Here is a 128006-nt window from a genome sequence, read left to right as displayed (position 1 = left end):
TTATTTTTAACCATTCTATTTTCAATCTGTTCTGATCAATGACACACTTTACACATGCATGCCCCCTATTGCTGTTCCCCTCCCCAGATTTGAGCTTTATAGTAACTCTGCCACTTACCAGCACTCCGCCACTTTGTCACTTTTTATACTGTATGCTCATTATTTATCTATGGTTTTTATTTATTTATAATTTATTCCAACATGCCACTAATGTACTTTTCTGCTTCCGTTATTGCCCATTCTAAACAGTGCATCACTGTTTACTTCTATATTGTGCGTCAGTGTTTTTAATGTTTTTACCTCTCTGTTTTTGTCCTGTCTGTCTATGCACTATGCAATAAGTCAGCTCGTGAAATGTTCTATGGTAAATTGTAAGTGGTATTATTGCAAAGTGGAAGCATTTAGGAACAACAGAATCTCAGCTGCAAAACGGCAGACTATGTAAAGTAACAGAGCAGGGCTGCTGAGTGCTGAGGCGCATAGTGTGTAAAAGTCACCAGTGCTTTGTTGACTCGGTAACTGCAGAGTTCCAGACTTCCTCTGGCACTAACCCCAGCACAGAAACTGTGCGCCGGGAGCTTCATGGAAAGGGCTTCTGCATCTGCATGCAAGCCTCACATCACCAAGCTCAATGCCAAGCGTCAGAGTGGGGTAAAGCACACTGCCACTGGACTCTGGAGCAGTGGAAATGTGTTCTGTAGAGTGAGGAATCATGCTTCTCTGTCTGACAGTCTGATGGACGCATCTGGGTTTGGCAGATGCCAGGAGAACGTTACCTACCTGATTGCATTGTGCCACCTGTAAAGTTTGGTGGAGGAGGGATAATGGTATGGGGTTGTTTTCCTGGGCTGGGCTGGGTTCCTTAGTTCCAGTCAAGGGAACTCTTAATGCTTCAGCACAGCAAGACATTTTGGACAATTCTATGTTTCCAGCTTCGTGGGAGCAGTTTGGGGAAGACCCTTTTCTATTCCAGCATGACTGTCCCCCAGTGCACAAAACAAGGTCCATAAAGACACAGTTGGGTGAATTTGGTGTGGAAGAACTTGACTGGCCCACACAGAACCTTGACCTGAACCCCACTGAACATCTTTGGGATGAAATAGAACAGAGATTGTGAGCCAGGCCTTCATGTCCAACATCAGTGCCTGACCTCACAAAGGCTCTTCTGGATGAAAGGGCAAAAATTCCAACAGACACACTCCCAAATCTTGTGGAAAGGCTTCTCAGAAGAGTGGCAGCTGTTATAGCTGCAAAGGGAGCAACCAACTCCATTTTGATGACAGTGGATTGTGTGTGCGTATGTGTAACACCACAGCCCAGGAAACATTATTTTGCATCACCATATGCAGTGTATGCAGCGTACTTAAAGTGCTTGGTGTGACAATGAAGCTATACTTGACCTGGCATCTGTAAAACATACAGTATATACAGCTATAGCACAACAACGATATAGATTACAGATGAAATGTGTGAATTGATATTGGTGATATTTCTTGTTTGACTCTAGGTCGTTCTAAAGGCTTCATACGTTTACATCCCTTGCCAGTCGTGCGTCTTGATGTTTTCTGCAGATCATGCATCTGTGGAGACGGATTTTCTGAGGGCTCCACCGCACATATGGGGGAGGGGGGTTTGTTTTCTAGTTTCACATAAACCCTTAATGTCTCCCAGTCAGCCAGAGTCTCATGGCAGAAGCTGGGGAAATCTCGTTTGAGGAGGATTCTAGCATCTAATTAATAGATAGATGATTGAGACGAGGCCAGCAGTGAGGAGGGGGTTAGCATTAAGGCTATGAGCTGAGAAGTCAGCTCAGTGAGACTGTTAGCTTAGCTTTAGCTCGAGGACATCCCCTAGAATTCTCCTATCTGATTCTACGGCCTGTCCAGTTGACAGTACTCTGGCCGGCATTGGCCTACAGCTCTCCATCAGACTCGGCACTCAAACCCGTGATAAATGGCAGTAAATCACCATTAGTTTCACAAAGGCCTCTGCCCACAACTGGAACCTATAGGCTAAACCATAGCATGGCATAGCGCGCTAACAGCCTCATAAACCACTTTAGGAGGGAACAGCTAACCTTAGAGGAATCACTGCAAATAAAACTGGAAAACGTGAGGTGCCGTTAAATATTCTTGTATTACAAAGTACACTATTACAAAGATAATTCCGTTTCACAGCTTTTGTGCTCTGAATGTAGTAAACATTTTTGTGTCACACTTGTCTTTGGTTCTCAACTTTGGACTGCTTCTACAGTTTAAGCGGAATGAACACAATTAATGTTGTAGGGCTGCCATCTGGCGTGACCCTCACGCTTTCAGACTCGTAAGGCAAATGTATATTATATTAAACATAGAATTAGTTACATCAAAAGCCTTGGGGTAGTTTGCAAACCCTACAGACTATTTACAAGGTAATAAAACTGTTACACACATTTAAATGTGTATGCAGACTTTTCTCAAATTGAAAATCTCACGCCAACCAGCTGACCGAAGTTGACAGCCCTGATATTGTAGTAGATATGGATCGGTCTGTTGTGTAATATATTCCACTACGATCTCAGCCTTATCCACTTAAACATCATGGCATAATTTTTTATTTGGAAAGTTTAATTAAAAGTACTTTCACAGTATTTGCATTCCACAGAATGCTCACAAAGGTATCAGTTCCAGTGTGTTCTATCAGTGTCACGTTTCGTCAAAGCATCTATAACAAGGAGGAATTCTCTCAGAAAATCCAAAAACGTGCTGCTCTTGTTCTACAGTCTTGGTCTTTTTTTATTTATGGATCCCACGGGAGGACATAGTCTAGGTACAGCGGAGGGGTTATATGGTCGAACGTTAAACACTAAAGCGATTTAAGTGATGGGGCATATTGTTCAAAGAGAAGGAACGAACATTTAATTATTACGACCCTGCAGGGTGAAGTCTCTGGGAATAAGTTTCTGAAATAGCCTAACTCTTGTAAAAAGTGACGTTTACAGAAGGGATTTGTTTTGTGGGTAGCAAGTATACAGCACTGCGTCGCGTGGTCGTGAGACATCGATATTCTAACAATCAGTCCTTCCCGTAGATCCATGAAATATATTCTTACTGTGGTATGAAACAAAGGAGAAAATAACTAGATTTTTCTGTGTGTTGGGGGAAGGGGAGATTAAAAACATGCGTCGGCGGCGCGTAGTAGCAGTCAAAACGCCGTGTAACCCTTAACCCACACTCATATACTGACCATTAACTCGCAGTTACTCCGCAGCGGCCATTTATTCCCCATCTGTAGCTCGCGAATCAATAAATAAACGAATCAATCGTAAAGATTTACATTTATTATTTATTACTCTAGTCCCAGCAACATTTATATTTTCAACCGAACTTGTCTTTAGGTTTTTATATTGACTACGATACATTTTAATGCATGAAACTGGCAATCGCGTTTTAGTGGTGGAGTGACGGAAATAATGTGCCAGTTATAGTGTTATGATTGCCAGATACTTTTGAGCCTAATTACGTAAGATCTTTATTTTATTTGTACATAGCCAACTTTAGTACATTTCCTCCATAATGCAGGTGAATGGCGCCGGCTGGATGTATACGTAATCTGAGTTTTATAACTCGATTTTGCTTTTTACGATCTTTACGATACCTTGTCCACCGACGGCATGTGTTATTGATGACAGGTAATACTTAGTAATTTAACAGAAGTCGTTAAGTTCTGCATTGGAAAATCGTTTCCCTCTGTTGTAACAGTTGATTTTAAAGAAAATGTTGGTGGAAAGTTTTTTCCAAAGAGATTAGCCTACTTAGTGGTTTTAACGGTATTATGTTCCTTTTTGCTTTATCGCTTCATTTCTTAATCACTTTTTAAAGTTGAGTAATATGTGGGTGGAGAGAGAAAAAATCCATTAAATTGACTTCTGTCAAAAAAGTGAAAACTCATTTCTTGGAATGTTAAGCTGGACAGATCTGAAAGTTTCACTCGGAGCTGTAGTGGTGGAGGAAAGATAAGCAGGGTTGGCTGTTTTAAGGCTGCTTTCCGATTTCAGCCCGAGCAGAGGATGCGGGGATATTTTACACTCACGCTCATTTTTTCTGTACGCAAGTGCTGCATACTGAAAACGAAGACTTGAGGATTAGTGAACGAAACCGCTCTAAGCACTAGTGAGAGCTTCTAGATATGCACAAGTATATATACGATCCCATACTTATTAGATAAGGAACGATTACAGACACAGATAACGGCACTCATAGTCTTTTTATTGTAGGTTTAAAAGCAAAATGGAGCGCCCGAGCTGCGTGTGTTCTAGTTTAGCGTCACGGTGACTTCAAACAGTCAATTTACAGGTATAATAGGGGAAAGTTACAACAGGGATGCAGTATAATAAAAACATAATAGGCAAAATGTGTAATGTAAAGATTTTACGGTTTTCTATAATCTACGTGATTTTGATGCCGAGCTGTATTAATGTGGCTGCTATCAGAATCTGGGATAAAATGGAGCGTGAGAGGTAAGTTTAAATTCCCAGCGTGATTTTGGTGAATTACGAATTACTCCATGTTTTGTGCGAATATTTTTATTATTTGGGGGAAAAAAAAACTCTAATTCAGAGAAGCTGAACATGACGAAATTAAGAAGCATGTATTTACCGCCTCATGTCCCTTCGAAGTGGAAAAGATACAACTTCGATTTTATTTACACGTTTATTGTACGAATATAGGCCTATTATATATAGTCTAGTAGCCTATTTAACAACAGCATTATACATTTTTCGCCAAAAATGCCGGCCTTAGGTGTTACATTTTTTTTGCCAAATGTGGTGTAATTTGTGGCCAAATGTATAATATCAAGGCTATCGAGAGAAGGTTTATAAATTCAAAACGAGCATCCAAGACTTTCATTTGCTTTCCACCTGTTTTAAAATCTTGAAATGGATGTTTTCGCTGCACGTTACCCACGGCTGTATCTCAGTGACAGGGAAAGCGCCGCGTTATACATGTTTGTAAGCGTGCGGCTCCGGAGCGGTCGCCCTATACGCGGGCAGTCTGTCCGCTCCTATCCGCTGTGCTTTTCCCTTTGCTCTGTGGTTATGGGTTTCTTTGCTCCACTGTCTCATGCCAGTTCCAAGTTGGAAGTTAAATTATCCTGTTTTCAATTAATCCATCCGCCACGTTGTTTTTTTGCACCTTGCGGTACCCTGAGATGTTTTCATTTACAGTCGTTCTTTCAGACGGAGTGAAACCAAAAACTGAAAATTAATATCAATATTAGAAAAAAAATTGCTTTTTGGCAGACCATTGAAAAATTAGCATATGCATAAATACAAATCACAAACAACTGGCGACATGTTTAAACATTAATAGGTTCTTTATAGCCATGGTTCGCGGTTACACCTGCCGGGGGCCAGTGGAGTGAAGTGATGCAGTCAGTACACTGGAAAACACTTACAACTATACGAGACTTTTAAAAAGTATTCAAATTCGAATGCAACTTCTTTTTAAATGTTTCTACAATGAGTAAGTGTAACATGATTCAAATTCATTTGATTGCATCAATATGTGCTGGGACATAATAGTAGTCACGAGACATATATGCTTATATATAAAACAATTTTATGATTGGGGAAGGAGCCCTGCATCCGGGCCGGCCACATAGGTGACAGGCTATGTTTTATTGCTGTTGTGCTCCAATTCTGGTGCATAGATATCTATCTATGGGTAGATATGTGCAACCATTCAATATTTATCTTTAATTGATATATACCTGTTGTGGTATTTTTATTAATGTAAAATGCGTAAACCCATTTTACATTTCCAAATGTATGCCTTAGAATGCAAACTTTAATAACTTACATTTAAAGAGATTGTGAGGTTATGCATTTAAAAATAGCAGGGAAAGCTGCAATAGCCGAAGTTACTATGATGATCTCATGGGAGCTTTATCCTGACTGTGACACTGCCACCTCCACCTATAAGCCTTGTGTCCTATTAATTGAATGAAAATGGAAAGGGCTAAAGAGCTTTAAGGGGAAGAGGAGAACTTGTTATGTAATACACACCTTTTTTGTTACATTGACTTCAAAGTGGGTTCTTTCTTTTCTTATTTGAGATTGTAGTACTCAGCAATTTACTAGGCGACATAGATAAAACACAATAAAATATGAAGAAAAATATCTTTTATTCTCCAACAACTTACCGATATCTTGCTGGATGACTGGATCACCACCCTTTCAGTTCTCAAACCTCCCCCCAGGGGCACCTCAGCCGTCACCACCAGCTCAATTATTAATGAACTTAATTACTTAAATAACTTGATTAGCCAAACAAGGTGGGGGTGGGTGGTCAAGTCAAATAATCCATGGGTGTGTTGGCTGGTTGCTGCAAATACTACAGTGACTTTAGGAGAAGTTTTGAATCAGATAAGCTGACTCACATTTACAGACATAATACCATAGTTTTACAGCAACATAAAGATCATTTAAACATAATTTCTTTGACTGCCTAAGACTTTTGCACAGTACTTTGTATCCAATCGATTTTCCATTTCTTTCTTTTGCCACAAAGGGATGAGTGTCCAGAGAACAAAATAGTTACTGTGGAGTATCCGTGCCATGGACCGAATGGCCAGTCCCTCACTTGTTTTCGGTAAGACGCCATCGTGGTTCATTGCTATTGGTTGTTTAGTTCTGGGTCAAACTAATTTGAATGTATTTTAATTGAGTTTGTGACATGCCTTCACATGTGATTTCTGCAATTAAATCGCACAGGCTCTGTCATGCCTGTTGTACCCTTTTGTGTGGGACGTTCATGCTAGTATGCAAGCAATGAATGCAGTTTAAAGTGATGACAGTGGCCGTGAATGCTTTGTCATCGTGGGTACTTTGGCTGTTTGATAATCTGAGTGCTCCATGGTGTCCTCTCCCTCAAGCCCTGACCTAGGGGTCATGGTACAGCAGCTGGGAAGGTGACAAGTGAAGCCCTATGACATGGATTGTGGGTTTCCTTCCTCTTACTGGTAGTTCATTTTTTTGGGGGGGGGGGGGGGGGGCTGTCCTCGCCATCCTCATTTCCTGCTGAGCCCATGGTGCCTGTGTGCCGTTCCAAGAAAAACAGCCCGATATTTTCCGTCTGGATCCCCTGCTTTGTGTGGGTCGAACAGCCCTCACCTCAGATGAGCCTCTCCTCACTGTGAATGGTAGGGAAAAGCGTACAAGGATAAGACGAGAGAATCCGACCTGGGGAGCCGCGATGGTAACTGTTTTCAGCTGTGTTTGTAAAAGGCATTTGCTGCAGCAACACTCACACATAAACTCCCTCCTCACGGTCGTCGCTGCTCGGGTTCACTTGTGGTTCCTTGAAACCATCCCCACAGCTCTTTACTCAAGGGCAGGAATATTGAGAAATGCTCAAGAGAGCAGCTTGGCCCGTGCGGTGCCACATCAGAAGCGAGGCAGTAAATTAATACAAAAGTCATACAGTGGTTTGGTGAGATTAGCTGGCAAATCCAGAGATGAGTGTTTTTGTGGTTTGGCCCGTATATATGTGATTCCTCCAGTATCTTGAATTGTGTCTTGAGTCACTGTTGTGTTTATTGTTTTACCACATGTGGTTACTCCAAGAAAAAGAAGCAAGGCCATAGAAGGTTATTTTATAGAAAACCTGAAACATCTTCTGGGGTTTATCACCACGCTTGACCTCCTAGCAGCTGCTGTTCAATAGTGTGCAGGCTGAAACCCCACAATGGAATTCCATGTCACTCCAGTAAATGCCCCAGCCTCACCTGTTTGGTTACTGTGAGTGCAGCAATTCCTCTGGTGTCACATCCCCCCCCCAAAAGTGTATGTCCCAAGGGACGTCGTGATGCAAGGCAGATGAGTCCAGTGTTGAAATACCTCCTTGGTCCTTTACTCTTCCTTAGCCCCGGTTCATTTTTGGTAGAGATGGGAAAGCTTGTGTTTTTTGGACTGTCAGTTTTTTTGTAGTACAGTGACACCGGGGCACCCCAGAAGAGAAGGAAGTATTCCAGGAATGGTGAGAGCCCCCCCCCCCCCTTGAGCTAGGCAGCCCTGAAATTCCAAACCAAAACATGCGGGCTCTAGTGTGCAGCTTGGCTGGAGCGGAGTTGCAAATCTTGCTCTCCCCCTGAGACGGTAGAAATGTTCCTCAGAAAATGTTTTTCAGCATCATTTCCAAGACTCTAAGATTTTCCGAAATCTTAAAATGGTTCTTCCCCTCCCCCATACCCCGGATTCTTGTGCTCGTGGATTCCCAGTTGGGGGCCCTCACATGATGCTTTGTTCTTGGAGAAGCATGAAGAATTGTGTTTTATGCTTTTTTTTTTTGTTTATGAACTTGTCTGTCTGTGTGTGTCTGTGTGCGTGCGTGTGTGTGTGTCTGTCTGTGTGCGTGCGTGTGTTCTTGCTGTAGGGGTTGCTGAATTTGTCATCTATCACGCAAATTACATATCTCTCCCCTGATGTGAATTAATCCAGTCACTCCAGGATGTGTGTATTGACTGTAAACTGGGCAGAACGTTCGATAATATTTATATTATTCACTGTGTGTTCCAGATTATATTACTTACTGTGCGTTCCAGCCACAGGCCAGAGTTTGGCCTGGAATTTTTATGTGCTATGTATGATTTAGTAAAGCTGTATGTCAGGTGACATTTTCTTTAGTTACCCAGTGTGATGTTTATGGTGGCTCCGTGCGTGAGGCCTGCGTGTGTCTTCAGGTTCATGCCGGAGACTCGCTGCTCGGAGGCGACGTGGGACGTCTGTGAAATGCCGGCCTTTCTCCAGTGTGCCGACCGCTGCTTTCGCCCTGCCGCGGCGTAACATTAGGCCATCTGCCGGTGCACCTGCTGCCTGCTGATATCAGTGACGAGGCTCACAGGCTGCCGGCGGGGGCTCAGCGTGTTTATCTAATTGTTTGCTTGTTCGGTCTTTTACAGTGAGGCATTATTCAAGCCGTTTGCACAGATGGATTTGTCACCCGAGCATTTCCCGCAAACTGTCTCTCACAGGGACATGACAGCTAGAGAGAGTGGCAAGGAGCTTGTTCAGCCTCTGGTGGGGGCCAGAGATTGTTCCAAGTCTCTGGCATTCACATTGGTATCTGCTTCCTCCCCCTCGCTCCTGAGGGCGGGGGACCTGGTACGAGTCTCGGAGTGGGATTGGGGAAGAGGGCGGAAAATGGAACAGCTTGATAATGCTGAACCACACGAGGCGGCCAGTGAAAGACCACTGGAGGAAAGATACAGAAACAGGAATGTGCATCTCCATCTCTGCGGCGATGCGATACACAACTGACGTGTTGCCAACGATCAGATACGTTAAAGATACATGAAGCTGCCACTATTGCGATATGATACTATTCATCCCTATTGTGATGCAGTGCGATTCGACACAATTTGATTCAACACAATGCGAGTCGACACGATATGATGCCATGCAAAAGAATATGTTGCTTTGCAATTCCATATGGTACAGATACAGAAACAATTTAAAGCAAGTTAAAAATAATACATCCCGAGTTCATTCCAAATTGAGGCGATCACATCATATAGTTTTATGCTAGTGTACCAATCTTGCCACCCCTAGTGAGAGCAGGTGGGATTACAGCCTCTAAATTGGTTCTTCTTCTGCACATGCTCAGTGGGGAGTTCCAGAGGTGGGCGATGGGCAGAGAGAGCTGGTTGGGGGAGAGGCGGCTTCCAGAGCATGATGACATGCCAGGTATTTTACCCATTGGGAAACAGAGCTCTGATTTGAGCTAATGAACCCAAAAGCACAATCTAAAAAAAAAAAAAAAGCTTTAAACGTATTGTGGGGGGGCGGGGGTGGGGGGGAGTTATGCAGTTCTCACTGCGATTGAATCGATCTGATAAACCGGGAACAAAAAAGGGGGAAAATCTACAGGAAACAAATCCCCAAAAAACAAAGGGAGGGGGAGGCTTTGATGTCATTGGTCATGCTGTGGCAAAGGCAATGGGAACCAGATGCACAAGATTCAATTTAATAATGTATAGCTAAGGGCATTATTTAATGTCGGGGGCACTCAGGCTGCAGGGCTGAGGGTAACTGGGGGCTTTAGCTAGCCTGGGGCATTCAGAATACAGGGGATTAGGCAGAAGGGCCTTCAGACGACAGCTTAAGGCGTTTCGGCGACAAGGCGTCAGGTACCCGAGAGGTGCCAAGGCTTTCAGAGTGTTCAGGCACGCGGGCTTTCAGAGTGTTCAGGCACGTGGGCTTTCAGAGTGTTCAGGCCCACATTTACATTGGATAATTTGTAGTCACAAATGCGAGCGAACATGCTTCCTTTGGGATATTATTGTTAACAAAAACTGTTAGAAAACATTTTTGGAGACTGATAGTAAATTAAATAAGACTACTAAATTAAAAACTACAACTAAATGAAAATGATAAATATTGGTTCCGAAACTAACTGAAATACAAACAAGCATCAAATAGCTACTTTCTTTTACCATTTTCAAATACTGCTTAGTAATGATTTGTTTCTTTAATCTTCAGTCCTTACCATTAATTATACCTAGAACATGTTGACCATTTTCAGGACACTAGTGCATAATGTGCACTGTATATTCATGCAGGATTCTCTAAAACTCAGACATAAAATATGTCTAACTTTCGGTCTATCCCTAGCAATAAAATTACTAAAACATGATCTGAAACTAAAATATAAAATACAGCCTCTCCCCAGGTTACGATGGGGTTGTGTTCACATAAACCTGTCGCAAGGCAAAAATATCATAAGGTCAAAATGCATTTTAATACAGCACACCTAACCTACAGTAACACATCATAACCTAGCCTGCCTTAAACATGCTTAGAATGCTTACATTAGCCTACAGTTGGGTAAAATCATTAACACAAAGCTTATTTTATAATAAAGTGTCGAATATGTCATGTAATTTATTGAATAATGTACTGAAACCTGAAACACATTTACCCATCATAAAGTCAAAATATCGTAACATGGACCATCGTACCTGTGAGAGAGGGACAGCCAGTCCAGTGACACAGAGAGCTGCGGTGACATTTAGACAGAATCCTGCACCAATCAGGCTTCAGCAAGTACCCCACTGTCAAGCAATCGGCTCATTTCACAGCTGGTTCAATGCCTGTAGTCGTTCACACCATGAAGCATTTCAAGTATGTGTTTTTAGGTAAGTTAAAATTTGCACAAGTTTTTACTTATTTAAACATTTGGCCTTTGTTTCTTTGAAATAAAATGAATCTGAGTGATTTTCTTTATTACTTTCCTCTTTCCAGAATAGTTTCATGAGATTGATACAATGTTGATAGTAATATAATGACAAACAGCTGTTAGCAAAATAAATTTTAGGTTTTAATCTTTAATCAGCATGTTGTTTGAAGTTCGGGGAACCGGATAAGCCAGGTTTCTTGTTCTTGTTTAAACAAAAAAAAAAAAAGTGCCGAAGATGGAAGGAACAGGGATTAAATTTCCCCCTGAAATAGAGGGTGACATTTCAGCTGAATCACTTTCAGGCTTTGGGCCTGGAGCACTTCCCATTGTGTCAGGCTATTACCTATGGGTGCAGAGGTGGAAACCTCAGTGACATTTGAAGGAAAACATTCCTTAGGAAGGACTGCTGTGGTTCATTTCCTCCTATGGACACAGAATAGTGATACTTTGTTTATCCCCATGGGGAAATTCTCTTTGCTGCTTTTTTCACCATAGAGGTGAGAGCAAGCTTGGGGGTCACAGTGAAGGATCAGCCACCTTGCAGTGCCCAGGGAGCTGGGGATTAAGGGCCTTGCTCAAGGGCCCACAGACATGAGACGATTATGCCGAGACCGGGGCTCGGATGGGCAACCTCCCGATCAAAGGCACAAAGGCTTAGCCTGCTGAGCCGCAACACATGTTCCTCAACAGTATGAGAAAGTGTAACACAGTAGCTTAAACCTTGAAATGTGTTCCTTCACTCTCTTCCTGATCAAAAACAAAGAGAACCTGGGCGGTCTGTGTCTCTGCTGGCAGATGAGGGGCATATCCCAGCATGCATTGCAAAGGTCAAGTGTCAGAAAGCGTGACCTTAGTCTGACTACTGTAACATCAGGGGAAGCACCTGCGGCAAACAGTAGGGCCAACGGGGGTGTGGCCTGCGGGGGAGTCAGAAAGGGCTTGTGGGGACAGGCCACAAAACTGGCTCTATTCAGTTTCAGGGAAACGGGTCTTGGAAACTTTGACCTTTTGAATTCGGTTTACCTGTTCCCCTTTCTACTGGTTGTATAATATTCTTCAGAGAAAACACTGACCATTTGCTGAGTGTCATCAACTCTCCTCTCAGTGTTTGGCTCTATTCAAGGTCTTTCTCTCAGTGTGAAGGTTAAATTTGAAGCCATTTAGCATTAGTATTGATCCATGCATCCATCTTGCATGATCATCACTATGACTTTGCATCTCCAGGGTCATGTGTTTGATTCCTGTTCTTTTCCTTGTGTGAGGAGTTTGCAATGTTTTCTGTGTCACTGTGGATTTCCTCTAGGTCCCCCCACAGTCCAAAGACATGCTCTGGGTGAACTCATACCAATAAATGATGGATAAGCATCCAGCCAAGCATATTTCTAGCTAAGATCAGCTTCAGATAAGATCGTGTAGAAAATGCTTGCATTTTCTTTTCCATGAAATACTCTTCTAAAAATTGTGGATACTTTTTTCCTGTTAAGTCCAACCATCCATCCATCCACTCTCCTCCACTTATCTGGGTCTGGGTTGCGGGGGCAGCAGTCTAAGTAGAGATGCCTAGACCTCCCTCTCCCCAGTCACCTCCTCTGGAGGAATACCAAGGCATTTGCAGCCTAGCCAAGAGATGTAATCTCTCCAACATGTCCTGGGTCTGCCTCGGGGCCTCCTCCTGGTTGCACATGCCTGCAGCACCTCCCCAGGGAGGTGGCCAGGAGGCATCCTAGCCAGATGTTCGAACCACCTCAGCTAGCTCCCTTTGATGTGTCGGAGCAGCAGCTCTACTTTCAGTGCCTCCTAAGGCCCGATCTCCTCACCCTATCTGTAAGGCTGAGCCCAGACACCCTGTGAAGGAAGTTGCTCGTATCTACGTTCATCCAAAATTTGTGACCACAGGTGAGAGTAGGAACATAAAGTCACTGGTAAATTGATAGCTTTGTCTTTCAGCTCCACTCGCTCTTCACCACAACAGGATGGGACAACACCCACATAATTGCTGACGCTGACCCGATCCGCTGCCAATCTCACCCTCTTCATTCTTCTCTCACTCGTAAACAAGACCCAGAGATACTTAATCTCCTCTGCTTGAGGCAGTAACACACCCCCAACCTGAAGAAGGCGATCCACCTTATTCCATTTGAAAACCATGACCTCCGACTCATAGGTACTGATCCCCAGTGCACGCTGGAGGTCACAGCTTGATGACACCAACAGGACTGAAAAGCAGTGACATGATCCTGAGGTCACTGAACCAACCAAAGGGCAGCCCTGGCGGAGTGTAACACCCACTGGGACCAAGTCTGAGTAGCAGCAATGCCAGCATTATAACCAGCCCAGCACCCCATACTCCAGAAGCGCCCCCCACAGGACTATCTGTGCAGCATCATCTTGAATTGACACATCCTTAGTTGACTATGCAGCCTTTAGGATTTTTGGGCTGCAATGTATGCATGTCCTGTCTTTGTCTGTTCCTGGCATACATGAAGGAAAATCTTATCATCAGAAGCAAAATACAGTAAAGGGTGGGGGAGGCTGCCCCCCCCCCACCCCCCCCGCCCCGCATGGGGGCCTCCCACTAAAACATGTAATCTAGCCTGTAAGGGGATCTGACCACTGGATCATGTCTCAGATTTTCATCCGGTACCACTGCTCTGCTTACCTTGGCCACACTGCCGTTAAACCCCCCCCCCACCCGCCACTCCACTTTACCCCTGGCAGGTTGCTGTGGCAAGGAGACAGAGGACAGTCACCTGGATCTAGAGAGACTGCTGTGCTGGTGCGGGCAGTGCCAAAGACCCATCTGGTTGTGATAACACAACCTAGTCTATAGCAACATAAACAAAGCCTGGTTTGAAGAAGCTTGTCGTGTGAAAACAAATGACAGGAATTGGGCCAGCAACATAATTCATCACTTTATCACTTCCAGAGCAATGATGTAGGGGAACAGACAAATAAACGAAAAACAGCACTTGCTTGTCTTGCCCTGCTTCAATAGAGAACCGGTAGGTTGTCAACAGAATTACATGCCGTTCTCACCTCAGAGGTCAGAAGTCGCTGTTAAACTCTTCACCCCATGGCTCACAAACCAGATTTACCTGGCAACATCTGAAAAGTTGTGTTTCTGAGCACCAAGGAGTTTGGGCTTGGAGTGCCAGGAGTGAACTTGCTCTTGTATCATTAAGAAGAATCGATTGTGTATGTGAAACACTCTGGTCTTGCTGGGGTCCTTACACACCTGTTCCTTATTTGAGCCATGCTATATGGAGAAAGAGAAAGGGAGGGAGATGGATGGTTGATTGTGAAGCAGCTTTAACCTGCATTACACAGTAAACCACAGCAGCAGAAGAACTGGTCTCACCTTCGAGGCAGCCAGAAAAAGAACCATGGTTTTTGTTACTGAAGCACATGGCAAATTTATACAAACATTATTAGTTTATTCAATGAATGCCTTCAGAACATTTTTTTTTCCCAAATCCCATGACTAATGTGGATTTCTTGGTTGACTTTTAATAGTCTGCTCAAGCTTCATGCCTGAGTGATTTGCTTGGCCAATGCTGAATGCTGATTGACAGCCTGTCTCTTTATTTCAGGAGGAAATGCTGTGAAGGGTACAGGTTTGTGATGGGCCAGTGCATACCCGAAAGTAGGTAAACAAATACAGCAGATTTGAAATGCACCATATTTATCAAAGCAGTGAGCTTATCTCTCAAGGTAGACACAGAAGCATGTGATCTCAGTGGATAAAGCTGTGTGCATCTCAGCTTTTCTTAAAGTATGGAAAACCAGTGTATTGTGGATCTACAGAGCAAAAAAACATATTGAATTCCAGTGTGGTCATATCATCCATTACCACAAGAGGGCAGTAAAGCAGCCAAAGGTTGTGGATGAAGATCAGAGACTAATTTTGCAGTTTGGACAGTCTAAAGAGCTGCACGCTGGTGACTGATCTGACCATGCATTCGCCCCAGGTGTGGATGTGTGTGCAGGGTCTCCCTGTGAGCAGCAATGCACAGACAACTTTGGACGAGTGATCTGCACCTGCTACCCAGGGTTCCGCTTCGACAGGGAGAGACATCGCCGCCACCAGCACCCGTACTGCCTTGGTCTGTCTTCCTCCACTGCCCCTCACTTAGCTCATTGTGTACACAGCAATGTATTATGTACTGGGGAAATGAATGATTCACCGTTGCCCTGGATACCAGACACATCCAATCACCAGTCAGTTTAATTGCCATTGGTTATTCCGTCACTTCCTGTTCCTGTCGAACAAGGCAGTGAAGGAGAGAATACAGGAAAATTATGATGTGGGGGAGGCTGCCTTTGTGCCGTTAGGTGTGGCTCAGCAGTTAAATCCCCTCCCCTGGTTCCTTGAGCAAGGCTTTTAATCTCCCAGAATGCTTCAGGGGTACTGGCTAAATGGCCTGATCCTATGGTTAGATCCCAGGTTTCACTCTCATATACACTATGCAGACAAAAGTACTGGGAGACCTGGCCATTACACCTACAGGAACTTTTATGACACCCCATTGTAAATCCACAGGCAGCAATGTGGAGCTGGTCCCCCCTTTGCATGTACAACAGCTGCCATTCCGCTGGGAAGGCTTTCCACAAGATTTTGGAGTGTGTTTTAGGGAATTTTTGCCCATTCATCCAGAAGAGCTGCATACCAAGACTTGCATATGATATGCATACCAAGATATTTTGGCCAATTCCACGCTTCTAACTTTGTGGGAGCAGTGTGGGGAAGGCCCTTTTCTGTTCCAGCATGACTGTCCCCCAGTGCACAAAGCAAGTTCTATAAACACATGGTTGGGTGAGTTTGGTGTGGAAGAACTTGACTGGCCCACACAGAGCCCTGACCTCAACCCCATCAAACACCTTTGGGATGAACTAGAACGGAGATTGCGAGCCAGACCTTCACATCCAACATCAGTATCTGACCTCACAAATGCACTTCTGGATTAATGGGCAAAAATTCCCACACTCCCAAATCTTGTGGAAAGGCTTCTCAAGAAAAGGGGGGGCTAACTCAATATTGATGCCTATGGATTTAGAATGGGGTGTCATAAATCTTCCCGTGAGTGTAATGACCAGGTGTCCCAATACATTTATTCATATAATGTATGTGTGTGTATGTCTCAAAGGAGTGCATCATGGGATATGCAGCAAGAAGCATTGCAATGCACCTGTACTTGTGCAAACTGCAAATAATGCATCATTTCATTCATGTATTCCATAAATCCCTGCGCATTTTAGGCCCAACTCTGTTTGTTACCCCCAGTAAGTCCCGGCACTGTGGCGCAGGCATTATTAATACAGCAGCCAAGTCACCTGACCCAGTCTGTCTCTCTGGCACAGACGTGGACGAGTGTGAGGAGTCTGGCGGCACCGTGTGTGAGCAGGCCTGTGAAAACACGCCAGGCAGCTTCCAGTGCCGCTGCCGCAGTGGGTACACCCTGGGCCCCGACCAGCGCTCCTGCATGCCTAGCCACACCTGTGAGCCCCACAGCCGCCCACACGCGCCGCAGCCTGCCTACCTGGCTCCTTATTTGTGCGGGACGCTATATTTGTATGTCTTTTTTTTTTTTTTTTTTTTCCTCTGCACGTAAAGGAGTGTGTCTCACGCTTCCCCTTCTGTGTGCGTGTGCGTGGATTTGGCGCCCAGTGAGCTCCCCGGGGAAGTCCGAGAGGCTGATGACGAGCGGTTCCTGCTCGCTGACCTGCCAGGACGTGGCCGGCATGAAGGAGAGCCTGGCCGAGCTCAGGCTGAAGCTCGGCGACTCTGCATCCAGTGGGCAGGTGTGGCCACCCGCACTCTGCGTTTACACATGACTCCCACAAGGGGGCGTGTGGGACAGCTGAGCTGTGAAAACAGTTTATATGCCATTGGTCTTTCACACAGAGATACAGGTCCTTCTGTCTTAATCCTTAATAATTATGGTCAAAAAGAGAATATAGATACTAAAAAAAGCATTGTTTTATTTGGGTAGTGTGTGACTCAGCAGGTTAGCCTAGTGATTTCACCATTGAGACACTGAACGAGACCCTTAACCCCCAATTGTTCCAGGGACTGACTAACCCTGCTTTGTCAAAAATGTATTTTGCTTTGGATGAAAACAACTGTTAAATAAATAACTGAAGAATGAGGAGTATGAAGCTCACATGTGTCTGGTGCTGTTAGACAGGGAGGGGGCGTCTCAGGGCAGGAATGAACTGTATCAGTGTGTCTGTTTGTTCAAGATACTCCCACCTGGCCAGGGCAGTGCTGACAAACTGCCCCACAGACTGAAAGAGCCCAACGTCTCTGCCCTCCGCGGCCCCCCTGGAGCTCCCGGCCCCCCTGGCATCCATGGTGTGTGTGTCCGGCTTGTGTATGCTCCCTTTGCATGTGCGTAAACCTCAGACACAAAGGCCTCTGCTGCTCTGACCTCACTCTTGGGGTCTCAGGGGTACAGGGTCAGCCTGGGGAGAAAGGGGAGCCAGGAGCCAGAGGCCCCCCTGGCCCTCAGGGGCCACGTGGGAGCTTGGGCCCCATGGGACCAACGCCAAATCTGGATCACATCAAGAGAGGCCGCAGGGGCCCGGTGGTGAGACTCCCACAGAGTCCTCGTCTTCTGTCTTTACAGATAACATTAATACACTCTCTAATCTATGTTTCTCGGTCCAGTCAAGCCTTTTAATCATCCAGAAAGGTGTCAAATGCTGTTGATTCTGAGCCCTCACAAGGATAGCAAGGTGTCCAATCATTTGACCGCTTCTCTTTGTCCCTGTAGGGGCCTCCTGGTGCTCCAGGAAGAGATGGACAGAAGGTAACTGGATTTTCCCTCGTTGATTACTTGGGTTGGTGAGCTCTGATATTTCTCTTCTTGTGAGATGGGATGTGTGAGTTGCAGACAGGCCTTTGTGGCTGCTTCCCAGCTGATTCAGGGTGCCTTTCCCTATAAGCAGAGCATGGCTTCTGAATTCCACGTGTTTTTACCAGTATGTCTCTGTCCTGAACACAGGGAGACAGGGGTTCCCCTGGACCGCCTGGGCCAGCGGTAAGAGCAACCAGAACCTCTTTTTGCTTTGACGCTCTTCTCCGTAATGGGCTGACTCACCGCCTGCCGTACCATCTCTCTCCCCAGGGTCCTCCAGGCTCTTTTGACTTCCTTCTGTTGATGATGGCAGACATCCGCAATGACCTCATCGAGCTACAGGAGCAGGTGTTTGGGAGGCGCCGAGACATCATTCTGGACACAGAACCTCCGGAGAACAACTCTGGTCTTGAAGAGTGGGAATCGGGTCAAGAGGAGCTCATGCATAACTCTTGACATTGGGGGTCAAGATAATCCTGAGCACCCTGAAAACAAGGCCAAAATGACTTTTCCTTATACATTACCTCTGTGAATGGATTATGGTCCAATATTGATGATTTTAAATGCTTATGATTAGAGGACCTTTTGCACTAGTTTATCATTGCCAGGTCACAGAGAGAGACTGTAGAGGAACAATAACGGTTCCTTTGCCATCTTTGGTAACCACATGTGAACAAGGACCAGCTGAACGTTCTATTGCCACGTGAGCCGAGTCGCATGTCTGTATCCCATTATCACGAATTCTGGGGCATTTTTTCCTGATCTGTATAAATACCCTGGCACTGCGCATCAGACCCAAGTCTTGGATTATGCCTTTTTAATGCAACATTAACACTCTATTTCTGCATTAGTATGTATTTAAAGTCCATTACTGTGGCTCAGGAAGACTGGATTACAGTATTTCCACAGAAATAAGAAGCACCGTTATAATCCTTCATTTGTATTTGCCTTTTTTGCATATATGTTATTATTATTATTAAGGTGCCATTCTGTGAGCTTATCCTTGAAACCTAAGTTACTTATTGGCCCATGTTACTCCTGTTGTCCCCCTGCCCCCACTGGCTGTCACTTTACCTGGGTTTTTTCCCTGTTATATTTGGCCATTCAGCGCCAAATTATAAATAAACAAGTGGAGATGCTTAAAAGGGTTAGTGGACACGTACAGAGACAGTGTCCCTCAGAGGTCATCACGCTTCGATCCGTGGAGCCTCCAGTAAAGGAGGACGCCAGTGTCTTTATCTAATGACATTTGCATTTTCCCGTTTTGTTTTTCCTCCCATAATCTTAATGTGAGCACAGCCAAAATGGAAATAGACCATGACAAATGACAGCATCTGCTAATCAAAAATGATAAATATTGCCAAACATGTAAATAGTTTCAAATTTGCTAATAAAATGAAGACACTAAATAAATAAATATGTGGAAGACCATCTGTTTGACCAGGGGGGTATTCCATGAAAGTAGCTAAAAAAAGGTAGACTTTCCTGAAAAAGTCAGACTCAACCTACCTCCATCTCTAAACTTAGCCTCACGTCGTTCCACGAACGCAGTTCAGTTTTAATTAATCAAGGTACATTCAAGACAGACTTGCATAGTCTCACTTAGTGTGCAAACCCGCGATATTTAAGAAGCCCAAATAAATGGATGAATGATAGATCGACCAAATGAGTCGGAAAGCCTGTAAAACGAGAGCGGTGTTTCTTTCCGCCGCAGAATAAACGCTGCTGATGGAGCTGTATGAAAGATGTAATCGTTAAAAATAAGGCAATACTGTGGCCATAAACACAGCCAGGGAGTTGGTTTGACAATGAATTGCAGACAGAATAAATGCATAAGTTACGTAAATGTTACAAGTGCTTAGTACAGTGGCATGGTGGTACAGTACGTAGTTTATGCTGTCGCCTGCGGCCTTATAATGCGAAAGTTGTCGGTTCAATCTCCATAGCCAACGGGGAACCTTGTGGGTTGATTTCACCTGTCATTATTACTGTATAATATTATTTGATCTCTGTAAAATACTTTAAATCACATCCGTGTGAAATGTATGGATGTACGGATGGCTGGATGTGCTGCGCTTTATAACCCTATCTCAGGAACAGGAACTATCTCAGGAACAGTGTCAAGTGTCGTAAATTATGCCCAAAACCACAGCAAAAGCGTGTCTGTTTGAACCACATGCCAGGGAATCATTGCCGAAAAATATGACTAAGATAATAAAATCTGAAAACAAATTTTCAGGTTAAGAAGCAAATCAGGGATCTTATCAGAGAATCAGTAGTTCATGTTAATTATAAAGTCACCTTTTAAGCCAGGTGCCCATATCAGGCCAGTGGAAGCACATGTTGCACCAGAGTAATTCCGGCCCGATCACTCATCATACCATACTGCCCCACATTCAGTAGTGGCGGGAAGTGAGTAAGGGAGTGATACGTTTCACTTGAGTAAGATGTTACCTCCCTTTGCTGGTTATACTGGGTCAGTTTTTCCACTTTGCCTGTAGGTGTCACTACAAAAGTAGTGAAATTTTAGATTAGTCAACCTACAATATAAATAGAGAAATGCAGAAGATGCCCTGAATTTCAGCAGCAGGGGGCTATTATGCTAGATATGAGTATGACTGTTCCACTCCAGGAAGGTGTTCGGCGCAGCAAAATGCATACAGTGCTGTACAAAAGTCTTTGGCAGCCAAAGGAAATGTTTAAAGCTATTTATCTAAGGTGCTAAATGTGTATTTCCACAGAAGAAATAACACAATTTGACTTTACAACATATGCAAATTAAGAGTGACACAAGAAATACTAACAGGAATTTCTTCTGTTCTTTAAAAATTCCCTGATATCGTGTTGGATGCCTAGATGCACTGCTTCAGGTGACAAACCCCGCCTCAGGGACACCTCAGCCATTCAATGTACTTTCATTGCATTTCACCTCAGATAAATTCATTAATTAAATTAGTAAAAACTGTCAAAGACGTATTGATTAGCCATATGACTAATTGGCCATACGAGGTGTGCTCGTGTTCGAGTGGAAAAACATACATGGGGGTATTGGATGGTTGCTGAAAATCATGGTGTGACCTTAGGAGAGGTTTAGAAATGGCTAAGCTAACACAATCTCACAGACATAATATCACAGATTTACATCAACATGACGATCATTTAAACATCATCTTCTTTGACTGCCTAAGACTTTTGCCCAGTATGATATGTAGGTCACCCAGGGCAGTGTGTTGCGTACAGATGTGACCCTAACCTCAGACCCTGGCTGAAGTAGATGGACAAACAGGTGCCATCAGAGGGTTGGGGCAAAGGTCAAGGCTCTTATAATGCTTCACCTGGTACCAGCGATGTTGACAGCCACAGAGCCTCGCTGAGCTGGCACTGAGATCTGTAAAACCCCATCATAAAATCAAAATCAATCAACAAATAAATGAACCATAATCAAGTTATTCAAAGTATGAATATCTATTTTGTCTTAGTTGAAGCATTACAAAATTTTAATTCTAATTATATAGTGTTTAGTTCACAGTCATCCTATAAGGTTTACATAAAAGTTACATGTTAAATCGGAACATAATTCATGGATTATAAAAGTCCGTGTCATATAATTGTTCAACAAAACCATTTCATTTTATTAATCAAAAATCATTACCACAAACTTGCAATAGGTTTGGGTTTGAATTAACAAAACCAAATTTCAGATTTTTGTGTGTTATGTATGACTGCTGTTTAAATGGTTTTACAGATGTTATAACCCAGGGAGCTGGCTGTTTGCAGGGTAAAGGTTCAAACATTTAACGCTAATTTAAATCAATCACTGCCAGTAGTCTGGTAGTCATCTGTAGGTCACCAGACTATCCTCCGTAACTCTGCTCAGATGAGAAGCGATTCTCCAGGACCAAGAGCAGCTGTTCACACATATCAGAGGTGGAAAGTTCAGATTCAGAGAGTACAAATCCAGACCAAGATTTTGTTTCAACCAACCAACTGAATACTCTGTGAAAGTAACACTTTATACTCAGCTGGTTGGTTGAAACAAAATCTTGGTCTGGATTTGTACTTCCTGAACCAGAACTTTCCACCTCTGACACCAATGCACCCAAAACTCACTGTAGATACCAAAGAAATCACGACATCTCACACCATTACTACAGTTTTATAGCACATGCAGCATAGCATTATTGATAAAGTCTGGCTTATTTTAAGTATTACACTGTTTTTAGTTGGGGGGAGGGAGCAGTCTTTGTGCTGCAGGTTTGCATCAAAAATATGGGTTGACCTCTGTCTTGCCTTTTCCTGTTACCCCTTTAGGGGTACCGATTGGTAGAGGCTGTGTAAACTCACCTAGCCTGCGGCACTGAGGTTCCATGCTATGCTCTGTATACGCAGAGTAGTGTGTTGTGATCCAGCAGTGTAGGACCAGAGAGAGAGAGAGTTTGGGGAAGCTGCATCGCCCGCGGTCATCGTGCCGCTCCGCTTGCGTGAGGATATCTCCTTCATCTTCATAAATCTCAGCTCTCCATCTGGCCTCTGGCAGGCGGCATTCTCAAGAAATCCTTTTTATCTTTATTTGCACCTATCATGTTGTATTCATTTTGAATTTTTTAAACGTTTCACCGCTTTGCAATTATTTCGTTTTTGGTGTCGATTCATAGAGGCCAACATTCTTTTTACTGTCAGTGGTTAATCTGTACTTTAGTCTTTCACTTACATGGCAAAAATTAATCACTATTCCTATTAATAAAGGCATATAATAAAACTTAGTATACTGGAGAAAATATTTTGCGAGTACTTTTACTTGTTCTATATTTTCCCCTTAGACATTTTCCATTTAACATCAATGTTTATAAGGACATAAGTGATTTCCATCTAACCAGACGTCTGCATTTTTGCACTTAAAGTATGGTACAATGGGCTTATTTGGCATGTTCCTCATCCAGTATGCAAATAAGTGTTTACTACGGCTCATTTTCTCAAGATTAAAGAGCTTTTCATGTAGAATATATAACAGGCACCTGAATGATAAATCATGCAGGATAAATCATAGATTCACGATACAACTAAACAATACGTTACATAAACTAATAATAAAATGTCTCCATAAAATAAGATGCACATTTATGCAGGTGTGAATTTCTGAATTCCACAAACACGCAGAAACGTGTTCTGCAACGGTAGTTAATCCATGACACTAGCAGTCCAATTAACTGTCATGTAAAACTGAAAAACAGGCACTTCTTCTGTTTTGGAGACAAGCCACCAGAACCAGCTACCTTAATGTGGGAAGGGGAGGGGGCTGACTGAGAAAGATGACAACATTGGACTGTTCTTGCTTTTCATTTAAGGAGGAGAGAAGGTCCCTCCTTCAACCAGTTACGTGCAGTTGTGCTGCTCTTGGTTGTTTTGACATGTTGAGATGTTACATGAAGAACACAGAGAAATTCTGAAGAATGCCTTGGAGCCTGGGTTGTTTTCTGCCTTTTCAGAAAGTGTGCAGGAATGATGTCTTCAGCTTGGCAAGTGAGATGTATTCTTGTTGACAGTCACGAGTGGTTAACATCTCTTTGGGTTGAAGGGTTATGTGCTCTGTGACCGGAGTATTTTCATTAAAAGCATAGATGGATGAAAACGGTTCCTCATTGCACCTTGTTTATCATCCACACACTGTCAGAATAAAGGGTGCAGCCCTAATACAGTGTTGTTCCTCAAGGTAAAAACAACATTAATGTACGCCCATTCATTCATTTTCTGTAAGTGCTTTTTCTATTTAGGGTTGAGGGGGGTCCAGAACCTATTCCTGGTGGCTAATATACCCTCAAAGCTTCAAAAATGTTCCTCAGAGTGCATTTCTGTAAAAGGTACCTTTACCTGCAGATGGCTTATGATTTGCAGACCCTTGAGGGTCTGACACAATTCCTCATTGTGTCCAGTGGCATAAACAGCCCCACCCACCTCTATCCTTCTTTAATCCTCACAGGCAAGATAACGAGGTGGAGGTGAATGTCTGATATCATCACAGTCAAAACTACAGCAGGCTGCTGAGCGGTTGGTATTTAGGGAAATCTACAGCGTTGCCTAAATCATGTGGCAGGGCTAGGCCTAAGTATCTTGGGGTGTGTGTGCCACTCTGGGTTGGGGGGGGCAACAGCAGCAAAGAAAAAATCGTTTTCAGCTACTAGATTCATATATCATTTACAAAGAGTGTAAAAAAAACTTTAATTACATCTTGTATTCCCTCTTGCTCCTGCTTGTAGACCAAACCTAATATTATATTCAAATCAAATCCACATAAGGAAATAGAATCTGCAAAAACTAGAAAAAAGCAGGGAAAAGAGTAAAGAAACTCGCTGAGAAAAGAAAAACTTAGTTTGATATGAAAAAGCACTGATTGCTCGCTAATCTGCTCAAATATCAGAGCAGCCAGAATCAGATCTCTGGTCTCTTCCTTTGTTGTGTGCCAGCTGGCTACACTGGCTGTGCTCTCGATGTCGGCTTGAATGTACACAGCACTAACCAACTGTATATATACAAAAAAGAGTTTATAATCCTTAAGAGACATTTGTCAGGCTTGACTACTTGTAAAACACTTTTCGACTTGTTACAACCTGGATCATTCACGCAATGTGTAAAGCTTCCATGGATGTTTTTTTAAATGAATGTGATATTATCAAAGGTGCAGTATTAAATGCATTGCATTCGGAATGTCCTGCCACTGGAAAAATGGCATGATCCTAGAATATGGCTTGGGAAATGTAATTCATGTATAGGCTTACACATTAAAGAAAGTGTGCTATACCCATAATTTAGCCAAACACTAGTTCACCTGAACACATAGGATGTATGATTCAGGGATGCATTTTTATTAATGTGCTGGTCTGTTATGAGGCATTCATAATATTTGTAGACATTTATGACTCACAAATACCTTTTCTGAAACATAACAGAAATATTCATGTACAGTAATACTTTGCTGTTTATTACTATTCAGTCCATTCTGAGTTGAATTTTTTTGTGATATTTCAATAATTTATTAAGTATAAATATGCTAACCTTCATGTGACTGATACATTTTTACATGTTTTTCTCTACATGTGAATGCATAAAGCTTGCAAGCAGCTCCACCCCCCCCCCCAAAAAAAAAGAGTCTTTACAAGCAGCAATATTGTGCTGAAAAAGCTATCCAAGGTTTCTGCAGAAACAGGCAGTAAGTATCTCCCCCCCCGCCCCGCCCTCATGAACACTGTTCATCTCTCACCACACACCTCACAGACACACACACACACACTGAGCTACACACACCCCTCCTGCCCTCCTGCCTGGCTCCCGCGTGCTCTGATGAAAGGCCGATGTGCTGCCGTGTGAAGCTAAAGCTGCTGAGGAGGGGGGCGCAGTCGCAGCAATTGCTTCCTGTGTGGCAGGCGGGTGGGCAGGCGGGTGGGCAGGCGGGCACTGAATGCGGCGGCGAAGGTGTGGAGCGCAGGTTCCGAGCCACAGGCAGAGAGGTAAGACGGCCTCTCTTCTTCCCCCTTCCATAGGTCATGCGAAGGATCAGTCTGCAGGCACAGCTACTGTCCAACGCCCACTGATACAGACATTCCAAGAAGAGAGGAAGCTGGGGTGAGACAGAGATACGTTCTCATTCACAAAAAGAAAACACCTTGAAGATTTACCCTCAGGTGACTGGGAGTGTCTTTGAAGCTTCTGTAAATAATATGGATTTCTCACATATGAGTAATATTTGAAAGTAGGACACAATGTTCACAGGATGGGAAAAAGACAATGTCAAGAAAAAATTCTGTCACTGTGATTAATGAGAATCCCAATTGTAGTATTAGTGACATTTCAAGATTTGATGGGACCACACAAAAGAGCCAGAATGACGCTATCATCAAAAAAACAATCTGATTGACGTTCTGGTTCATCTCCTTTATTTCCTTTATTTTATCTGTTTTATTGCTTTCTCCTTGATTCCTAATCAGACATCTAGGCCGATTCTTTAGTTGGTATTTATGTTGCATAATATCACCTTGGGACATTTGTGCCCAGTAGCAGAAATCTCCCCAGGTGATACCTAGCTAGGCTCTGCCTTGTCCTCACACAGAGGCAGTGAGATTGGCACTGCAGCTGAAAAGAAGTTGGGGAGTCTGGTGGGTTTGCTCTAGACCAGGGTTCTTCAACTCTGGACCTCGATTCCAAATCCAGGCCGTGTTTTCAGTTCCCCCAGGTAGTTGATTAATAATTACTGATTCTGATTGGTCAGAGGCTTCACACCTGACTGACAGGTAAAGGAAGGCTGGAAAACCAGCAGTGCTCGGACCTCGAGGACCGTGAGTTGAATAACCCTGCTCTAGACCATAACACAGGACCAAGTGTCACCACTTTGGCCTGTGACAGCAATTAAGCACATAGTTACATTATTGCCAATTATTGCTGCTGAACCTTGACCTCTGTTGTTCGTACCGGAAAGACAGACCCTGGGACTGCAAAGCCTTGACTGACTTCTTATTTTCATGTCTTTCCCAGTGCAATGTGTTTAAATGAAAATTTTAAGTGACAAGGTCCAAAAAGGTTACAATACTGTATGTCATGAGCACTTGATTCAATTATTTATAGCAAATTTGAAGCTCAGTATATAGATTTTAGATCTCCGATATTACCTATGGTCCAGCCCTATCACTCTCTTTCTTTCCATCATCGTTCACACTTTGGCTGAGTCACTTTGAAGACATTTATGTGTAAATGTACGATACTAATGTAATGCTTCATGAAATATTGGTTGTTGGCTACCAGATAGGAGCTGCTTGGAGTGAGGTGATTATTGGTGTGAAAAGCAAAGCGCCCTTGGTCCATCTTTGTCCCTACCCTCACCTATGGTCACGAGCTATGGGTAATGACCGAAAGAACGAGATCGCGAATACAAGCGGCCGAAATGAGGTTTCTCCGCAGGGTGTCTGGGCTCTCCCTTAGGGATAGGGTGAGAAGTTCGGATATCCGGGAGGGCCTCGGAGTAGAACCGCTGCTTCTTCACGTCGAAAGGAGCCAGTTGAGGTGGTTTGGACATCTGGTGCGGATGCCTCCTGGGCGGCTACCCGGAGAGGTTTTCTGTGCATGTCCTACAGGGAGGAGGCCCCGAGGCAGACCCAGGACTCGCTGGAGGGATTATATCTCTCGGCTGGCCTGGGAACGCCTCGGTGTCCCCCCCGAGGAGCTGGTGGGGTTAGCTGGGGAGAGGGAGGCCTGGGTGCCTCTGCTGAAGCTGCTACCCCCGCGACCCGAACCCCGGACAAGCGGAAGATGATGGATGGATGGATGGATGGAAAAGCAAAGCGCATTAACATGGTCAGACCCCCCCTAGGCCCCACACACAAAAACACACATACTTTTTAGCAGAGGCCCCTGTGCTTTAGCCCAGGTAAACCTGTGCATTAAGGCAGCCCTGCCTCTTCAGTGTCATCGTGGGACAGAGCCAAGGGAACCGGGAAAGTGTGTTGTTCTGCTGATGGTTCCTCCTCTTGTGGAGATGCTTACTGCCCCCAGGGTGAGCGCTGTGGAGGGTGCAAGGGGAACAACACTCTCCTCAGGCGACAGCAGTTTATTTACTGTAGCACAGGTGCCGTCCAGAGGAACTGTGGGGCAAGACGAGCCGCATAAACACCGAGGTGGGTCTCTCAGAGACGTGTAGAAACATGTGCATGCAGATATACAAACAGAATCGCATATGTAAACACCCCCCCACACACAACACACACATACCGGTACAAAACACCCTCCTATATATTTGCACGGACCACAAACACTGGTAGGTGCACATGTATAGTAAACACAAATAAATAACTTGTGCATTTATATACAAACAGGAAAGAATGAGGAGGATAGCTCAGACAGAGGCATACCTGCTACAACCATTTAAATACCTCTTTAGTTTGGTTTAGCCCTAAAGGGACGATTTCCCACTTTTTCTTGTGTATAATGAAAGATTCTGTGGCTTGTTCCCCGCAGTTCATGGTGCCTCTGCTTTGAGCTCCCTTTGCCACAACCTGCCACACTTACAATGTTTTCTAAACCCAAAGGATAAACCAGGTTCTGTTGCTGCTCTACCACGCTGCACAATTTGCCACCTGTCTGATCTGAACATCCTTTCAATACTTATGATGTGTTGTTCTTCAGTCCAGCAAGTACTGCACGCTTGTTGATGGTCAGTCACTGAATCTTTGCACGTATACCAAAGCTGGCTGCTCCCCAGCTGTATGACTATTATGTCATATCTGCCTCATTTGTGTGCCATTTGTATGTATTGTATGGGCAGCGTGTGGCTCAGTGAGCTAAGCCTCAGTGCGTGTGATGGGAAGGTTGCCAGTTCAAGCCCAGCCTCGGCACATCTGTGGCTCCTTCAGCAAGGCCCTTAACCCCCAGCTCCCGGGGTGCTGCTATGGGTGGCTGTCCTTCATAACCAGCTTCCTCTCACCTACAGAGGGTAAGTTGGGGGAGGCGTAAAGAGAATTTCCCCACAGGGATCAATGAAAGTATCAATTCTTAGTATAGACGCATCTGCCAAATAAATATATTTGGTGTGAGGATGTTGTTTTTTTGCGAAAACACAAGTCGAAGTTGCAGAGTTCCATTCGTGACGCATCAAAGGTGGTCGCCGTCTGTCCTCTAGGTGAATATGGTTTGCACATGACACCATGGTGCAGCACAAATCATTAACTTGCAGAGCAGCAGTGTCAGGCCACACAGACCACGTTTAGCCTCTAGAAAATGTGGGACAGTGGTGATGGCGGAAGGGCGACACGCTACCTTTTTAAAACCTGTCACCCAACACGACTGCTCCATCCCACCCTCTGTGCACACAGATATATTTGTATGACCGATCGTTCTCTGCTCTGTTGCTGTCTGACTCGGCAAAAGGAAGGACCCTTGGTTTCTTTGTGCTGGAGCAGCATGAGGTGACAGCAAGATGTGTGTCAGAAATGAGCTGCCCACACCCTACTGCTGTTTGCATAAGGAGCGGGACCAAGTTGTTCTGCAGAAAAGAGAGAAAAGGAAACACTGGGCGTTGTGAGCAGGCATTCAAATCCAGAGCCAAGTCCCTCAGGAGAGATGATGTAATGCTCCCTTGCAGGCTGCTCATAGTTCACCGTCCCTCTGATCCCGTTTCCTATTTAAGTTTACTATCTCCTTCCCACAGGTGAATCGAGGAGACGGCATCCATCTTCTTTCTGCCTTCTTTCATCTCAGTGACTCCTCCCTTCTGAGGTTGTTTTAGAACATCATGTAATGAGAGCCCTAAACATTGGGGTATAGGATCTGGGGGCGGGGGGCAGGTACCCCCCAATATTTCATTTGGCTTCATTCCTCCCCTCGCTAATAACTTTGCATTTAAATTATGGAGTTTTAAATTATGGGGATGGTGTCCCCATATCAAACTCTCTCCTACGCCCTTCCCTAAACAAATCATCTCATATGCCTTAAAGAAACCAAAGATGCAGAAACAAGTTACACAAGGAAACACTACAAAATAAATCACCAGTAAAGCTAAGCTAACCATTGTATCAGTAAAAATAATAAAAGATTGAATGCAACATGCTCACAGAGTATATAGTTTAATGTCACAGGGTCATGCTGAGCATTAAGCAGAAGTGGGGCAATTTTATTTTGAAATCCAGCAACTCTCAGGGACGATTTACAGACACCAGTTCAACTAACCTGGTTGATTCTTTACTGTTTTGGGGGAACTGGGGTAGCAAGAGGAAAGCCATGCAAAAAGGGGGGAATATGCACACTCCACATATAGTGGTAGGGCAGATCCTACTACCAGGGGGGTGAGGATATCACTGGCCCACCGCACTGCCCTTTTTTATTACGCAATCAAAGTGTTTGACAATGAAATATATAAATGTTTCGGCAGGGATGTAGGGCGATGGGAGTGGATCGTAAAAGTTACAGCAGGATCATTCATAAGCAGGTGCCTTAGAGACACCCGTGGAGCTTTGGTCTGCTGCTGGCACGCGCTCGTGCGAGGAGCACCTGGCTTGTGCGGCGAGGGAGACAGGTGCTGGGCCATCGCATGCTGAGCTCCCTCCTGCCTTCACACTCCTTCGACTTCCATTCATCTCGCACAACAGCAGAGATTCCTGGGATGATGGATGCTAAAGGTGCTATTTTGGGTAGCTTGTGTGTGTTTTTAAGTTCTCGCCCATCTTCTCCATCTCGATAGTGGTGCAGGTGGCCCCCTTGGTCCCACGGTGTTTACGTGATCAGATGGCACGCTAAACTGAAAGTTTCGTGAACTTTTTTGTTTCGTCCTGCCCTTATTGAAAAAAAGTGCACCGAGACTTAAAAGCAAACTATTGAAATTTGGTTTTGTGCATGAAGTGAGGGAGTGAACAAGGGATGTGCAGTCGGTCAGGAGCGAGTAAAGAAACAAACGGGCAAGCATAAGGATCTGAGCAACTTTGACAATGGCTGAATTGTGATGGCTAGACAACTGGGTCAGATCTTCTCCAAAACAGCAGGTCCTATGGAGTGTTCCTGGTATGCAGTGGTCAGTACCTACCAACAGTGGTCCAAGGAAGGCCAACTGGTGAAATGGTGACGGGGTCATGGGTGTCCAAGGCTCATTGATGCTTATGGGGAGTGTAGACTAGCCCATCTAGGCTGATCCCACAGGAGAGCTACTGTAGCGCAAATTGCTGGCTATGATAGAAAGGTGTCAGAACTCACAGTGCATTGCAGCTTGCTGTGTATGGGGCTTCATTGTCACAGACTGGTCAGAGTGTCCATGTGGACCTATGATCATTGCTGAAAGGGCCTACAATAGGCATATGAGCATCAGAACTGGATTATGGACCAATGGAAGGAGATCGCCTGGTCTCATGAGTCACGTTTTCTGTTACATCATGTGGATGGCCGAGTACGTGTGCGTCATTTACCTGGAGAAGAGATGGCACCAGGATGTACTCTGGGAATAAGGCAAACTACAATAGCCCTTCAAGGCAGTGGTATTCCCCAATGGCAGTGACCTCTTTCAACAGAATAAATGCCCTGCCACACTGCAAAAAAACTGCTAATGTCTTGGTCCCAGATACCACAGGACATCTTCAGAGGTCTTGTGGAGTACATGCCTCAGTGGATCAGAGCAGTTTTGATAGCACAAGGCGGACCTACACCATTAGGCAGGTGTTATGGCAGATCAGAGTACATCTCAATTTCAGACCCTTATTGGTGGTTATCGTGTCCACACAGAAGTATTGAAAAAAACATTACTTATTTTTTTTTATTTTGATTACATGAAACTTCCATGAAGTGACACAAGTGCTTTACTCAGCAACCAAATAATGTGGCATCCCCTTTTAACCATGTTCTCTGTACCTTTACAGAATAGGCAATGTAATGTATTTCTATATGGAATACTTAGAATTCTTTGTTTTTCTTTATTTTCAGTTTGTAATCTTTCACAGTTTATGAAACTGTCAACAAATTGGTAACACCTTACCAAATACTTAGTAATAACTTAGTTACTACTGAAGCACAAATCATAAACAGAGTTGCTGCTTCAGATAAAAGATGTATCCCGATTCATTAATGAACAAAACAATAGATCAGCATTTCACTTGTGTTATTCATGACTTGTTCCTTCAGTAGTTCCTTCAGCAGTTAACAAAGGTTTACAGAATTAACGGATATAGTAACAAATACAGTAACTGCTGTGATAAAACATGCGTGACTATTCATTAATGATGAATCATCAGTATGTAACTAAAACTTACTTTGGGGTTAATTAATGCATAAGTAATAATGTAATACTATATTATTTGTGCCCCGTCAGGTAAAGTATTACCGAAATATTTTGAACCAAATCAACCTTTAACCTTACGTGTCCTTGCAGCGCCTCTCGCGGGGAACAGGGAAGGGAGGTCTCGGTTAGCGCTCTCACGCAACCTGGCCAATCTTTAACCCGGGCGCCGCTCTGTGCTGCACGCGATACAGCTTGACACTTTTATAGCTGCTCATTTAACCGACTCGCTGCAAAACTGGAAACGTTACTGTAAACTAATTAATGGCTTAATGACGTTTGTAGATCACAGCTGACATTAACTTGCTTATAATGTAACGGCTTAAATAAAGTTAAAATAAAATCTAATGTCTTCGTTGAAATGCGCCAAAAAAGACATTCAGAGTACTAATACATGGCTGATAGAAAATTAAATAATTGCTATGTATTCTGTGACTTCTAATGTGTCAGATTTATCAAACCGTCAAAAGCAAATGCTTTGATTAAAACACTTAGGGGCTAAAAGTTTTACCGCCCAGAAACACGCACCTTCGCACGCTAAGAACCTCCTTTGCAAGCTAAAAGCGAGTCTTACCTCAAGGACTATAAATTACATTTAAAAAGAAAAACATTTAATGACGCACGAAGTGTAGGCTATATTAATTCATCCTTCACTTAGATTGCTGTTCATACTAAAATTTCTTTTTCTTGGAGGATTTTACAGATTAATGCAATGATTAAACACAATGTATGCAGTACTTAATCACAACGTAAGTTACAATTTCGTTTCCGACGCGTTTATACGTTAACTTAATATAAAATACCGCAGGCATAAAAAAAATGAAATATATTATGCATTAGTACAAAATTATGAATAATATATAACATTTTATTTGCCCCAATATGCCTATATTAAAATCATATAACAACGTGAATATAGGCGACATTAAAAAGCAATTAAGTTATACATCCCTGAGTGTCCTGTCATATGGATGTAATTGTATTCATGGTGATTCCTCCGTGCATTTTCTCTACCAGCTTTAATGTAATAATATCGGCTGGTTTCAGCGTTGATATGCATAACATCTGCATATTATATAAATTAATGATTTAAAATCATATCAATACTAAATGTGTGCATTATTTTTAATTAGTATTACTGCGCGTAGTACGTAACTAACTTAAGTAATTTATTTTCAATACCAACGTGTGTGTGGATTAGGTTTATATTACTTTGTGGGGACCATTTTTCAGGTCCCCCACAAAGATATATGTCACTGCAATCAAAAAGCGAATTTTCTCTAGCTGGTTACTTAATGGTTAGGGCTAGGGCTGGTTGGGGGTTAAGGTTGTCATGTCGGAATTAGAGGTTTCTGCATAGAAATGAATGGAGAGTCCCCACAAAAACACAATTACAGTCCTATGTGTGTGTGCGTGTGTGTGTGTGAGAGCACGCGCGCTTCCTGCGTCCCTTTCCTCTAATCTCGTTCTGGTCTGTGATTCCTGATATATTACGATCTCTTCAAACACTTGCTGATTTCATATGGAAATAGACAGTTACTTGCGTCACACAGACACTGGCCAATAGAGCCCCGGGGTCGCTGTATAAAAGAAACGTATATATAGTACTAGTTCATTTCATAAACAGAAACGGGAGGATTTATATTATTTTCAGCAAAACAACGTAAACCGACGGCAACTGCAGGTTCGCGTTCACCTATTGTATCTGAACGCCTACGATCACAGTACCAAGGTAATTATGATTGAATTCCATATATTGTAATTACAAAATTGATTTTTTTTTCGTCAGTTTGAAAAACTGTGTTATTTTGCAGCTGTTTTAGTTGCCTAGAAGAAACTGTAATTTCAATTGGTAATCTATATTTGTCTATTGTCTAAAAATAACTGAATGAGCTTAGCAAGTAAATGAAGCAGTTGAAAGTTTTTCCCAAATTGGAATAATTTTTCAGATTTCCAGTTAACACTCTATCGATAGATCTGGTCTTTGTACTCTTAATAATTAGTTGCTAAATTAAAAAAAATGTAATTAAAAAAATTCTTCTGGAAAAACCAGGCAACATCAGGAATACTTAGCATTAATTTAGTGACCTATTTAATGTCATATCTAAAACCCCCAAAACCGTGTTTCTTTGTCAGTCTGAATGCAACCCTTCCCTTAGGATGTCAGTTCCCCTTAAATGTAATTATCGCCTTTCATTCAGAAACCCCAGTCAGGACTTGAAAAGCAAGGGGGAGTGTTTTTAAACACTTGTTTTCAACTTCTCTTCAGTGTCATTTTGTGTTCTCTGTTTTTTTAGGAGTGATACTCCAAGCCTCTTATATGAAAATGGCGCTAATGAATCTATCAATGGTGGGTTCCATCTCAGTGTCGGAAAGTCTGGTGGCTATGGCTACAATGTGCATTGTGTTCCTGATCTTTCGATTACTGCGCCCAAAAATCCCAGAGGGTCTTCAACAGCTGCCAGGACCCAAGCCGGTCCCCATAATTGGGAATGTGCTGGAGGTGGGGAGGAATCCTCACCTTAGCCTAACTGCTATGGCAGAGCACTACGGTTCTGTCTACCAGATTCACATCGGCATGCGTCCTGTGGTGGTCCTCAGCGGGATCAAAACTTTGCGACAGGCCCTCATCAGGCAAGGGGAGGATTTTGCCGGCCGGCCAGACTTGCACAGTTTCCGTCTCCTACTTGACGGAAAGAGTTTGGCGTTCAGCACTGATTTATCCGGAGTCTGGTATACCCGTCGAAAACTGGCCACCAGTGCCTTGCGCTCATTTTCCATCGTAAAGGGCAGCAGCGCTGGCTACTCCTGTATCCTGGAAGAGCACATCTGTAAGGAGGGCGAGTACCTAGTCAAGCAGCTCAGCTCTGTCATGGAAGCAGAAGGCCACTTTGATCCATTCCGCTATATCGTGATTTCGGTTACCAACGTGATCTGTGGCATGTGCTTTGGCCGGCGGTACCACCACGATGACCAGGAACTGCTGAACTTGGTGAACATGAGTGATGAGGTTGGACGTGTATTGGGCAGCGGGAACCTGGCTGACTTCATCCCTTTCTTACGGTTCTTGCCTAATCACACTATGAAAGCCTTCCGGGAGATCAATGATCGCTTCACCACTTTTGTGCAGAAGATCGTCATGGAGCACTACACCACCTTTAACAAGGTCTGTTTGGAAAAATCTGTATTATGTATTTTGGAGTAATCCAAACTATTTTCCAAATTGGGCTTATTGTTCATCAATATTTTATCTTTTAGAAGAATATCCGTGACATCACAGATTCTCTCATCAATCACTGTGAGGACAGGAAGGTGGATGAAAACTCAAACATCCAAGTCTCTGATGAAAAGATTGTTGCCATTGTCAATGATCTCTTTGGTGCAGGTGAGTAGATCCGTATTTTTCAACTGTGAAGACAGATGTCCTAAAAGTCAGCCTCAGGTATACATGCCAATATGTCTGAGATATATAAGTGCATTCAAGAGTGTTTAATTAATCATAACTTATTTCGTTATTGCTTCTTCCTCCAGGATTTGATACCATAAGTACAGCACTGTCATGGGCTGTTGTGTACTTGGTTGCTTACCCTGAATTCCAAGAGAAGCTCCATCAAGAACTGAGTGAGTCATATTTTGGCTAATTAGGGTATTTAAGTTTCTTCGGCATTGAATGTTGTTCAATTGAATGCTTGCTGACACCGCAGTTACTCTCTGACTCTTGGTGACTGGCTAATCACATTTGCATGCTCATCTTTGCAGGGGAGCGTGTTGGAATGGATCGTACCCCACGTCTCAGTGACAAGCCCAAGCTGCCGCTTCTGGACGCCTTCATTATCGAGCTATTCCGCCACACATCCTTCCTGCCTTTCACCATCCCACACTGGTGAGTCAGGGGCACATTCTAATAGTCCTGCTTTTTTCCATTGATGACTTTAATCAATGACTCTTTGGGTGTTAGATGACTAGAGGTGTAAAGATTGGTGATTGGACTGTTATTCAACATATTTTGGCTCCAGAAAAGCTGAAAGAAGTTGCTATCAATTGAACTACTAAGAGTAACACCTTACAAGTAACTGTAACCTCTACTAGAAGGTTGCAAAATCTCAGACACTAATTAATTTCTGGACATAAAAAAAAAGTTGTCATAATTAACATGCTACTGTTCTCTTCACAGCACAACTAAAGACACAGCACTCAATGGGTTCTTCATCCCTAAGGACACATGCGTCTTCATCAATCAGTGGCAGGTCAACCACGACCCGTAAGTTCTACCTAATGTATATCCATCCGTCATGTTTAACACATTTACAGTCATGTGAAAAAGAGAGTACACCCCCTTTCAGTTCTATGGTTTTATGTATCAGGACATAATAAAAAAAATTATCTGGTCCTTACCAGGTTCTAAAATAATTTAAATCTAACCTCAGGTGTTATACTACACACAACAGATTCCACCGTGTCATTTTTTATTTCAAAATGGAGAAGCCATATGTGAAAAATTACACCTCATGATTCAATAGCTAGTAGAACCACCCTTAGTAGCAGTAACTTGAAGTAATCACTTTCTCCTCAGTCTTCTTGTTCAGTCTTTTTCTAATTGTACTGTCATGAACTTTAACATTTAACATGCTGTCTGAGGCCTGTAGAGTCTGAGATGTAGCTCTTGGGGTTTTTCGCAATTTCTCTGAGCGCTGCATGGTCTGACCTTGGGGTGATTTGCTGGGATGTCCACTCCTGGGAAGATTGGCAACTGTGTTGAATGTTTGCCACTTGTAAATAATCTTTCTCACTGTAGAATGATGGATTTCAAATTGTTTGGAAATGGCCTTATAACCCTTCCCATATTGATGGGCAGCAACAATTGCTTCTCTAAGATCATAGCTGATGTATTTCCTCCTTGGCACTGTGTTAACACACACCTGAATGCTCCAGACCAGCACACTGCCAAAACTTCTACTTTTTTAGAGGTGGCCACACTTGCTGATGGTCAATTAATCAAGTGCATTTGATTAGCAGCATATGGCTGCTACTTACCCTCTTCATTCCTATGGAAGCAATAAGGGTGACTTTCATTTTTCATACCTTCTTCTGCATTTTGTCATGTCATGTGTTGTTGTTCATCTGAGGTTTTATCTACCTAATTTTAAGACCTGCGAAGGACCAGATTATTTTTTTACTATGTTCTGATACGATGATTTCTTTTTCACATGACTATATATACCTTGATCCGTGACCCTGACCAGGATAAGTGGTTGTAGAGGATGGGTGGATGGATTGATGGGTTGTAGACATGAATATAGTAATCTGACAATCTTCTGGACATGAAGCCTATTCCTAACCACTGCACCATTTATACCGAGTCTTGCAATGACGTAATATGTGCTGCTTTCTCCTTTGTTTTATAGTACGATATGGAAAGAGCCCTTCTCCTTCTACCCAGAACGGTTCCTAAGCCCCGATGGAACAGAGGTCAACAAAGTCATGGCAGAGAAGGTTCAGTTGTTTGGTATGGGCAAACGTCGCTGCATTGGTGAGACTATTGGCCGCATTGAGGTCTTCCTCTTCCTGGCCATCCTGCTGCAGAGGCTGCAGTTCCACAAAGTGCCTGGGCATCCGCTGGACATGACCCCTGAGTATGGCCTGACCATGAAGCATAAACGATGCCAGCTGGGTGCCCTCCTGAGGGAGTAGGGGGTGGCAAAGCACTGGTGTCCCACCCACAGAGTTCATTTGTGAATATAAGTCCAATAATATGAGGACATGTCATATTTTTTCCATCGCTTTATTCTGAACATGATAGAAAGTTGGTTGAATGTCTAAGAGGTACTACAGATTTTTGACAGATGTACATCAATGTGTTTCCATTTTGTTAATCAGTAGACTTTTGTGAAATGTTTGTTTTTGCCAGTAAGTGATTAACGTGGGCAGTGACTGAAAGGGAGACAAAGTGTGCTGTACTTTAGTATCCAGCACAAAATAAACTACTGCAGTTGTCGTGCCAGTTCATCACAAGACACAAGCACATTAGAGGCATTGTTTCACTTTGCTGCATGGGACGAACATGCAAACTTCAATCACAAAGCAGGGCTGAGACTCGAATCTCCAGGCTTTGCAGTGCTGGCTTTTCACTGAGCTACAAAGTCACCCTATACACAGCCAATGTGTTTTTTCATTGTCTCGCTTTGAAAATGACTTCCTAATACACAGGTTTTTCCTTTGATGAGCAGCAATGATCATGTTGCTAAAACCCATTTTTCTTGTTTGCAAACTGTATATATTAATACATTGTAAGCTGTTCCAGAGAAATAAGTGTAAATTAGTAATACTGAAGGCATTTTGCTATGTCTGAAATTTATCCCAATATGTGGTGTATGTTTTTTTGTGATTGTATATACATTTTACTACATTTTGACTGCAAAAATGTATTTTGTACTTAAATACTATAAGAAACATTAAATATTTTATGAAACATTGGGACTTGTTTAAAAGTGTTCTTCAATTAGGCTACTGAAAATGGTAAACGCCACTGGATTAGTTTTGCACACATTTACAAAGACATCTTTAATTGGCAGAGAAGATAAGAGTCGTATCATCAGTCCTCATCCTGCTGGACCTGCCTCTGACACAATAAACATCAGGTATTCCTGTCCACTCCCTCTCACTGGGACTCCTGTGTAAATATTGAGTCTTTCCTCCCAGGAACATCCTTCTGGATGTCACAGAGGGCAAAACTCTCCTACTTACACCAGGTAAGAACTTGCATTCACTCATTAGAACCTACATTTCAGCAGCTGGTGATTCCTTCCCGCCACAAAAACAAATCTCATTTTATGTGTGCTCTGTCTGGCCAGGAGATTGGCAATATAGTATATATAGTATATAATCACAGATCTTAAGACTTTTGTTCTTAATTACTCTAATTGTTCTCAGGCATATCTACACGTTAGTTGTTAGTTCTAAGGCATTAAGGGGACAAAGATATGATCTTTTATTTGCCATTTGTACAAATATAAATACAGGTATATTGGAATGCTTCTTCTTTTGCATATGCCATCTTGCTTTCCTTTGAGACAGGCTGTGGGGCTGCATTATTTGAAGAACGCAGTCTATGCAGCCATTTCCCCATAATTTACGGCTATTCATATATGCATATACACACACTACATTCAAAAGCTTGGGGTCACTTAGAAAATTTTTGTCCATTAAAATAACATCAGATCGATCAGAAATACTGTGTAGACATTGTTAATGTTGTAAATGACTATCATAGCTGGAAACGGCTGTTTTTTAATGGAATATCTACATAGGTGTAATGGTAGAATGTGGTGTTTCTTAATGCAAGTTTATCATTTTAAAAGGTTAATTGATCATTAGAAAGCCCTTTTGCAATTCTGTTAGCACAGATGGAAAATGCTGCACTGATTAAAGAAGCAATAAAGCTAGCCTTCTTTGGAGCTTTGGTGATGGAAAGGTTGGTGCCTGCAACGTCTCCACGATCTGTGGCGTCTGTCCGGCCTGCTCGCCCTTCCCCCTGTGGCGTCTGTCCGGCCTGCTCGCCCTTCCCCCTGTGGCGTCTGTCCGGCCTGCTCGCCCTTCCGCCTGTGGCGTCTGTCCGGCCTGCTCGCCCTTCCCCCTGTGGCGTCTGTCCGGCCTGCTCGCCCTTCCGCCTGTGGCGTCTGTCCGGCCTGCTCGCCCTTCCGCCTGTGGCGTCTGTCCGGCCTGCTCGCCCTTCCCCCTGTGGAGTCTGTCCGGCCTGCTCGCCCTTCCCCCTGTGGCGTCTGTCCGGCCTGCTCGCCCTTCCGCCTGTGGCGTCTGTCCGGCCTGCTCGCCCTTCGGCCTGTGGCGTCTGTCCGGCCTGCTCGCCCTTCCCCCTGTGGCGTCTGTCCGGCCTGCTCGCCCTTCCCCCTGTGGCGTCTGTCCGGCCTGCTCGCCCTTCGGCCTGTGGCGTCTGTCCGGCCTGCTCGCCCTTCGGCCTGTGGCGTCTGTCCGGCCTGCTCGCCCTTCGGCCTGTGGCGTCTGTCCGGCCTGCTCGCCCTTCCGCCTGTGGCGTCTGTCCGGCCTGCTCGCCCTTCCGCCTGTGGCGTCTGTCCGGCCTGCTCGCCCTTCCCCCTGTGGCGTCTGTCTGGCCTGTTCGCCCTGCCCACTGAAGCAGCATCAGCACCTGCCTGCCATCACCTGCCTGCCCCCTGCTTTGAGATTCAAATATTAAAATTGGGTGTTAATTGGGACTTTGCCATCTTGCTCATTTGACTTCCTCTGCCAGGCCCTGGAGGATGGGCTCCCTCTTAGTCTGATTCCTCCCAAGGTTTCTTCCTTCTAGGAAGTTTTTCCTTGTCACTGTCGCCTCTGGCTTGCTCACGGGGGACTTTGGGCGGGGATGCTGTAAAGATTTTGAGACAATTTAATGTTGTGAAAACACCCTATACAAGTAAAATTGAATTTAATTGAGATTTGTACAGGGTTAGTAGGATCTTGAAGAAGGAGGGCTATCACTCCAAATGTCCCAAACACAGCTCCAAACTATGCAAGAACTATTTAGGGAAGAAGCAGTCAGCTTGTATTCTGTGTATAATGGAGTGGCCAGCACAGTTACCGGATCTCAACTCTATTGAGATGTTATGGAAGCAGCTTGACCAAATGGTACATCAAGCCAATCCAACTTGTGGGAGATGCTTCAAGAAGCATGGGGTGAAATCTGACCAGATTACCTCAACAAATTTACATCTAGAATGCCCAAGGTCTACAAGGTAGTAATTGCTGCAGATGGAGGACTCCTTGACCAAAGTAAAGTCTATGGAAGTAAATCTGTGTCATCACAATTTGAATTTTATATGCCACTGAAATTCTAACATTGAATATTTATGCATTGGAAATATGCATCGGAAATTTGATGGTCCGAATTCACATGCAGATATACGAGGATAAAAATACAAAGACAACATTTCAAAGTTGCTCCAATTCGATGGTCCGAATTCACATGCAAAAATACGAGGTTAAAAAATACAAAGACAACATTTGAAAGTTGCTCCAATTCGACGGTCCAACCAGATGCTCTTGTCACGTCAGCTGCAGACAGACCTAAGCCCAAGTCGAACGCAGCCACAGATTCGATTGCTTAGCCTTGGTATCCCGGATGTATAACTCTTATTTTTAATCTCATATTTTTGCATGTGAATTCGGACCATTGAATTTCCGATGCATAAATATTCAATATTAGAATTTCAGTGGCATATAAAATTCAAATTGTGATGACACAGATTTACTTCCTTAAAAGTCTGAAGAACATCATTATTATTTGAATTTAAAAATGATTATTTCTAACTTTGTCAATGACTACTTCTTTTTTATTTAGCTATATTTCCTATTCAAACTCATTTAATGTATGTTTTCATGGAAAACAATTAAATTTGTGACCCCGAACATTTGAACGTTAGTATATATATTACTGTAATGAAGGTTCGTGAAAACTGAAATAACGTTAAGTGTCTTCCACAATCATACCGGCCGTTTAATCATGGAAATCTACACATTAAACAGCAATTGACAGTAGTCTCCATAGCACGATCAGCAAGACGAAATTGAGATTGGACGCTCGTTTGCGAATGATGTCATCACGCGACGTAGGAAATGAGGTAAGACGCGAACCGGCTTTCAGGAAGTAAAGCGTCTGTCTGCGGTAGAAGTGCAGGCGTACTTCTGCGGGAAAGTTATTTATCGGTACAAGTTTTGGAAAGGGACCGAAATATTCGACTTAGAGCTGATATTTTTATAGAGACCTTTGACTGCAGGTTCATCATATTTTATATTTATGAGTTTTGAAACACTAGTCTTGATTTCCAGGAGGCTAAAAATAGCGGTGTATGTGTTAACTGTAGATTTCAGTCCTGCTTTCGTGTGTATCACAAATTAAAATGAAGGACTAGCTGAATAGAAAGATAAGCAAAATCTGAGAATTTAGATGCGGCACATTGCCGCTTGCAAACTGGAAGTGGCTTTCGAGTTTGCGTTGCTTGTGTTCTGTAGTTGCGAGGCAGAAATTGACCCGGAAAAGACCGTCGCGTAAATTTCGGCCAAGTTTAACACTCACTTTCACCGCGTACGCGATTCAGTTCATCCCCAAGGTGTATCTTCAGAGACGGATTTTGTTTCCCGCCATTAGCAAACAAAATGTCTTATGATTTCTCCTTAGGTGTAACTAATAATATGGCTGCAGACTGGCTGGGAAGTTTGGTGTCGATCAACTGTGGACCTACACTCGGTGTATACCAGGGAGAAGTGTCTGCGGTGGACCAGGGTAGTCAAACTATATCACTGAGGCATCCTTTCCACAATGGCATCAAGTGTCTGGTTCCTGAGGTCACTTTCAGGTGAACTGAATAAACATCTAAATGTTTATCAGATCAGCTCCGTGTTAATGGACAGGCCATGGCTACTTTAGCTTGCACCTTGATGGCACAAGGTGTGTTTAGGTATTAATAATGCAACATTGAAAACAGTATGTCTCTCGCTAAGCAAATGCTATGCAGATACACTGTAATTATACAATTATAATTGTTTTTTCTGTTGCTGTTCTTTTGTCGTCCAGTGCCATAGACATCAAGGATCTTAAGATTTTGGAGATCCGAAATGGTAGCCAGGGCGGCAGACTCAGCCAGGTCAGTGTGGTTGACTCGGGCCCCTTGTCTGCGGGAAGCCAGGAGCAGGGTGGCGACGGATGCAGCGGGGCACCAGCTAGCAGTGCTCCAGTGGCAGTGCCACGTAAAACAGAACTGACATTGCTGGAGGAGAGGAGCTCACTGCCTCAGCCACAGTGCTCCAAGAGTTACGGGGAACGTCGCAGTGAGGCAGCGGGGCAGGCCAAAGGCCCCCAGCAGAGACGCAACTCCTGTGAGTACTGCTCCGTCCTGGTAGATTGTCGTCAGCCATTATTGCAGGTGCCCAACATCCGAAATACCGTCTTCTCAGACCAGGTTTTCGGTGGGAAATGGCGTGTGGCAGCAGGACCGCATTACGGGTATTAAGTGCCCCAGGGCCACAGCGCACATGCAGTCTGATTTGTGGCTCTTGAAATTCAGAGCTTTATCTAAAATAGGGAAAACATGAAAAAAAAAAAAAGAATAGTATGCAGTCGGCAGTGAGTGGCTCAGCAGCCTAAGTCTCTGTACCTGTGATCAGAAGATTGCCGGTTCGAGTCCTGGTCTTGCCAGAACACTTACATGTCTGTTGGCCCTTGAGCAAGGCCCTTAACACCCAGCCCCAGGGTCTCCTCATGTTGGCTAACCCTGTCCTGTGACCATGGTGTCATGGAGAGCAAGACTGGGTGGGCAAAGAGGGGCGTTCCAGTGTACTGGTACTTGTGCAAGTGGCAAAGTATTAATATATATTAGATATTGAATATTAAATCTCACTACCTTAAAGGACATTTGTGAATGGGGTGGGGTGGGGGTGTAATGAGGAATGCCCAAATGCCAATATGATTAATCTGGGTGGCAGGATGAAAACCGTTCAGCGTTTTCTGCGTTGTTTTATTGCCCAGCTGCAGCCCTGAAAAAGCTAGGTGGGATGGGATGTCACTCTTCCAGATGGGTTTAGCGGAGGTTTGCCCTGACTTGGCACACTGCTGTCCAACTCTGCCTTTATGACATACCTGTGTATGATTCAGAGTGGTAATCTTTCCCTTCTCCCCACCAATATCGGTCTAAAGAGGTTATTCCAGGGCATGTTTACATCCTCTCATGCCTTCCTTGTCCTCATTTAATCCCCCCCCCTCTGTCTGCGTCTGGAATGCCGCTGTTCCTGCTGTTAGCTGGGAACAGTCAGGCAGCTGTGTTTTTCCCAGTGTGCTGCTAACTAACTATTAGTCAAGGCTCCATAACTTAACAACACTGATGGGGCAAGAAGTGAGGTCTGTTATGCTATAACATGCTATGGCCAAAATTCAGTAATTTAAGTATTTTCTTTCCCAAAGGATGTAAGATAGACGATCCATTCATTCTCAGCCGCAAACATTTAGTGTTGGGGAGTTGTGACATGCTGCTTTTATACACCATCATCATCGTTCCTGCTCGTGCCCACAAACACAAACCACACTTCAGAAAGCTCTTCATTGTTTATTTCTTTGACGCACTTGTACAATTATGGTTTAGAGCAAATCTTGTAAATTATGTTTTATAGAGGCAAATGCTTTGAGCTGTTGTCATTGAGCTGTAAAGTCATCCGGCAATGCGTCTGTGATGTGTGCGCAATGCTGCAAAATTATATATTGGCCTTTTGTTGGATATACTGGGGAATCCCAGTCCAAACTGGCTACAGTACTTTTCCAGGTTCTGGTGGTGTCACTCAAGAGTGGATACAATTATTAATGTTGCATAGAAATCTTTACAAAGTTGTTGGAAGATGGATAAATGGGAAACACTGGTAATTCGCTAATTGATGACATTGTTACGGTTGTGTCCTTGGATAGTCAGTTTTCCTAGTACATCTGAAGTCATTTGTTTGTTTAGTCAGAACTCTACTGCTGCCTTTGGAGACATTGTTGGCTTCCAGCCCCTTGGGAATTTCCAGATTTTTGTGGTGTCCACCTTAAGTCTGCCACTGCATGTGTCGGTGACATCCTGTCTTTGATTAGTGACAGTGAGAGGATTTGATATCATAACAAACTCCTCAGTAATTCAGAAGCATAACGTCCAGTTTGTGAGGTTCTGAAAACCTAGTCATTGGTTTTGGGTGTGTCTGTGTGTAGGTTTTGTTTCTCCTTTGGTAGCTGAGACTGATTCACACAAAGGAAATGATCTATCACAGATTAAAGCTTTACGTCTTACAGTAGGTACCAGCAGGTAAGCACATGGACTGGAGAAATATTTAAAGACTGGCCCAGAATGCTTCAGATTCAAAATATCATTACCTTAAAGGACATTTGTGAAATTTTTGAGATCTTGTAAAAGCTTCAGTAGAAATGAAAGTGATATCCCACATGTCAGGTCAGGGGGTACCCCAGCAGCCATATGTCAAAATCTGTGAAAGATAATGGGTCGAATTTCTTGGTATCTTTAGTATTGTCAATATTCTGACAGTAAATCTAGCCTGGTACCTACTTAGAGTTGTGGCACAAAGAAGATGTCCGAAAGAAGCAACCTGAATTCAGCTACAAACCTGATAGTTCTTAGTCAGGAAGAGTCCAGTGTTTATGGAGTAGTAGTGTTGCAGATCTGTTTGCATAAACGGTATTGGATGTCCTTAAGTTCTCTCTGTTAGGCTGTAACCTCTGATAGGGGAGCGCTGTCTCGGTTCTGCCTTCGGCGTGTCATACACGCTTTTAGAACACAGTCCCTCATCTGCACATTGGCTGTGCAGAGCGTTGCAGTAGCCCTTCAATAATAGCCCCTTTAGTGACCCTAACGCAGCTCCGCCCATGCTAGCCCTGCTCTGATTGCATACTGCGTACTGTGTTACAGCATTGCTCAGTATCTATTTTCCCTCTTAGATATGACCTTAGTCCCCCCTTTGCACCTTTGCACTCATTTGTAGTGTGTTTTTACATTTTCACGTATAAGTTTAAATGCTCATCTTCATTCATCTCTGCATGTTTAAAGAACACTCTCATTCAGCTGTGCGTATAATAAAACCATGAAGTGCAAAAGCAACACTGCTGAATAATATTTTATGGCCACGGATTTCCAGATTGAATGGCACGGTTTACATAGGTTAGTGCCGACAACAGGCAGGCAATGCTAACATAACTCTGGCCTTTTCCCCCTAGTCTGCTGATCAGTAACTTTCCACTCAGCCCCAGCACTGTCAGCGTTCTGGCGAGATATGTTAGCAAAACCGACAGGTGGGGCTTCACGCCGTTTTCCCAGGGCAACATGCGCCTCTTTTATGGGGCCTGGATTCAGAATCATTTTACTTGTAAACAGTGTGTGTATCAGGTGCATGCTGGGAAATAAAACAGTACAGCAAATCTGCTGGAGCTCTGACAGAAGTCTGGCATGCTGAAAGATTTATGGGATGTTCATTTGCTTTTACTGCTAAAGATCTGCTTGCTTGCTCAAAGGGAAATTGTTGTTTGGAGAGAAACTCTTGCCCTTAGGCAGGGATCAGTATTCATATTTTGTGCTGATGTTCTATGTTGTTTTTAGGCAGACTAAATCCTCCACAACCCCCCCCCCCCCCTTTCTTGTTAGGGTCTTCGAGTTGCAGGGGCCCCAGTCAGGCCACACCCAAGAAGAACGGGATGAAGAGCGGCGGCGGACCGGCAAAGAACAAAGACAGCGAGTGCTTTGGCGACGGCGTGGACGAAGGCCTCGGCACAGACTTTGACTTTGAGGGCAACCTGGCGCTGTTTGACAAAGCGGCTGTCTTCTCCCAGATCGACACGTCGGAGCGCCGTGCTGGCGGGCCCCGTTCCCGCGGGGGGCCTGGCGAGCGGACGCCCTCCCGTTATCGTCACGACGAGAACATCCTGGAGGGAAAGCCCGTCATCTACCGGCAGATAACTGTGCCACAGCCTGGGGGGGTAGAGTACTGCACCGGTAAACATCCCCTTTGGTGCACAGGGTGTTTATTTGCTTGGTTCATGCCATAATTATATGCTGTAATTCCAAATTGACGCAGCTGAAGGGATTCAGTTTAAATCCTTGCTCTTGAGTACTACAAGAGGGGATTTGAACCAGCAGCTTCACTTCCACTCTCTCTGCTGCCTCAGCTTCCCAGAAGCACATGGAAGCTACTGCAGGTTCCTGTCCTCTTCATTCATACCTGCATCGCCGCATTGCTCTCGTTCAGGTTCATAGGAACTGGGGGGCTGCTTTGATACCAAGTGTTAGGATCATACCTGTCCAGTAGGTAGCCATAAGATTAATCTTTCCTTGGGCATCTTAAAAGCAGGGTACTGGCACAAGGGTACAACAGAGGTTTCCTTCATTGGACCTTAACCTGCAGCTTTTTGATCCGCCTTCGGCAGAGAGCCTGCTCTTTGTTGCTTCCGCCGTGCCTTCATTTTGAGCCCAGACTCTGAGTGTGATAAAGATTAAATCCTGCGATTTGGTGGTTCACTGAGTATGTTTTGCTGTCTCATTAGACGTGTTCCCGAAGCGCTTACATTTAATATGTATTCATGGGCATCTGATTGTATATGAACCAAAATCCTTCGCCAAAGTTTGGTCCCATTTAGGATCCGTCGGCATGATTTATAGCTGATTGACAGAGGTCCAAGTGAGTTTATAGTAATAAAATAATAAAGCATGGGGTTTGTCTCATCAGGACCTGGCGCGGTGTCCTGTGAAATGGCATCGGCGGTCCCTGTGTGCCGGGCCTGATTAGATATGGCTGTCCCTGCTGTGATTATCGGGCATTCTCCTATGTGGGGGGTGTGGCCTTGGAAGGAGGACCTGTGGTGATCCTATTCCAGACATACCACCCGCAATTAGCGCAAGGCAACTAGCCCCCCCCCCCCCCCCCTTATCTGCCGCCAGTTGCATGACTGAGAGCAGTTTGTCACCTTATCTGTTGCCGCTGTAGCGGATTTTTGAACAAAGATTAATCAAGGGATTCTCTCACGCACGCCGTGCCAATGGGGGCGTCGAAGTCATGTGACATTCACCCTGTGTCACATGAGCGTGCAGCAGCATGTCAGGTTACACCTGGTACATGTGATCGCAAGCACTCAGTCACAAATGGTATGGTTTTGTTTTACTTAATTTCAGAGATGTGCAAGAACAGCCATGTGCGTTGTCCTATATCAACCCGTTTAACCGGGTAGTGGTGGAACACACTGAACATGTGGTCGTCTGCATGGATGGTGCAGCGGTGCAGATTGCAAGTGCCTCCATGTCTTTCTCTGTGTCTGTTTGCTGGTTGCTGTAGACTCGGGACTGGTGGTGCCCAGCGTGACCTACGACCTGCATAAGCGCCTGCTGTCCATGGCGGAGCGGAGCGGCCTCACGTTGGAGCGCCGCTTGGAGATGACGGGCGTGTGTGCCAGCCAGATGGCGCTGACACTGCTGGGTGGGCCCAACCGGTGAGGTAGTGGCTGGCCGAGGGGCGGGGTAGTGGCCATCATATGCTCTGGTGGGATGGCTGTGGGACACGGTGGCCAATGCTGATTGGCTCCCGGTGTATCCATTTAAAATAACCTAGTAAATTAGAATCGCTGATCACTGGGTTCCTCTTTGGATAGACCACGACATTCTAATGGAAAGTCCGGATACAGTTGTGGTGTGTCAGTAGGTCAGTATTGAGATGGGCTCCTCGTTCCCTGTAGGTTGACCCCCAAGAACGTGCACCAGCGCCCCACAGTGGCCCTGCTGTGTGGCCCCCACGTGCAGGGTGCCCAGGGCGTCAGCTGTGGACGACACCTGGCCAACCATGAGGTGGAGGTCATCCTCTTCCTGCCCAACTTTGTCAAGATGATAGAGGCCATCACTAATGAGTTGACCCTCTTTAACAAAACGGGAGGCAAGCAAGTGTCCAGCATCAAAGGTACCGTCAGTAAACACGTCTCACCTGTTCCGACACAGTATTTAATTGCTGTCTTCCACAGAATATTTACCAAGACTAGACATGTTATTGCTACCTGGTTCACCTGAGGCCATTGTACTTGGTGGTAGTGTTGTGGCGGATAAGTGGTAAGCATGGTTTGGTTGTAAATTGTCGCCCTCTAGAGGTTGCGATTAGTGCTATGCGAGTACATGTCTTTTCAACCTGTGCTTTCCATGCAGACCTACCCGAGAGCCCAGTGGACCTGGTCATCAACTGCCTCGACTGTCATGAAAATGCCTTCCTCAGGGACCAGCCGTGGTACCGGGCTGCCGCAGACTGGGCCAACCAGAACCGAGCCCCTGTGCTGAGCATCGACCCGCCGGTGAGCGGGCAGGACCAAGCGGTGGAGGCCAAGTGGTCCCTCTGTCTGGGCCTGCCCCTGTCGCTGGCCGAGGGGGCAGGCCGGGTTTACCTGTGTGACATTGGCCTGCCTCAGCAAATATTCCAGGAAGTGGGCATCAGTTATCACTCGCCGTTTGGCTGCAAGTTCGTCATTCCCCTGCACTCTTCATAACAGGACCCGTGATTGAACCAGGCCCCTGGCCTTCACTTATCCACTTCAGTCATCCTCCCTAGGGTGTGACAACAGTTAATTTGGAGACTGCACCAAATATATTCCATGACAAAAGAAAAAAAGAGGTAAAAGAAGCTCTAATGGGTTTTTGCCATTCAGTAGAGATTTGCAGGGGTCTTGGATCCACTTGAGTATTCTAGACCTCTACTGGTGCTCTATTCTGCTGGAGACTGAGCTGGACCCAGTGACCAAGCTGCTTGGATGTTTTATGTCATGCTGATCATGGTCTACGATTCATGTGGTCATGGAAGTGAAGAAGGCATGGTCCTTTTGAGGTGGAGCCAGCGTTGACAGTTGAGGTCCCTGTTGTGTGAAGCCAGTCACAAAAGCAGTTGGAAAGTCTTATGAAAACTATAAGTGTGGAAGGAGGATGTTCTGCTGATGTTCTATACAAAACATGTGACTGTGTTTTTGAGTTTATATTTTGAAATGATTGATAGTGTCATTTTGGCTTTAAAAGGAAGGAATGTCTGATTCTGTAAGGCTTTCGGTATTACTCTTCTGTCTGCTATGATTGCACTTTGAGCTGAAACCTGAGGCAGAATCTGCCTTGTAATGACTGCCACCCAGCCTGTGTTTCACTCGTTTGAACTTTGCCTCCCACATTTTGGAAGAATTCTCTCCCCTGGCCAACATAAAGCGAAATCGAGTCTGGTGATGGAAAGCAGTGTCTTTCCAGGTTCTGCCGAAGTGGATCACAGCACTGCTTCAGTTCTGCCTTACAGTAGCTCACATGCAAACTGCACAGTGTGAGTTTCCAGTGAAAACCCTACATCACTAGTTTATCGTTCATCAGAAGCTGCAGTCTTTGACCGTCAGAGAGTTGGAATAGATAGGAGTTATTTTGCAGGAATGCTGAATACATTCCCAAGCTAAATGCGAAATTGGGGCAGGGGTGCCATTTTTAAATTTAATACTATGTGGTTATACTCAGCCTTAAATGTTTAAGTATGAATGTTTTTTTTTTTTTTTTTAACAAACATTTGTATCATTTTATTTCTATCCTTTTTCATATATAAGACAGTCGTGTCTACTCAGGGAAAGCCACGGATTGCTTCCTCGCTGGAAAGGTTCTACTCCATTAATTAAAACTAACATTTGTTTCATTACCACAGTGATTTGCAGGTAAATCTGTCACTTTTCATCTGCGTTACTTTCGGTTTACTCATTGACCCTTATATTTGTCAAAAGTTTTATTGTCATCATCTCTGTTTGTCCCCCTTTCTGGCTGCACTGAAATGTTTGCCTTGGAATCATTTGCTTATTTGGGTACACACATTCGGTGTCTGTCTCTCTGTCCATGTGGAACTGTTTGTCTTCCCTGTTCTCGGTCTTATGTTTGTTCAATTCTAATCTGTGGTCCACAGGGCTAGTTTGTCACTCAGGAGCAAAGCCGTCTTCCCTGTTTGCCCATGCAATGACAGTGTGAATATTTTCTAGGGGGAGTTTTGACTTTTTCCCAAGGCACAGGCTACAGGGTTGATGCATTTCTCTATCTGGCTTACCAGCCTCACCCTGATCCAGTCAGGCTCTGATGTTACCGTTGGTTTAAAAGAAATTGACTTTTCCATAGTTTTTCACACCATGAGACTTTGAATTAAAGAATGCCAGTTTAGCATTTTGAAGCTGTGGACATTTCATTACTAGCTTGTTCTCAGGGCCTAATTATTGTGGATTGAAGTAATGGTGTCATGGCTCTGTGGCCTTGGAAGCGTTTATTACTTGTAACACTCTGGTTTTAAACATGTTTATCAGCAAGACTGGTCTTTCAGGGTCTCTGCTGTTTATGCTCCGGTGAGAGGGCAGCAGCTGTGGATTCTGTGCAAGAACCTTTTTGACAGGTGCTTCCTTTGCAGCACTGAATGTAACTGGGAGTAAGAAAAGCAGACCAGCCACAATTATCACTGACAGCGAGTTAAGCAGAGAAGGTACTGCAAAGAACAACCATACATTGCTTGTTTAATATTTTGTGAATGTGGAGGCTTCATGGCTTTCATGCACTGAATAATGTGGTCCTCCAGGGTTTGGTAATATGCAGCTGTGCCATTTTTTTTTTATCATTACAGTTTTCACTTAAGGGTGATAATGATCAATTCATTTCCATGCTTTTTTTGTTAATTTTAATTTATTTTGTATAATTTGGGAGTCACTTGTGAACTCCAGTGATGGTGTGAGGGATGCTGTTTGCTCCAGGCCTTCCTGTAAGATGGAGGAGACGTGAACTAAACTGTTCGTGAACAGATGTAGGGGGAGGGTCAACCAGTGTCACCGAACATTATAGAGCCTGTGGTGGAGTTTTGAGTTCCAAATAAAGGAGTTCTGTTTCTGGCAAAGTTGATATTTGCATTCCTTGCTAGTATCTAACTGCATGTGTCTTAAATTGTCACTTTAGCGTCCGATCGGTGTGGGTGCAAAAAGCTGCCACTCCATGCACACTGACCACCGCCTGTGGTGCTAGGCAGTCTAGCATGACTTTTATAAGAATAATAGCCAGACTCTGTCAGACGGTTACGATACATATGCATGTGACCTGTAATCACATGAATTGTATGCAAGTGAGTATTGCCCAGATCAGACCATAAAGAACCCAAAGCAAGTCCACGGTTTTATAATAGTGGTAGTAGTTAATAACTAAAGCAAGGTTTTCAGTGAAGCTAAAGTTCATGTGAGAGAATTGTGTGTCTGTGTACACTAATCACCCATATCATTAAAGCCAATGATAGGTAAAGTGATTATCTCATTGCAATGGCATCTGTTTCTTGAAGTTGATGTGTTTGAAGAAGGAAAAATAAGGATCTGAGCAACTGACAACGGCCAAATTGTTATGGCTAGACAGGTGGGTCAGGGCATCTCAAAAAAGGCAGACCTGGTGGGGCATTCCTGGCATGCAGTGTTCCGTACCTTCCAAAAGTGGCCCACAGAAGGCCAGCCGGTGAACCGGCGATGGGCTCAAGGGCACCCAAGGCTCTTGGGGAGTGTAGACTAGCCCATCTGATCTACTGTAGTATAAATTCCTGAAAAAAAAGTTAATGTTCTGTATGGGGCTGTGTAGCCGCAGACCGGTCAGAGTGCCCATGCTGACCCTGTTCACTGCTGAATGTGCCTACAATGGGCAAGTGAGTGTCAGAACTGGACCATAGAGCAATGCAAGAAAGTGGCCCAGTCTGATAAGTTATGTTTTCTGTTACATCATGTGGGCAGCCAGGTGCGTGTGCGTCATTTACCTGGGGAAGAGATGGCACCAGGATGCACAATGGGATGAAGGCAAACGGGCGGAGGCAGTGTGATGCTCTGGGCAGTATTTTGCTGGGAAATCTTGAGTCCTGGCATTCATGTGGATGTTACTTTGACACGTACCACCTACCTAAACATTGTTGCAGAGCAAGTAAACCCCTTCACAGCAATGACAGTGGCCTCTTTCAGCAGGATAATGTGACCTGCCACACTGCAAAAAGTATGCAGGAATGGTTTGAGGAACATGAAAAAGAACTGAAGTTGTTTACATGGCCTCAACATTTCCCCGATCTGAATACAGTGGTACCTCAGTACTCTAACTTAATCCGTTCAGAACTCAGGATCGAATCCTAAAAAGTTTGAGTTCTGATCGAACTTTCCCCATAAGAAATAATGGAAAACCAATTAATTGGTTCCTGGTCCCAAAAAATTACACGTAAATATGTTTACCCAAAATGAACCTGATAAAACAAGAAGAGCATATACTGTACTAAACACATAAGTACATTTATCAAAACAGTAATTTGTAAAGTAAGAAAATAAATGTATTCAAACAATGTGTAAAAACGTGTCCTGCCCTGGTCGTCCATTCCTTCTGTATGCCACGCCCCCTCATTAACCTCGCGTGGAATCCCCATGTGATCAGCTGTTTCTGGTTGTTGTCATTAGTCCTCTGTATTTCGTCCGCGTTTGTTTGTTTCCCCAGTCCGTCATTGTATTTTCCGTCTGCGTTTTGCCTCCCTTACCTGTAATTGAACCCCGTATTCCGCCAATACCCTGATGTCTACGCCTTTATCTCCGTTCCATCCCCGCTCGGCACGACAATATTATTATAATTAAATGTATTAATGGTTTATTATTAATGATATTAAAATAATTGATAAGAAATCTTTATTGAGACCACAGTTTCCTTAACTGCAGCTGCAATTAAAAGATGTTCCTGCTAAAATGCATTGCTCTGTTAATGCATATTTACTGTTACTGTCTATCATTGTCTTAATGTATTTTTACTGTCTAAATATATGTATTCAGCTAGTGTAAACATGCACGATGCTATCACAGCGAATGTGAGGCTGAGACTAAAGGGTTACCCTTCGTTTCCGCTGAGAGACCTGCAGCGTGACTAATATCCCCGTGCGTACAAGTTATCTTAGGTTGGCATTCACGGTTCGACTTCTGATATTCAGATCGAGTTCTAGGTCATTTTTTTTTCCCCGAACTGGTTGGTTCGACCTTTAAGAAATTCGGGTTCTAATGAGTTCGAGAACTGAGGTACCACTTTACAAGCGATTATCTGTGGGATGTGCTGGACAAACACGTCCAATCCATGGAGGTACCACCTCACGACATACATGAGGTAAAGGATGCTACTGCTGCTGTCTTATCACAGAACACCTTCACATACCTTGTGGTGTCCATGCCTCGAGGGTCAGAGTTATTTTGGCAGCACAAGGGGGACCTACACAATACTAGGCAGGTGGTTTTCATTTTACAGCCGACGTTCAAGATGTGTATGTGCCTGTGTGTCACATGATTGACGGGTGTTCCTCTGACAGTTATGCACATTTTCAGACCATGTGGCTGAAGAAATAAACACTTCTGGCTATTTGACATATACTTCGGAAAGTGTTTTGTTCTCAAAGTGAACAATGGCGTGTAACCCCCTGAGGTGACCTATTTAAGTCACGGTAGGACATACTAGTTGTACTTAGCAGCCTTGTTTATCGCCTTTACTTTTACATGTTGATGCCTGTTTTCCGATGTACACTGAGGCTGTGTTGGACAACAATCTTAGTACTCTGTTTGCTTAACTGGAACACTAAAAACCACATTCATTCAGATTGAAATATTTTAATTGAAATTCAGAACTTTGTCATCCTTGACATCTCGTGTCTATTGATGAATGCTTGTATTTACTCAAGGAATTGCGGACCTTTGTTATCAATATTCCTTGCAAATTGCAATTTCTATCATTTAGTGTGGGGTATGTCTAATAATCAGATTTATCACTAAAGTTAAACAAAAAAAACCTCATGATACAGGCAATTAACATATTTGAGCATAAAACAAACCAGCTACAGTAGGTTTACAGTCGCTCTTTGCAGTACCCCCTAAAAAAAGGACTTGGATTGCCTCCCCGCCAAGAAAGGTTAGTAAAGGTTACCCAAGGTTAACCAAAACATCCACGTCGCATCCCCGTTGTAGTGTGTTCTCATCCTCAAAAGAGGGCGCTCGGATCTTGCATTTTCACCCAGCGCACACCTTCCCGGCTGCCATGACGGCGCGCAAGCGCAGTGTGGTCCCCCGATCAAAACGGAGGGGGGGGGGATTTCCTCTTGTAGGGCCTCCGTGAATTTAAGACAATCAGCGGAGGCGAACCGTTCGGGAAGCGTACGGCTGCCGCCGCACACGCACTGGACCGCGTACGTGTAATTGTCCGGCGCCGTCTGCCAGCGTGAAGCCGCGCCGCAGCCGTCCGGCCGTCTGCGGATTCGCGGCGGTTTTTTTTTTTTTGTTTTTCGTCGGCGCTACTCGTTGCACACCTACAGTAAGCGAGCCGCCTAGAAATGCGGTAAGGGGACCGAGGCGGGAGGAAAGAAAGACAGAGAAAAGCAGACGGAAGACGGATACCCAGTCCGACGCGTATATTCGCTCCTAAGCGCCGCGTCTTGGACTGCTTTCTCGCCGCGGGTGAAATCGTCTTCACGTACGTTCAAGGGAGAGGCGGACAGCGCTCCCCACCTTTACCAGCAGCTGAGACGTCGCCGAAAGGCTCGGCCGTTGGATGGAGTGACCGCCGCAGAGGACCGGCCCCAACGTCGTGTTTCCTGCTTCGCTTCGCCGAGTCTCACCGTCCCCCAGACGACGCCGGCATCGCCGCCCCGCTCAGAGACGAGGTACGGCTGCCGGCTGAGCTCCGCATGTCTTTGTGTGTCTCCGGGTTAGTGCCCGACGCGCTACCTCCATATGAATTCACATTATGTTATTACCTCAAGTTACGTGTGGTACCCAAGGAAAATTGCCTTTCTATAGGTAACTTCTCCCTGACAGCCATTCATGCAGCTGTCTCGCGCTTCAGTACCTGACATGTGCATGTTAAACTGCATTTTAAAGCGGCTGCAGACACGGATGTGTCTGTGTGCGCCAACAGCCTCTGCATCATGCCTCTAAAGCAAACGCAAGTAATCTATCTGCAGGTTGTGTTACTGTAACATTTGGATCGCCTCTTTTATTGTTAGGCTTGCCTCAGCTAAAAAAAATGGCACAGAGCCACTGTAACCCCGGGTATTTTCCCCTCGTTTGAAAGGTGTGTCACTCGGGGGAGCGATGGATAACGTAGTCGCAGCGTTGAAAGGAGGTGTTTCGTGCGTTTTGGTGTCCTGCAGGCCGCTTTGTGGTTTAATAAGCAATTTGGATTGTTGTATTCATTGATGCGTTGTTATCAATGTCTTACAGGTTAGTTCAGTACTATTTGCAGTATAAGAAAAGCTGGCAGTGGATTGATATCCATGTTTATATGTGAAGCGTTATTCCATAAATGAATTAAAACGTCAGATTTGATATTTAATGCAGGATAGTCAGTGGGGAATTTTAGCTTGCTCAGTCATTTGTGGCTTTGTTCTGCTTAGAGACTTTTTTCGAAGCTGGGGATGAAGAGGAAGTCATGAAACTTGACATTTCACTGGTATTTTCGCTCTACACTGTTGCCACTGAAAACGGAGTTATTCACATGCGTATCCACAGAGTCACTACTGCGTTTTTCACCCTGAGAGCCCTCTAGCCATGGAAAAAAATCTCCACACTGATGGAGATTTGGTCAAACTCAAAGCCAGCCATTGAGAATATGCTGCATACGGAATGAGGTCCCATGGTTTACCAGCTGTTAGCTTGGAGCATCTGAATGAAGTGAGCATGTTTTTAGCATTGTTTTTTTTTTTTTTTTTTATTTGTGTTTGAGGGTACCTGCAAAAGAAGGGTTTGTTAGACTAATCTTTGAGGAGAAAACATACATCTGGTTGTGTCATACATAATGCATGTGAAATGATCACTATAGTATTAATAGACTAAAATGATTTGCAATCGTGCCTTGATCTTGCTGTTTTACTCAGCAAAGCTTCTGATTTGATTTCACTCCTACCCCACAGAGCAATGCATTTTAGCAGGAACATCTTTTAATTGCAGCTGCAGTTAAGGAAACTGTGGTCTCTCAATTAGGGCAGCCTTCTGACAATGATTTGTTCTATTTTTATTCGTCCAACAGCCTTAAAAAGAAGGCTTATTTAACGTACATATTAGTGTGGGAGAGTGCAGTGTGTAGCCAGCAGCTCAGAAACGTGGGCTTTTCTCCTAGGTCACCAGGTCATTTGACGGCTTGGATGAGATGCAGTTATTCTTGTTTAGTAACGAGCAGGATAGTTTGCCTTAGCTGTGGCCAGGTTGGAGCATACATGCATCCTGATTGTGTGAATAAAAGGTCCAGTCTGGATGGCAGAGGGAGGGGTGTGGATTCTTGGGTCTGCCCGCTGGAGTGGGGTGGCACAGTCTGCTGCTGCCCTCTGTGTGTCAGTATAGCAGCTGTCCGGGCCCTCAGGATAGCCCCTGGCCTGCCGCCCCTCACCCGTGGAGCAGAATGAGAGCATTGTTGCTGATGTATGGAGCTCAGTGAAGTGGCGGAGGTCCATCTGAACGGCGGCTGGAGGAACAGGCTGCTTCCCAAGTTGTGTCACTGAGTTCTTGCCAGCACACGTGTGCCACGGTCTGGAGGAGAGGGAGGTTTTCTGTACACACGACAGTGCTGCCCAGTGCTCATGTGGGCTGGTGCATGCTTGGTTTTACTCCCAACAAGATGAGGCTGTTGAAGACTGGTGGGAAGGGGTTGTTAGCATATTTTGTGTCTGTGTATGTGTGTGTGTGTGTGTGTGGGGGGGGTTGTTCTGAATATTCAGTGTCGTTTTGTCTCTCTCTTCTGGTAGCTGTGACTGATTCAGACAAAGCAAGCGATCTGTCACAGATTAAAACTTAATTTCTTAGTCATGGCACAAAGCAGCCCCCAAAACAGGCAATGTGGATTAAGCGAAAAACCTTCCTTGTCAGGCGGAGTCCAGTGTTTATGGAGCACTAGTGTTGCAGTTCTTTTTGTCTGAGCGGTATTACATGCCCTTAGTTGTTCTCAGTAATTAAAATACTCAGAAAATCAATTTTGGGCTTTCACGAACAGCTTCTGCCAGCTTATTCATAGAGTCATGTGGAGCCTGATTTGCATTAGATATGCATTACTTTTTTGGGGGAACCTTTTTGCATGTGACCTTATAAAAGCCTCATACCTGCCAAGGCAATGAATTTGAGAGACCCAGCCGATCAGTCTCTGTCGCACAGGGGCTGCCACAGACTCACCTGGGCAGTCCACCGAGGGCGCTGCCTCCTCATGGTGGTCTGGGAAACCCAATGGAGCATGACGTTCTGAATGAGGAAGTGGGCCACACATGCTCAGCAGGTGGAACAGCGGGCAACTGCTTGGAAATGGCACGGGGCAAGGGGTGCTGATGCAGTGAGCACAGCTGGACCAGCCTGTGTTCAGCAGGAACAGCAAATGGGACGCTCTTTTTCTACCTCCGTCTATACACAAGTCATTTCAGTAGCCGTGTTTCTGATCAAGTAACATGGGAGAGGTTGGTCTGTGACTGTAGCTAGAATGACAGGTTCAAAGGTGAAGGAGGAAGTGAAGCAGTCCCAGTTATTTGGTCATCAAATGAGTCTGGCCTGTTTGTGTTGTTCTGGTCAAGTTAATATTCACCCAGTTTGCCTCAGGTCCACATGGCACTACAGCTCTTTGCGTCTTCCAGCTGACCTAACTGTTGTCAAGCAGATCAGAGGTTCAGTTTTCATTTTCTGGTACCATTTGATTTAACTTATTCTGCAATTATTTGTATTTTAGAGACTTCCTCTTTCATAAGAGAGCTTGGTTGGGCCTGTCCTCTGTGTGGCCCATATCTGCAGATTTGAGTTTGCAGGTTAGGCCCCTGAATTTCCCGCTGCTTCAGTTACTCGGCTGCGAAGTGCAGAGATGGCTCCCGTGTCCAGTTATTCAAATGCCGGCCTGTAGCCGTGCAAGTAAAGTTCTGTGTTTTGTGTAGCTGATTTGAATTAATGAGGGGTAGATAAATTACAGGCTCTGGCCACATAAGGTCACTTCCTCCTACAGCCTAAGCCAAGCTGGTGTGGGGAGAGATGAACAAGACCTGCTTCCCCTCTATCTTCCTAGTACCATCCAAGATGTGCCTTTTAAAGGAACCCCAGTGTTTGTAAGTGCTCTCATAAGTGAGTTTTAAATTAGAACATGGTCGATATGTTCATGATTAAGAAATAAGCTATATATTGTGATTTACAGGCAAGTGGACACCAGTTCCATCCATTCTATTTTTGAATACCTCGCCTCCCTTAAAAAAAAAAAAAAAAAAAACCCTGTTTTTCTGTAGATGAGTGTGGTTGCCACATTTGAAGTGTCACTTTTTCGCTCTGCACTTTCACACAGACTATTCCATTCTGTCTTTCTCTATCACCTCCTCTCCTGTGCAGGGGTTGCCTCTGATTCTCTTGTGAGGTTTGAGTATATTTTCTTTTGTCATTTGTGCAGGGTGTGGTGCCCTTCATAACCATCTTTAACATACAAAACAGTTTTATGTACAGTGCTTTTTAAGGATTCCCAAATAGCTCAAGTTTGATGCCCAATTATTAATTAGTTATTGGCTGATTAATTATGAATCAGCTATTCTTACATCTGCCTTTTTCGCAGATGATGTACTGAAATCACAAGTACTTTATTGCCCCCTTAAGCCCTAATACCGGTTGTTACAACAGAGAAAGTCTGCATATTGACAGTGGAATCAATGCTGTCAGTAAAAGTGCATGATGCGCCAGCAGGAACTCTGTGCGCTTGCTCTCAGCTGTCTGGGTTAGGAGTCGAACAGGAAGAGCATTTAGCAGGAAAATGGGCGCCTCTCAGTAGGCCTGCAGGTGCAGTTGTCGCACAACCTTGGGATTTCCTTTTCTTCAAATTAAGTTCTATTCTGTTTCTCGGCCTCTGAATATGAAGGTGTGGGCACTGTAGATTTAGGGCACTGCACTGCACTGGTGTGGTATTTCAGATGGGGTGTGGGGGGTAGCAATCTGTAATGGACTCCAGTGAGGCTCCCAGATGTTAATGGATAAATGGATGTGTGCAGACGGTGCAGCCACAGCAGCACACTCCACTTAGAGTGCACCCACAGTCCCTCGGGAGGAGTCTAGCATCCCCCCTTGTAGCCTGCCTCATCTCTTTTGCTCACCTCTCTGGTCTCTAATCAGGTAATGAAGCTCCCACAGGAGCCCTGGATACTCCAGCCCCTCCCCACTTCCCTGCATGCCAGCCGCTTTTGCTGCTTCTCTCATTGTGTTCCCTGTCAGCCTGTAACTTACTGTATATTCCCTGCCTCCCTCCGGTACCACCTTCCACTGCAATCAGCTTCATTAGCGCAGTGTTGCTATTAGGCATATGGCTGATTCAGATTCTTTCCTGCCTGAACTTCGCTCCCTGCAGGGTGGGGGGGCTTTGTAACCAAGGGTCCCTGGCATGTTGTGTCTCTGAAATCATAAACCCCTGTGTAGAGATGTATTCATCATTAACAAGTGCCGCCAGCAGGGCGTGGGGTCACGTATTTGCACCGTGCACCTGCAGGCCTGTCTGGCTGCCCTGGCAGCGCATTACGGCCCGCCTCCTTTGCTCTTAACGAGGCAGCTTGTTTGACTCGTAACAAGGTCTGAGCCACACGCTTGACTTGTGTTTGAGTCGGCATGCTTTTCTGACGGAAGCGCGGTATGCTTCTGGTTCTCGACGGAGATGCTGTTCTGTGAATGCTTCACTTGTTCACCCACAATGCTGCCGTTGTCTTGACCCTGCGGCTCTATTTAAATCTGGTTTTTAGTTTGAGCTCCATGTTAAACTGAGACCTCGTTACATCTTTTGGGAGGTAGCAAAACACTGTTTGTGGCCCTTTCCCTTTATCCCCATTTAAAAGTGGAAGTTGGTATGGAAAAGCGCTTCCCAGCACTGCCGTAGCTTCTGCTCATGCTTTTCCAAATATCTCTGTCACATTTCAAGGAAGCGTGAGAACTGAAGTTTCTGGTTTGTGTTTGTTGTGGATTTTGGGCATCACATGCTGTCCTGCCTGCTACTGTGGTTTGGGGACTGGGTGTTCCCCTTAACGCTGGCCTGGGGCAGGTCAGGACCAGTGGGACACATACTCCTTCCCTTCTCACGCCAGAGCCCAAGTAGATCTGTGACTGCAGTCCAGCTGTGTTCTTAAGAGACTCGTTGGGTCTCCGCAGCCCAAACACCTGGGCCTGCTTTGGCCGAGGTGAGGGCGACCCCACCATCTGCATGGTGGGAAACGCTCTCAGAGCGGGAGACTGTGTTGATGGAAACCTCCAGTGAAAAGGCAGCAGCTTTGAAGGCTAGGGCAAAGGACAACCCTGGAGGGAGGCAGGCAATGAGAGGGAGCCTGGTCTGGGACACGACAAAGACTGGAGTCTCAAATGAGTTGGGAACCACTTGTGTGCTTGTTATCCTGCAGAGTATACACTGGCCTATCCAGAAACCGTGTGTGATCTGTTCTGTTAGCTGAGGCATGTTCAAATTTTAGACCTTAGTGCTCTGATTGCCTTGATCAATATTCAATTTGTTGATTATATATGACTACAGTGATTTGCTGTATGACAAATGATATGTGTCATAACTGTTTGGCATTCTAGATTCTAATTCAGGTGAAAGTATTATGACATGAATGGGAAAAGAAGAAATGTATTGTCATTTTGCCCACCCCAAAGTCACCCTGAAGATGATGGTTGCTAGGTAACTAAATGATAAGATGATGTAATGCTGCAGGAAGTGCGTTGTCATCCTCTTTGAAGGAGATTGTTCCCGTCTTGGATAAAGCAGACAATCCATTGGTTGCCCCATGTTGAGCACCTGAATATTATTCACCAAAAGAAAGCAGGGGAAATAATAGCACAGTTTCAAGAATCACGTCTTGGCATCACTTCTTGAGAGTGTCGGTGCTGAGCCGTGCCAGGGGTTCGGGTCCCTAGTGTGAGGGGGTGGGAGGATGTGACAGATGAGCAGGAAGTGCTGCTCTATGCCTCGCCACCTTCATGGCGGCCACTCCTGCTCCTTCAAACCCCTGTGATGTCTTGCCGGAAACGCTCATCCCCCCCCCCCCCCCCCCACCTAATTTCGATGGCTCTGGGTGATTTTGACAAAGATGGCTGACAGTCAGCCTCTCTATTTCTTCACCATTGCTCGCTACTACTCTTGATAGAGGGATAATTTTTTTTCAGATCAGATTTCATGAAGGATAATCCCCTCCTTTCAAAGCGTATTGTTTTTCTAGAGGTACTTCTATCTTTTCTTTCATTCACTGGTCACTTGCCTCTTGAGATGCTGTCTGTTCTCTTGCTTGGTTGGTGTTCCTTTGACAGCTTGCGGTTGATAATTTTACATGCTTCTACTTCCCCTTCCTTCCTTGATGGAACCAGAGAGTAGACTTGCCTGCAATCTGCAACTGAATGGCCGGCCGGGCCCGTCAGATAATTGGGCCACTCACTTTTTGAGGCTTAATTAGGTTGTGTGACAGCTGTACTTATATGGGCTTATGTTTCTTTGAATCAGGAAGTGGTGTGGGGAGGAGTAGCAGGTGTTAATGTGGACAACAGATTGACGACACTGCAGAGGAGGGTGGGGACGATGGGGATGAGCAAGCAGTGGCCAATTTCTCTATGCCAAGTCTACCCACATGGGGTCAAATTTAGGTCAGATGCGTGCTTGATGATCCATGACCTGCAGCCGGCCAGCAAACCTGCCTGCCCTCTCCCCCGCCCCAGCTCTTGGTGTTAATGCCATGGTGCTACTCTACACCCCATGCAAAACCAGAAACAGCAGAGATGTAACTGTGAGCCTTTGCATCCTGTTTGTGCTTTTGCTAAAATTCTGTGAACGGTCTGCAGCGTTCTTAATCCAGATATGCAAATCATCATTCCTGTTGACTGAAAATGGCTTTTCTGTCAGTATGTGGCAAAAAATCAGCAGCCTACTGAATGTGATCACGCGTCAAGGCCAGAAGAGGTGGTACAGAAGGGGCTTGGCTGAAGTATGTTACACAGGGATGGGTACAGAAAGGGCTTTATTAATGATGTAGTTTCCCCATTCAGATGTTAGTGGGCTGCAAAGGGGTTGGGTTAACATATGCACTGATACCCATGGTCTGATATCGTGCTCGTGTCCTACTCATCGTTGTGCCAATGTGCTGATGCCTATAACTGATACCACATAATGAGAAATCAGCGATATCATTAAGAAGCAAAATATGCCGGATAAAATATCTGTGGTTTGGAAATGCTTCAGAATTAATAACGAAATTCTAAGCATAGTGCAAACCGTGCTCTGCTAAACTATCAAGAAGAGGTACGAAATCAGGTTCATATAAAACTAGTAAACATAAAAAACTAAACGTAAGAAAGACTGACAAAATCGCTGTCAACAGCTATGCTCTGCTACAACCAAACATGCGGCAAACCCTAGCACAGACAGAGGAAATATCAAATGATGCACCTCGTGCAATGAAGATAACAAGCTGTTTCCTAGTATCAGTCGGGCACAATGTCGTAATGGTGGTACACAGAGGACATGATACTTTCTGAAGTGGTACATAGTATAAAACTGCTTTAGTGGTTTTAGAGTGACATGCTTTTAAATCATAATTAAGCCACCTATCCATCCTGGCAAGTCTTAATGCTGGCTGTTTAGTGGATTGTCTGTATATCGGTTTGTTCAGGTTTTCACCTCTTTTTTTGGTTAAAAATAAATAAATAAATAATGCCCTGCTTGGTGCTGCAGTGGGAGAGGGTGTTTTCGTTTTCCCAATATTTTTAAGTTAAAATAAGGCATAATTATTTTTAAGATATCGCGCAGCCCAAATGGGTATCGGTATCCGTGAGTACCAGAAAGCGAGCATCAGTACTCATACTTGGTGTTAAAAAAATGGCATCAGTGCTATTTAGTTAACATGAAAAGGGAACATAAAAATTTATTCTCACAAGACGAGACATTTAAAAATTTTGCGTGTTCACACTTTGGGACAAATTAAATGGAACTGACAGGTGACAAGGTTTGGATCTCTGTAGGGCATCAGATCTCATTAGTCATTAATAAGGGATGCCCAGAATTTCGCCTCGCCCAGCACTTCATCTACAATCCATTGTTGGTTGTGGCAAGACTGAAGAAACTTTAGTGCAGAAGAGGTAGAGACTCAATAGACTGACTGTCAAAAACACAGATGGCAGAAAATGTGACATCACTCTCACTAGCAGATTTCCTCCTGCAAGCAGTGTCATTCATATTGTTTGATGGTGGAGTGTAATTTCTTATTTTGGATCTTAACTTCAGCCAAGCTTTCAGTGGATGCGTCAGAGCATAACACATTTTTCCCAGGCATTCAAAGCTCTTACAGGAGAATATTTTACTGTACAGGGCATTTCCCGGGACTCTTTAGGAGTAGCCATCAATCCCAAACTCTCAGCATTAAGGCTGAATGATATTGGGCGGTAAAAAATCACATTGCAATATTTGCAATACATAGAGATTTTTATAATACAAGAGTTGAACATTTACCCAAAATAAACTATACTCAAATGGAACTACCAATAGTCTGTGAAATAATTTGGTGGTTTGATGCTAGTTGTTCCAACATACACTAAGCACTGCTAAAATCATTTGTTTTTTTCTCAATATTGTCTCTGTGGAATCCAAAATGTTTCAATACAGCAGAAGACTGCCTTTTGGTGACCGGTTCTTGTTTGCTTTTGTTCTATTCACTCATTTCTGTAAAGTTCCTTACACATGCACTACACTGAGTCCAACAGCAAGAACAAAAATGGTAGTGATTGACAATGGTGAACAATCATTAAAATGGCAAAACTTGCTAAGTTTTGTTTCCTGTGGCAGAGTTAAAATAGTGCAAATTTTTGATGGTCTCAACTAGGGCTGCACATTATCACATTGCAATATGTGAAATTTCTGTGAGTGGTATTGCAATATGTATAAAACAAAAGGAGATTAAATTGCCCAAAAATTTCTAAAAAGTTCTATTTGGCTGTAGTTTAACCTACTAATAGTGTTGATGCGAGTTGTCAACAGACACAGTGCAGTGCTGATGAATGTGAGTGATTATTTCCAAAATGATATATTGTACAGCTCTGTTCTCAACCCAGCTGTCTATTGCAATCCTTGCAGTGTGACAATTGCATATGCATAACACGCTGTGTCGATATTAAGATCGCACATCATGCAGGCCAACTCAGCATCTTTTAACTAGTAGAATGATTGAATTGGTACAGTTAAATTATCTGCCACCAATACATATGTAGTTCTTAAGCTCTTCCATAGTTTTGTATATTTGAATAATCAGAATGAACATTCAGGCTATTCATAAAAATGTTTTATAAAAAGCACTTTCCCTACATATGAAAAGCAGAGTGTTTGTTTTTTATTTGAGTATCAAAAGTGTTCAAGTACGGTATAGGGTATATCAATAACACTTTTCATCAAATGAATATACAGCAGAATATATTGTAAACAAATTGAATAGATTGTCAAAGACTAGTCCCTCGTTTATCCAGGGCAGCTGTCTGAGACCACGGCCTAGTCGCTGATTCCTCTTTAGGTCTCTAACTGCCTGCTTCCCACCTGCAGTGCCCCAGCGTGCCAGCTGCAGAGGCCTGTAACGGCCATATTGGAGCCATGATTAATCATTCAGATGTATAGTGCAACTGAGGTGTCCTTGAGGGAGCTGTATAATTCACGATGACCAGTGTGTAGACGTGTTCCGCCGCATGCCCCTTCCCGTAATGTTTTACTTCCGGGTCGCTGTTCTTAAGGTTATTGTGCTGGAGTTGCTAAGCCGAGATATTTATAATCTTAAAATCTTTTGAATTCTACTGGTGCAGTCGAGGTTTTACATTTGGACCTGGGCAAAGTAACAACCCGGGGGGTGTTTTTCACATTGCATGCTCACGCGGCTGTCTCTCTGGGATAATGAGGAGTGCCTGCTCAGATCTTACCCAAACCCTTGGGTAGGAATTCTCAGCGCCTGTCCAGTCTTGCTGAACAGCTCAGCTGGTGGCACTTTTTAAAAAAAAAAAAAAAAAAAAAATCTCCCTATCTGCACACACCCTGACACACAGACGAATGGGGCATTTTGCAACCTGAAGGAGAATGCAGCTATACCTGTTTTCGCTCTCAAAAGTCCAATTTCATTCCCTGAATGCTGAGTAGAGTTCATCCAGGATGGAAAATCCTGAGAGTGGGAGTCTGTAAGTTTGCATCTCTCTGGAGGTTTAGAGTGTTTCATGTTCATACATTTGCTTACTTGTGCACGGTCTCTTGAGAGTCTGTTTGCAAGGTTTGACCCTACACATTGAATATGCATGAACTGTGACACCATTCTGGATCTGTGATGGTTTGGCTGGGTTTATCATGCTATTCTGGGGTTGGGGGCTGGTGGGGGAACTGGCAGAACCAGACCTGTCTCAATGCTTGTGTGGTTCCTTAAGATAACGGGATCTGTGACACCTCCCTCACTGCACCCAATCTGTAATCTAGCCAACCCGAGCAGTGACGGGCAGTGGGTCCCCAGTCACTTCATGTTATACATGTATTTACCTTTGCATAGCCAAGCCCTTTTTTTAACGCTTGCATTATTATTAGTGTTTTGTACCACAGCATGGTTCATGAAGTCATTACTTTAATTTGCCTAAACCAGCAAACCTTTTGATTCCCAGGCCAGTAACTGCTGCACTATCTTTGGCCCAGGTTCTCCTGGTCTGTGTCATTGTTTGTTGACATCCTGATGTTTCTTCTAGTGCCACCAGGTTTGCTTGTGCTGGGCCTGCTGTAAAGATCAAAGGCAGAACTGTCTTTGGGTTTGGCTCACTCTGCTGAAGCCTTCAAGTCTTCTGGTTGGTATTTTGTACCATTTCACAAAGCAAAAATGATACACATCGGTAGATGTGTGCAGGCCTCTGGGAGAGTCTGGATATAAAATATCAGGATGTAAAACAATCACCAGAGGGTAAAGGCCTAGTCAGGATGGTTGATGCAACACCATCTTCTCACTGTTTTTACTACCTCGGTGTCTTTCAGCAGACTGCAGTGCCCTGCAGCACACACACACAAACGCATGTATTGGTACTTCAAGAAGCAAAGATGAGACCAGTCAAAATAATTGTTTCAAATGCATAAATGGCTTCTTAAAGTGTTGCCCAACTAGACATTGTGGTTTCTGAATGTGCTATGAAATGTTAATATCACATGCAAAAACAGGCGAAAATCTGCATGTTCTTTTGGTTTCGCTTCAGGCTTTCATTGGATGGCCTCTGACGTATGTCCATTATTAACGCCATTTTTTAAATGGATCATTTTGCTTTTTTGGGTTATTTCGCTCCTGCTCAGAGAGACAACATTGACACATGGTGAGAGCACAGGACTCCACGCCCAGTGTTTCTCTGATGCATATGAAGGTCAAGTGTTTGTTCGAATGTGTTGCCATCTTCACGAGCAAGCACCGAAACAGCAGTGGAATTTAATACAAAACCCAGTGTTGACAACTTTAAACGATCCATTGTCACCTTGGTATAACTGTGGAATTGGGCTGATGTTGTGTGCGTTGACATGTTCAGCTCTCAGGCCATGCTGTACCCACGTGAAGACTTTCCTCTTCAAACCCTGCGTTAATGTATTGACGACTGCCAGTTATACGAGTGAATGTCAGAGTTTGTAACTGGATTATTGTCTTGCCAGTTTACGAGCGAGTCGGACAGCCCCTCACTTCAGTTGCGATGCACCAAGTGGTGCATACTCAGACGTCAGAGGTGTGCGAGCGTGCTCTTTTCAAAGCTTGCCTGGTCCTCTGCGCTGAGAGCTGAGCACGTGGAGGCGTTCATGAGCGCACGTGCCTCGCAGACCGTTGTGAGAGCTTCTTTACCGTCGACCCCCATGGCCGAGGCAGCAGTAGCACCAGCTCGCTCTCCACCTTGGTGTTCCCAGCGCTGTCCCTGTCTTTCCCTGGGCCTTCGAAGGATGTAAACATGAGATTGATTATCTACAAATATTCATAAAGGCTCTCAAATGACGTGCTTGTTCCTTCAGGACTGCATCTCAGCTTAGAATCGGTGTCATGGAGGTATGGGTATTGGGTAGTGGAGTGGGTGTGGCCAGCGCTGATTTGCCGGTCAACTCCCCCTTTTGTGTATATGGAAATGAGCCTCAGGATGAGGAGCTAATTACCCCCCACCCTACCCTGTCAGCCTGCAGCTCCCTCCACGCAGGCTGGGAGATTATCTCCAAACACTCTCTTTTGTGAGGAAAGCCACCTCATATACCCCCTCTGCACTACTCTGGTGGGGGCTCGGGGCGGTCCCATGAAGTAGATCCCAGTGCCGGCGTGGGGGCGTGGTGGAGCCCACTGAGTCCCAGCAGGGTCACAGGGTCACCGCATGTTGAGCGGGTGCACAAAGGATGCACTTTGTCCGCAATCTGAAAAGGGGCTCCGGCCCAGCAAACAGCCGCGGTATGTCCTCAGCCTCCCGAAGTCCCAGTGCAGCAGTCAGGCAGCTGGAATCCTATTAAAAACCTCGCCTGAGAATGAAATTCACGAGTCCTCTGGTTATATATAAATCCAACAGCAACTATGCTTGTTTTTCAGGTTTTTATTGTTATTGGGTTTCACTGAACATGAGTAGATACAGCCGAATGTATGGTGAGTTTTGATTTGGCTGAGCGCTTGGCGGTGATCACCCTCATCACGGGGGTTTAGTTGCTGTTGCAGATGCAGAGCGCGCACAATATGCTAGGTCATGGAGTCATTCCCCTGTGCGGTGATGTCATCCTCCCGTGGCCAGTGTGATGAGGCACTCCCCAAACTCCACTCCACTGGCCAGCAAACAGAACTCCACAGTGTGTGTGTCGTTGGCAGTCCTGTCCTGATGTAGGCAGGAATGTTTATAGGGGTGTTGTAGCACTAGACAAGTTATGACCAGTGCGCTCTCACCTACAGGCTGCTGTTTCCTCCAGCGTAACTACAGATCATTTTCCATGCCTCTCTTCCCAGAGAATTCAGCCTGGGGTTATGATCACTTGTCAAAGGTAAGGGCAGTGGGTCCAGACTCTGCTCCACCCACCAGAATAGTGATGGTCCAGTTTTCACTTTAAGGATAGATTGTTTGTTTTTTTTTTTTCTTTTTTTTTTTTCGTCTTGAAGTGCCTGTGTCCTGGAACCACCCAATGCCTCCCTCTGCTCAGCATTACTCAGTGTTTCATCAGCGGTCTCTCGATCCCCCTTCGTGTCAGCTCGGCACTGGAGCTCACAAGGCCCCCATTGGGCATCTCTGCTGTTTCCCCCCCCCCCCCCCCAAGCGTGCCCTCAGGAATCCTCCCTCTCCTGCACCCCGCCTCGTGTCATTTCTGGCGTATTTTTAGATCGTAGCCATCAGATTAGCTGCCTCTGTCTTTTGTGGCAGCAGACGTGAGGACTAACGTGTGAAAAGGTGGCCTTCTGACTACCCGGTAGTGCTGAAAAAACCCGCCGAGGAAGAGAATCCTGTGTCTGTGCATCTTGCATGAGTGCATAATTGCAGCATTCTGTCTGCACTATTGAAGCTCTCCCCACGCCACTTGTTAGCTTCACTTAGCATCCGTAGCTCTATGCTGTCTCTCTTCGAATAGCGGTAAGGTAGCAGATGTTTCTGTTTACCGTTAAGTTGGTGCAACTTGTCTTGGGAACTCCTGTTGGTTCTTTCTCTATAGCTCTTCCCCAGTGCCTCGTGATGGAGACGAGTAGTGCATGTGCCTCCCTGGCTGCAGCTCGGTTGCACTCCCCTCCTGGGATTTGCTGGGGAGCCCTAGGGAAAGATACTGAGCTGACTGTGATTCGGAGTTCGAGCCTGAAGGCTCCCTCTTCTGTTGTTGCTGTGCCAAGCCGAATGAGGCACAAAAGTCTACATCAGATCTCCTGCATGTTAACAGGAGCCTCAGTAACGATCAGGATTGAAAGCATGCTAATCCTGAGCTTCGTGAGTAGCACCAGCTGTAGAGAATTAAAGATGACAGCAGCACTCGCATCCTCCAGCTCTGATCTCACGCATTAGGGGATCAGCGGCAAAAAAGTGGTGGAAACGTGTTTCTGATAGCAGTCCATGTTGCTTATGCAGACGAGCCTTGTATACCAGCATGGTCTTTGTTTATGGCATGCTGGAATGTGTTTGAGAGCTTTAAATGCGTTACGCCACGCGTCATACACTCCAGAAAACAGGCCTGATAGGCCAATTAGTCCCTGACCTGGCCACTTGGAGCACATTTGCTCTCAGCATCACTTCCTGTTTTGCTTTGCTGGCTGTCCATATTTAGGCCCGTAATCCATGTTTGTGTGACTTACACATTCTTGTAATAATGATGGCTTGGTTTACATCCTGATGTCTCCAGTTGTGCCCTTTTAATGAACACTGACATTTTCTTTTTCCTGTATGCGTGCCCTCTCTGTATGTCTGTGAGTGAAACGCTAAATGATGAAGTGGATGCTCACTTGCATATAGATAGCCTTAATTCATTATTGAAACACAATAGAAAATATTTTAAAATAACTATTTTATCATTTTGCAAATCTCGATATTTGATGAAATTGTGCAGAATGTCTCTATTACACACTATAGAGATATTCATCTCCATCACTGAGACTATGCAATACACATCTTGAAGCATAGCCAACGATCTGGCACATTAAACATACATACGAAGCAACTACTATTGCAATGCAATATGATTTGCCCCTACTGTAATGCAGTGTAATTTGACATCATACAAAGCATCGCCAGACTTGCCTCTAGCTCGTGTGAGACTTGAACGAGAAACTTATGGAGAATTAGCACTTACAACAGCGGCGAACTGGAAATGAGAGAGCACGCTTAAACGGTTAATGTAAAATTTTTGGTCACATTTCTAAATAATAAAAGCATAGGGTCTCCTCTAAAAATAATATTGACGTAACCATGTGCTGCTTCAGCCTCCAACTCCAGTGGACAGGGCAGGCCAGGCCCGAGGCAGAGGTGGACATTTCAGGTCCAGAAAGTAAAAATCCAATCCAGAATTTTATTTCAACCAACCAGTTTTATTTTATGTCCCATAAACATAAGAACGAGCTAGTGATTCTTCTCCCTTCACTAATACAAAAAGAGCCTTTCTTGGAGTGCAACAGTTTACAATAGTCACAAATTAACTATTTCAATGCACATAGAATATGGACAAATACTACAATTATAACAAGTGCAGCCATGACCACAAGTTTTGAGAATTACACAAACATTCATTTTCACAAAGTCTGCTGCCGCAGTTTTTGTTATGTCAATTTACTCCAGAATGTTATGAAGAGTGATCAGATGAATTTGCCATGAAAATGAACTTAATCCCAAAAAACCCATTTCCACTGCATTTCAGCCCTGCCATAAAAGCACCTGCTGACATCATTTCAGTGATTCTCTCGTTGACACAGGTGACAGTGTTGACGAGGACAACCCTGGAGGTCACTCTGTCATGATGATTGAGTTAGAAAAGCAGACTGAATGCTTTAAAGGGAGGGTAGTGCTTGAAATCATTGTCCTTCCTGTTAACCATGGTTACCTGCAAGGAAACACATGCAGTCAACATTGCTTTGAACAAAAAGGGCTTCACAGGCAAGGATATTGCTGCTAATGTTTTTTTTAGGTGCAATCTTATCGGATTATCAATTACTTCGATGGCGGTTCAGTTGTTGTGACGAAGACTTCAGGCCGTCCAAGAAAGTCCAGCAAGTGCCAGGACCGTCTTCTAAAGTTAATTCAGTTAAACAGGCCTATCTATGAATAAATTATGCGGGATCCGGGGCACCACCAGTGCAGAGCTCACTCAGGAATGGCAGCAGGCAGGTGTGATTGCATCTGCATGCATGGTGAGACAAAGACTTTTGGAGGATGGCCTGGTGTCAAGAAGGGCAGCAAAGAAGCCACTTCTCTCCAAGAGAAACATCAGGGACAGACAATAGGTACAGGGATTGGACTGCTGAGTTCTGGGGTAAAGTCATTTTCTCTGATGAATCCACTTTCCGATTGTTTGGGGCATCTGGAAAAAGATTGTCCATAGAAGAAAAGGTGAGCGCTACTTGACTCTTTGATTTTTCTGGAGGAAAATTAATCCTTTTAGATTGATTGACCAATCAGTAAAATAGTTGATAGATTAATCCATAGAAAAATTGTCATTAGTGACAGCCCATATATATATGGCTCTATATATTAGGGATGCTCCTTTTGACCGTTTAACCGTTAACCGAAATAATTAATTTTGACCGAATATTACTATCAGTTAAACGGTTTAAAATGTTTTTATATATATTTTAATTATTAGTATGAAGTATTAGTATGAAGTTTTGTGGCATCTCAGCTGAAGATCGCTTTTCACGTTCTAAATACACTGGGTTTGAATCGGCGACTGTGATTACAGGCACACAGGCTTAGCCCACTGAGCCATGAACACAGGTACGAGCTTTGCTGCTGAAAATGGAAACATTGGCGCAAAGCTTCAGCGGCAGAGACGTATCCGTGTGCTATATTGTAGCCGATCGGTGTAAACACTACCCAGACATGTGCTCTTGTTTTATTTCGGTTACAATGGGCGTATTCACATATTTCTTTATCCAATACTAACTGTCGGATTATAATGTTGTTATCATGCGAATAGCGCAATTTGCAAGTGGGAAGGCGATCAGAGCCGCTTCGAGACGCAGACGCTTAAGTCAGTCACTCTTGTTCTTTCTATTCGTATCACGAAGCTATACAAATATATTTAGTTTCTACCTATATATATATATATTTGAAAAGTAGACCGTCCAAGGTTTCTGAGGGTGTTTTTTTAAATGTGTATATGATAAAACCTCGCAGAGTTATTTAAATGGTTTGGGGAAATTTCTGTCAGATCCCGCCGGCGGGACCGCCGACCCCAGAGGAATTTAATATTCTAATCTAATCAGTTAACGGTTAATGTTCGGTTAACGAACGGCGGTTGTCGGTTAATGCGGTTAATCGAAATGAGCATCCATACATACATACATACATACATACATACATACATACATACATACATACATACATACATACATACATACATACATACATATATATATAAATATATACACACACACACACACACACACATACTCACCTAAAGGATTATTAGGAACACCTGTTCAATTTCTCATTAATGCAATTATCAAATCACCCAATCACATGGCAGTTGCTTCAATGCATTTAGGGGTGTGGTCCTGGTCAAGACAAACTCCTGAACTCCAAACTGAATGTCAGAATGGGAAAGAAAGGTGATTTAAGCAATTTTGAGCGTGGAATGGTTGTTGGTGCCAGACGGGCCGGTCTGAGTATTTCACAATCTGCTTACTGGGATTTTCACGCACAACCATTTCTAGGGTTTACAAAGAATGGTGTGCAAAGGGAAAAACATCCAGTATGCGGCAGTCCTGTGGGCAAAAATGCCTTGTTGATGCTAGAGGTCAGAGGAGAATGGGCCGACTGATTCAAGCTGATAGAAGAGCAACTTTGACTGAAATAACCACTTGTTACAACCGAGGTATGCAGCAAAGCATTTGTGAAGCCACAACACGCACAACCTTGAGGCGGATGGGCTACAACAGCAGAAGACCCCACCGGGTACCACTCATCTCCACTACAAATAGGAAAAAGAGGCTACAATTTGCACGAGCTCACCAAAATTGGACAGTTGAAGACTGGAAAAATGTTGCCTGGTCTGATGAGTCTCGATTTCTGTTGAGACATTCAAATGGTAGAGTCAGAATTTGGCATAAACAGAATGAGAACATGGATCAATCATGCCTTGTTACCACTGTGCAGGCTGGTGGTGGTGGTGTAATGGTGTGGGGGATGTTTTCTTGGCACACTTTAGGCCCCGTAGTGCCAATTGTGCATCGTTTAAATGCCACGGCCTACCTGAGCATTGTTTCTGACCATGTCCATCCCTTTATGACCACCGTGTACCCATCCTCTGATGGCTACTTCCAGCAGGATAATGCACCATGTCACAAAGCTCGAATCATTTCAAATTGGTTTCTTGAACATGACAATGAGTTCACTGTACTAAAATGGCCCCCACAGTCACCAGATCTCAACCCAATAGAGCATCTTTGGGATGTGGTGGAACGGGAGCTTCGTGCTCTGGATGTGCATCCCACAAATCTCCATCAACTGCAAGATGCTATCCTATCAATATGGGCCAACATTTCTAAAGAATGCTTTCAGCACCTTGTTGAATCAATGCCACATAGAATTAAGGCAGTTCTGAAGGCGAAAGGGGGTCAAACACCGTATTAGTATGGTGTTCCTAATAATCCTTTAGGTGACTGTATATATATGTGTGTGTATAAAATTTCTTAAACCGCTAAACATTATATTAAACCATTCAGCTCATTACCCAACATGCTTCAACATTTCAACAAACTGATTGGCTCAATTGTATTCTCCTAAAATCTGGATGAGCCACAATCTATATCTTACCTTGACATACAGTGAAGTGAGCCTGCTTTTGTGCTCAACAGTTTACGGGCACAAGCAGGTACGTGATAAAATGCATGCCTTTTTATGGTATTGAGGCATAATGACCATATTAAAACATTAAGAACACCAGTTGTGAGCTAAATGAATATGAAAATGATTTAACACTCTAGTCTACGTTAATCTGATTTTGCAGATGCAAATATTTTAGAAATGATGCATCCCAAGTTCATCCCAAATTGTATCCAGTGCACGCTATTTTTAATCGGGGCAGTTGCATTGTGAACTTTTATGTCTGTGCACTGATGCAAATCACTAATTCTTTCCAACCCTATTGCTCATATTTAAATACGCTAAGTAGTTCCATAGCATAGTGGACGTATTGAATCTGTGCTTTGAGAGGTACAGTCACACATTTCACATGTCTGCAAAGAAGCTACGTAGATGGAAGATGGAGACAACTATTGCTGACAGCCTCTAGCTTATAAGCAAGGTGACATGAAGTGAGCGATGCTGTTACTTTGGTTTTAAACCGAACAAAAGTGTGAATGCCCAGATCTGACAGCCCCAGTATGCAAACGCTGCTATAAGGGGGCAACATGCTTAACCTGGTGGGGCATCAGTCTTACCCTAATTTATATAAGGGGGAGTTTAAAGATCATCACATTTATGCAGACATAAGACATATGATACTGATGTAATTTAGCTGTTAACTTAAACGCAGAATGTAATAGTCATGTTTTGCCGACATGCAAGTTCATTCATTTCCCTTTATCCAGTGAAGAAAAGCAGTTTAAGCTAAATCACAGACAAAACATCTATAAAGCTAACGTTAAGAACAAATTAATATCAGAGTTTCTGCACTGAATGGAGTTAAATCAATCTGTATGATTCACTGATAATGTTAAAACTGTGTTATAGGGAATTGCTGTTGGTTAATTCATAAATAGAGGGAACGTTTTACAGTATCGATTTTAGTATTAAATGTGTATTGCTATCGAGGTACCAAAGCTGGTAGTAGTACTGAAGTTAGAATTGTATCGATAGAAAAAAAAATTAAGTGACGTATCTCCCTGATGCTATGGAAAAGTTCTGGAACGGTGTGCATGTATCTGCCCGCCTGTCCGTGCCCTGTGGTGGACTGGCAACTCTGTGCCTTAAATTTGATTATGCTGCAACAAATGTTTTTTTTTTTGAGAAGTTAAATAAATTTACAAATAAATTCTGCATTGTTGCTGTGAAAAGTGACAACTGGCTCTTCCATCTCTTCAAATTTATTGCTTGAGATCACTGATGGTAGACGTTAAGATGTGGGGAGTAGGCTGTGTTGGTCTACGTTCTGTCTGTCCTGCTTAGTGTGTGTAGTAAATGAGAGGTCTGGCCAGAGGGGCCGCCTCCTTGCTGTTGTGCACCTTGCCGTCCGGCCCCCGTTACCATTGCTAAGGTGGGTGTAGGAAGCACCATAGCCCGGTTCCTCTTTTCTGATGTCCTTTTGCAGAGGCACCTCAGCTTCCTCCCTCCCGCCCACGCACTGCTCGTAAGTGGTGCATGGCAAAGACAGAGTTACATGACCTCAGGCTGTACCAGTACTGCTAAATCGGGCCCTGATAGTTTGCATGCGGCTCTGCAGCAGTCTGCCATTAGACAGCTTCCTGTTTGCGTGCTGGCTTACAGGCGCTGCTCCCACAGCTGGGCGACTTTTGCCTGCCCACCCGCTCGGCTCTGCGGCCGGTCTGCTGTGACATCGTTATCTTCCCCTACAGAATGGGGACAACATGTGAGGCGCAGGGCCGCCCCTGTGTCACAATGAAAACGGTGACATTGTGGTACTTTCATCCTAGACTCAAGTTACTGGTACTGGTCAGGCTCTAGTTTGGCGTGGCCGTTTGCGGCTGATGAGACTGAACAGCCTTGATGTGGCCGGCCTCTATCTGCAGAGGGTTCATAGAGGCCTTAGTCCTTCTTTGGTCCACTTCCTGACTGTGGCATTGGAAAATCTGCGTCAGCAGCTTCCTGTCTTTTTTTTTTTCTTCTTTTTTTTTCTCACAAATAAAAATAGTTACTTCCTGTTAAGTTTTCAGATATGACGTGACCCCTGCGTGGCTGCAATTTGCACTGCCCTCCTGCTGGGAGGCCGTAGCCCCGGAGAAAATCAGGAGGAGACCTCAGTAGTGGCAATTAGAGAGAGCATCACTCTCCAGTGTCCAGCCATAATGCTGCATTTCGTGTGGACCCTGATTACGTCTGAGTGCTGCAGCCGAAGCCTCACCAGCACGTTTCTTGGGCTTACTGCACGAATGGCGTCGCATGGATGGCTGAGGCTGCATCGAGCTGTGAGCTGACAATGCAAGACACTTCACTTTGAACCAATGACTCTGGGTCTCCATCAAAATGACAATAAAACATTGAATTGCTCTATACCAGTTGGTTTCTGCACCAATTGGTATAGAATTGAAATGAGCCTGCTGTTTCGGAGGGGAAATTTTGCACGAAACACTGTGCAGAATATTGTCCTGTAACAGCATGGTGTTTCACTGGTCACAGGGTATGTGATGGTAGCGTCAGAAAGTGAGCCAATCACTGGTCTTGTTTCCCCACAGGTGCTTTTTCTCCAGTGCCGCCCCCCACCTGCCTTGTCTGCTCCTGCTCCCTGGCTCTGATGGTACGAGCTTACCTGTGACACTCGAGAGTGGACATCTGCTACCCCCAGCCCCATCAGCATGTCTGGGGTCCAGGTGAGCACTGCCTCTCCCTTTGCATAAATGCACTGTATGCCCTGACTAGACTGAATTGCTGCTGGTCAATGTTGTGTGGGTGCTCTGATTTTGTTTTTTGTTTTTTTTTGTTTTTTTGTTTGGTGTCATGAAGCATCGTGTTCTCTGAGGGAACTGATATCCATCTCTACCTGACATTTTGGCATCTAAATGGCATGACATTTGCACGTCTGAATTTTCTGTTGTTATTCCATGAAGAAGCATACTGGAGCATTGAAAGTTCCAGAAGACTCTCCACCCTTTTGCAGATCTTTGTTTCCAGCAGTTAAAAGGGGCTGTTTTGTCCATGAATAAGGACAAGGTCTTTGAGGAAAATTAGTTTCAGCTTCCAAAAGTCAGTATGCAAGGTCCCTTTTATCCACCTTATGTATATGTATGTGTGCTGTGGGGAAGCGAGCAGCCTTCTTTTTGGGTGTAAGGGCTGTGTCTGCATGCTGCGAAACACCAAAGCAGATGTGTCGATGAGTGAAACCCTGCAGGGGCAGCGATGCAGCTCAGAGGCCGGCCCTGCCGGCCTTTTCCTGATGCTGCCCCATTCCCTATCCGAGCAGTGGCCATGTCTAGACAGAGCACCGCTGTTAGTTACAGCTGACTGGCACTGAATCTGCCTGGGTCGCTGCCGTTATCAGTTTACCCATCTGGTGCACGTGCTCGCCGAGCAGTGCCAAAGCTGCCATTGGCCGGCCTGGCCCGGTGGCCTGGCAGGACCCGGTGGAACAATACGCTCCTTAGAGCGCCCTTCATGCCGGGCTGTTATCACGGCCTCCACTTTGAATGCATTTGAATAGCATTTGTGTGAGCCTGCAGGTGCGAATGACCGTACACAGAGCTCCACCCCCTGCCTGCTCGCCTGCCTGAGCATTGGTTCAAGGGTGGTAGCTCGTGTGTTGACGAAGGACCTCCACCCAGAGGTCTGTGGTTTGGAGGTCAGCAGGTGTCCCGCTTATAGCCCAGTGAGAGATGTGCTGGGGTTAAGCCAGAAAGAAGCAACTAATCAAAAAACTGTAGACTTCCCCAGTGCCTCCTGCTGGTGTTTTCTTTGTCACCTTCGACCCCTCCTTGAACCGTCCATCTACGCCCCCCAGACAACATGGCCGGCCGGCACAGAGTGCGTCGCCAAGTACAACTTCCAGGGTGCCACAGACCAGGACCTGCCCTTCAGCAAGGGGGACGTCTTAACCATCATTGGAGTCACTAAGGTAACCAGCTGCTGTTGCCATGGAAACAGAAAGCCTTTTAATGGCTTGTTCGGCGAGCGTGAGCTTAAATAAAGAGGTCTGATTTGTCAGGCTGCGTCAGCCAATTACAGCACTCGCTCATGCTCGGCTGCTGTGATCTATAATTAAAGCGACTCACCGTAACACAGTGGGCCGGGCGATACGCCGGGTTGCAGTTGTGCACTTTGTTGCAACTTCTGCTTCATGGAGGTCGCAAGTACAGCGGGCCTCAGATGTGTTTTGGTGAACCGCTTTAGAGTATCGACCCATTGGGTCCAGAGGTTCCTATTATAAGACTTGATTTGTTCTTCAGGATCCTAACTGGTACAAAGCCAAGAACCCAGTGGGCAGGGAGGGAACGATTCCTGCCAACTACGTCCAGAAACGGGAAGGCGTCAAGTCGGGGGGCAAGCTGAGCCTAATGCCGTAAGTGTGGAGGGGTGCTGTGTGCGCGTGTGTGCGTGCGTAGCTCTGAACCGACTGAGCTTACTGGGCTGGTGTTGAATAACTCCCATGGTACAGTTATCCATGGTGTGAGTTGATTTATTGTGGATACCCAGGGCAGTGTCTCTCAACCTGATCCTCAGGGACCCCCCAGACGGTCAACACTTTTGCTTCCTTCCAGCTCCTGGAGCAAAAATGTGCAAAAACCATCTGTGGGGGGGGGTCCCCAAGGATTGGATTGAGAAACACTGCTCTAGCGTAGGCTGGTACCCTCAGGAGCCAGGAGTGCATCTCTGCTAGGACACAGTGCCCAGAGTGAGCACAGTTAAGGGCACAGCTGCACAGCCCCTGAAGTCAGCCTCTGGTTGTTGGAAAAAGGCATTTAAAATGAGCTTTCCCCACCTGTGTGCATGAGCGTGTGTGTGTGCGGGTTTACCTATCCTTATGGGGACATAATGTCAGTTTTTTTCCCTTATGGGGACCGGTTTCCTGGTCCCCATGAGGGAAAACTCTATTTTATAAAAATCGGTGACTACTATGAAAAAACTAAAAATATAATTTTATATAGGCCTATATATATATAAAAAAAAAAATTAGGAAGGAATTCTATCACAGGTATGCTTTGCTGTGGTGCGTGTTTACAGAGATCGGATTAAGGCATTATCGCTGTCAGTAAATGTGGCCTTAGGCCTGTCATCCATTTAGTTTAACTGACTGCTGCGGCTGCTGACATTTTTGTCTGCTGGAGTCTTCCCCCTGGTGGTGGTGTCTGGCACATCAAGAGCAAATGTGTGAAAATGGGACCTGGCTGGGATAACCTAGCCTTTCATTTTGACTAAAACATTTTAATGGAATTGCCATTTCATTAGGGAGTTCCCAGTGTGGTAGGGGTTAAAGTTCCCTACGAATCATGCGGGTGGGATATTATTTTTGCTGCAGTTTTTTTTTTTTTTTTTTTTTTTTGTGCTCACTATAATTTCTTCTGTACTAATTTTCATTTTTTTAAAAAGCCTGTAAAACACTTTGTAAACCCTGTCATTAAAACAGTGCTATATAAATAGATTAATTTCAATTTAAGCAAGGAAACGTTGGGGGAAAAAAGAAAAGCAGGATGTATTATGAATTTTGGATTATCCTTTTTATTCATCCTGAGTTGAGATTCTGGCAGCCCCGTTACTGTAATAGAGAACAGAAACACGTTGTAGGGATGAGCCAGCAGGCCAGGGGTCGGACTCTTTCTCTCTGCCCTTCGCCCCGTAGGCAGGCACCGGAAAGGGGCGGAGCTCTGATGGCTCTGCCCGGCACCGCCGAGTGCTCCAGCACGGCTGCAGGCCGGCAGGCATTTCTGCAGCCTTCCTGTTGGTGCGGCGGTTTTTGGGGCGCCGCTCGCTCTCTGCAGCACTTCCTGTTTTCGCATAGGTAACTCCCCTGCAGCACCACAGGAGGCCACAGCCACAAGGTGAAACTCGAGGGAGTAGGATGTCAGTTGACTCAAGCATGCCCCCTGCCTGCCAGGGGGAAGAAGACATGCAGACCATATCTCGGCTACTATTTTTTTATTTAATTTTTTTCTTTGGAGATACAAGCTCCTCGCTAGGTGTGTTGTGATATTGGAGGATTAATTCATGGTTCTCAGGAACCTCTGTAAACCTGGTGTGAACATGTACAGTGTTCAAGGCAGCATGCATTTCAACTGACTTGACGGTAATCCGATAGCGGTTGCAGCCTTAGGTAGCGTTCGGGTTTTCGCCGTACTCATGTTTGCATAAGTGCGTTTTCTGTCTGTCATCCTCCTACCTCACCCTTCTATCTCCCCTTCTAGATGGTTCCATGGGAAGATCACCCGTGATCAGGCTGAGTGTCTGCTCTACCCACCGGAGACTGGGCTTTTCCTGGTGCGTGAGAGCACCAATTACCCCGGGGACTACACGCTATGCGTTAGCTGTGAGGGCAAGGTGGAGCACTATCGAATCATCTACCATAATGGCAAGCTCTCCATCGACGAGGAGGAGTACTTCAGCAACCTCATGCAGCTCGTGGAGGTAAGCAGGCTGGGCATAAGATAACCACCCCCCCCCCCTCATAGTTTGGGGCCCATGCCTTCTTGCCTACATTAGTGGATGGAATTGAGGTATCACGAAGTGTGTGTGTGTCTGTCTGTCCAAATGTCCCCCCAGTGTGATAAAAACTTAATATTTTGATGTTGTGGGGACCATTTTTCAGTCCCCATTAGTGGAATCTTTTATAATAATCTGAGACTGCAATCAAAAAACTGGTTAGGGCTGGATAGGGGTTAAGGGTGTCATTTTTGGGATTAGGGTTTTGCCCATAAAAATGAATGAATGGTCCCCACAAAGATATGAATATAAATTTGTGTGTGTGTCTCTGAGTGAGCGGCTGAGCATCGCCATCACTGAGGCTTCATGCTGTGTGACTGCCAGCAAGTCCACACTCATAGGTTTTCATGTGAAGTGCCATACGTGTGTCTGTATTGGCGTGAAAGGGATGTAGGGAGGATGACCTTTGATTGGATTCTTAATTAAGGGGTTTTGTGTAGTTAACCCTTACTGCACTTAATTCAATCTAGAAATGGTTTATTTCATATAGCAGTGTAGTTTGAAAAGCTTTATGGTTGGAGGAAGATGAAAAATGTGGCTAAAGTGAAATAGTCAAACAGGAATACAGAACAGAAATGGGGAACTGTAGAATACAAATGTGATGAATGTAGATAAAATGATGGACTTGTTTCTTCAGAACATCGGCGGATTCTGTTCTTTAGCCCGTATTGGCCAAAAGGTGTCTTGCTCAATGTCTTTTTGTCATACATTGTAGAAGCATATTAATATCTGGGGATCTGAGCTCATAATGGTATTTATAACTGACAAGGGAATATTCAGGCGCAGGGTAGTTGAGGGGCTTGAGGACGATTTTTAAATCATTTCTAAATAAAAAGGGCAACCTGTGAAACTTTTAAAAAGTGGCTGTTGTGCTTTTACATTTGGTTAGTAGATATGTGGCATTTTATCATGTTAATTAAGGTTAACTTTTCCTCAAAAAGACTATTATAATGATAGAGCCTGCTAGTCAAAAAGGGCATAATCTGGTAATATTTTAAGATGGTAAAATGACATTTTGGTCACATTGCAAATGTGTCTCTTAACACTGATCTTTGTTCTAACCCAAAGATTTCGTCCTGGACAAAGATGTAATGCTAAAATCCCTCACGGAACCTTTTGAACCGAAGAGAAGCATTTTTGGTTATGACTGTTTAACATCTGCATATTTATCTCAGATATACAACATGTGATGGAGAACTTCGTCTGTCACAAATGTAGATGTGTTTGTCATTAGCATACCTAAGGAACTATATTCCATGCCACCAGATGTGTCCTCGGAGGAGCATGTATCAGTTAACAGGAGGAGCATGTAACAGGACCTTTGTAGAGCTTTCAGGCACCACAGGTGATGTTTGGTTCCACTGAGGAATAACCACCAATCTGAACATGCATTACTATCTCAAAATTTTAAGAAGTCAAAGAAAATGTTTAAACAATCTTAATGTCCTTGTGAAACCTATACTAAATCTCTGTGTCAGCTTAGCTGTTTCAAAACCTCTCCTAAAGTCACTCTAGTATTTGCTGCAACCATCCAATATACTCATATTTTTTGACTGGACCACTAGCACAACATCTTTGGCTAATTAGAACATAAGAACTATACAAACGAGAGGAGGCCATTCGGCCCATCAAGCTCGCTTGGGGAGAACTTAACTAATAGCTCAGAGTTGTTAAAATCTTATCTAGCTCTGATTTAAAGGAACCCAAGGATTCAGCTTGCACTACGATATCAGGAAGACTATTCCATACTCTGACTACACGCTGTGTAAAGAAGTGCTTCCTTAAATCCAGTTTGAAATGTTCTCCCGCTAATTTCCAACTATGGCCACGTGTTCTTGTATTTGAACTAATGCTGAAGTAACTTTTCGGTTGAACAGCATCCAAACCTGTTAGAATCTTATAGACCTGGATCATGTCCCCCCTCAGTCTCCTTTGCTTGAGGCTGAACAGATTTAGCTCAACTAACCTTTCCTCGTATGACATTCCTCTAAGACCAGGAATCATTCTTGTGGCCCTACGCTGCACCTTTTCTAAGGCCGCAATGTCCTTTTTAAGATATGGTGACCAAACCTGCACACAATATTCTAGGTGAGGTCTCACCAAGGAATTGTATAATCTTAGCATTACCTCCCTTGACTTAAACTCCACACACCTGGAGAAATACCCCAACATCCTATTGGCCTTTTTTATTGCTTCCCCGCACTAGTGAGAATGAGACATGGAAGCATCAACATACACACCAAGGTCTTTCTCATAATCAGCAACCTTTATTTCAGTAGGTCCCATAAAATACCTGTACTTTATATTTCTGCTCCCTACATGGAGTACCTTACATTTGTCTATGTTAAATGTCATACCTCATTGAGTTATTTGACTGTTAATTGAGCTGGTGGTGAAATTTAACTTGTACATGGAATGACTGATGTGCCCCTGAGCAGAGGTTTTGGAACTGAAGCGATACTAGGATAGAGATTCTTATTAGTTTTTATGATGTCATTGTTAATTTGCATATGATCCACTGTTAAATTGTTTGTTTTGTTTGTTCCGAGCTTATCCAAATTTCCTACCCAGCTAAATAGTTATAAACCATTTCTTTGACTGCCCAAGGCTTTTGCAGAGAACTGTATGTCCTTTCCATGAGATCACCTAGTGCATTAGTTTAATGCAGCTCCTGTTATGGCTCATGTTGTGCTCTATCCGAATATCATGATCAGTTGTGTCAAGGGCTGTAAGATCTAACAGCAGAACGGAGAACGTGTAAGAACGTGACTGGAACAGTGAAAAGCAGAGTGAAACCTCAATGTCACTGGTGAAAAAAGTTGAGTGGATACTTTTCTAAGTATCTTACTAAGTAAAGAGATCATAGAAGCATCAAGATTTTTCTTTTAGGAGTGTTTTGTTATGGCCGTCTTCGGCAGGGGTCAAAGTATTCCTAGGCATAAGGAGTAGGTAATATTCTTTATTTTGCAAATACTGCTAAACATTGATTTGAAGGGATTTGGAAGAGGGTTTAAAGGACAAGTTGATGGCATAAGATGATACATTATCATGTTTAACATAGTACAGCCTGCTGAGTAGAAAGAGCCAGTAACGTTGAGCATGTGGGAGATGGAGATTAGTAAAAGGACCCTAAAATAGTTTGTGAGGCAAAATTTTTGGAATCTTATCCCTGAAAAAAGAAGCCGCTACTTCACATTTAAATGTACTGAATACAGCAAGGAAGATTGGATCAGATGGAGTTTATAAGACCGTCAATAATAGCAGAAAGCATTTTCGGATTGTGGTTTTTATCACCGAGTTTGGTGAAATAACTTGGTGGCTCATTCAGCAGCTGTGAGAACATAGTCCTTCTCTGTAGCTGAAAGGTTGGTGCAATGGGATTTTTTTTCTTCATTTCTGCAGTCACTTTGGTGGCTTTTCCTTGTTCCTCCACTTCAGTACTGGTTTAACTTCAAGTGAAAAGTATTTCATGATAAGCGCAGGATAGATGAACCTTTAGATTCCATTTGTATGATGTAAAATTTTCAGCTGTTTCTGAATTAATATTGTTTCATTATTGTGCTGTACTCCGAATTCTGTTCATTAACTGTAAGAAAATTTATAAACACAGAATAATGATCAGTGAATTTCAAATATAGGCGGTCTCAGTTTTAAGACTTTCGTGACAACTAAATACGAACAATGGCCCATCTTATCGGTAGGTTTAGAAATATGTTAACTGATACAATAAAATGTCTGAAATTCAGTGGCTTACGGAACTCCGATGCTTTGCTATTGTCAGTCTACATGGAGATTAAAATTGTCGCATATGACTCTTATAAAATGATCTTCTCTCTGAGGGTGAGTCGGCAATAGGCACGTCAGGAGAGTCTCATTTCTTCCTAGCCTGCTTCTGGCTGCCTGTTCTTTATCTTGTCCCACTGGATCCTAACCTATCCTGAGACCCTGTCCCTCCTCTTGTCATAAGTTTTCTCGGCATTCTTTGCATTTTTCTGTTGACTTTGGACAGCCCACAGATCCACACGGCCCTGGGGAGGATGATCTAGCCGTGGGACGTGTCTCCGTTCGGCCAGCTGGTCCCGGCTTTGCGCTCCACCCAAACTCCACTGGGAAAGCTGGATTACACTGCTTTCAGTCTATGCCTTTACCCGTGTGGTTTTTGAGCTATTGAGCTATACTGCTCTGATGCTGTGGGGAGCCTGAGGGCCTCATCGTACAGACCTAGGCCTCCATATTGGCAATGACACATTCATCCCTCAGGATTCTCAGTATAGACAGCAGGTGGTGGCTATGCAAGAGGACTTCCAGGATGGGATTACAGAAAGCGTAATGCAGTTGTACAGAACGTGACCCAAATCACTTGCTTATGAATCCAGCTGTATAAATGTATGAATGTGTACAGTTGCAAACGGAGTATGTCAGTTAGCATATGGGTTTGTTGCTAATAAAGAAGTCCAAATAAGTACTGGTAACCTGCAGGAGGCATGATATTGCTACTGGCTGTGCTGCTGTTCCCGGAACAGGTACTGAACAGGAAGTGGTGAAGAGGAAGTGTGGAGAGTAGGTTCTAGATAATTTAACAAGAGAAGTTCTCAATACTCCTCACCCTTATCTATGTGTATGTAGGACATGAGAGAGATTGCTGCATGTCTTTTCAAAAATACTTTGGCGTAGCTTCAATGAAAATCATTTGCCATTTTTCTTGGAGTGTCTGCTTGTCTGGTGTACTGTTTAGAAAGTCAGTCTGCCTTAGGCTGCCCCCTAATGGAGTATAATATGTACTGCTCAGCCTGAAATAACAGATGTTCATTTATGTGTAAACTACTCTCTTGATGCTATTAAATGCTTAGGCTGGTCCTCTAGTGTAGGAGCTTCTGCTGTCTGCTGCAGTGGGCTGGTGACTACATTCCAGCGGTGCTCCAGCAAGCTCATTCATTTTATTTTTTCCCTGCTTCCTCTCCAAATGTACAGTCCAATGACTCGGCCACTGCTGCCTCCCTGTGTCTGTCCACAGCATTACACCAAAGATGCTGACGGCCTCTGCACCCGCCTCATCAAGCCAAAGCTCATGGAGGGGACAGTGGCAGCCCAGGACGAGTTCTCCCGAAGTAAGACACGGTTGGCCGTTTATCACCCTGTAGCCCCTGTCCTTTGGTCTTTGTCCTAGCATGCTTATCCCCCCCCCCCCCCCCCCGACTACCCTGTACTGGAGGGTCACTTGTAAAGTGCACCGTCACCCCACTCTTCTTTGTATTGTGAAGCCAGGATAGTGTTTCCGTGCAGAACACGCTCAGAGGCAGGTTTAAAAGCATGATAACCCTGATGGTCAGTCCTGCCTCCTGAACCATCTTGTGCCTCCCTGCAGGTGGCTGGTCTCTCAACCGAAAGGAGCTGAAGATCTTGCAGACCATCGGGAAAGGAGAATTTGGAGGTACGCATCTCAGCTGCCTCAGGGTGGTGCTGCTGGGCTGTGTCACGAGGGTGCGAGTGTGTGTGTGTGTGTGTGTGTGTGTGTGTGTGCGTGTGTGTGTGTGTGTGTGTGTGTGTGTGTGAGAGATCAGGACGGCACTGAGCACCTCTCACTCCTCAGATGTGATGGTGGGCGACTACCGAGGGACCAAGGTGGCAGTGAAGTGCATCAAAAGCGACGCAACGGCACAGGCCTTCATCGCCGAGGCCTCTGTCATGACGTGAGTTTGTTTTCCATTTTTAAGTTATCCTTTCCATTATTTTTTTTTTTTTCATTTGATTGTTTGAAGGAAGAAAGCTTTCTACCGATTTATCAGTTACCTTTTATGCAGCAGCATCACATGGAAAGTTGGGACAGAGGCCGAGATGTGGCGGTGAGAGATGGCCGTGTTAACAGTGAGCTAACTATCGCCGACTACTTCTCCACCTTGCAGGCAGCTACGTCACAACAACCTGGTGCAGCTGCTGGGTGTGATCATCGAGGAAATTGGCCTTTTCATCGTGACGGAGTACATGGCCAAGGTGGGCAAGACTTCATCCTCTCTGTCTTCCGCACACCACCTACCAGGTCATGATCGGGTGCAGATTAAACCGTCCATGAGCTGATAATGGCAACGCTGAGCTATAGCTGACTGGTGTCCCATCCATAGTGTCCCCTGTTTTGTACTCTGTGATAAACCCCTGATTGACCGTAACCCTGTGCTGATCTGTCCTCAGGGCAGCTTGGTGGATTATCTGCGCTCGCGAGGGCGCACCGTGCTGGGAGGGGAATGCCTACTCAAGTTCTCCCTGTGAGTGGCGTCGTTGTACCGGTCCTGTCTGATGTGTCTGCGCTGTGTGCCTGTGGTCTGCCTGTTCTATCTCATAGCGCTCTCTCTCTCCATCCTCCAGGGACGTGTGCGAGGCCATGGAATACCTAGAGGCCAACAACTTTGTGCACAGAGACTTGGCCGCCCGGAACGTGCTGGTGTCTGAGGACAACATCGCCAAGGTCAGCGACTTCGGCCTGACAAAGGAGGCGTCTTCCACGCAGGACACGGCCAAGCTGCCCGTGAAGTGGACATCACCAGAAGCCCTCAGGGAGAAGGTACATGGGCTGTTGGCATGTGTGTGTATCCATGCATCAGTGTCTGTCCAGGCCTCGTGTTTCACTTTACCATGTAACTTCTCCCTCTCTACAAGCAGCAATTCTCCACCAAATCGGACGTGTGGAGCTATGGCATCCTGCTGTGGGAAATCTATTCCTTTGGGCGTGTGCCTTACCCCAGAATTGTGAGTACACCTGCCCGGTATCCTAGGCTTTTGCTTCCATTTCCCTCCCATGGAATTTGTCACCATCCTTCCATAAGAGGGCAGCCTTGCTCTATTGCTTTATTGGTCAATTGCTTTCTTGGTCTATTAAATAATGAGTGATTAGTGATGGTGTGCATATGATGGGAGCCTTTGGCAGGGTGCTTAGAGATTGCTTTGCTGGTTATGTTAAATCATGTCATATAATGATCAGTTTAGTTATCATTCCTCTATGGTACAGTGTGAGTGAGGTTGAAGGGATGGAGTTGGAGCTAGGGTTGCAAAGGGGCAGAAAATTTCTGGGGACTTTCCAGACTCCTTTCCCTAGGATGTAGGGTTGCAAAGGGGTGGAAAATTTCCAGAAACTTTCCATGGGAATTTAAGCTGGTGAATTTTGAAAATATTGAACACCTGGTACTTGCGAGCTGTCAGATACAGCAAAGAAAATAAACTGTATGAATAATGCAACATAGAATATGACTTACAAATAGTAAGTTTTGATGCAGATGCTTACTTTGGGGTGTTTTTAGTCACACATAGTTACTCACAAGCGCTTAGTTATACAATGGTATTAGTGCCATCAAGATGTTTTTTATTAACTACATCTTAATTCCCTGTTATAGGGTAACCTGTAATTTTGCAAATTTCCAAGTTTACTCTCACTATTACCCATGTATTCCCGTTAATTACTGTGGAAAGTTCACAGAATTTTGCAACTCTGGTTGGAGCTGTGTTGCTTAGCTGGTCACTGCAGCAGAACTTCTTAGAGGGGGTGGATGTCAGCCATAGCAGTCAGCATTGATTCCCCGCTGGGTGCCTGTACAGCCTGTAGTTTGTAAAATGAGCCGCTTTGGCAAGGCGTGAGAGTCAATTTGCCACTTGTCTCTCCCCCTACTGCAGCCTTTGAAGGAGGTGGTGCCTCGGGTAGAGAAGGGCTACAAGATGGACGCCCCGGACGGCTGTCCGCTGGTGGTCTACGACATCATGAAGCAGTGCTGGACCCTGAGCCCAGTGGAACGGCCCAGCTTTCAGCTGCTGAGGGAGAAGCTGCAGCACATCATGTCCAAGGAGCTCTACCTGTGAGGAGGACAGGCCACGGGTTCTGGGAGGGTGGGGCCACTGGAGGAGGATGGTGAGGAGACCTGCCTCCCTGGGGGGTCCGCTCCTCGGATCCATACCAGCACTCTGAGACTGTAGACTCCCCCAAACCTCACGCTTACCCCTATTAAGTTCTAGACCCACCCACGCCCCCCCCCCCATTATTGTTGTGTAGCACATCTCGGGCCATCTTCCCCGCTCCGTTCCTCCCCCCTCCGTTTCCCTCTTTCTTCCTCACCTTTCTTCTCTTTCTCTCTCTCACCCTATGGCAAGGATGAGGGTAAGGCTGGCCTTTTCTTTTACACCTTGTCGTTCCCGGAAACCCCACCCTCCCCATTCCTTGTGTGGGGCCAGTCCTGGCAGTGCGCTTGCCCCCGGACACACACAAGGCGTGCGTTTGCGTGTGAGGGAGGTGAGGCCTTCGCTGTGCCAAAGTGCCTCCAAACCAGTCTCCGCCCTCCCCTTGGTCGTGCCCCCTCCCACCACAGACTGTTTTTATTCCTTTTTTAAAAGTCGTTTTTTTGTTTTTGTTTATCTGCTTTTTACCCTCCCCCGGCTTGTGAGACAGGCTTCTCTATAATCACATTTATCAAAATGGAAACCAGTCCTGAAATGGAGCGCCCATTCCCCCGCCCCCTTCCTTCGGGAATTCTGCACCGTGTGGGGGAGGACCAATCCACACAATACACACACACAATACGTGGGTTTGTTTCGTAACGCAAATATATTTAATGGACGACAAAAATAAAATTGGGGAAAAAAAAAACACCCAAAGGATTGCTGGAGCAACAAAAGTAAAATGTTCCAAGTGTACCTGTGAACACATAGAGAGCTGTGCATGCGGTGAGGCCTTGAAGTACTGTGCGTGCTATCAATGTTCATTGTTTATTATGCTGCCATGATAATGAATAAATCATTCCGTATGACCAGTCTAAAGAAAATGACAAACGGGGAAAAAAAGTACACAAACATTGAAAGTGTCTCTGTGTGATGTTTGACTGGCCAGGAGTGGTCCTTCCGGATGAAACTCTTTCCTTCTGACTAAATTCCAAAGTGTCAGCATAACAGGAAAGACTTTGTTTAATAACCCTTAGTGTGTGAGCCGTTCCTTGCTACTTGCCGTGCTTTACATGGCCCTGAAAATGTAAATAACATGAGCGCACACACACTCTGTTTATCTACATGTGGAACATCAGGGATTCGCATAAACCACGCGGGAGTGGGGTCCTTCGTAATGGTCTGAGTTAAGTCCCAAGTGTGTGTGTTTTTGGTGTTTTTTTTTTTATCACGCATCCTACGAGGAAATGCAGTGGTGTGATTGAAATGTAGCCATGGTGCTGCAGTGCAGTTATAATATAATAACTATATTATATTTCCAGTTATAATAATTTTGCCAGCAGTTTGAACAGCACGTCTCCTGATCTGCAAGTCTTACAGGCCTTCAGCTACAGGGCACCCATTTGTGGGATTACACTGGATACCGTGTCTCTTTCCAGCTCAAAGCTCATTTCTAATCATCTGTTTGCCTGGTTTGATTCCATTGCCAGCGGTGGTCCTGGGTCATTAATTAATTAACATAATTAATTTTAAATGAGGGTACATTTCTCAAAAGCTCCAAAGGAGTAAATCTTATCTAACTGGGGTTGTGTAATCCACATCTCTGTGCATCAGTGCTGGATTAAAAATGCTCTGAAGGTAAGGTTGCCATGCTACTTATTAGACTTATATTTGCATATTGATATTAGGTGTTTTCATTGTTTTATTACACCCATAAAATGTCCTGACTGCTGAGGTAGTGTCAGTGTGTCCTCCTTTCCCAGGAGTGTGTTGGAATCTTGGGTTTCTGTTTTAACTGGCTTCTGGCTCTTGTTTATCAGACTGGCCATCTAATCCAGTGTTTCTCAATCCGATCCTCTGGGTCCCCAGGATGGTGCATGTTTTTGCCCCCTCCCAGCAAAAACTAGGCTGCTAGGAAAGGGCAAAAACCATGGACTGTTTGGGGGGGTCCCCAAGGACCGGATTGGAAAACACTGGTCTAATCTCTTGATGTAAAAGCTCTGAGATTTCCATAGTCTCTCATGCATATCCATTAGATGACATGTTCCCCACCCTGCTTCTGCGGAACCCCAGCAGTTCTCAATGAGGGGGGAGCAGGTGGTAACCGTGCTTTTCAAAATACAGAAGTGGAAGTGGTTATCATCCCAGCAACCCCGAATCAAATTAGATTTCGTCTAATCGGGCCGACATACCATTTTATCGCATGCTGCTAGTTTCTTATTGGACTTTTGAACCGAGAACCTTTTGCGGATCTTTTCAAACCCAAGCCAAAGGGGAGAACCATCTCCAGCTGCTTTAAAACCAGTCTGCGCTGGCCTGCGCCAATAATTCCCAGCATTCGCTAAGTCTAGTGCATCGTAGCTTGTTCATTTTCGCCCTTTATAAACGGAACTTCAGTGACATTTTACAGTTCCCTCATGTTCTAAAACGATTTGCAGTCAGGTTGTACATATTTCCACTGGGCAAGTATAGCTATATTAGTATATTTATTAGTCTATCAGTGTATGTGTACTCTAGAGGGAGGCGGAAGGCCCCAATTTATTTCATTTACTTGAGAATTTACACTGATAATAGAGATCAGGAGAATCTTCCTGTATAGGGGTAGAGAGAAGTGTGTGTGTTTTGGAAACCATGGGAGCACTGATGATGTCATATGCAGCTATAAATGTAAGACAGACACCCGCGGTGCTGCTGTGTGTTTCCCCAGTGGCTCACAGTGTCTGTCTGCTGGTGTCGCTGTGGGACAAAGGACAGCACAACCCCCCCCTCCACCCAGTGCCCTTTACTGGATTGGTGTTTGTATTTCATACTCGTACGTAAATCGAGCCTGTAATCTAAAAATATATGAACCGGTGGGACACGTCAAGAATTTAAAGAGGCATCCTATGTTTCAAATTGTGTTAACGTTCAATAATCTAGCCAAGACGCACTCCTTAAGTCAGGACCCTGAGCAGTGTACAGCTCTTCTAGGGCAAACCACTTTCAGACAGCTTCCAGAAAACACTTTGTATCTGTATCCCTTTCAGCTGTGTTGTAGATGTGAATCTAGGGAATTTGAACCAGCAAATTTGGTTTCTTCACCAGACACTCATTAGCTTAGCAAGCTAGTAGTCTGCATGATTCCAAAAAGGCCTTAGTCTCAGGTCCAAACTCATTTGGCACCTAAAGACTATAAATGTATTGTGATAGGTTATGACCATAATACGTTTGATTGGTACCATTTTCTTGTTAGTGGTCCCAGTCTTGTTGGGACCTGGTACTGGCAGACCTGCTTTCATGCTCCTGGATCATGGCTCTCCTGGTCCACACAGGCCTCTCACTTTGCCAAACCTGTCTAAAAATCTGTAATTTCTCCTGTTCACGTCTTCACTGCAGTTAACCTCCTTTGGCCGTCTTGAGCGGCAGTAGTGTGTGCACCTGAGTCTTGCAGGGCCCAGGGTTCGAACATGTCCCTCCATGCTGGGCTGCCATTCGCTGTGACGGGTCAGTGATGCCGCCTGCGCTGTAAGTAGCATTTAATGTCATCAGGATGGTCTGTCACAAACGCAAGCGTGAGGAGCAGAGCAGGAACACGTCAGACAGCCTGAGGGCTTGGTATCCGGAGCCACTGGCCAGGACGTCAGTGTCTCACTCGTGGAATAAGAAAGGAAGATTTGTTTCTCCACTGTGCCAAGAGATGCCTGGGGTCACTGTTGATTTTTGTCTTCCTTTTCTCTCTGGTTTCCCACTCAGAGCTGGAGATGCAGAGAGAGCTGGTCAGGAAGCAGCAGGAAGCTGTGCCCTCACCTGCTGTGATGTAATTCTGTCACTCTCTAAATAACCTGATTGGGGCCTGGGGCCATGACAAAGCTTGAAATGGTACATTTGACTTTGGGAAATTCAAGGTTCCCCGGAACTGGAGGAAATGTATTTTCTGCTCCAGTTGTCAGGCTTTACTTTCCCTTCTCTTGTGATGTTTTGCCTGCTGGGCATCACCCAGTGCCCACCACTAGGGGGTGCCATGTCAGCACTGATTTCAGTAACAGTCTCCTTCTGGCTCTCTGTCATGTGAGCCTACACCCTTTAGCTGGATTGATCTTAATTATAAATCTGAATCTGGCCAGTGGTCATTCCATGATCTGGTTTTCCCATGTGGGAATCATTATGCATGTGAAACATTTAAATTTATAAATACTATTCATTCTAAGCTGTCCAACGTGGTCCAGATTGGTGTCAATGCAGACTGGCTGTCAAAACACCTCAGTCAGCAGATGCAGATTTTGTGGGTGTTATCTGACACCCCTCATCCTAGTGTCAACCTTCCTGCCCGGCACAAGGACCTCCGTTTTCCCAGAGGAGCCGCGATCTTTACCATCATCTTACTGGGTCCCCTAATTCCAGACCTGTCACTCTAAAAGGTTATGACCGTGATCATTATCAAAAGCTGGTGTTAACTCATTGGTAGAAAGCACATGGAAGTAAGAAATAATATATAGTTATCGTTCTGTTTGTGAAAATTCTTTATCAAGTTTTTTTTCCCTGTGTTTTTAATTATCATATTACACTTTTTTTTTTTTTGTAAAAATTCGATGTGAATGAAAAATCTGAAGTTTCCAAACTTCCAGTGTGGTTATGAAATATGGTTGTGTGACCCAGGGGCAGGTAAGGTATGTGGATGTTAACAAAGGCAGTGTGTTGAGGCTGTGTTGACACATGCAGTGTGTTGAGGCTGTGTTGACACATGCAGTGTGTTGAGGCTGTGTTGACACATGCAGTGTGTTGAGGCTGTGTTGACACGGCCTTTCCTGATCCTCTGTGTGTCAGGTGCTAGATCTCCCCTCAGCCTCCCAGCAGACAGGTTACTTACCTCCATTAATGAATGTCTGATAAAATGCAAAACCCAAATGTGTTCTGGGTGCCAGCAGAAAAGTCAAAACCTGTTCTCCTTTATGCTCGTTTCTGTGTGTACCTAATGACTAATTAACAGAGCTCCACAAACATGCAGCTGTGCAAAGAAACATAGTGGTGTTAATCCTGAAGACGTCACCAGAATCTCCTCAAAAACCTAGATCAATGATTAGATCAATGATAATTGGTTTTTTATGTCATTTCTGTGTACTAAGGCCTAAGTGATTTGTTTGTGGAGTCAGACCGTTTGTGATGTCACAATAGAATGTGTGAGATTGTTGTCATCAAACTAGACGTCTGTTTTCAGGGAACATTCTACCTGTTCCGGGCTTCTAACTCAGCCTGTCTTTCCCTTTGAGCCAGAGCAAACTCCGTTCAGATGGATCTGCTCTGCCATGGTCCTGCTGAGAAGTTCACCTATGGACTATAGCAAAAAAAAAAAACAGCCATTAGTCCACATCTCAAGCTTGGATGTGATGTGAATGGGGGTGCTGGGTGGGGTGAAAGTGGATAGTTTCTCTTGGGACGTCAACAGAGGTAGATATCTACCTTTTTAAAGTCTCGCTTGTGAAGCAAATTACCTTGCTCTTGCATTGTCTCCAAACACTTTAACAAATGACAACAGAAAGGTTCCCTGGTTTCAGATTTGATAACCCATCCCACTCATTGGGAGGATGTACCTGAAGTGCATCAAGGAGAGAGTGAAGGAGGGGCCAGAAATTAAGGATAGCACATACTGCCAATGAGGCTCTTCAAAGCAACAAGAATAAAATGAATTACTACACAATGGTAAAGGATTCAAAATTTTAAATGATGGCAGAAAACCACTGTTTCTGACATTGTGTCCAACGTACTCCGTTTCAGAGTCCTTATCAGCAAGAAGGCATAGTTGGCAGACTGACGAGTAGCTCTTCCCGTCACCCTTCCGCTGGGATCCATTAGAGCACCAACAGTGCCAGGCGCTCTTCGATTCCCCCGCCATAATTGGGCCTTTCTTTGGCAGTACTCAGACCTTTGCAAACCCATCCCAAGCCCATCTCAAGATATTTTTGTGGACTCTCATTTTTCTCCATTGTAGTGGGGGTCGTAGATAGTCCTGCCACTTGTCATGAACTCTGCCAACCCCCAGCCTGCTGTCCACATCTGCAGGCTTTGATCACTCTTCTCGTCCTGTAATGGGCTTCCAGACCAGCTATCAAACTGTTCCCATAGCTACCCACATGTTTGTGTACCTGCCTATTAGAGTATTAACACATATTTTTCCAGTGTGTTTGTATGCCAGCCTGTTTGTGCATGGTCTTCGTGTGTGAGAGAATCTGTGTATTTTTTTTTTTTTTTTTTTTGTCTGTGTGCTTATGGTGAAATATCTGAACATTTCCCCTGATGAATTCAACCTCATGGGAGTTTTACTTACACAAAAATGTGCTGAGGGCAGAAGGAAAAAAAAATTATTTGCTTTGAGAGATAACCAATCAAATTGTAGAGGAGGTGGGGCCAAGACATCTGATTGACTGGTACCGACTCCTTTAATTACTTGGGCCCTCCTCCTCTACAATCTGATTGGTTCAGAGAGATAACCAATCATTTTTCCTTCTGCCCCCAGAACATTTTTACGTTGGTAAAACTCCCATGAGCTGAATGCAATGCTCCCAGACTAAATATAACAAATAAATGCTTCATGAAGAATATGAAGCCATTGTGGCCGTGAGAAGGGAGGGACGTGCACCTGTCATTGGGTGGTTTTGCTGTCTGCCAGCCTGCTTGGGTGTCTCGGCTGATTGGTGGCTTCGGTAGCTGGGGTGGAGCCACAGACACACCAGTCCAAAGAGATGGATTCTTGCCCTCTTGTATATACGTTCCTGCACATGTATACACAGACAGACCCCCATCAAACCCTGAGTATAAAATGGATCAAAACTACAGGCACAGCATCTCTCAAGTACCAACTACACCAGGCACAGGTTAATGAGTGCAATACCCAGATTCCCCCATAGTTGTGGTGTTATGGGGACAGGGAAACTACAAAATTTGTATCTTTTATGTAGATTATAATGGATGGCTGTGACTGTTTTACTATCAGAGCAGTCTAACATTTCATATCAGACTGATTTAGGCAGTTCATCTCAGTCTTTGTACAAGTAAAATGAACAGCCAGGGCCATCATTGACACCACTGCCACTTGAGAGGGGGGACAATATTTCCAATATCTTTGACCCTGGGGTGGCAGTGTGGTCACAGCATCCACTGATGCATGAATATTGGTGTCCATAACCCCTCTGGTAACTTTTCAGAGCTGATTGCAGAGCCTCAGATAAGTGTGCTTGTTTTTTGAGGTCCAGGCAGCCTTTGTCTTTATTAACATCTACATTTATGCACACTTAAGCATGTGTAATGTATGGACGCTCTTTTTGTAATGTGGAATGAAACCAAATATTTAAAAAATACTGTAAATCATCAGACCAGTTACTATAAACGCTGAAAAAAAATATTACCGTCCCACTTTATGTATTTCTCTATTTGTCTCTGTCAAAGCCTAAAGTGCAATCTCCTCGGCCATTTCGCTTAGTCTTAACACGATTACAAGATGGATTATTCACAGCGCAAACGTTGCTTTCCTCAGTCCCAAGTCCCGTCTGCCTGTCAGATACAGGGATGCCAACTTTCATGCATCTAATGTAACACTCAGGCTTTCGTACTCTAACGCTCAGGCAAGAAATCTTACGACAAGTGTTTATATCCCATTATAAACGTAAATTTGGATACATTAAAACCGGTGAGGTATTTAGCAAAATCTGCAGAGTATAATATGACAAAACTCTTACGTGGATGTTAATGCGTATGCAGTCTCGAATTGAAAATCTCACTCCAGCCAGCTGGCCGAAGTTGGCAACCCTGGATACGGGATTGGATGGAGTGTCCAAATTGGAAAGAAAGGAGGGAAAAACGTTGAGTCAAATCTGCTTATTCCATCCCACATCCAATGAAGCCCTCCGTCTGAGAGGCGCTGTCCGCCACAATCGGTGCTGAGCGCTCCCCTCTTCACCATCTCTAAGGCAGCATTGCGTGGACAGTAATATCCATTTCAACTTTCTTCTTCTTAATGGTTGTTTTTAATTAAATTAGCTCCAGAACGCGAATATTTTCATTCCAAGAAAACTGGTAAAACAGTGGTTTTGTACCTTCTGACCTTCTGAGAAGTAACTGGAGGAGACTCTTGGAAAAGCATTATTATAAAATCCAATATAGTATGTCTTTTTTAATAAAACACGTGGTGGGGGGGCCGCTGAAAACACTAACTGGCGGCTTGGGGGAAGAAGAAATGGAAGGGGAGAAGTCTGAGGGTGCAGCGAAAGGAACGACGGAGGAGGAGTACGAGGCGATCCAACAGCAGATAGTGGATGAGAAGTAAGTGAGGGATGTTTGCCGGTGTTACACGGCTGTTTGCGGACAGTGACATGTGCAGTCGCTGGTTTTATGCTCACACACATCTCTTCGCAGATAAACGTTTGCTTAGTGCTTTGCGCTCTACATTGGAACTATTGTAGGCTACACGTGTATGGGGGTTCCGCTCCTTTTCACTTTTGGGTTTGTAATAACGTGAACAAAATTATCTTGCGAATATTAGTGTTATATCTTCTGTGGAGTCAGTTCACAGCGCTGCCTGTTGATTAATGTGATCACAAGGTGTCCTTGAGTGTCTTGAAAAGCACTTATAAATAAAACATTATATTATTATGATTGTTATTATTTTTTTTTCCAATTACACCAAAATATGCGTTTCAGATAACTAGGCCTATAATTAAGGTATGAAAAATATACCAATTTCAGATAAAACTGCCTTTTGGAATAGCAGGCGCAACTTTAACGATCACTCCGGATCATTTTAATTTCCAACTAAGTAATTTAGATATTTCCTGTATTGCAGTAGTTGTTTCCAGTACCTACTAACTTTAGAGTTTATACTTTTAATTTTATTTGAATCAGCTATTCAACGTTTCTATGTGGCGATAAGGCGCCCACATACGTTGCCGCTTAAAATAAGATATAAGGCGTAAAATAAGGTATGAGGTATATAAAGAAGAAGAAAAAAAAGGTCAGGGGCAGCCAGTTTCCCTTTGGCTGGGACGGGGTCCCCGGAGGTGATACTCTCCTACAGCGCCACATGCGGCTCGCGGACAGTATCCAAAAAAAAATAAAAAAGACAAAAGCGAGTACCTTGGAGAGTGGCAGCTAACCCATAGAACAGTTCAGAGAGGTGAGTTTACTGTACATAACAAGCGTTTAGTCCTGTTAGCGTGTGCTGCCAAGCCTAATCTTATTATTTTTATTATTGTGCTGTTGCTTTATAGTGAGATTAGACTGTAACGAGATAAGCCCTGCTTTCTGATGGAGACCTGTTATATGGACAAACTGTAACTGACATGAGGTAAAAATACCCAGAGGCGACTGGTAACCCTGCACCCCTTATCATGATTGCACAAAAATGAGTGGAGTAACCACTGTCCACTCAGCAAAATTTAAAGATCATTTTCTATTCATGCAGTATTTATAAATCCTATTGAAATACCCATCAATTCAAGGATAAACATCTCAATTTCAGGTTCAATATATGTACAATAGTTGTCCCTGACTGCCCTCTGCTGGTTGTGTACTGTTTGCGCACTTAGATAAATATGAAAGATCGCTGGACAGAACACATTTAGTCCCTTATTCTGTTATTATGTATGAATATATTATATAGCAGCTAGACAAAGGAACACTTTACAGTTGTTTTTGGGTGATAACTGTGGATCTCCACTGACTATCTGGTATTTCAATTTCTGCAGCAAGATACTAATCAAAAGATGTAAATCCAGTGATACCTCAGAACTCGAATTTAATCCGTTCAGAACTCCGGATCGAATCCTAAAAAGTTCGAGTTGTGATCGAATTTTCCCCATAAGATATAATGGAAAACCAATTAATTGGTTCCCGGCCCCAAAAAATTACACTTAAATATATTTTTTTTAGCATTTAAACACAAAATGAACCGGATAAAACAAGAAGAGCATATAGCCTACTGTACTAAACACATCTAAGCATATTTATCAAAACAGTAATTTGTAAAGTAAGAAAATAAATGTATCCAAACAATTTTTTTTCGAACTGGTTGGTTCGACTTTTAAGAAATTCGAGTTCTAATGAGTTCAAGAACCGAGGTACCACTGTACTAGGAAGCTGCATCAACATTTTTTTTTTACTTGAGAGATGAAACGCAATTAGTAAAAATTTCTTTCTTGCAAATCATGATGAAAAACGCAAAACAAACAAGCACACACACATTTATCAGTGACATCTTCAGAGATTACTCTTGATTCCACATTATGTTTCTCAACAGATATCACTGCGTTTTATATGCAGATGACCCTGTTTGACTACAATGACTTGCAGAACCTGTGAGTATAATGTGTGTCCCCAGGAACGAGCGGGAAGCCGGCTTTGCGCAGAAGAAAGCAGAACGTGCTGCTGTCAGGACTCACTTTCGAGACAAATACAGGTTGAAGCAGGTTAATGATGCATTATCACTCTTTTGCATTTTCTTTATTTTCCCTGGAAATGCTGTGCATGCAGTTCATGCCTTACGTATTGCAAAACAAGTGTAGGAAAAACTACAGGAAATTGCCTGTTGGGGCTTTGTTGAAGTCACACTCTCCTCATTTAAATGCTGCCAGACAGTCTTTTAAAAAGCATGTTTCTGAATTTCCTTTGTCCTCTACACCTGCTACCTTGACCTGTATTGGTAATATATTTGATTAGTTGCTTTTTGCATCTCTGGTTCCTTCCTTCTAGAATGATACAGACGTGGCCCAGATCCAGGAAGGAGGGGAGGTGCAACTGCCCACTGATCTGGCCAGAATGATCGCCGAGGACAACCAAGAGGAGGAGCACAAGCAGTCCATCATCGGCCAGCTGAGCAACATCCAGAACATGGACCTGGACGAGCTGAAGGACAAGGCGCAGGCCAGCATAGAGGACCTCAAACAGTGTGCAGAGAAGTGCTGTGTCATGTAATCCCACCCGAAAGAGACCTGCACCATCTTGCTCTCTGACATGCATCCTGTAACAAATATCATGATCCTATTTAGCTGTTTAGCAGACTATGATGTCTGAAACACCACCGTAATGTGTCTAAACTTCTCGTCTTTATAAACTCTATGGCTGATCGTGGGACAGTGCTTCACATCCGGTCTTTACTGGGAATTTACTGTGTCACCTCACCTGCGATGGAGAATAGCCTGCGCATACATCACTCATACCAAGTTGAACATATAGAGAATTTTCGCTGCTTTTAAAGTGTTTATTTATACAACTTTGAGTATTCAGCCTGATTTGCCAAAGCATAAAATGAGTGCATATGTCATGCAAACGGCATCTGTGTGGTTTTTTGTGTCCCCTGCCCTGCATATCAACCCACCCTCCGTCCCTTAGAGCCCACTCTATTTCTCCATTTTAGTAAAGTCCTTTTCATTTTGGTGTTCTTAGCTGATGTGATATGTGCTTTGTGCTTGTGTCGCAGGATTAGGACTATTGTAAAGCTACGTGTTTGTTACATACATAGTGCTTGGTCTGTCCATATTCAGAGTCATTTGAAAAGGCCATTTTTATTTGTAGTAGCCATTTCCATTATTGGACGATGAAGAAGGAAGGATCATTTTGTGTTAGGAAATGATTTACCACTAATCTGGGCCCTGAATACATTTTGTGGAGGCCAGAACCAAGGAGGGAGATGGTTGGAGAAGCAGAGACAAAATTTTCGATTTGTTTGTCGTATTCTCATCTCACACTGAACTGTTGTTTTTGTATTTCCGTGATTTTCAATGCTCTATAAAAACATGATGCATTTAAAATAACGACGATTTTGTTTCTACATTTTGATGTTATATTTAATATGAACACCAGAGGGCGGTACCACAGTAGCTCGACGATTTAGACATATTGCATACAGTATCACCGTAGGACTACAGAAATCAGGAGTCATTGACTATCTCGTACTTCAGTCTAGTTAAATCTGACATACAGTCACCCAACTGGCAGAATGAGATTATGTCCCATGTTTCACAGAAGGGTGAAGGCTTGAATCTTAGTTTTGCAAACAGGCAGACACCCTAAGTGTTGCTGTGTGTGTTTTTTTCATCAATTTCGGTGGTTAGAGGGATCAAGGTAGTTTCCATATCAATGGAAGAGGGCCTGTTTCCATAGGCAGTTTTCAAGTGCAGCATGAAAGGAAAGCGCTGTAAAATACATTGATGCTGAAGCCCTCCTCTATACGCTGGCTGCAAGGCGTGAACAATCTTTGGGTTCGAAAGACACTGGGCCAAAGCATGGCCAGTATGACACAAAGCGGGGTAACGGGCCAGAAAATACTATTCTCTCCCATTCAGTCCTATCAATCAGAGCTTAAAAGCCCAACAGCATGGGGGGAGTGAGCGAGAGGGTAAAGTGCAAAGAGGGCAGTCGGGGTCGTGACGCAGCACTCCTTTTTATAATTTATTTTTGCAATTACCTCGCCGTAAGACGTTTTGCGCCTGGATTTATCGTTAAACAGAAACACATTTGCCTTCCTTTGTAGCGGAGAGGGTCCACATGCGAGCCTCTAGCTGTGTAACGCCGTCTGTTGCCTGTTATTCGGCCTCCTTGCGTTACTTTGGCAGCAACATTTTATCTGACAAGAGGGGAGAATTTTAGGAGACCACACAGGCTGCAAGTTCTATTAAAAATATAAAATATGAACATTTTATTCTCTGTGACATGCAGATTGCCAAAAACCCATAGTTGCTATGGAAATGAATCCCACGTCTGACTCCTCAACGTCGGCCAATCCTCGGGCACCCCTATAAATGAGAGGGGGAGGAAAAACTTATCCCTTCTTTTTTCAAGGGGGTGGGGGGTGACAGCAAGAGGCTTAACGAGGCGTGAAGCGTAACCGTGCGAGGGACAAAGGCGCAGGTAGGGGGAGAAATAGCGAAAGTTAGGAGCGGGAGAGAAAGTAGGGGGAGATGAAAAACAGAATGGAGAGAGATGGACGTGCCGCGGTGAGAAAATGCACAGTCCGAAACCCATAAAACCGAAACAAATCGGTGTTTTCTACTCATGACAGGGTACGGTGACGTGGACAATGCCGGATAGACTGAGAAGTTTTCTTTCTTTTTCGTTTTCTTTTTTAAGATGAAGTTCATCCCCGCTCTCCTTTTTTTGCCTGGGAGTCGTAGTGTTTGGATGAGGTGGAAATCCTGCACAGCACTACGGGGTTTTATCGTATCCTGACCGGTGAGTTACACTCCTGCAACAAGCTCGTCTTTTGTGTTACAAACTGTCAAACCGTGCAGCGCGCTGCAAGAGAGAAGCCCAGTCTTACCCCCAGTATAAATGGGCTTTTTTTTTTTTTTTTGCTTGTACTTTTAATATAAATGCAGGATGTCGCCAAGGTTATCGGAAAGGTTGTGGACGTGGGGATTTCTAAAGTGAAAGTTGGCTGTTCTGTGAAATAGAGCGGCTGCATCGGGGAAGGAAACATGACAACTTGGTTCTGCGCCCTGGCCATTTTCGGCTGGGTGCTGGTAGCGCTCGATGCCCATTATGTCTGCTGGCAGGCGCTTCTTCGGTGTCAGCAAGAAAAAGACTGCGAACTAGCCTACAACCAGTACCTAGCGGCATGTGAAGCTAATATTAGGGGGAAAGGACGTCAATGTCCCAGTCACTGCATCAGTGCCTTGGTAAGACTAAATCAGACTCGCAATGGGCCAGATCTGGAAACATGTGACTGCGGCCAAGACACACAATGTAGGAGGGCGAAACGGGCGATCGAGCCTTGCCTTCCAAGAAGACATCCTGGAGACGCCTCGGGAATAGGATGCACTGAAGCCCGCCAGCGGTGTGAGGAAGAGCCCAACTGCAACTCCAAACTGACCGCCTACCTGTCCAACTGTGGCCAGTTATTCAATGGCAGGAGATGCACGACAAGGTGCAGGACCACAATCCAACAGATGCTCTTAATTCCCAGCGGGATGTTGCTGAACCGCTGCGTGTGCGACGGCGTGGAGAGACCTTTCTGCGAGGTGGTGAAGGACAACATGCGCAAACTCTGCTCTATTGGGGATAACGGCGTCTCCACGTCGTACGGGGAGATGGACGATGTTGTGTACGAGGATGAGGACTATGAAATGAAGTCGGAGAGAGAGGACACGCAGTCCGATTCGGGGGTCCCTCTGTCCGGTGCCTCCAAGTTGCCCTCTTGCTTTATTTTGTTGCATTTGGCGATGTTAATATTCTACTGGTGCAGACATTTCTGAAATTGCAGGGAGAGCTATACGGAAAACGTAGATGGGAGACGGCTTGTTAAATTTGTGCGAAGGGTACTTGGTGATAAATATTTGGGAGATGGATTATCATATGAAACGAGGGTATCCTTTTGTGTGTGTGTGTGTGTGTGTGTGTGTGTGCGCAAAGATCTGTGAATGCAATCAAAAAAGTAAAAATGCCAAAAGTATCGTATTTAGTTTGGTTACTTATGTTAAAATTAGGGTTGGGTAGGGGTTAAGGTTGTTATGTTGGGGTTAGAGTTTTTCCCATAGAAATGAATTGAGAGTCCCCACAAAGATATAACTACAAATATCTCTTTCTCTCTCTCTCTCTCTCTCTCTCTCTGTGTGTGTGTGTGTGTGTGTGTGTGTGTGTGTGTGTGGTAAAGTATGTTGTCGTACAGTGTGGAAAATGGGTTTTAGCATATTCGATTCAGTACATCGGACAACCTTCTATTACACTGCATTTAGAGAAGTAGTTATTTGAAGTGAATGTAACTCCTGTTCTTATTGGAACATACATATAAATCACTGCGCACGTTGTTTCATTGTATGTGTTGCTCTTTTATATATGTTGTGTTTTGTTTAATCGCCTTATGTTGTCCTTGGGACTTTATTAGACTTTAGATAAACACGGGAGCGTTCCCCCTTTCCGTTTGCTCTCCTCTTCCCACTCCAGCGCCCGTCCTTTGTGAGCATCTCACTTCAAATATTTGGGGTGAATCGCGAGAGAACAGGCGAGGTTCTGGGATCAAGTAGTTAAATTAACTGAAGTGCTCCTCTAGCAGTCACCCACTCTTCCTCCATCTCTCCTACTTTCTTTAACAATTGACCCACTGCCCCTCCTTACTCTGCCTTTTCATCGAGGGGGGACGCTGATTTACCATAAGTGTTTAGTGAGATGTTTGCCTCGAACTCCTTATTCATTTACACACTGAAAGCTATTTAAAATATAAAAAATATATAGCTTGTTTTCATGAATGTGGCTGGATTTGCCAAAACACATAATGACCAACTTTGCAATGACCAACATAAACTCGATGATTTTTATAACGTAGCCTAGAGTAATTTACCATAAAGTGCACGTTTTGATACCTCTGAAGATGGATCACGCCTTTCCCTTTTTGCATCTAAGTGCCAACATCAGCTATAGTGATAACTTTAAGTTTAACGCAATTATTACAATTAATGCATCTTCTTGATGATATAAATGCCTCGAGGACGACGATAAAGATATAGCCTAGCGTCACTGGCACTGCTGCCTTTAAATATGATTAAAGCGTTTGAAACAAAAAACTAGCTAACCAACCAACTAACTCATTAAAAAAATTCAACCCCCACTCAACTAAGACTCGTGAATGAGCTTGTGTCCAGACGTCTTTGCTGTTAGTACAGAACAAATTAGGCTAGCCCTACGTTTACAGCTGCAATCAGCTCTTGGTGGCTTACTGCGCAATTTTTGGAGTAGTTCTTAAACTAAACATTGACCAAAAACGAAGGAACCCCCCCATAACACGCGATGCTGGCAATTCAAAATAATTTTTAAAAGCACAGAATGTGTGGTTCACTATTTCCCTAAAGATGAACCAGACCCTGTTTAGTGGTTTAATCAGCCCTGTGGATGACAACACCATCATGGCAGCTAATTAACACCACAGCTAGCAAAAAGGCCTATTTCATTGTATTTACACGTTTTCGGTTTGAATTTAACCCCAACATGCATATCTCACATGCTCTATAAATTTCCCCCCTTCACTGGTGAATGATGTAAGAATGCAGAGGTATGGAGCTGCCCCCCCCGTAGGGGATTCCCACAACAAAATCTCCTTTTATGCTACCATTTGAGCACCAATGCACTAAAATTTCTGCCGCTACGTTCGTCGCTGTTTTCCTACCCGTTCGTGAGTTACATCGCACAATTTTATCTGTTCCACATGGTTTGGCATGGCTTATTTTTGTATTATAGCACCAACTGGCAATAGAATGTCCCTAACTAGCCAGTATCCCAGATTTATTTCTTTAAAAATTCTAAGAGGTTAATGGGGGAAAAATGCCATCAAAGCGGTGATTACTTGTCAGTTTTTCCATTATTTGTATATAAATATGCCATCGTATTATTATTGCATCTGGTGAAATAGTAGTGTAGTCCTACTTTGTTTATGGATACCAAGCCTTTAGTTTTATGTATTAATGTTATAAAATTGCAGTTTGCTTTAAAGCAAACAAGTAGTTTTCATTATGCACCCGAAGATATAGTTGTGGGTTTCATTTGGAAATATTAGCTATGCTGTACCAGTCTGTATACTGATGGGATTTACTGGTCTAAACTGGTTTGGAAACAAATGAATGTTTGCGTTTTACAACTGGTTTAGGTTATCCATCCATTTAATACTACGAGGGAATGGCTTCCTGGAGCTGGGGTTGACGAGAGTAAATTTCTGCCAGTCTGTGGTTTAGTGTGGAAAAGAAACACTATTCGCAGTTGCCCGCAAATCCCTGGGGGTGCTTTCTCACTGCGAGTACATGCTGGACAGGGAAATACGGCGCTGGTCTGCTTGCTTTACCTTTTGCACTGACTTCCCTCGGTTTTGTTTTGCTTTAATGTGTATGAATACACTGGGGTAGTAAACAGTGCCACATGTTGCTTTATTTGGCTTTGTGCATTACCCGTTAGCGTTCTCCTGACTTTTTTTTGAAGCACTTTGCTGTAATATAACACCCAGTGTGGTACAGCCTTGAAGACTTTGCAAAAAAAGCTAGAGTCAGCAAAACCAAACATTTACTAAGTTGTCAGGTATCCAGCTAACTGTTTGCAGAAGCTGTTATTTTTTAATTGTTGCTTTCCATAGTTACACGCCAGTGAACACAGCCACGCTTAGTCATAATAGTTCTATCTAGCTGGATCCCACATGCTTTTCGTTCAGCCGTGGGGCTGTGAAGCATATTGACGGGAGTTGATTTCGTTTTCTTTGGAAGAATAAAACATCTCAGATTGCTCTTATGGACCCTGAGACCTCTGCTCAGCTTCTGGGAACCAAATCAAAAACAACATCAGCAGAGAGCCCTGAAATACGGGGAGGGGGATTAACTGTACCCGCACTGTGCAAGAGCCAATTTTTTTTTATATTCATTTTGTCAAATGTTTTATTTCTTCCTGAAACCAACTACAGATGAAGCACCACAGGAGAAGCCTGGATTCCTCTTCTTCTAGTACAATGTCCTATTCATGCTTACAGAATATCCCCAGACTGAGTGACTGTGGTGTGTATCAGTGGGGGTTGAGTAGGACCTTTCTGGTTCTTCCAGGATTAACCCCCCCCCCCCACCACCACCACCCAGCGTATAACTTTGCCTCTCAACCCAAATATCTTGGCCTCATTAATTGTATCAACATACCCAAAGAAGAGGGAACCGGAGAAGGGGATGCTCAAGAGCTCTTCATGGAATTGCAGTGAAACTAAGGCCAATTAAAATCTTGAGGGGAGGGGGCCCATGAAGGGGTTGGGAGAATAATAGCACAGAGGCTCTGTTGTTTACATCCTATCTCACAGTGCTTTCCCTCGCTTGGCTATGCTACCTGACAGACCTTTCCCATGAGCAGCTGGTAAATGATGTGAATGGAGGAATACTCAGAGACCGTCGATTCAGGCCGGATCTCACACTGCCATTCAGGGTGTCCTCCTGAGGATACCGCATGCCTGGGGGGCATGTTCTCACAACTATACCCCGCCTAATGCACGCTACCTCTTTTGTCAGTCATGCTGAAGTTAACTGGCACAGATACTTATGCCCATCACACTTGGGTCTCCGTCCCCTGCATCCCATCTCTAGCTGCAGTGCAGCCCCTCTGCTCCTTCTGCTGGTGTTTTTCTTGGCCCCAGTGTTTCTAAGCAACCTTTTCGTTTAATTTTTTTTTCTTTAGTCCTTCAATTATGGCTTAGACCTGAAAAGGGTAGTACCCCACTCACAAAACAAAACTTGTAAACAAAAATATTAATTAAAAGGCTGTAAAAATTAATAGCAAATTGTGGCTCAGAGATTCAGCCCTGAGACTTTTATTAATGTGTTAATGAGCTGCAGCTATTGCCGAAGCTTGAAGAGTGATCTCTGCTTTTAAAACCAATATTATATATCACTGATATTACTTATTCATTGGTATTGGCATCAGTTGGTATCAGTTTTTTTCCTACTTAACAGCATTATTTTGCATACATATCTTCACATTTTTATACACCGATACTGAATAATCTAACTCTAAATGCATCCCCAAGCAATGCATTGCCCGTCCCCCTTTAAGATTCCCAGTCAAACATTCTGGATTCCTCTGCTGCATCTACATTATATGTCCCAAATAATCTGCCATTGAGGATGTCATGCTGTCTTAATGAAACTGAATAGAATCGTTTTGGTTTCGAGAGGAGTGGCAGGGGTTAACGCGGGGGCAGGCCAGGAGGTCAGGGGCTTGGATTCGCTTCAGCCTGACAAGATTTACTCGTGGGACTGCACAGCGAGAGAGCAGAGGAAGGTGGCGGCCAAGCGCAGAGCTGGGACACGCGATTATGGCACCCCCGCTGAGAATCCCGAAAGATGAAGGGGAAGCTCTTAAATGAGTAAAGATGGTCCAAAGATGTGAAGCAGTGGCTTATATTTCACTGGTAGAGGTGAGGCAGACACGTGAAGAATAGGGCTTTATGTAACCCAAGAAACATGGTACGAGAGTTGAAGGACAGACTCCTGTTTTACCAGAAACTGATCCCACTTCCCTGGTTCAAAATTGTAAAATATAGTTTTCATCACGAGACAATTTGCAAATGCACAGTAAGCCAACAGCAAACCTACTTTAGCAATGATTTCTTATGGATCACGAGTGAGAGGGACAGTGTCAGAAATCTGGTCTAAGCAGCACAATTCACCCTTTTACTTGCTCATATCTTTACCACCGTTTCTCAAAGCAACTCATTCCAGCTTCCAGCTGGGTCCTGCAGAACAAATAAAGAAGCCCACTGTTCTTTTTTTTATTCATCCATCCATCTATTTTTATGATTTCTCTGTGTTTTTATTTTGTTATTCTCCGTAACGTAACACGACATATAAATTATAATACTACACAAGAACACATAATAGTAGTGACAGTAATCAGATAAGTATTGAAACGGAACCAAGTTTAACAGGCATCAACGGTACCAGAACTTAACAGCACAACACAAACCAAAGATCGCCAAATGCACCCCGCCTCCCTCCCCCAATCACCCCCTCCCTGTTACCAAACCCAGCAGACCATCTTCCACAGCATCTAAACCAAGGGTCTCAAACTCCATTCCTGGGGGGGCCGGAGCCCTGTATAGCTTAGTTCTTTCCCTGTTTCACCACAAATGATTCAGCTCAAGAGCTGTGTGGTAATTAGCACAAGGAGTTGAACCAGGTGTGTTAAATGAGGGTGAACCAAAAACTGTGTAGGACTCCGGCCCTCCAGGACTGGAGTTTGAGACCCCTGATCTAAACCAATCACACAAAATCCTTCACTTAACAGAAGCCTGTTGTTAACCACACTAGAGTTCCAGACTTAGTAGTGTTATGCTAAAATATGATACCTAAGTATTAATTGGTTGTACCAGTACTGAGAGTGGAGGATGGGTTGTGTAGATGAGGTCACCACATTAGAACTCAAATTCAATTAAAGCCCTTAAAGTGGCGGCGCCATCTGGTTCCCATACACACATGGCCCACGTCTGCCATAGAGTGTAGAATGAGATCATTATAAGGCATCTGAGTTTATTGAGATACCAATAAAAGATCACAGGTAAGGGGCTAAAAGCCTTCATCATTAATGGCTCTCTCAAGCCACTGGTGTGACTTGCTCTGAATTTGCTGCATGGCAAACTATACTGGTTAGTGTGGTGGATACATAGGCTCATTTTTTGCTGGTAGTGGAATTATTGTGCCACCACAATGGCCATGACACCACATTTATGTAAAAATAAAACCCAAACGCAGAAATAGATCTTGGCCACACTTGCCTCGGCCTTTCTGGGTGGAAATACAGCTAGTCTCCCAGGACAGGCTTTCTTCAAAACCCTTAGCTACTCATGTTGCCTGTAAATCTTTTAACTTTGCTTGTGTTTTGTAGCTCCTCTGAGAGGAGTATCTCAAACTGAAGGAGCACTGGAGTGGCGTTGCCTCGCTGTGGGCCCAAGCCTGCCGAGGGGTGAACGACGACCTGAATGGGATTCTGGGTACTTACACAATCAAAGGCCTGTGTGGGGTGAAGCCAGATCTTGAGGGGCTTTAATCTAGCTGGTGTGCCATGGCACAAATCCCTATTACTGCAGGCTGAGGAACAGGCCGCTATTCAAACAGCACTCCGTTAGAAAGATAATAGTTTTCATTTGTTTCCAGCATAGAATAACACTGAGAAATGAACTGTGCGCCTGGGAATGGGAACCATATGGCGGGGCCTGCATACCACACACATGCATTGGCACATAGTTCATCCAGAGCTTAAACCCACATCTGGCTCTTGATTCCTTCTCCACCAGGGCCATCTTCCAGATGAGGTCATGTGGAGCCAGAGCTAATAAAACCGCAGCCTGGAGCGAGGGGAGGCCTCTCTGTAGGGATGGGGAGGCAGACAGAGGCGGCCAGCCTCGCCCCCCGCCTCTGACAGCCAGCTTTGGGAACACTTTCACTCAGCTCTTCCGTGGTTGACATATGTGCCGCTTCAGTCCGCGGGGAGGAGGCTTGTCTGTTTGTAAGCTGTTTTCACAACGGCGCGCGTCTCCCGCCACACTGAGTCACCGCTTTGGCAGCACAACATGCAGACGTGTCTGCACTGACTGCCAGATGAAATGGGGATAAATAGCAACCGAGCCACAGTGGAATGTGACAGCAGTGGAGTGAATGGAATTGTGGGCAAAGAAAGCATGCTGTAGCTGCTATCTCTAGCTCAGGATTCTGGGTACCCATCAACATTTAAAGAGAAATGGGCCCTCAAACCTCTCTTACACAACCTCCTTGGCTTGTGAGACATCAAGCTATTGGTAGAAACTACAGCAAACCCTTAGACTGCATCAAGCAGCCATACTGCCTGATTTATTTATAATTGCAAACTAATTAGGGAGATGGAATCCTTTGAGTAACGACGTTATTGCCTTGGGAAGAAGGTAAAATTCATAACCCCTTGAGCTGTAGTCAAAGAGGAATCATGAAAACCATTCAGGCAAATAAAAGTATAAATGAAAATCTTAGGATAAGATGTATTGCCTCAGTGAAATCACATGGCAGAATATAACAGAATATTAAACCTGGGGCCCTGCTTAGTTAGTTTATCAGGCCAATATAGTCAAAAACAAAGAAATGCCTTTCCCTGCAGAGTGTGAGACCCTGTGATCTCTACTCAGAGCAAGAGGGAGTCCCACCCACCTTGGGCTTTCCCAGAAGCCTGGATCCCATCCCACCTGGTTTGTCTGGCTCCACTGCTGCCTAAGTTTATGAGATGAAGTGGATTCCCAGGCAATTTGAGCAGACTGCTATCTCATGGGAGCACCTATCTTTAGTAGTCAGTCCAGTCCCCCCCCCCCCCATTCTCAGTGCAGGACAGAGTTTGGGCTCGAATGCTAGCTAAGTGCCCCCCAGTGGCCATCAGCATGGCATACTATCTGGTTTAAATAAAATCACCGAACAGATAAATAAAGCCCCAAAACATATACAAATACTGCCCCCCTATGGTAAAAACTACCAGCTATAAGCAACTGTTTGGAATGTGTTACATTTCACGTAGCACGCTCCGTTCACAAAGAATTCGTTAATATCTCTACATCCCTGCATCCTTATCCTGGTCATGGTCGCGGGCATATGTCCGTATCCAAATTATAAATCATTTCTCTTCCCTCGGTCTTGCTGATGCGGTTCTGTCACTGCAGATTTGTTGTTATATTCATAGATTAATAGAAATTATTCCGGAGAACACTTCCTCGCTTTCAATTATCCTTCGATAATCTGAATTAACTGTTTTCTGCGCAATACATTTACAAAGCAATTTATACCGCTGGTTGTACTGTAAAAAAAAAAGACATCTCGTCTCGTTCTTTCATTACATAATAATATCCTCACTAATAAAGTACTCGCATATAATGAAGTATTTTTAAACGTCTTACAGTTTAAAAAATTGGAATCTTCTTCTTTTTTGTACTCTTCAGAAGGTTTTAAAAAGTATATGAAAATGGAGGAGAAATAATGTAGTACTTTTGCTTACGACTTTCTTTCTTGCCGTTTTAAGAACATGTCACGCAAAATGCGGAACTACAGCGTGCGTGTCGGAATGTCGGGGGGATGATTTCGATGTTGCAACGAGCGAGTCCACTTCGAAATGTTTACGAAAGAGACCGGTTTAGGAAGTGGAGCTCATAATACTGATATTAAAGACGGCACAGCAGAAAAGCAAAAACGCTTAATAGGCGCATTTCATACTGAGAATGGAGGATGATGCAGAACTGTTTTATCGTCAGCTTCCGAAAGTGGTAATTTCTCGCCATTGATCCGTTCTTGAATGAACATTTGTATTGCAAAAATACAGCGGTATTATCTGGGAAGATAAAAATATTATTGGTAAAAGACATATCTTTGTTTCCCTATTAGCCAGCTCCAGTCGATCAAAATGAGTGATAAGTTATTTGAATGGAGATGCTTTTCTCCCTCTGATGAATGGTGCTGTCTGCTTTAATTGTTGGTGTCTCTGTAGGAGCTCCATGCTCACCTCAATGGCTCTGTGAGTGTCGCAACGATGGAGCGTCTTATAGCCCGCAAACCGCATCTGAACATCGACCATAGTATGACTGCCATCCTGAAGGGCCAGCGGCGGACACTAGACGAGTGCGTACCCTTGGCGTTACGGAACAACACTCCTAAAAACCTGAGCAGAAATACTTATTTTTATCTCATCGTTTGCTTGATTACGATCATGTAACCGACATTTCAAAGATAGACTCTGTTACATTTTACGTCCTGCCAGCAGAGATGTAAAAGTAATTTGTTTTACAGGTGCTTTCAAGTTTTTAAAGTGATTCATCAACTTATTGACACAGAAGAAGACCTCTTAATGGTATGGCAACGAAGAGCTGTCAGTTACTTCAGTGTTGATTTTTACCCTGCTAAGTTGCCCATGGTGTATCTGCCTTGAAGAGCACAATAAATGTGCAGGTATTCAGGGATGTCTGTGTTCTTAGGTTACCAAATCAGTTATTCGGGAGTTTGCGGAAGATGGAGTTAGGTACCTGGAGCTGCGGAGTACGCCTCGGGCTGATTCAAAAACTGGTATGCCCCCATATAAGCAAATTACAATGGGCTACAACACCACGAGCAGAGAGAATATTGTTCAAAGTAATGATGGCTAAACTGACACTTTTCATGAGCCGTTTGCTGTATTTTTTGATCCCACTAGATGGTGCTGTCTGTTCGAAAAAGGGTTCAAAACATGCCCAAAGCAAGCCAAGAGCACCAGCTACTGGGATCAACAAATACCACAAATAGCTCCTTAGGGGCCATTTTGGCCATCAGTAGTTCATTGCATGAATTGGCGGAGTTTAAATATTTCTCCCAATATGTGCATTAAACCTGTATGATTGTGATGAGGTAGTGGGGCATTCTGTCCAGGGGTTCCCCAGCATCTGTGAAAGAGATGGGGGGGGGGGGGTCTTGTGCATTTGCCTGACTAGTCTAACATATGCTTTTTTGGAGGGAAAAATCCATCTACTCTTTTGCTTGAAGCTTAAGTCAAGAGTATCTCTTTAAAAAAACATTCTAAGTGACAGCCTACAACACAGTCACTTTATAGTATCATTTAAGGTAGTTGTCCCCCACACCAGAATTCCCCAATTCTATTCCTGGAGGGCCCATCTGCAGACTTCCCTGCTAAAACACACCTAATAAACTTTGCAATTCACTGTTGAGCTGAATAAGGTGTGTCTGAGCAGGGAAATCTGAAAACTGAAAGGGTCAGACGGAGTTAAAGCCCTTGCTCACAGGCCCATCAGTGAAATTCTGAGATTTGAACCAGCTAACTTCTGCATGGAGACACGGTATCCTAATCTGCTGAGCCACCTCATTTAGCCTGTTTCCTCTTATTATTGTGTTATTATACATATGAGTAATTCCATCTCAAATCAACCAGTGGAAGAGAAATTTTCCACCATCACTTCTCAGATTTTGCTGATTTTTTCACCAATTGTTGGTATTGGCATGAGAACAAAATCCCCCAATTTTTTTGTCCCAACTCCCGCTCGTTAAAAAATGGCAGCCATCTGTATTTTTGGCCTCGACGCACTTCGAGACGTGCCACGCCCCTTTTTGAAATCCTCTTTTCCTTGATAACTCACTGGATATATGTCATATGGAGATGAAACTGGGTGTATTTATGTAATTTTTCATGTAGATTCAGATTCTGCAATCAGAATTTGGCTATCTAATGTGGTTATGGAGATATTTCTGAAAAACCATTTTTTGGGGTACCCCTTTTCGACCCCCCAGAACCCAAGGTCTGCATGTATATATGTTACTCAAAAAAATAGGGGTTACTTCACATCACCTCATCTTGAAAATAAATAAAAACCAGGGGTGTGTTATGCCCTGTTTTATAGAAATCACCTGTTTTATAAAAATAGAAATTTTAAAGAGATGACATGAGAACAGTGACAAGGACAAAGGGAAGAGAGCTTGTTCTGTACATACACCTGGGTCTGTGGGTCTGAATGTTTATTCAAAGGCTACTCAAAACAAAGTACATCAAAGAGACATGTTTATTTTGGATCTGACCAGCTTTTTACGCACATTAAAGTGTCTGGGTCAAAATTACCCGCAACATCATCTTTGTATACAAACTCTGCACAGACATTCCAGGCACTCGTAGTCACCATAGATTTGTGCCGACCAAAGATGGATTCTTAATGTTCAGACTCTCTGCTGATAGAATGTCCACTATCATTCAAAAGGAACCATCAGTCCAAACAGTCACTTCATCTGACCAAAGATGCCAAATTCTGATTACAGAATATGAATCTATGAATCTACATGAAAAATTACATAAATACACCCAGTTTCATCTCCATATGACATATAGCCAGTTAGTTATCAAGGAAAAGAGGATTTCAAAAAGGGGCGTGGCACGTCTCGAAGTGCGTCGAGGCCAAAAATAAGGATGGCTGCCATTTTTTAACGAGCGGGAGTTGGGACAAAAAAATTGGGGGATTTTGTTCTCATGCCAATACCAACAATTGGTGAAAAAATCAGCTAAATCTGTGATCATGTGGTGGAACCCACTGGTTGATTTGAGATGGAATCACCCATATTAATTATTGTACATGTAAATATACCAGCAAAATCAGTTGCATATGGTTATGTCTGGCATCCTACACTCTTCATATTAGCAAAAGCTTTATTTTTTTTATTAAATTCTTTAAATCCTTTGTTTTGTAAGGTCTAACAAAGAGAAGGTATGTGGAATCCATCATTGAAGCCATCAGACAGTGTAAGGAGGAGAACGTAGACACGGAGGTCAGGTAAGACTCCAGCTGTTTCTTCTAGAAGATGTTTTCGCATACAGGTAGATGAGTACATGTCCAATTGTTCATGAAGGTTCCTGGTGGCAGTAGATCGAAGGAATGGAGCTGAGGTTGCCATGGAGACGGTCAAGCTCGCGGAGGATTACATGCTGGCCAGTGACGGCTTGGTTGTCGGCGTGGACCTCAGCGGTGACCCAAATGTCAGTTGATCCTGTCCCAGTTTTTTTAGTTTGCGCGGCCTTCGTTTTGCTTTAATAATGGCCGGTGCGCTCCTCGTGTGATTTTACGGGACATTTATTCCTTCTGAAGGTGGGTCATGGCAAAGACTTCCTGCCTGCCTTGCAGAAGGCCAGAAACTGTGGGCTGAAGTTGGCACTGCACATGTCTGAGGTACTTACCGATACATCAGGCCAGGAGGGCAGGTCTTCCTGCAACAAGGCCTGACCACTCACTTTCAATAGTGCTGCGTTATCGCAAAAAGTAACATATTAAGCACCAAGAGTGCAAAATCATCTGTGCAACTAAAGCATAATTCTGATTGTAATGAATACATGAAGTCAGACATTTCGCTCTTTCTGTTGTCTTATCTGGAGTTATACTTAATAACTTCTCATCCATTTGAGGGTCCATTTCCCAAAAGCCTCATACCACTTGGAATAGAACAGAATATCTTTGTCATTTATAATGAATCTCTGTGTGTTTTCCCACCAACACTATATATTATAAAAATCAAATAATACATTTAAAAATGTCAAATATAGACATACAGTTTAAAGCTAACCAAAATTTCAGTTGAAGTACATTCTCATTCTTCTTCAATTATCACAATAATTGCTGTTTTTAGAAAAGGCATGTCAGTTAAGTACACATTTACACTTTGGATTTATACAAAAAAGTGAAGTTCTGTTTCAGGTTCCTTCCCAGAAGGAGGAGTCAGAGCTGCTGCTGACCCTCCCCCCTGACAGGATTGGCCATGGAACTTTCCTGCACCCAGAAGTGGGCGGGTCTCAGAGTCTGGTGGACAGAGTCAGAGAAAAAAATATTCCTTTGGGTAAGAAATGACCACCTGTGCACATGCTGGCCAGTCACACTGAAACATTAGACAGTGGATGTCAAAACCTTGACACAATCATTTGACGTTACTAAGTTTCTTTCAATAAATGTCAATATTACACTGTGAATCTTCTTTGAAACAATACATAACATATTTCTTGCTTATGAGATGCTGAAATCTGCAGGCTTTTAATTTCAAGGTAACCATTTATAGGACCTGAGATTTATACTCAATGGCCACCATTAGGAAGACCCAGACAGAAACAGATGTATCCCAGTTTTCCCTTGAGGGTTTTGAGGGTCGACAAGTTAGGATTTGCTGAATACTTTTCTGCGCACCATTCCTTTTCTGCATTTCCTGTTAGCTTTAACAAGTCTAGTTATTTTCCTCTGACCACTTACTGACAAGTTGCTTTTTCTCTCACAGAGCTGCCACTGACTGGATGTTTTTTTGCGTATCACATTATAATGCGTTCACTCTAAACGCTGTACTATGTTAAAATAGGAGGGGTTGTTTGTGAGATGCTGGAACCTGTTTTTGGTGCCAATAATCGCACCACATCGACAGTTGCTTAGGTCTTGAATAATAGCTGTTGTAATTCTTAGTCAAACATTTTATGACCCTCTTGACGCTCTCTGCTTGCTGTATGTATTCAGTTGCAGCCACCTGGGTTGATGTTTGATGTTTGGAAGGTCAGGCGGGTTGCATTAGCAAGCAGGTCGCTGAATACATAAGCCTTTCTGAAGTCCATTGCACCCTTCAAATGAAAGGGTTTACCACATCCAGTATCAGTATCCTCTTTTCTTCTCCTTTGCAGAGCTGTGCTTAACGTCCAATGTCAAGGGTCAGACTGTAGGGTCCTACCAGAAGCATCACTTCCCATACTGGTATCAGCTGGGACACCCCTGTGTGCTCTGTGTGAGTTACACAGTTGTCAGTGTCTTTGTGTTTCTCATAATAGCATCTGTATAAAAATTTGACCGAACCCCCCGTCCTTATGTCCCTCTAGACGGATGATAAGGGCGTGTTCAGCACCAGCCTCTCTATGGAGTACCAGCTAGCTGCGGCCACGTTCGGCCTTAGCCGCGAGGCCGTGTGGACGCTCTCCCAGCAGGCCATCGGCTGCAGCTTTGCCACAGACGCCGTCAGGCAGCAGCTGCAGCAGAGGTGGGCGCTGCTCCTGCCTGAGGTCTTCCCGACATCCAGCTGCCTTCACAGGGAGCCCACGGCCCTTCAGACATGCGGACAGGGACTCTGAACCGGCATTTTCATTGGACCACACTTTATGCGTGGTAATCCTTATGACTCTTGTGTGTTTATTCGTTGTCACTGCTCATGTTACACTGGGAAATTCAGGCTTGATCCTATTGCAATTAAGGAAAAAAAAGTTTAGCAAAGTGGCTCATGTGACATCTGCTTTAATAAATAAGCTTATCAGGTCCAATGTGTTGCAGCTTCTCTGTTTACCATGTTCAAAATGGATTAGTTAGTAAATCCTTTATGTGAAAGAATTTCAAAGGTGTCTGTTGAAATACTCAGGTATAAACCTGAGTTAACACAATCCTGTCATTTAGAAACTGAAAAGCAGCAGCTACACTGGGAAGATATAAATGCTGCTTTTCTAGCAGTTGAGCACTATTCAAGCTATGTAGCTTTCTACAAACTGTACTGTGAATCTTCCTGGTTTGCTCAGCTCTGAATACCAACATCTAAACTGAGGTAGGTTTCCCAAAAGCTCCCCTTTGTAACATATACAGGTGCTGGTCATATAATTAGAATATCTTCAAAAAGTTGATTTATTTCACTAATTCCATTCAAGAAGTGAAACTTGTATAATGTATACATTCATTCCACACAGATATATTTCAAGTGTTTATTTCTTTTATTTTTGATGATTATAACTGACAACTAATGAAAACCCCAATTCCGTATCTCAGAGAATTAGAATATTACTTAAGACCAATACAAAGAAAGGATTTTTAGAAATCTTGGCCAACTGAAAAGTATGAACATGAAAAGTATGAGCATGTACAGCACTCAATACTTAGTTGGGGCTCCTTTTGCCTGAATCACTGCAGCAATGCGGCGTGGCATGGAGTCGATCAGTCTGTGGCACTGCTCAGGTGTTATGAGATCCCAGGTTGCTCTGATAGTGGCCTTCAGCTCTTCTGCATTGTTGGGTCTGGCATATCGCATCTTCCTCTTCACAATACCCCATAGATTTTCTATGGGGTTAAGGTCAGGCGAGTTTGCTGGCCAGTTAAGAACAGGGATACCATGGTCCTTAAACCAGGTACTGGTAGCTTTGGCACTGTGTGCAGGTGGCAAGTCCTGTTGGAAAATGAAATCTGCATCTCCATAAAGTTGGTCAGCAGCAGGAAGCTTGAAGTGCTCTAAAACGTCCTAGTATACAGCTGCGCTGACCTTGGAGCTCAGAAAACACAGTGGACCAACACCAGCAGATGACATGGCACCGCAAACCATCAATGACTGTGGAAACTTTGCCAGCTCTGTGCCAGCCTCTTTTGCAATGACCTTTTGTGTCTTGCCCTCCTTGTGCAAGGTGTCAATGGTCGTCTTTTGGACAATCGTCAAATCAGCAGTCTTCCCCATGATTGTGTAGCCTACAGAACTACACTGAGACCATTTAATGGCCTTTGCAGGTGTTTTGAGTTAATTAGCTGATTAGAGTGTAGCACCAGGTGTCTTCAGTACTGAACCTTTGCACAATATTCTAATTTTCTGAGATACTGAATTGGGGTTCTCATTAGTTGTCAGTTATAATCATCAAAATTAAAAGAAATAAACACTTGAAATATATCAATCTGTGTGGAATGAATGTACACATTATACAAGTTTCACTTCTTGAATGGAATTAGTGAAATAAATCAACTTTTTGAAGATACTCTAATTATATGACCAGCACCTGTAGTTGAAACAGTCCAGTTGCATGTTGCCAACTGTGCAAGTTACTAATGTCATTATCGCAAAGCAGGATTTCCTCGCTTAGGGCGATAACTTGTCAGAGTTAAAGGTACCTCAGTTTGAATGGAGGCCCATTGACCCATTTCAGGCTGATTATACAGACCTTCCTGCTCAACCAGTAAGTGCTTTGCTTACCCAGTCTCCCATACTGTAGCTTAATGAATTTTTGGTGCATATTTGGTTCCATTTTGACTTGAATATGGGATTGTCCACCCAAGGAATGTTACTGTTCAGAAGAAACATGACCACAAGTGATCTGCCATTTGTTTATTTTGTACAAGGGTAAAGAATATTTACCACACAGGTACCACTGACCCTGCCCCCCCGTCCCCCCTGCTACAATTGCACTCACCACCCAAGACATCTTCCCGCCAAACTTCATTTCCATTACTGTACTGCCAACACAAACTATATCAAAGAACTGATCTACATCTGCATAGATAACAAAAGGAGATGTATGGCCATTGTTCAGGGAATTCACAACACAGAAGGCCAAAGTGGTAACGCCACAGGCCTTTAGCACAGTGAGCTACTGGTCTACATTTAACACACATGTACGAGTCTGACAACAGGATCTGCACACAATGAGTCTCCATCTTCCAGGAGCTTTAAAAAGCATTTCATTCCACCCATCTCAGTCTTTAAGATGCTAATGGAAGAAGTCCATCACTTTTTTTTTTTTTTTTTAATTTGAGACCATTGTATGATTTCATGGAAATCGGCTCTCGTTTCTTCTGGTGTAACAGTAGCTTACATGAAGTCACATCAGCCATATAAACAAAATTATAGCATAAACTGGCTAGTACCAATCTGGAAGTTGGTGGTTGATGTGCTGGTCACTCCAGTTCACGTTTGTGTTCCTGCAGCCTTGCCCCTCTCCTCCATGGTAGCACAGTGGAAGCCGCGAGTTCCATCCGGCCCACGGGGCAGCCGTAGAACACCCAAGGGCAGTCCATCTGCATTCTGGATCTTGCGCCCAAGCATGGGGCTGCCCACTGGGCTGCTCTCCTGGGAGGCAACTTGGCGTCGCCGCTGTACCCAGGGGCTACCTGAGGGAGTCAGGCTGCTGTCGGAGGAGTAGTCCGCCCTGCGCTGGCCAGACTCGGGGCTCAGTCGGCCCTCGCTGGCCAGAGGCGACTTGCAAGGGTGTGGAGACTTGCGTAGGGAACTTGGACTGGCACGGGGACTTGACCAGGGGCTGGACCATGGGGACACTGCTGGGCTCAGGTGGTTGTTCTGGTGGTAGCTGGTACCTGCTGCTGGGGGGCTCAGTTTATTCTTCGGCTGGACCTTGCGGCTGAAGCGAGGGGAGGTGGGATTGCTTTCCGTTTCAGAGGAGCTACAAGCAGAATCCTCTGCCTGATACTGCAGCTCCCGCACACGGCTGTTCAAGGAGCGGTTCTTTGATGTCCCATTGGCCTCCTGTGGTTTGTCCTTGGGCAGCTTCTTCTTGGGTGGCTTGGTACCAATCAGGACGACCTTCACGCCGAGTGGGCCAGCCGCTCCATCCCCACAACCCATAGCCTCGCTGGCTTTGACCGCGGCCTCCACCTCCTCGAACTCCACGATGGCGCACTCCTCGGTGCTGAGCTGCGTGTAGCGGCTGCTCAGCTTCTTCAAGTCCACGGGAAGATCCTTCCCAGGCTTCAGCACCCGCACGGAAGCTATGGAGCCATACGCCCCAAAGGCCTTGAGCAGGAGCTCCATGAGGTGTTCTTGCTGCGTTGGACCGGCCCCCGCTCCATCCCCCTCCCCTGAGCTGCCCTGTAAGGCCTGGCCCAGCTCCGGCCAACACTGCAGCTCACTAAGCAGCAGCATGCGACTTGGCAGACTCTCACTGGCGAACACGGGGACAGCAGACCGCCGGCGCACCTTGCGCCCCTCCTCGTTCAGCTCCAGCATGGTGGACCGGCGCAGTGCGTAGGCCGTCGTCCGCCAGTCTCGAGTCAAGTGCTTCACCTGGGAATAGGCAACAAAAGATCAGAGAACATTCAAAGCTGAAATATGGTAATTCAAGTGCTCATTCCAGATTCAAACCATTATTAAAAAGCTACTTTATGGCAGAAGTACACTGGATTTGCTTTACGTTCCACTGCTATTGCAGTGCATGATGTTCTAGCTTTTCCCCCCATTGTGCCCAAATAGCTTTGCTTCAGTCCCATGACAATTAACTAATTAACTATTATGCAATTCTGTACCTTGGTACTGTAGACTTTGGGGAAGCCCTGGTTTGGACTCCCCTAAGTGTGTGTGGTCACAAGATTATTTCCAGGATGATTACAATTTTTGAAAGAGGGAGGAAACACAGCCAGCAAAATGTACCCCAACTGGCCTGGGGGGGGGGGGTTGAGAGGTTCATTTTGGGAGCTGTGGGCAGTTTGGGAACCCATGGTGTAAATAACCACGACTTAACCAGCTCTTTATGAAGACGCTGGGTACCTTCTTGAAGGATGTGAGTAACTTTATGCTAACATAGCCCAGCTTGTTCCGTCGGATGTGCTTGAGCAGGAAAGCGTCATGCTCCAGGTTCTCGTCAGACAGGTAGTACTCGATCTGGGCCACCAGCTTCTGAGAGAGCTCGGGGTCTGGTGGCTGCCAGCTCTCCTCCTCAGCTTCCCCACCACTCGTTCCTGCGCCACTGAGTGTAAAAAAAAAAAAAAGGGGGGGGGGGGGGGAGTTTTACCCATTGTATTTCTTATTTATGCCCACTGCTACAAAGCCAAATTGTAGTGTGTGTGTGTGTGTGTGTGTGTGTATTATATATATATATATATATATATATATATATAAATAATATACACACACACACACACCTGGACTAAAGTTGTTCAGTTCCAATACAAAAAACAATCTTCAGGATGTTATTCAATGCAACTTGCAGCTACTCATCGCTGAAGATGCTGGATTGGTGGAAAGCACAGGGCTACCAAAACTACTTAGAGAGAGCAAGTTGCAGTATTGCCCCATCAGAATACCAGTGGTTTTGGTTACAAGCAGCAAAGACAATCTAATAATGAAAGTGTCACTGCAATCCTGGCAATCAGAACTTACATTTACATCATTTGGCAGACGCCCTTAGCCAGAGCGACTTACATAAGTGCTTTAAGACTCTACAATGAATTTTTCCCGATACTAGCTCAATAAAACCAAGGCTGTGAATACCATCGATCTAATACTCTGTTGGGAAAGTGAGTTTTTTTTTTTTTTTCTCCCTTTCAAAAAATGGAAAAAAAAACAGTATAATGCCAGAAGTGCTAATTCAGGTATTTCTGGAGAAGGTGTGTTTTAAGTCGTCTCTTGAAGACATTCAGTGACTCAGCTGTTCGAACATCTAGGGGGAGTTCATTCCACCAACTTGGTGCCAGAACAGAGAACTTCCCAAACAGCACAGTATCAAGGGTGCTGCAATGGTGCCTGTCCATTAAGGAGTTGCAGATACCTTACCCCCCTGCAGTCATAACTGATTGCAAGGGGATTTTAAAAAGGTGTTCACAAATGAAAACTGGTATTGGTGAAGGTACCAGTTATGTACCTATGGAATATAGTAAATCAGGGAACGGTACCTGACTGCCATAATGAAAACCAAAAGCCATTAGCAAGTGGAACAGCGGAGTTTTAGTGATCTCGGTCTAGGCTAGTCGAATTCAAAGAATAACCCAAACCTTCGTTTGATTAACTGCGCAAAAGTACCAAAGCAAAACACGTATGACGCTGGGTCATATCGGCAACAGGTCCAGGTAAAGACGCCGTTCCCGAATTGACACGCCGCTAGAATGACCTGCGTCAGTGACGACACGAAGGTGACAATACAAGGGCGTGCTGGTGATATGATGAGGTCACGTCACACCTTCACAATATTAAGTAATGTTACAGTGATATAGCGCCACTAAATACGTTTAGAAATGTAAACACGGTTTTTTATAATATTCTTGCATTAATAAAATTAGTTACCTTGATTTTCCCCGTCTTCCAGTGTCGTCTTCACTACAACTGCCGCCGTAGAAATTCAGAGAGTTTGAAGGCATCTCCGTAGCGGGCTCCTCATCTTCTGCTTCCTGGATGGCCACGGTTATGGTCACCTGGGTCCCGATCTCCTGTTGCTGTTGGTCCACCATGATCTCTTCAGCTAACGCCAGCCTAGTTGAATCCAGTGTTGCTTCAACGTAGGCTGCCAATACCATCGGAGCGCTCACGCTGGGTAATGACCGGTCTTCCTCCAGAATGTTTACTTCCTCCCCTTCAGAAATGTTGACAATGGGATCTATCGCCGCGTTGGTCACCGGATCCCCAGTGCCGTGGGTCTCAGTGGTAAGCAGCGCCCTACGCTTTTGACACCAGTGCCGGTGTAGAGCGAAGGGGAGCCCAGAGACGCGCGCCACGGCTTTCCACAGCTCCCAGACCCTGCCCCACTGCAGCCAGTGGAGCGACGAGGAAGAGCAGCCGTGAGCAGAAGATGGGCTGATGTCTTGTGTTTGTACTTCCTGATGTGCGAGGAGAGTCCGCTCTCTGAGACGAGCCCTGGGATTGGGCCATAGCGTCTTTCCGCACGCATCCCCAACCCACCAGCAGAAACCGAGCTGGAGCCAGGGGGGAGGCAAAAGCAAGGAGAGGCAGCGGAAAAACGCTTTTATCAATGCGTTCATTTTTTTACACGCTATATTTGCGCTAAATGTTTACATTTATAAAGAAAAAGAACCACCACCACCTGACACGTGTGTGCTTCCAATGAGAAACACGATTTTTTTTTTACTGCAAGTGTTTAAAAACTGTCGGTAATCAGAGAAGGACGCTTTGCCAATTAGTAGGGTCAATCACTAATAGCTTTTTAGACTTCGGATAATTGGATAACAACCGCCTACATGCATATCGAATGATGTATGATTTTATGGTGTAGGTACTTCATCATAAACTGCTCACTGCTCATAGGACAAGTTAATTGAGTTTATAACCATGTGCATCGCAAGCCAGATACCAGGGTAGTTTAAATTGATTTTCGGCGTGTGTTTTTTTATGTTTCACTTTTAATGTTTAGTAAGCATCTAATTTTTATCATTCTGAGCAGCCGCTATGCTCATGCTCTTTGATGTTGGTAAATCGCAAATCGTTGGTGCCTTTGTCCAAGCAGGGGCTGGTCCGTCGCCTCCTCCCCTTTGGCAGCAATCAGCCAGCCGACAGAGTGACTCACTCCCCGCACCGCAGGGCGCTGCCTTGGCGGCGCGCCGCATTGTGCTTGGCCGCGGACGCAGGAGCGCCTCTGCGCTGAGCCAGCAGCGGACGCCTGGGATGGACGCGGTAATTTCCCTGTAGTCTCCCGGAAAAGGCCCGAGAGTGCTGTTTTTACGCCCGTGAGCTCACGATGTGGTGTGAGGTGTGCAGTGGAAAGCAGCACTTAGGGACGGCTCAGACGGTAATGACACATGCGAGGGGTGAGGAGCTAGACATCTTCTGAAGGTTGACGCTGCACCTGAAGAAACCTGCACATGCATTGCCTCTGATTCAGCGTTTCTCCTAAAATTGTGTCATCCCTTCACTGTATAATGTGTATATAATTCTCATCCAGTGACATCCCATCTACTGCTTCTAAACAAATCTACACTTCGCACTGAATCATTTCCCTCCCCTAAAATAGTGTCCCCCTTTGTACGCTATGTGTATATAATACTCATCCAGCACCTTCTGTATCTAAAGACATTTCATTTACACGTACTTGTATTCGCTATGTGTGTGTGTGTGTGAATACTAAATAAATTCTCTCATTACTTTCGATATATTAGAAAAAAAAGCAAATAACCCCTGCACTTCTAAAGGAAGTCAAAATCGTGGTGATTCATGAAATTAGCCAGTTCTAATATTTTCATGCTAGGATGTGTGTGTTTGCATGGGAAGTTTTTAAATGGGGGAGAATATTTACGTTGGAGGGAAAAGGAGAATGCGATGCACGAATATAAACTAGTAGAAACTATAGTATATTCTTACTCCAATGGTCCTTTTACTCAAAATTAGGTATCAGTGTGTCGTGAATACCGGGAAAATACAGTTACACGTGAGAACGGTAACAAACTCCTAACAGGTTGGTGATATTTTTCTTATGGAAAAATTCACGATGTTTCCAGTATGTTTAATCTGTTGGTTTTGTTAAGGTAACCAAAGAAAATATATTGATTCAAAATTCTTTTATCCAGAGTCAAGTAGTCAGTCCAATACTAATTTTGTATGTGACAGAAGGCTCCCTATAGCCAAGAAAACTCTAATCAGTTGTTTTAGTACTTCTTTTCTGCTGCTGACTTGTTCGTCCCCCCCCCACAACATAAAGCAATGACAACAAAAAGTTGACTCTATATTTGTTCAATATTGTCTTTCTAATTTTTCTCTCTCTCTCACACACACACACGTGCACACAGAGAGAGAGAGAGAGAGTCGTGTAATCATATCTTTTTGGGGATCGCTCATTCATATCTATGGGACAAATGCTAATGCTAACTATGACAACCTTAACCCCTATCTAACCTTAACTATAAAACCAAACATAGAAATACAAGAATTATGGTAATTTTAGATTTTAGATTCGGTGATTTTTTGATTGTAGTCAGAAAATTTTATGAAACTGAGTTTTTGCTTGTGAGGAATGAAGAAGTGGTCCCCACAATGTTAAAATAACATATTTCTCTCTCTCTCTCTCGCTCTCTCTCACACAAACACTATAACATGGGGCCACCATCATTTTACAATGTTATGAAGGTACAGTGTTTACACAAATATGGTTCCTGTGCTTCTCTAAAAATGGCTGTATATTCCTAGGCTGTTATACAACCATGTCTGTGCCATTACAAACCCTTATTGCGTTTACAGTCGCTAATTGACGTCGTGTCCAATTAGGATCTGAGGGTGAGATCTGACTCCTTAAACTTGGCCCATATTACCTTTTCACTTGCTCTGGCGTCCTGGTTTTGTGATCCTTACACCAGGGTATATGTGATTGTACACTGGCCTTGGATAAAAGTGGATCCTGAATGACAGCCCTGCCATAAATTCCAGTTTTTCGAAGCTTGCAGTTTTTGTCGGGTTTGCGTCACTGAGGTGCTGATTCAGTTCGGTGGTAATGAGGCCATACTCCCGTGGTATTCTGTAATTATCCTGTTAAATGGTTGTATTTCCCAGTCGGTGAGCTGCATCTTATGTCTGAGTTTTTAAACCTACTCCCCTGGCACTTTAAATAATTTAGTAGTTTTTGTGACCACTGCACCTGCACTTTCCGCCTGGACTTTGGCATTGCCTCAGCCTTTGTAGTGTTTTTAAGCTTCCATTACACACTTTTGTTTCTATTTTCAGTTTAGTCTGGTACCATACTAGTATATCTTTCTATTTCTCAGGTTCAGTCCATGTGTCAGAACAAATACATCTCTGTAGCCATCTTTCAAAACCATTATCCACTCTGTTCACTTGTGCCCCTTACCAGGTGAATACAGGCCGCGAGGTGAGAGAGCCAACTAGTTGTTCATAGATAAATCAATTTGTAAAAAAAAATAAAAATGCATTAACAATGAATTATCACACATTAACAATAATTCCGCATTTTCATCAGTTTATATTGACTGCAGTACTTTTATTTATGGCTGATCCGTATGACTCAAAGGGCAATAATCACCGTTGGCCAGCAGGGGGGAGCAAAGTACCTTCTTTTGAATTTACCGTTTATTTTTTACACCATTATCTGTTATTTGTGCAAATTAATATTTTTTGACCTGCATGCTTAAAATGCATATATATGTTAAATGTTGTAAATTTCACATCAATTCTTCTGACCCTTTTAAACTGAATGATTGTCTTATTGGAAATGTTTTTAAAATTCCAACGATCTCTTGTTATGTGACGTAATATCGAGCGCCCCCTGCTGGAACAGTGAAAAATCCACCAAGCCAGAACCGACTTTCTGTAAAAATGACGGTTATTTTCTGTAAAATTCCAATTTTTTTTACAGTGTAGGTCAGAGGCACCCAACAGGTTAGGCAAGTTAGAAAATTTATAGTCTGGCCAAGATAGACACCATCTTTTCAGTATAAAGGGTCACAGTCACAAAGTACTCAACTGGTTGTTTGAAACAAAACCTTTGTCTGGATTTGCTAATGAAAGTGAAAGAGAATTAGCAAATTAGCAAATCCAGACAAAGGTTTTGTTTGTTTCATCTGAAATACTAGGTGGACATTAGCCATTTATAGTTTACTAAAATAAGCCGCTAATGAAAGTTAAAGAGAAACTGTACAGTATTTCTATAACTGACTCACCGTCTCCATTCACCATAAACCTGCATTCAATATGTGGAGCAGAAACGGGAAATACCCAGTATACCAGATATCCAAATTAATTTTTAGACACATTGTTTTATACATACACTAAGTCAAAGGTACCCAACAGGACTGAATTACCATATAACCCTAACCATACAATTGTTCCCCCCATGATTGGCATGGTGGCATCGGGGACTACTAAGGAACTACGGAAGGAACAAGTAATGAATAACACAAGTCAAATACTGATCTCATGTTTGTAAGAAATGTTTAATGATTGTACTTAATGTTACATTTTGACAACGGTTTTACAATCTTTTATTGTTGGAGCAACTCCAACAGTAAACAACAGCTGAAGGACACACTTTAAGCTTCTACGGTGGTTACCATGCACTTGTTAAAGACAAGACCTTGATGCGAAAATGGTGGACTCTGGTTGTCACATAACAGAGCATTCCACCTCATTTCCAAGTACAGCGACTGCAGGATTTTGTCCTATGCTAATCCCAGTTCCCAGTACCCTCACCTCAACTCCACCCAGTCCTACTTTCACTCCAGTATCAACACCCAGTCCTATCTTTGCCTTGATAGGACCAGCAGAAGCGGAGGCACTTGCGATCTCTGCACTGGCCATTGCTGAAACTCCTGCCAGAGAGACTGAAGCCCCAGCAGAGGCATTTGGCCCCTTGGCTTCAGCCTCAAACACACTGTACTCTGCCTTGGCAAGCCCCACTCCAGCAGCTGCATACGCTCCAACCTTGGGAAGACGCTTGCCTGGTTTGTCGATAAATCCAGGGATTTCATATGTCATTGCCTTAGTGTAGGTACCCTTAGCAGAGGCAGCCCCTTCTCTGTCATAGTAATCGATCACGTCTAGAACTCCTTCTGCTGAGGAATCAACTGTGAAGACAGGACACTTTCAGTCACATTCAAAATAAAAATGAAAATAAATTTTCGGAAAAATGTTAAATAATCAAATACCTTTAACATTAAACTGTGCCATCTTAGGTTCTGCTTTGTTCTTGGACAGTCTAGTTGGAAGAACTCTCTCTGCTAATAGCAACAGGACACCAAATTGATATTTATGTATAGAGAAGGGGATTTTGCCAGCTAGGGGCCTGCCCTCTTCCTGCCCCTAGAATAGAGTGGGTGGAGTCAGCGAAAGATTTTACAGCAACAGCGTACAATCTTTTGCTGCTGTGGACTTCATGATTCCAAGACCATTTATTGCCAATGCTTTAAGTGTTTGGGGATTTCTGGGCAGAAAGTCCCATTTCTCGGGTTTGTTATTAATATGTGTTTCAGTTTCATTTTCAAGTTGAGGAGAGCCTTCACCCTTCATTCCATGTGGACAGGATGTTTTCCTGTACATTTTATCACTTCTTTCCACCCACCCTGAATAATGGACCATTCATTGTCCAAAAAGCTTCAAGTCTCTTGACACCATCAATTTCTCCAGTCCCCTTTCCAAGATTGTTATGAATGTGCTTCCTTGTTTCATTGTCAAGTTGAGGACCAATGTATGAACTTAAATTGT

At 44.2% G+C, this 128006-nt stretch overlaps 8 protein-coding genes and 1 long non-coding RNA gene across 11 annotated transcripts; 7 read left to right on the top strand and 2 right to left on the bottom strand.

The window, feature by feature from the left end:
* The first annotated feature begins 3830 nt into the window (after positions 1–3830).
* Positions 3831–19010, top strand: LOC111848194 (collagen and calcium-binding EGF domain-containing protein 1-like). Its single transcript, XM_023820008.2, has 11 exons — positions 3831–4498; positions 6552–6632; positions 14807–14859; positions 15185–15319; positions 16575–16712; positions 16882–17015; positions 17457–17568; positions 17664–17803; positions 17990–18025; positions 18221–18256; positions 18344–19010. The coding sequence occupies exons 1-11, from the start codon at positions 4362–4364 to the stop codon at positions 18527–18529; spliced, it is 1188 nt and encodes a 395-aa protein (XP_023675776.1). The 5' UTR covers positions 3831–4361; the 3' UTR covers positions 18530–19010.
* Positions 19011–33343: 14333 nt separating this feature from the next.
* On the top strand, positions 33344–38342 carry LOC111848196 (cytochrome P450 1A1-like). Its single transcript, XM_023820010.2, has 7 exons — positions 33344–33600; positions 34166–35034; positions 35127–35253; positions 35400–35489; positions 35628–35751; positions 36043–36129; positions 37274–38342. Exons 2-7 carry the CDS (start codon positions 34189–34191, stop codon positions 37557–37559), a joined length of 1560 nt encoding a protein of 519 aa, XP_023675778.1. The 5' UTR covers positions 33344–33600; positions 34166–34188; the 3' UTR covers positions 37560–38342.
* A 3164-nt stretch (positions 38343–41506) lies between these two features.
* On the top strand, positions 41507–51314 carry edc3 (enhancer of mRNA decapping 3 homolog (S. cerevisiae)). Of its 3 annotated transcripts, none has more exons than XM_023820056.1 (7): positions 41507–41585; positions 42058–42235; positions 42454–42755; positions 46052–46399; positions 47733–47886; positions 48130–48347; positions 48587–51314. In XM_023820056.1, exons 2-7 carry the CDS (start codon positions 42072–42074, stop codon positions 48919–48921), a joined length of 1521 nt encoding a protein of 506 aa, XP_023675824.1. In that variant the 5' UTR covers positions 41507–41585; positions 42058–42071; the 3' UTR covers positions 48922–51314. The 3 variants fall into 3 exon arrangements, with proteins under 3 accessions (XP_023675824.1, XP_023675823.1, XP_023675822.1); XM_023820055.1 differs by having other exon boundaries at positions 41513–41656; XM_023820054.1 differs by having other exon boundaries at positions 41513–42235.
* A 3204-nt stretch (positions 51315–54518) lies between these two features.
* Positions 54519–89288, top strand: csk (C-terminal Src kinase). The gene is made up of 13 exons (XM_072698130.1): positions 54519–55112; positions 76503–76637; positions 77762–77875; positions 78207–78319; positions 80160–80379; positions 85469–85562; positions 85820–85885; positions 86045–86144; positions 86358–86445; positions 86641–86714; positions 86815–87010; positions 87109–87195; positions 88114–89288. Exons 2-13 carry the CDS (start codon positions 76623–76625, stop codon positions 88294–88296), a joined length of 1350 nt encoding a protein of 449 aa, XP_072554231.1. The 5' UTR covers positions 54519–55112; positions 76503–76622; the 3' UTR covers positions 88297–89288.
* A 129-nt stretch (positions 89289–89417) lies between these two features.
* On the top strand, positions 89418–99717 carry LOC111848226 (complexin-3-like). The gene is made up of 3 exons (XM_023820065.2): positions 89418–96660; positions 98714–98801; positions 99085–99717. Exons 1-3 carry the CDS (start codon positions 96503–96505, stop codon positions 99304–99306), a joined length of 468 nt encoding a protein of 155 aa, XP_023675833.1. The 5' UTR covers positions 89418–96502; the 3' UTR covers positions 99307–99717.
* A 1436-nt stretch (positions 99718–101153) lies between these two features.
* LOC111848205 (growth arrest-specific protein 1) lies at positions 101154–103136 on the top strand. The gene is made up of 2 exons (XM_072698129.1): positions 101154–101562; positions 101709–103136. Exon 2 carries the CDS (start codon positions 101808–101810, stop codon positions 102582–102584), a length of 777 nt encoding a protein of 258 aa, XP_072554230.1. The 5' UTR covers positions 101154–101562; positions 101709–101807; the 3' UTR covers positions 102585–103136.
* A 7760-nt stretch (positions 103137–110896) lies between these two features.
* Positions 110897–116643, top strand: mapda (N6-Methyl-AMP deaminase). Its single transcript, XM_023820015.2, has 10 exons — positions 110897–111109; positions 111331–111461; positions 111630–111690; positions 111815–111902; positions 114061–114142; positions 114219–114345; positions 114455–114535; positions 115058–115196; positions 116017–116117; positions 116209–116643. The coding sequence occupies exons 1-10, from the start codon at positions 111065–111067 to the stop codon at positions 116455–116457; spliced, it is 1104 nt and encodes a 367-aa protein (XP_023675783.1). The 5' UTR covers positions 110897–111064; the 3' UTR covers positions 116458–116643.
* Positions 116644–118436: 1793 nt separating this feature from the next.
* Positions 118437–122938, bottom strand: LOC111848204 (la-related protein 6-like). Its single transcript, XM_023820024.2, has 3 exons — positions 122136–122938; positions 120624–120822; positions 118437–120143 (listed from the first exon to the last, which is right to left on the bottom strand). The coding sequence occupies exons 1-3, from the start codon at positions 122825–122827 to the stop codon at positions 119031–119033; spliced, it is 2004 nt and encodes a 667-aa protein (XP_023675792.2). The 5' UTR covers positions 122828–122938; the 3' UTR covers positions 118437–119030.
* A 3785-nt stretch (positions 122939–126723) lies between these two features.
* LOC111848234 (uncharacterized) lies at positions 126724–127536 on the bottom strand. The gene is made up of 2 exons (XR_002839255.2): positions 127451–127536; positions 126724–127369 (listed from the first exon to the last, which is right to left on the bottom strand). It is a non-coding gene; the product is annotated as an uncharacterized lncRNA (long non-coding RNA).
* Positions 127537–128006: the final 470 nt, after the last annotated feature.

This window comes from Paramormyrops kingsleyae, chromosome 13 (genome assembly GCF_048594095.1).
Source record: "Paramormyrops kingsleyae isolate MSU_618 chromosome 13, PKINGS_0.4, whole genome shotgun sequence".
Lineage (NCBI taxonomy): Eukaryota > Metazoa > Chordata > Actinopteri > Osteoglossiformes > Mormyridae > Paramormyrops > Paramormyrops kingsleyae.
Note: the sequence above shows the minus strand (reverse complement) of the source record. Positions and strands in the feature narration are given on the sequence as shown.

Coding starts and splice junctions, on each gene's coding strand:
- LOC111848194 (XM_023820008.2), top strand. CDS start 4,362: ATGCAGTATAATAAAAACATAATAGGCAAAATGTGTAATGTAAAGATT. Junction 4,499..6,551: donor GATAAAATGGAGCGTGAGAG/GTAAGTTTAAAT, acceptor TTTGCCACAAAG/GGATGAGTGTCCAGAGAACA. Junction 18,026..18,220: donor CAGGAAGAGATGGACAGAAG/GTAACTGGATTT, acceptor TCCTGAACACAG/GGAGACAGGGGTTCCCCTGG.
- LOC111848196 (XM_023820010.2), top strand. CDS start 34,189: ATGAAAATGGCGCTAATGAATCTATCAATGGTGGGTTCCATCTCAGTG. Junction 35,254..35,399: donor CAATGATCTCTTTGGTGCAG/GTGAGTAGATCC, acceptor TTCTTCCTCCAG/GATTTGATACCATAAGTACA. Junction 36,130..37,273: donor TGGCAGGTCAACCACGACCC/GTAAGTTCTACC, acceptor TTTGTTTTATAG/TACGATATGGAAAGAGCCCT.
- edc3 (XM_023820054.1), top strand. CDS start 42,036: ATGTCTTATGATTTCTCCTTAGGTGTAACTAATAATATGGCTGCAGAC. Junction 42,756..46,051: donor CCAGCAGAGACGCAACTCCT/GTGAGTACTGCT, acceptor CTTTCTTGTTAG/GGTCTTCGAGTTGCAGGGGC. Junction 48,348..48,586: donor GCAAGTGTCCAGCATCAAAG/GTACCGTCAGTA, acceptor CTTTCCATGCAG/ACCTACCCGAGAGCCCAGTG.
- csk (XM_072698130.1), top strand. Junction 85,563..85,819: donor CCAGGACGAGTTCTCCCGAA/GTAAGACACGGT, acceptor GCCTCCCTGCAG/GTGGCTGGTCTCTCAACCGA. Junction 87,011..87,108: donor CAGAAGCCCTCAGGGAGAAG/GTACATGGGCTG, acceptor CTCTACAAGCAG/CAATTCTCCACCAAATCGGA.
- LOC111848226 (XM_023820065.2), top strand. CDS start 96,503: ATGTCTTTTTTAATAAAACACGTGGTGGGGGGGCCGCTGAAAACACTA. Junction 96,661..98,713: donor CAGCAGATAGTGGATGAGAA/GTAAGTGAGGGA, acceptor GTGTGTCCCCAG/GAACGAGCGGGAAGCCGGCT. Junction 98,802..99,084: donor ACAAATACAGGTTGAAGCAG/GTTAATGATGCA, acceptor CCTTCCTTCTAG/AATGATACAGACGTGGCCCA.
- LOC111848205 (XM_072698129.1), top strand. CDS start 101,808: ATGACAACTTGGTTCTGCGCCCTGGCCATTTTCGGCTGGGTGCTGGTA.
- mapda (XM_023820015.2), top strand. CDS start 111,065: ATGGAGGATGATGCAGAACTGTTTTATCGTCAGCTTCCGAAAGTG. Junction 111,462..111,629: donor CAGCGGCGGACACTAGACGA/GTGCGTACCCTT, acceptor TTTGTTTTACAG/GTGCTTTCAAGTTTTTAAAG. Junction 116,118..116,208: donor GACACCCCTGTGTGCTCTGT/GTGAGTTACACA, acceptor ATGTCCCTCTAG/ACGGATGATAAGGGCGTGTT.
- LOC111848204 (XM_023820024.2), bottom strand. CDS start 122,827: ATGAACGCATTGATAAAAGCGTTTTTCCGCTGCCTCTCCTTGCTTTTG. Junction 120,823..122,135: donor GGAAGACGGGGAAAATCAAG/GTAACTAATTTT, acceptor TTTTACACTCAG/TGGCGCAGGAACGAGTGGTG. Junction 120,144..120,623: donor TACTCACATCCTTCAAGAAG/GTACCCAGCGTC, acceptor GCCTATTCCCAG/GTGAAGCACTTGACTCGAGA.